General features: G+C 38.0%; 1 protein-coding gene across 1 annotated transcript; it reads left to right on the plus strand.

Annotated features, from left to right (window-relative positions):
• The first annotated feature begins 3,486 nt into the window (after positions 1 to 3,486).
• EPC2 (enhancer of polycomb homolog 2) lies at positions 3,487 to 108,667 on the plus strand. Its single transcript, XM_065880426.1, has 14 exons — positions 3,487 to 3,639; positions 45,524 to 45,683; positions 69,983 to 70,128; positions 80,932 to 81,138; positions 87,271 to 87,419; positions 88,417 to 88,549; positions 90,956 to 91,147; positions 94,431 to 94,520; positions 95,814 to 95,959; positions 96,069 to 96,412; positions 104,867 to 105,003; positions 106,179 to 106,338; positions 107,279 to 107,612; positions 108,595 to 108,667. The coding sequence occupies exons 1-14, from the start codon at positions 3,487 to 3,489 to the stop codon at positions 108,665 to 108,667; spliced, it is 2,424 nt and encodes an 807-aa protein (XP_065736498.1).
• The last annotated feature ends 35,512 nt before the right edge of the window (positions 108,668 to 144,179 follow it).

Genomic DNA, 144,179 nt, shown 5'->3' on the forward strand with positions numbered 1-144,179 from the left:
TTTAGGGTACATTTAGAAGTAGTTTTATTTTGATATAGCTTTAAAACTATTTCTAATTCTTGGGTGTTTATATATTACACTTGCTTGGCCAAATTCATGTCCTTTGGAATTGGTCCAGAGAATATTTGAAGTGGACTGATTCTAGAATGACTATATTCAGTGCATTGTATGTGGAAACTAAAATAGATTAGGCTGTACAACCATTTGAAACAGGTTTTGATAAAGACATTTTATAACAGGCTGTACTTCAAAAGTTGAAGAATATTTTCTGTTTTTAGCACTAACAAGTGTATGGGTATTCAACAAATAGATTAGAAATAAACTTTATGAAAAATAATATTTGTATACAAATAAAAGCTACTTTCCAAATGTGAAACAGAGGCATTCTAGTTTGGGCACTGAATTTGAAGCCAAGAAAACACAGGCTGTGTCTCACTTGAAAAGTGTATTATGTTATTTGCCTCAAACTGTTTTATTCCCAGCTCTATAATCATTGCCTACAGGGCAAGAGGAAAATGGAGATTTGGGGAAAATAATCTGCTACATGGTCAAAGAAAAAGAACAAACCAACAACTACTACAGCAAAAACCCATTCCTGTAATAGAATTTCAGGTTTCACAAAAGTTTCTTTGAATGGCTTTAATTGGTTCTAAAATTCCTAGGCCCAAAAAGAGGAAGCTGAAGAGCCAGTTAGGCCATAAGAGCAGATATTGGCAGCAATGGCTAGGTCAGGTGACAGGCTAAGAAGATATGTGAATTCCACGTGGGAGTGGAATGGGGTCAGTATCACTGAATTTTTTCAGGGGATATCAGTCAACAACTATATAGTAGGTGCCGGCTATGTGTGAGGCATAGAACTGGGGATACAGTGATTAACAGAGCAGATGTTGGTCCTACCCTCCTTGAGGCTATTGCATCCTTAGGCTCTGGGTTATGCACTCTATTAGCCATTGGTTGGAAGGTCTCAGTAATTTGGATCAGTAAGTGTAGAATGCTGAATGGTCAATAAACTGAAGAGCTTGGATAACAGGGTGGCATTGCTGAGAAAACAAGAGTTTTGGAGTTAGGCTAGACCTGGATTTGAACCTACTTCTTCAAGTTTATTATTGTTGAAACTTGGCAAACTATCTGTCTGAGCCTGTTTCCTTATTAGTAAAATTGTAATTGTAATTTCTTCACAGGGCTATAATGAGAATTAAGTGGGATTCTATTAAAATACAATTAATTGAGATAATAGATACATAGTACCCCTAGAGTGGCTGGTATATTATAGATACTCAGTATTTTCTTTCTTGAGAGAGAGTAGCAACAAATACAGGGAACAGAAGAAAGCTATCATTTCTGAACCTGAGAAGTGCCAGATGAAAGCCCTGGATGACTCATTTCTTCAACCATTGCTTCCCCCCACCCCTCTCAGGCTTGAATCCAGGGCTGACCCCCTCCCAACAACATCTTGTTCTTCCTTGCAGAGAATTGGAACTGTTCCAGAGGGTAGCACTCGGATCAGGACATGCCCATAAGCTTGAGGAAGGTATTGCTTACAAGAAGTGAGTCACTGCACCTCCATTCTTTAGATGGAAAACACTCAAGCCCCACTAAAAGCCTGAATTTCTTGCTGGGCCAAAGGGGTTAGACTATGCCATGCAGTCTATACCCACCATTTTGCCCTCAAAGCGGGAGGTGGAGAGAAAAGGGAGGACAGGAAGGAAAAAGATAGAAGGGAAGAAGTAGATGAGGAAGTGGAGGAAGAAATGGGGCTTTGATGTCCCATAGAAATGACAGTAGGAATAGGTTTTTTTCTATTCTGGATATCAGCAAACCATCGACTTTTCTCTGAGCTAGGCAAAATACTTATCAATTATTAGAAAATGGCAAAATGTGTTACACTCTTCCTAGGAATTTTGTAGGAAAACTGTCATGCTTAACGTCTAACCAAGGAACTCAGCTAAACGAGGTTGATGTCAACAATAGGTGGTACTTATTTGAGTTAACTGGATTTTCTCTCCTCTTTAGAACTTTCTCTAACCGGTTCAGGCTAAAGAAGTCTCCTTTCTCTGAACTCTCGCGGCATTTACGGCCTGTACGACTCATTTGGTAATTACTCATGTTCTACTGCCTTGTATCGCCTATATAGTTTTCTTCAAGTGATAAACTTTTTTTTTTTTTTTTTTGGCCGTCATTTATCTTTACGGCTGCCCTGTTCTTCAACTATTTAAATCTCTTGCTGTTAATCATCTGTCCAACCTTTCTGTCATCCCATCAATGTGAAAGCTGCACAGGGCAGGAACTATGTATCTCAAACTTCTTTGTGTCTTCCACAGCACCAATATTTTACACAGATCGGCCACGTTGGAAATGTGTGCTGCCTTGGTTAAATGCTATAAGCTTAATTTTTAAGAACTCTAATATTTTTGAAATCAGAAGTATCTACCATCCACTAAAGAATTCTATGAAGTTTGGGTGACAGGTTCAAGCGCACTTGTTGCATCTGGCAGCTTCAAACGTTTTTCCTCATTGCCGTTAGCATCCTCCCGGCGAAAGCGAGGACGCCTTACCTTGGAGAGCTCTTTCGGTCAGGTACTAAAGAGAGGATGCGGGGAAGAGGGCTGGGACTGCGTAAGCGTTTTCCCGGCAGGAGAGACCCGGCAGGTCGGCGCGCCTCGGAGTGGGCAGAAGGAATGGACCTTTCGCACCTCTCAGGGATGTGCGAATTGGAGGATGCGAATTAGCCGGCGCTCGGGGCGCCTTGGAGACAAGCTCTTTATAAGTAGAGGCTCGGTGGGGCAGTTGTGGCTCCGGTTGACATTTTCCTTTCGCGCTCACAGACTTCTGTACGCTCGCGCTGCTCAGCGCGGCTGTGTTTTGCCCGGCACCGTCCTCCGGGGCACCCAGCGAGCAGGGTGTCGGGGCCGCGGAGGCAGAGGCGCACGCTCGGGGGCGCGGGTTAACTTGCGCACCTGGCACCTGCCACACGGCGAGAGCGCGGGCTGCCGAACGGAGCGCCGCCACCGCCCCCTCACCCGGAGCGGCCCGAGGCTGAGCACGCTCCCGCGGGCCGGCCGCGCCGCGGAGAGAGTGGGTGGGCGGGCGAGGGAGGGGAAGGGAGAGGAAGGGAGAGGAAGGAGGGAGGGAGGGAGGGAGGGAGAGGGCGAAGCGCGTCCCCGCGGCGGGGGCGCGCTCTCGCGCGGGCTGCCGGGATCGCTCGCCGCCGCTGTGGTAATGTCCGCCATGTTGGCCATGGCGCAGGGAGCGGATCGGGCGGGCGAGCGGCGGATCTAGTGTGTGGAAGCGGCCGCGGGCGGCGGGGGGCTGTTTTCGGGCGGGGTGGGCGCCCATGCTGTGGCCGGGGGCAGTGAGGAGGAGGAGGAGGAGCGGGCCGGCCGCGCTGCACTGAGGAAGGAGGTGGAGGAGGCGGCGGGAGTCCTCCCCCCCTCCCCTCCCGCCCCGCCGCCGCCGCCCGGGCTGTTCCTGTAAGGCGGGGAGACAATGAGTAAACTCTCCTTCCGAGCGCGGGCGCTGGACGCCGCCAAACCGCTGCCTATCTACCGCGGCAAGGACATGCCTGATCTCAACGACTGCGTCTCCATCAACCGGGCCGTGCCCCAGATGCCCACCGGGATGGAGAAGGAGGAGGAATCGGTAGGGACTCGAGTGTTTATTACCCCCCCTTCCCTCCTCCCCCCTCCCCTTTGTCAGTCGGGCTTCGCCATTCACAGAGCGCTTTACGCTCGCTGGAGGGCGCCGCAGCCGCTCTAACGCATGGGACCCTACGCCGGCGGAGTAGCGTAAACCCTCTCGGCCGGCGCAGCGCCCGCCCGCGGCCGCCATGTTGTTGCGTCCCAGTGTTGTGATTAGCTCGCAGCGCCGCTTACGCTGCCGTAAGGGGGCCTTGCCGTAAGCGGCGGCCCGGAATGGCGCAGGGGATGTTCTGGCCGCACTTGGCGTACGGCCTCTGTTTACCTTTTTTTTTTTTCTTCCCCCGGCGCGGGATGCGAGGGATCCTTTAGCTAGGGAAGATTTCCCCCCCCACTTTTAGATTTAGTTTTGCATTGGGCTCTCTTTGAAATGACTTAACGGAAAATAAAGCGCTTTCAAAACAAACATCATCTTCCTTCTAGCAAGGTAATCCTCGCTCCCCGGCCCGCTTGGGTGCAGCGGGATGAAGGTGGTGCAGCACTGCGGCGGGGGAGGGCGGGGGCCGCCACTACCAGCAGGATGTAGTGCTAGAAAGCCGCTGATCGGCTAGCTCCGCTCGGCGGAGCGAGTTCGTTCGGCCTGCCTAGCCGGGACGGCGCCCGCTCAGTGCGCGGCGTTAGAAAGGGACCGGGGATGTTCAGCTGCGAGCCGCCGGCGCTGCGCTGTCCTCGCGCCGCGTTCCGGAGAATTGTCATGTGCGTTGGGGGGGTGTCTTTTAGAAGTTGAGGACCTACTGCATCGAAATTGACAGCTGCATTTTTTATAACAACAGCAGTTTAGGGCAAAAATGCTTTTTCCCCCTGATGGGTTAAATTTTGGATACGGTTGAATTTCACCTGGCTTGACAATGTTTATGACTCTGGAGTGGTGTTACTTGCGTGCGAAGTTCATAGTAACTGCAACCTCAAGAATTTCTTCAATGAACCTGTGGTCCCGCCTTATTGTCAACCCCGGGTGTGCGTGGATTGGTTCTCTTGCTTCTGTGACTGTCAAAAGAAGGCCTGAGGTTTCTGTGATTGGTTTTCTCTTTTGACTATTAATATTGCAGGAAATGCTTTTATGCTTTTGATTGGCTGCTCGAGTTGTGACCTCATTATATTACCCTGTTATTACTACTTTCTGCTGTGATTGAATCACGTTTCTCGGTGTTTGTTTTTGAAAGCCTTGCACTTGCCATAGAAAAAGTATGTCCTCAATATCAGATGAACATTCAACTTTTTAAAAAGTAAGCAAGATGAAAACCCAACATTTATGCTGAAGGTTTAGAGCTAAGTCAAATGTGAAAATTCTTTCTGTTTTTAAATAAAATTTATTTCTGGCTTAGCTCAATTTTCCATGGGAAAGATAATTAAAATAAGGAATAGTATGTACAAGAATTAATTTAGTTGAGCTTTAAAAAACACAACTTGGGATTCCACAAAGTTACATTTCTATTAATGTTATTTCCCAAAAAGAAAGGTGGCTAATGAGTCTTTTTTAAAAATTATTTTATTTACTTATTTTTGGCTTATTTAATTAATTTACTTGTTGGGTCTCCGTTGCTGCACGGGGGCTTTCTCTAGTTGCCGCGAGCGGGGGCTACTCTTCGTTGCTGTGCGCGGGGTTCTCATTGCAATGGCTTCGCTTGTTGAGGAGCACGGGCTCTAGGCGCGTGGGCTTCATTAGTTTTGGCACACAGGCTCAGTAGTTGTGGCTCACGGGCTCTAGAGTGCAGGCTCAGTAGTTGTGGCGCACGGGCTTAGTTGCTCCGCGGCATGTGGGATCTTCCTGGACCAGGGATCAAACCCGTGTCCCCTACATGGGCAGGCATATTCTTATCCACTGCGCCACCAGGGAAGCTCATGAGTCTTAAAGTATCAATATTGTATGTAATTACTTGGACCCTATTATTTTGGTTTGGGAAGAACTTGAATCAAGAAACGTGTTCTAGAATGAATAGTTAGCCCCTGGAAGATATATTACTTTTTGCCAACAGTGATTAGCAATGTACTTATTTATTGCTTTAGGTCCTTGGTCACGTAGGTCTTGGTATTTTATCTTAATTTAGAAGAAAACTTGCAATTTAGTTCCTGTTTTAATGATGCATTAAAAATAAATGCTTAACCCCCTTACAATTTTGTACTATAATACTAACCTTTTCAGTAAAACTTGTGATTTTCTTTTTTTTTTTTTTTTTTTTTGCGGTACGTGGGCCTCTCACTGTTGTGGCCTCTCCCTTTGCGGAGCACAGGCTCCAGATGCGCAGGCCCAGCGGCCATGGCTCATCGGCCCAGCCGCTCCGCGGCATGTGGGATCTTCCCGGACCGGGGCATGAACCTGTGTCCCCTGCATCGGCAGGTGGACCCTCAACCACTGCGCCACCAGGGAAGCCCTGTGATTTTCAATCTAGAGCATGGGTGCTAATTTTTTATTATTTTCAGTAGCCTGCTTCAACTGCCCAATTTTAGGTAAGAAGAAATCCAGATTCTGATAGAACTAGAGTTGAAACTCAGGACTTCTGACTCTTTGTCCTGTCTTTTCTGCCTCTTCAATGTTACAAGTGAAGGTTCTTAAAATCAAAACTAAACAAACTCTGGCAGTTAAGATTTATAGTCTAGAGTCCTTTGCTTTCCATAATGTCCAGTTGGGGTGGGTTTTTTTTTTTCTTTTTTAGTAGTGCATTGCCTTAACCATTTGGCCACCTCGTCCCATTCGTTTTCTTTTTTAAAGTAATATATAGGTCAGAGGACTTGTGCTTCAATGAGTAACAGCCAATTCAGTTGTTCTGGTTGTATTTATAGGACCTATTAAACATAATTATTTGTTCTCTATATATTCTGCCTTGATAAACAGTTATAAGAAGCAGTAAAATATAAATTTCATGAATGTGTCACTTGAGTTGTGTTTCAATTTAACTTCCATTATCAAAATATTCTAATTAGTTCCCTTTATAAGTATATTCTTTTTAATCACATAATTTGTTAAAAAACAACAACAAAAACCTTGGTTTATGGGTTTATAGTTGTTGCTTGGCATTTCTAAATCATCCACAGTATGTCCTCTTCCTGCTTGGTTGGCAGAATAATTTGACTTCACTTTATGGGCTTCATGGATCCACTGCCCCCATCTCCCTATCCCCACACCCCTGCCATAAGATGAAGGACTGTCTCCGTGTAGCTATTGGACTATTATTAGACTTTGTTTATGTAGTCATAAACTCAGTTTTGAGTTACATTTTGATAATACCTAGGTGAGGTGGTCTCGGTGTCCTTTGGCACTGGAGCACTCTGTCATTGCTGGCCATATCATTCTCTTAGTTCTTCTCTTTTGGACACAAGAGCATACTTCTTTCCTTTCCTTTCCTATGTTCATTGTATTTGCCTAAGGTCTGCCAGTTGGCATCCTCTTATAACTCAGTGTCTCTGGTGCTCCTCATAGCACTTGGTCTAGGTCAGATACTTTAGAGTTACCTAGAATCTAAACAACCAGAAAGATCAGGTAATTGGTATTCTGCTACCTCCCCAGGAGTGTTGTATAATGATAGCTGATGATTTTAATAATATCTACCATTTTTGGAACACTTGTTGAGCTGCAGGTACTGTGCTAAGAACTTTACATATATTATTCCATTTAATCCTCTTTCAGATCAACTTTTTGAGATATAATCTGTATAAAATAAAACAGACCCATTTAAAGCATAGGGTTTAAAGAGTTCTGACAAATGTGTACACCCATGGAAATATCAACACAATCAAGATATAGGAACATATCAAATACCCTAAAAGTTCCCTTTTGCTTCTTTGCAAGTCTGTCCCTCCAGTAGTTCTAAGCCTTCTTTCACTACAGATTAGTTTTGTCTTTTTTAGAATTTCATATAAATGGAATCATACATACTTTTTTATGTCTGGCTTCTTTTGCTTAGTGTGATGCATTAAAGATTCATTTCTGTTGGGTATATTAGTCTATATACTGAATGCTGAATAACATTTCAGTGAATTGATATACTATAATATATTCATCCATCCGTCTGTTGTTGGATATTTGAGTTATTTCTAGTTTTTGGTTTTCATTTAATCTTTGTAACAGCCCTAAAGTTCTCCCTGCTGGTAACTGACAGGGCTAGAATTGAAACTTGTTCTCTAGTGTAACAAAAACCCATTCTCATAACCACGGTGCTCCGTATTGACTTCTTACAGAACCCCGAATTATCTTCTGAACTGTTATTAAGTTCATTATAGTTTCTGTGAGTAATTTTTACCTTTTATAATTATGGGAACTTTAAAAAGTGATATTGATTTTATTGGAATATTAAATTATTATGAAGTATAGTTTTTATCACTTAACTGTCTGACTTTTGCTCTAGGCCTTTCAGATTTTTTTGGTCTTTTTTTTTTTTCTTAGAAGTCTATCAACTTTGCTTCTCCGTATATTGGCATCATTATGTTTGAGTGTTTATGGTATCTTAAGTATGTGAGAAATTTGTGGTAAACTATCCTATTTTATTTTTTAGATTTTCTCCTAATAGAATGTAATCTCTGTAAGGGCAAGGATCTTTGCATGTTTTGTTCATTAATATACTCCAGTTGCCCAGAACTGTGCCTTAACACGTAACATATGCTTGATAAATGTTTGTTGAGTGTTGGATGAGCTTCTACTTCTATACCAAGAGCTATGTTTTTGTGAAACTCTAGCTCTGTGTGTGTGTGTATGTGTATAATTCATTAGCAGAATTTGGTAAATTATTCTTCCAGATGCTCTTTTTGGTTTCTTACTTTGGAACTATGTATACTTAAATACTAAATCTTTTTATTTCCTCTTGAGTCAGAGGCCTCTTTAAATGCAGAATTTCTTACACAGAGTGTGGCGTCAGTATTGGTCTTTATCTTGCGTTAATTATTCCTCTCATAGGTGTATGTAGCTTTGCGTAAAATACCTCCTCACATTAGAGTGAGCCAAAATCTACATGAAGTATGTGATTCCGCTTGTTTTTAAAGTAAAAGACCATGATTGATTTAGATTGCCATTTGTCTGCTCATGTTAGTTGCCTGATTTTTGTCGTTATCTTAATATTTTAAGTGATATTTTGAATGATAGGGTCAGAATATATTCAGTCTTTCTACCATTTCAGTGTTATCTTTGGTACTAATATATTTCATGTTTCATAATAGAAGGATTCTAGGATATAAAATACAATTTTGTAGATTGATATTGTAAAAACATTACACATTTATTATTTCATCAAAAGCAAATATTGGCCAGGTATCATGTAAGTGCCAGGCTTTATCTAAATAAGATATTGGAAAATAAGATATTGGAAATAAGATATTGGGTTTGAATATCTAAAGTATTGTAAAGCTGTGTGTTGAAGTGTTGTTAGGATTAAAAGAAGCATACGATACAGATCTTGACTTCAGGGAATTTAAATGAGTCATTGGGGACTTAAATGAGTCATTGGGGTCAAAAACATATCTTGAAAGTTAGCAAAAAACTACCAGGTTAAGTCAACCTGACAGACATTTAAAAGCGCATTAGAAAAAGTTAGATGTCAATATAGTTGATAGGAATAAGAGTAAACTGTTGCTGGAATGTATAGAGCAGTCTTCTTGGAAAGAAATTTAGTAATTTGGGCTTTAAGGTTTGATTTTATAGTGTATGTTGAAGCAAATACTTGAGTACAGGAATATTTAAAGCAAGTTCTATGGATGTTAAGTAGACTAAAGGAAGGTTCTTCCGTGTTATATTTTTAATCTATCCTTGTTTATTCTTTTTCCCCTGCTGATAGAAACTTCGGGACGGTAACACTGTTATTTCTGAGCACATTATTCTCTTAGCTCTTTCTCCTTTATTTGGACATGCAGATGGCTTTCACTTCTTTTCTTCCCCTTCCTTTGTTCCCTGCTATATCTTCAGCACTAGAAACTGTTTAGAACATAGACAGCACTATGTAAATATTTGGTGAATGAATGAATAAAAGTTGGGATGGAGATTAGATTTTTGAAAGAGGAGAATTATACCAGATTTTAGATAGTTTTAAATGTTAGGTCCAGGAGTTTGTAGGAAGGTGTAGAACAAAATATTGAGGTGTAAGTATGAAGTCTGTTTCTAGTTTTGGTTCTGTCCTTAAGTGGCCATATGATCTGGGAAAGTTTGCCTACCGTCTCTGAGCCTCACGTCGATCATCACTACCATCACAGCTACCATTTATTGAGTGTATGTTAGTGAGTGTGTTGAGCATGTGCCAGGTACTTTATTAAACTCAGTAGGTGATTTAGAGCTCATTATAATGGTAGGATGTGTAGATGCTACTATCTCTTTTCCAGAAGAAACAACTTGCCCAAGGTCACCCCTACCTATACCAGAACATGGGAGAGCTAGTATTTTAACTCATGCCCTGTGGGTGATTGATTCCAGTGCTCTCATCTTCACCATTGCTTCATCTGTAAAATGAGTGGGTTGAGAACTAGATGATATCTAAAGATCATTACATCTCTTCTGTCCAATCATTTATTTGCCCATGGGCACGGAGGAGTCATTTTGTCTCAGGGAATGATGTTATGAAAGAAACTTTGTGGAGAATGCCTTTTGTAAACATGTTCCTTTTTTAAAAAATATAAAGGAACGGTTTATCTGTGGTCTTAAGTTTAGATTTCTTATGCATCAGTTCTTTAAAAATGAGGCCTAGGGCTTCCTTCCCTGGTGGCGCAGTGGTTGAGAATCTGCCTGCCAATGCAGGGGACACGGGTTCGAGCCCTGATCTGGGAAGATCCCACATGCCGCGGAGCAACTGGGCCTGTGAGCCACAATTACTGAGCCTGCGCGTCTGGAGCCTGTGCTCTGCAACAAGAGAGGCCCGCGCACCGCGATGAAGAGTGGCCCCCGCTTGCCACAACTAGAGAAAGCCCTTGCACAGAAACGAAGACCCAGCACAGCCATAAGTAAATAAATAAAAATTTTAAACTCTTAAAAAAAAAAAATGAGGCCTAAAGATATTTGACATGTGGGACCATTAGGTTGGTTTCAAGTAACAGAAACCAAATTTGATTTCTTTAAGGTTCCTGGGGGTTGTCTCACAGGCACCAAGGAAGGGTTGAACAGTCAAGGCTTGGCTAGCCAGGAACCAGGGCAGCTGTGGGCCCTTCAGCAGCAACTGACATTAATATCACTCAATTCTAGTAATTCTCGACTTTTGAGAAGTAGTATAGGGTAGTGGTTAAGTGCATGTATTCTGGAGCCAGACTCTATGGGTTTGAGTCCTCGGGCGGATTAATTTAATCTGTAAAATTTCATGGGGATTGTTGGGAAGATGAATTGTAGTGTTCTTGGAATAGTTTGTGACATGCAGCAAGCATTCAATAAATATTAGCTATTATCATCACTGTTGTATTTCTTTTAGCTTCAAACTCCAGATTCCTTGCATAGCTCTAATCCAGAGGGCAGACTTTGGGGGAAATACCAAGAAATAAGGGATGGAGACAGTGATCAGTTCTTTGATGATGCATTCTGAAGATGGGCGTTAGGATAATCTCCTAAATCTCTGTCTGTTGAGATGTGATTATCTTATATCAGAGTTTTTAACAAGTATCAAGATCAATGTCAGACACTTCTGAAGGCAAGAATTTTATAAAGTTACACTAAGGAATCTATTGAAATAATGCCCAGTTCATCTGTCAGAAGATGACTTTCATGTGGTTGAATGTTGTGTTTAACCACATTGTATTAAAGTTTCACACTGTATCATGCAAAACAAACAAACCAACAAAGAAACAAAAACAAAGCCCTCCAGATTCCTGAGATAGAGGACATTATTGATTTAGCTTGTATCAGGTATCTATCTACTTCTAAGTCAAGGAACAGGGGAAGTTAGTATACAAGTGCTGTTAAGGGCTACCCTCCTGAGAATGGGGCTTAGCTAGGGAGCTGCCCTGAGAGACCTACTACTGGTGGATATATAACATCATTATTAGAAGTTACGAAGTTAGATTGGTTTAATCCGTGGTTTGACCCAAGGTGAATGTGTATACTTAGTTGTGTTTTTGCAAACCTCAAATTTGTAAGGTGTTCTAAGGAGATTAGAATATTTTGTATTATGGGGTTTTTTTTGTTTTTTTTTTTGCGGTACGTGGGCCTCTCACTGTTGTGGCCTCTCCCATCACGGAGCACAGGCTCCGGACGTGCAGGCCCAGCGGCCATGGCTCATGGGCCCAGCTGCTCCGCGGCATGTGAGATCCTCCCAGACCGGGGGCACAAATCTGCGTCCCCTGCATCGGCAGGCGGACCCTCAACCACTGTGCCACCAGGGAAGCCCCTGTATTATGTTTTTTAATGAAACTTGAATTAAGGACTGTAGAAGAAGTCTCCAAAATCCTTTTAAATAAAGCAAATGTTCCACACTTACTAATATTCAGAGCAGTAAGGGATGAAATTTTCTGTGACTTCAAATAAATTATTTAACCTTCCTGGCCCTTAGTTTCCTCATTTGTGAAATAGAATTGGACTGAGAATTGGACTGAATGATCTTTAAAGTACCTTTGGCTCTAAAAATTACTTGCTTCTTTGAATTCACATGTCTACTTACTGGGCATATTGTACAGAATGTAAATCAGATGAGAAGAACTAATAAATGAGAGACTAGATATTAGGAAGATATTAATAGGTAAAATTTAACTCTTTAACACTATTGGAATGCTGTCTATTTGGTTTAGAGTTATTTTTTTATGAGGATCAGTTACATTTATCCACTATCTTGTACTGTTTTTTCCTAGAGATCAAGAGAGCAATCCACTCTGTGTTTTGGGTATGATCAGTTCCCTTGCTTTCATGAAATTTTCACCATCTTTACTACTATTACTGATTGCTATAAATGTTTTGAATTTTGGTATACTTATAGCTCATAACGTGAGTTTATTTTAATTTTCTAATATCTCATGTTTTTCACTTGAGGGGTGTGTGTGTATGGGTACGGTTATAGCATGACAGACTAAGTACATGTGAGAGAATAGACATTTATTTTCTCACGTAGACCAGATGCCTTAAGGATGCTTTCATGTCTTTGTTTTATTCAGCACAGGCTGGATACCTACCCAGGCACTTATGTGATAGAAAGTTTGTAATACAGACATTGACCATGATCCTGGCACTGGGATTGAATTTGATTGTATTACTAAATATACAGCTGGACATCTTATTTCATTTTAAGTAGAGGTGAAGTAGAGAAACAGTAATGGAAGCATAGGGGACAGCATGAGGAGGAAAGGATGATAGGTAGGAGTAAGCCATGAAGCAGACCCATGTAGATAGCAGAAGGTCCATTATAATTATTTGATTTTTATCTTAAAACTGATTTTTTGCCTTGTCTACACTTAAATGGAGCAGAACTTCAGATTTGCCTACTTCATTATGCATTACTGTTCTTTGTGGGATTAATACTGGAGGAAGAGGGCAGTCACTTCCAGATTCTCCCTACCACCATTTCCTTATATCTGCTTTTAGGTTTCTTTTTTCTCGTCAGCTAGTTTTACTTGCAGAGGAATGCAGAGTGGAAGAGTCTGCCTGTCTGTTAGCTCTCTAACTCACATCCGTATCTTTGCTTTTCGCTTTCTTACCTCCTTTTTTGTCGTTGTTGGCAGAAGAGCATGAGATTGTCGGCTGGGGAGTTGACAAGCAGCCCTAAATTGTACAGCTAATTTGATGAAGTTGTTGGAACTTTGAAATTGTGACGTAGGTTTCAATTTTGGCTTCTATCACTTTCCCTCTGGGCAAGATACATTATCTCTTTAAGTCACATTTCTTCATATGTTTAATGAGAAGTATCTCAAAAGGTAATTTTAAAGATTAACTTTTTTGTAAAGACTTAAGTCAGTGCCTTATACAGATGACTGCTATTTTTTTAATTATTAAAGACGATTTTCAGTTATACAGGATAATAAATGTGAAGGAATATAGAAGAGTAAAATATACAGAGTATCTTCATACATTACTCTGTGGTGTGGTTTCATGTTTTTTCTCCTGCCAGTTAAATATATTTTTACAGCTTTCAAACATTAACAAATCAGTATGTATATTTTGCTCCTTCCATCTTTGTTTCCTGGCAGAGCAGTTAACAATCAAATTGATTAAAAAAATGAAAGTCTTTAAAAATTAGCAGCCAAGAGGACTAAATCTTCAGCTAATTCTCAAGAGTAATAATTGAATCCTGAATAATTGCTAGTTAAATATTGTATTTGTTTTTAGAAGTTACTATTTTTTTTAGACAGATTAGTCATGGAGGAAACTCATGGAGATTTTAGTGATGAAAATCTGTTCAGTGGGAGGTGTACACTAGAGAATGAATGATGAGAGATATTCTAATATACCAATGAGCCCTGGGATGAACACCTAAGTTTGGGAACTAGCAGGCTACTGAAGAGAGTAATCTTGCCATTTGTTTGATCCTTGAGATGTTTCTAAACTGGGACATTTTTGACATTCAGTTCGTAGCTGGTTGAATGGACTGTCACAGGCATACCAGGATGTTTGTTACATCAGTCTTCTGCCCACTAATTCCTGGTAGCATTCCAATTGGAATAACCTCCAAATGTTCCCTCCCTCAAGTTTTCCCAATGTGGACTATTGCAGTTGATTTGAGAACCATTATCTAAGCCTTCTTAAATTTTTTTTGTGACTTGGACTCCTTTGGCAGTCTGTTGAAACTCCTCAGAATGATGTTTTAAATGCATAAAATCAACTAAACTAGTTATGTTGAAATAAGTTATCAAAGTATTAAGACAACTTTTAATTTACGTGCTTTATTAACACATTAATAATAGGATCTAGAGTTGGATCTGATTATCTTTTCGAAGTAATGGTAAGTATAAATATTTTGACAAGTGCAACCACTGTAACATGACAATGAAAAGGTTTGTGATTTCTGTTGCATTGCTAGGTCACAAGTATTGCTAATACTACTGTGGTCTGTTGCCTATGTTAATAATTGAAGGAAATGGTAAATTTGTTAGAAGTTAGTGAAATTAGAGAAATGATTATTTTCTCACCCAAGTTCATGGGCCCCTCAATGCTTTCTGTGAATGTTTTGGGGAATATGACCTGAGGTTCAGAACCCCTCAAGAGTTTCTGTCGCCTAAATGGCAGTTCTATTTCTGTGTCATCCTTGTCCCCAAAATATAGTCAGGCTACGGATTTTATCCCCATCATTATAAAGGAGATGCTACTATAAACAGAATTCTTTTTTCATGTTTAAGACATTTTCTAGCTTTTTAAAATTAAAAAGTAATAGGCCCACATGATTTAAAGATAAAAACCTTATAGCAGAAACTAACATACATAAAAAGTAAGTGTCCTTCCCTACGTCCCCAGACACTCTAGAGGCAGCTATTGGTAGCATTATGTGCATGTGCGTGTGTTAGAAAATTTCTAAACAAATGCTTTTTACTTGGTAAAGTGGACACATTTTTCTCTTGTTGTATTCATTTTATAAGTGAGTAATATGTGACCTTAGAGTTAATTTTTTAATCTAGAGTCATAAAGTCAGGTAATTTTGATTTTAAATTTCTTCTCTTTAAAATCTCTCAGGAATTGAGAATTCACATATTGTAGTTTTCTGTTGGATTGTTTGGAGTTTGGTTATCAAACCTTAACTTGTTATTCCCATGTGGGAATTTGGTTGTTAGTACGCATTGCATTGTACATAGTAAGGCTTTTATTTATTTTCCTATATATAAAGTATGTTAAAGTCAGATTAACTATTGATTAAGTAACTTGTCAGTGTGTGTTTTCTCTAACAATTATTTACAGTTTTGAATAGCATCCTAGGTCAGAAGAGCAACAATAGGATACCCTTTTGAAGAAAGCTGTCTTATTTCAGGTATCACTTTGGTAAGGTGGATCTTTCGTACAGATTGCACCCTGTCAGACTTTCACTGTAGTCGTCTGTGATGTTTATTCATTTAGTAAATAGCTCCATGAACACAGGAACTGTGTGTGTGTTACCTTTGTGTCGATCATCCAATACAGTAAATGACATATGGCAGTTACTAAATATTTGCCGACAGAATGAACAACGTCTGCTTTGTACTTGAGATACAGAAAGGGATAAGATGTGCTACCTGTCTTCAGCTTGTAGTTCCCCCGAAAAGAGCACAGATAACTCCATGTGAGGTTTAGTGTGTTATGTGGAAGATAAAAATGATATTGTGGAAATTTGTGTCACAAGGGACATTTGAATTGGAGTAGTATATATGAATTTAAGTAATAGCTAATTGAGTATAATACATTATTTAAGTAATTTTTACAAATTAGTTTTGAAATTATTTCCATATGCCAGAATGCCATGAGTTTTTAAAGATTCATGTCATTACTTTTCGTATTGAGAAGTGTGTGACGCCCAGGAGAGTTGTTAGAGGGTTGAAAGAATTTTTGTGGTCTCATGTAAGTTCACCTCTTAGGACAGGCAAACTCGTGTTAAGAATAGTGCCTGTTTAAAGAGTTCTGGGGAAAAGGAAACTGTGTTATGGAGAATGGCCTAAAGAAACAGTGCTGCTTGATTATTACACAGACAGTGTACAGATTTACTTCCTTTTGTTTAAAGCACAGGGGCCACTTTCCATAAAGAAAGTACTATACTAGGAAGAAGATTGTCTATACATTATAGGTGCTTTGATAAGTAGTAGTTACCCTTCAGCCTTATTTGAAATAGCTCAACCATCTTAGCAGAATTCATCAGGGCTCTCAAAATACCTCAAGAAAAAAAAATTACAAAAGGTTTAGGTCAGTGATTTTCAAATTTCAGCATGCCTCAGAATCACCTGGGAACACTGATCAACTGGGCTCCATTCCCAGAGTGTAGGGTTCAGTAGGTGCAGAATGGGGCCCACGGAATTTGCATTATTAACAATTCCCAGGTGATCCTAATGCTGCTTGTCCAGTGACCCCACTTTGAGAACCACCAATTTAAGAGGGAGACTAGTTGTTCTCATCTTGGCCACACATCACATTATCTGGGATGCTTTTGTAAAGTACAGGTGTAGGCTTTCCCCTAGGTTTACCAATCAAATCACAATTTATGGGTGATTCTGATTCTAGATAGGAAAAAAGGATTAGTATCTGTGCCTATGATCCCTGCCTTTCTGCCTTGCCATTTTACCACTCCTTTCAGGGTTTCTTCTCTTGTGCTCTCATTCATTGGCTTTCAGACTTTTTTGACTGTAACTGTGTGTGTGTGTGTGTCTCTGTGTGTGTGTGTGTACCCCAAATAAAGTACAGCTTGACACACACATACTAATATACAGTCAGTTTTTATTTTTTGTAGTAGTTATGTTCTATAAAGTTGCCATGTACAATGAAGTAGCGAATATTGAACCATTGCTCCTCGACTCCTTTTAGCCTCTGGTCACAGTATTTCATCAAGCAATCAATGCATAACCTTGCATTATATATGTTTCTGTTAAAGATACTTTTATGTGTTGTTGATTTATTGACATTGAACTCCGAGCCAACAGCACTATAGCTCATGCCTGAATGAAGCTTGTCTAACACATTTTCTCTGTAAGGCACATTACAGCCTTCTCCTGCTTAGAAACATTAGCACCTCACTGTATTTGGGGGAGAGGCGCATAAACAATGATATCTTCAAAAAAACCCCACAAAAATGTGAAAAGCATGGCACTAAATAGAATGTTAAAAGGACACGTGTTTATAGTATGAGAGCTGAAGCAGGAAGTCAGAGCATTGCCTTGTTTGACCTCAGCTGGGAGCCTGTGGACCAGTGGGGCGACTCAAATTCTTTGCCACTCTGCACATTCTGTGAATGACTGTGAAATCAAAGTATTGATTTTGGGGTCACAGATAAACTTTAACTAGTAGATGAATTTGCAAGAATGGAATTTGTGAGCCAGTGAGGATTGGCTGTACATATTTTTTCCCTTTTCATTTCTGTTTTGTTAAATGAGCTACTCTGTTGATTTCATTTCATGATTCACTAGTGGTTCAACCCACAGTTTGAAAAACACTGCTCTAACTCAGCAACAGAGATTATGTATTATTTACTCCTTATGTAATGATAAAATAGTAAGTGATATTAAACTCTCTCTCCATGTGTACACACACACTCTCTTCTTTCATTTAGAGACCATAGGGTTTAATCTTGATAATAGGGAGCTAGGCTTTTGGAGGTACATCATTAGGTTTGTCTTTGTAAAAGGTCAGTATTCTCAGATGGATCGTGGAGGGCAGCACATGGGTGGTAGCAGCAGTGGGGGCGGCGGCGGCGGCAGTGGCAGAAGACTAGAGACAAAGCTAGCTATGAGGCCAGTGCACTGGAAATCGGATTTCTAGCTCTGTGTTTTCAGCAGATTTGTGATAGAGTAAAAACAATTTTGATGCTTCGTGAATTAAGAGATTTCAGTTGTCTTAATTTTATATCAGGGTTTCTTAACTAATGTCTCTGGTACCTAGATAGACTTAATGGGGTCTGAGAACTTACTGAATTTTTTTTTTTAACCACAGTTTTATATGAATGTCTTCTCCTTCTCTCCAATCACCAGTTATAATGGACTAAATGACTCACAGGAAGTTAAGAATCTCTTTTTAGTAGATAATACAGATTTTTTTCATTGTTAAGCCTCATTTTATATGAATCACAAAGTTCTAAATATTCTGAGATGTCTAAGGAGGTATTTAAAAAGCCCTATATTGAGTTTATACTGTTGTGAAATGCAGAACTTTATTCACGGATTCTTGGAGTTTTTACATGGAAACCCGTCACCGAAGAATATAAATGTATTGATTATAAAGGAAGAATCTTTGTTTTAAGCACTAAAGTAAAATGTATTGTTTGCCTGTATTGCAGTGGAATTGTGTTTAGAAACAATGACATAATTAAAAGTTGCCTAACTTGTTCACTTTCTACTGTTAGGACATTAATACAGCACAGTAAGGTACTCATTCTGTAGATCCAATTTTTTCATCCAATTGGATATCTAATTGTCCAAACACCATTTTTTAAGAAATTATTTCTCTCTGGTTTGAGATGCGACGTTCCTCATATTTGAATTTTCTTAGGCATTTGGGTTTATTTCTTAACTTTCTGTTTTGTTTCATTGTGCACAAAGTTTATTTTCTTTATCGTTAATCATTTCATTATCTTTATATTTTTATCATTTAAAAAATAATCTGATAAGGCTAGTCACTTCTCCCATTTTTTTTTTTTTTTGTGGTACGCGGGCCTCTCACTGTTGTGGCCTCTCCTGTTGCGGAGCACAGGTTCGGGACGCGCAGGCTCAGCGGCCGTGGCTCACGGGCCCAGCCGCTCCGCGGCATGTGGAATCTTCCCGGACCGGGGCATGAACCCGTGTCCCCTGCATCAGCAGGCGGACTCTCAACCACTGTGCCACCAGGGAAGCCCACTTCTACCATTCTTATTACTCTCCTTTTGCAGAGTGTTTCTTATCGTTGTTGCTTATTTTTCCATATGAATTTATAATTATTTTGTCTAACTCCAGAAAAAAAATGTTGGTGTTTTTATTGGAATTCGCTATACATTTATAAATTAGCTTGTAGGGAACTGACATCTTTGTGATGTTGACTTCCTATCCAGGAACATGGTTTGTCGCTTCATTTTTTGAAGTCTACTTGATTATCATTCAGGAGCATTTTTCTTATATTGGTTTTGTGTGTTTTTGGTTAAGCTTATTCCTAGGAATTTTATCTCTTTGGTTGCTGTTGTAAATCTAATCTCCTTTTCCATTATACCTTATAACTTGTTATTGCTTGTGTTTTAAAAAGCTGTTGACTTCTATATGTTAATTTTATATCCTGTGACTTTATTATTTAATTGTTGGTACTTGTTTTTGAATTGCTTCTCTTGGGTTATTGAAATATAGATATCATATCACTTGCTAATAGAGGTAGTTTACCTCCGCTTTTCCAAATAGTATACCTCTAATTGCCAGATAGAAGGAGATGCATAGGGCAAGGTGTGGGGAGAGGGACAGGGAGTGTCCGTGTCTTCGCTGAGAGTGCCATTCTCCCAGCACCTCCATGTGTTCACCAACCTGGAAGATCTCTGAACCCAGTCCTTTTGGGTTTTTTTTATGGAGGCTTCATTACATAGACACGATTGATTAAATCATTGGCCATTGGTAATTGATCTGCATTCTGCCGCTCCTCTCCCTTGCCCAGAGGTCAGGGGAGTGGGTCTGAAAGTTCCAACCCTCTAATGATGTGATTGGTCCTCCTGGCAACCAGCTCCCATCCTTAGGTGCTTTCCAAATGTCACTTCATTAATATAAACTCAGTGGTGTTTAAAAGGGATTTGCTAGGAATATCAAGACACTTTTATTAGTCTTATCACTAAGGAAATTCCAAGGGCTTTAGGAGCTCTGTGCCACAAATGGGACAAAGACCAGATATATATTTCTTGTTTTAAATCTCAATATTACAGTATTACGTGTAATTTTCAAAGAATTAGAATTTTGTTACATATAGTGACATCATTTTAGCCAGAATTTTGTATTTGGCAGATATTTTTGTAAAATAGATTTATTGAGGTATGATTGACACATAAACTGCACATACTTAACGTGTACAGTTTGGAAAGTGTTTACATCTGTATACACCTGTGAAGCTATTACTACTGTCAGGATAATAAACATATTCATCACCTCCAATAGTTGTTTCCTCATGTCCCTTTATAAGCTCCCTCCCACTTCAGGCAAACACTGATCTGATTTCTATCACCGTAGATTAGTGGTTGCGTTTTCTAGACTTTTATGTGAATGAGATCATACAGTGTGTTTTCTTTTTTGGTCTGACCTCTTTTACTCAGCATAGTTGTTTTGAGATCCATACATATTTTAGCATGTATCAATATTCATTCCTTTTTATTGCTGAATAGTGTTCCAGTTTATGGACATACCACAGTTTATCCATCCACCTGTTCATTGAATTTTGGCTATGACAGATAAGGCTGCTGTGAACATTTATGTATGTACATCTGCTTTCATTTGTTTTGGGTAAATAATACCTGGTGGGTGAAATGGCTTGAATGTACGGTAAATTTAAAACGTTTCATTAAAAAAAAAAAAAAAAGAGCTGTCCAACTGTTTTCCAGAGTGGTTAATACCATAGTGGTACCTTCTGGGAGCTGTTTACATAGTTTAGGACCTTGCTACTCAAAGTTTGGTCTGTGGATTTGTTACCTGGGAGCTCCTTAAAATTGCAGAATTTCATACTCCATCCTACAGCCTGTTGAATCAGAATGTGCATTTTAAGTAGATCCTTAGGTGGTTCAGAAGCACATTAGAATTTGAGAGCTCTGGTTTAGAGCTGTAGTTCTCAACCTGCTCCACTCTCCCCCCACGCCTCCCTTTTTTTTTTTTTTTTTTTTTTTTTTTTTTTGCTATAACCGCTTCAGGGCTTTGACACTTCTGTGAAATTCTCAAATGTGGCTGGGAGAAGGATTTTAAAAATCTTGACAGATAATATTGATAAATTTGAAAGTTCTGTTCTTCTCAGATGATTGCTTTCTGGTGATTTGCTTATGGCAATAAAGTGTTTTTGCCTGTTGCCCATTTCAGATTTGGTCGTTTCAGGAGGAATTGCTTCCCAGGCATTTTTCTAGTGTAGAGCTCTCTAGTTTGGCACAATTTCTTGTGGGTAAGAGATACTCATTTTCTTTCTGTGTAATTTATCTGGTGAATGGGTCCATTTGCAAGCATTTTTCCCCCCTAACGTTCTTACTTTTGTTTTTCATAACCAGTGGTCTAATTTTTGGTTATTTTCATATATAGGTATCTTGAAATTTTCAGTATGGGTTATCTATCTACTCTTAGTATTCAAGGGATGCAAAATAATATCAGAAGTTGACTGTTAATCAATAGATAAATTAACTGAATATCAAATAATGCCTTTTAAAGCCAAATCTCCATCATTTATTTTGCCTGCTGTTTCGAATTTTTTTCTACTACTACTCATCCTCATTTATTGTGTGAATATTTAAGACCAAGCCACATTGATGTTAGTGTCACCTTCCTAAATTAGTGTTGATGTTGAAGGTCATGGTCTTAATGAGCATTAGAAAATTCTCAATTTAAAACAAGGTTTCCAGACTTCCCTGGTGGTCCAGTGGTAAGACTCCACGCTTCCATTGCAGGGGGCATGGGTTTGATCCCTGGTCGGGGAACTAAGATCCCACATGCTGTACCACAGGGCCAAAAAATAAAAATTCTAAAAATAAATACATAAAATGAGGTTTCAAAACCCACAATTAGATAACAAGAGAGTAAACATTTACTTTATCAAGTGGAACAAGTTAGTGATGTATAACTTTAAATTGTTTTCCAAAAGTTGATTTGTTAGACATTCTAGAATTATAATGCTTGTGATAAAATATTTCTACACAATAAGATTGCTTTCACTTTTTCACTTCTGTTTAAGATATAAGTTACTCAGGCCAGTAAAGTCCCTTACCCCCATTTCTTCTTTACATCCCCACAAGCAGTTAAGGGAGAAAGAGAAGCAATGAGTGATTCAGTTCTTAATCATTTAAAATTTAACACAGCTGTTTTTCAGAAGAGAAAAATCTTTACCCTGTTATTAAATTCTAAAAGGAATTTATTGCAAATGGGCACTTATCTGTTCAGTTGATAAATACCTTTATTTTTTTATAAATTTACTTTACTTTTGGCTGCGGGGCGGGGGTGGGGGTCTTCCTTGCTGCGCGCGGGCTTTCTCCAGTTGCAGCGAGTGGGTGCTACTCTTCATTGCGGTGGCTTCTCTTGTAGAGCACAGGCTCTAGGCACGCGGGCTTCAGTAGTTGCAGCACGCGGGCTTCAGTAGTTGCAGCACGCGGGCTTCAGTAGTTGCAGCACGCAGGCTCAGTAGTTGTGGCTCACGGGCTTAGTTGCTCCGCGTCATGTGGGATCTTACCGGACCAGGGGTCGGACCCATGCCCCCTGCATTGGCAGGCAACCACTGCGCCACCAGGGAAGTCCCGATAAATGCCTTTAAATACAGTTTTACAGGAAAAAAAGAACAGAAACATGAATAATGTGACTTTATTTTATTGATTTTTAGCTAAAGCTGATTATTTCTTTGGGAGGCAAAGTTAACGAAGTACCTGCAAGTTTACTTACCAAGGCAGTATTTAGAATACTAGAGGAGTGGATGACTAGTATGTGCTTTAGGCCCATGTTTTTCAAAATTTCTGTGGTGAAAGACCAGTTTTTTAAAAATTAATTTTAATTCATTGCTTGCTAATACTTTTCTCAAGTATAAGGAAAATGAGTTACTAGAAAAGCTAAATAAAAGAAAAATGTGGAAAATACAAGGACTCTTTTTTAATTATTAATTTTAACAGACAAAATTACTATCAAAATGCTTCAGAACTTCCTAAATGCTTATTTTAAATTTCTGTACCACAATCTGAGTACCACTGCTTTAGAGTGGTGGTTCCCACAGATTTATTATCACATTGGAACTTGTTAGAAATGTAAGTTTTCTGATTCTATCCCAGACCTACTGAATCAGAAAATTCTGGTAGTTTTGCTAAGCAGTCTGTTTTGAAACAAGACCAACAGATGATTCTGAAACATTCTCAAACTGAAGTTTGAGAGCCACTGCCTTGGCCTTTTTCCTAAAATGCTGATTAACTGGGCTTTTTTAGATGGAACTGGATAGAGTTTAAACTTAAGTGCCAACTATTAAGTAAAAGAATGAAATATAGGGTTGGTTACAAAATTAAATCTGTCGCAGATTCTTAAAAAATAACACATGTAATTAAAGTAAAGATTGAAATGTTTGATGTGCTAAATGAATAAAGAGAAGATTCTGGTGTTTTGATACCAGGATTATGGATCACATAATTAAAATTATTTTGATAGAGTTGAAAAGCTTGACACTGGTCTCACCTAGATGAAGACTTAGTTGGTCAGAACTCTTCATGCTGGTTAAGACCTCAGGGTTGCATAGCAACTGATTCAAACAGCTGCTGTAAGTTGGATGTGTGTCAGGTTGTTTCAGTATATATTCATAGGAACTAGAACATTGTTATATTTCAGTGTTTGAAATGGGGTCTTTGTCTTGATTAATCTGTTTTATCTTCATTGTCCCATTGTTTGTAACTAGGAGATAGAAATACAGTTGATTTTTGTATATTGATTTTGTATCTTGCAATATTGCTAAACTCGCTAATTTTAGAAGGTTTGTCTATAGATTACTTTGGGTTTCCTACTTAGAAGGTCAAATGGGTCTGTGAATAAAGGCAGTTTTACATCATCTTTTCTCAGTCTGGGTGCTTGCTCACTCCATCTTTCTGCCTGCCTGCCTCCTGTCTGGTGATTACACTGGCTAGAACCTCCAGTACAATATTGAATAGAAGTGTTGAGAGCAGATATCCCTGTCTTATTCCTACTTTTAGGGAAGAAGTATTCAGTATTTCAATTAATTATGATGATGTAGTTTTTTTGTAGGTGCCTTTGATCAGGTTGAAGAAATTCCCTTTTATTTTTAGTTTTCTGAGAATTTTTGGAGTGGATTTTGTAAGTGCTTTTTTCTATGTACAGAGATGATCATACATCTTTTCCTTTTTTGATTTATTATTATGGTGATTACATTGATTTTCGGTGTAAACTAGAGCTGCATTCCTGGGATAAACCTCATTTGGTCATGTATTGTCCTTTTAATAAATCATTGGATTTAATTTGCTAAATTTTTGTTTAGAATGATTACATGTATGTTCACAAGGGATATTTGTAGTTTTCTTTTCTTGTAATGTCTTTTTCTGATTTTGGTATCAGAGTAATACTGGCTTCATAGAATGAGTTGGGAAGTATTCCTTCCACTTCAGTATCTTGGAAAATATTTTTGTAGAGTTGGTATTATTTCCTCTTCAAATATCTGGTAGAATTCACCAGTGAAGCGATCTGTCTCTAGGTTTTTCTGTGTATGAAGGTTTTTAACTACAGTTGAATTTCTTTAATAGACATAAGATTACTCAGGTTACCTATTTCTTCCTGAATGAGCTTTGGCAGTTGGTTTCTTTCAAGCAGTTTGTCCTTTTCATCTAATTGACAAGTTTATTGGCATGGATCTGTTCATAATATTCTCTAGGATGATGTCTCTCTTGTTTCTGACATTGGTAAATTGTGTCTTCTCACTTTTTCCCTCATTGATCTGGCTAGAAGTTTATCAATTTTATTGATTTTGTTAAAGAATCAACTTTTGGTTTCATTGATTTTTCTCTGTTGATCGTCTTTGTATTTCATTGATTTTCACTTTGATCTTCATTATTTCCTTTCTTCAGAGTTTACTTTGGGCTTAATTGGCTTTTTTTTTCTAGTTTTTTTAAAGTGGAAGCTAATGTCATTAATATGAGACATTTATTTTACAATGTTTAGAAGCTATAAATTTCTTCCAGAGGGCTTCTTCAGCAGCATCTCACAACCTGTTTTTTTTTATTATTCAGTTTAAGATACTTTCTAATTACCATTTGATTTCTTCTTTGATTCTTGAGTTATTTAGAACTCTGTTATTTAGTTTCCAAATACTTAGTGGTTTCACAGAGATCATTCTCTTAGCAATTTCTAACTTAATTCTACTGTGAGAACATAGTTTGTGTGATTTGAATTCTTGTAAATTTTTTGTAATGTAGTTTAGAATATATCCTGTCTTGGTAAACGTTCCCTGTAATTGTGAAAAGATGTATGCTGCCTTTGATGGATGGAGCATTCTGTAAAAAGTCAGGTCAAGTTAGCTGGTAGTGTTGTTCTTTTGTTGTTTTATTTTTTATTGAAAGTGTGGTATTGAAATCTCTAATATGGATTTATCTATTTATCCTTGAAGTTGTATTTGTTTTACTTTATTTTACTTTTTAACATTTAAAAAATTTTTATTTATTTTTGGCTGCGTTGGGTCTTTGTTGCTGCACACGGGCTTTCTCTAGTTGCGGTAAGCAGGGGCTACTCTTCGTTGCGGTGCGCAGGCTTCTCATTGCGGTGGCTTCTCTTGTTGCGGAGCATGGGCTCTAGGCGCACGGGCTTCAGTAGTTGTGGTTCGCAGGCTGTAGACTAGAGCGCAGGCTCAGTAGTTCTGGCGCCCAGGCTTAGTTGCTCAGCGGCATGTGGGATTTTCCCGGACCAGGGCTTGACCCCGTGTCCCCTGCATCAGCAGGTGCATTCTTAACCACTGTGCCACAAGGGAAGCCCTGTATTCGTTTTAGTTTCATGTATCTTGAGGCTCTGTTATTAGGTGCATAGATGGGTCGGGTTGTAATGTTCTCTTGACTAATTGATCCATTTAAGCATTATGAAATAAACTTCTTAATCCCTGGTGACAGTCTTTGCTCTTAAATTTATGTAGGATGTTAATATGGTCATAATAAGTCTCTTTGATTAGAGTTAGTATGGTGTATCTTTTTCCATTTAAAAATTTTTAACTTGTTTATGTCTTTATATCTAAAGTACATTTATTGTAGGCAGCCTATAAATTGGGTCTTAAATTTTTTAATCCAGTCTGGCAATTTCTGTTTCTTAATTATCTTGTTGAGACCATTTACGTTTAATATGATTTTTTTTAAGTTAAGGCTTTATTATTTTTTTCTTTTTTTAACATCTTTATTGGAGTATAATTGCTTTACAATGTTGTGTTAGTTTTTGCTGTATAACAAAATGAATCAGCTATACATATACATATATCCCCACATCCCTTCCCTCTTGCATCTCCCTATCCCACCCTTCTAGGTGGTCATTTTTAGAGCAGTTTTATGTTCACGGCAAAATTGAGGGAAAGATACAGAGATTTCCCATATAGTCCCTGTCCCCACAAGTGCATAGCCTCCCCCATTATCAACATCTCCCACCAGAATGGTACATTTTGTTACAATGTTACATGTTTTTAACTATTAATGAGCCTACGTTGACAAATGATAAATGTCCAAAGTCCATAGTTTACATTACAGTTCACTCTTGGTGAATTCTGTGGATTTGAAAAAGTGTATGATATGTATCCATCATTATGGTATCATAAGAGTGTTTTCACTACCCTAAAAATCCTGTGTTTTTATTGCTTCCCTCCATCCCCCTTCAACCACTGATCTTTTTACTGTCTCCATTGTTTTGCATTTTCCAGAATGTCATATTGTTGGAACCATTTTCAGAGGGGTGACTATGGGTCTTGAGCATCCATGGATATTGATATATGCAGGGGCTCCTGGAACCAATCCCTCTTGGATACGGAGGGATGATGACTCTTTCATGGGTGGTGCCTTTGGTGTTGTATCTAAAACATCATTGCCATACTCAAGGTCATCTAGGTTTTCTCGTATGTTATCTTATAGGAGTTTTATAGTTTTGAATTTTACATTTAGGTCGGTGATCCATTTTGTGTTAATTTTTCTGAAGGATGTAAAGTTTGTGTCTACATTAATTTTTTTGCGTGTTGATGTCCAGTTGTTCAAGTACCGTTTATTGAAAACTGCCTTCACTCCATTATATTGCCTTTGCTGCTCTGTCAAAGATCTGTTGACTAGGGCTTCCCTGGTGGCGCGGTGGTTGAGAGTCCGCCTGCCGATGCAGGGGACACGGGTTTGTGCCCCGGTCCGGGGGGATCCCGCATGCCGTGGCGCGACTGCGCCAGTGGGCCATGGCCGCTGAGCCTGCGCATCCGGCGCCTGTTGCTCCGCGGCGGGGGAGGCCACAGCGGTGAGAGGCCCGCGTGCCGCAAAAAAAAAAAAAAAAAAAAAAAAAAATCTGTTGACTAATTATGTGAGTCTCTTTCTGGGCTCTCTGTCTTCTTCCATCGATCTATTTGTCTGTTTTTTCCCCAGGACCACTCTGTCTTGATTACTGTAGCTTTATAGTCTTGAAGTCAGGTGGTATCAGTTCTCTAATTTTGTTCATCTCCTTCAATATTTTGTTGGCTAATCTAGATGTTTTACCTCTCCATATAAACTTTAGAATCAGTTTGTCAATACCCACAAAATAACTTGCTGGTTTTGATTGAAATTACATTGAATCTATGATATAAATCAAGTTGGGAACAATTGACATTTTGATGGTATTGAGTCTCCCTATGCATGAATATGGGCTATCTCTCCATTTAGTTAGCTCTTTGATTTTGTTCATCAGAATTTTGTGGTTTTCCCTCAGAGATAGTGTATACATTTTGCTAGATTTACAACTATTTCATTTTTAGGGTAAATGATATTGTGGTTTTAATTTCAAATTCCACTTGTTAATTGCTGGTATATAGGAAAGTAGTTTATTTTATATTTACCTTGAATTGTGCAACCTTGCTATAATTATATTATGAGTTCCAGGAGTTTTTTGTCAGTTCTTTCAGATTTTCTACAGAGACTATCATGTCATCTGTGAACAAAGACAATTTTATGTCGTTTTTCCCAATGTGTGTATCTTTTATTTCCTTTTGCTGGTCTTGTTGCATTCACTAGAACTTCCAGTATGATGTTGAAACAAAATAGTGGTAGGGGACATCCTTGCCTTATATCTGACCTTAGTGGGGAAGCTTCAAGTTTCTCACCATTAACTATAATGTTAGCTGTAGATTTTTATCAAGTTCAGGAAGTACTCTATTACTAGTTTACTGAGACTTAATATGACTTTTTTTTTTTTTTTTTTTTTTTTTTGTGCGGTACACGGGCCTCTCACTGCTGTGGCCTCTCCCGTTGCGGAGCACAGACTCCGGACGTGCAGGCTCAGCAGCCATGGCTCACGGGCCTAGCCACTCCGCGGCATATGGGATCTTCCCGGACCGGGACACGAACCCATGTCCCCTGCATCGGCAGACAGACTCTCAACCACTGCGCCACCAGGGAAGCCCTAATATGACTTTTTATATGGTTAGGTTTCACTCTGTCATCTTAATGTTTTCTATTTGTTTCTTCTGTTCTTTGTTCCCTTTTCTTATTTTTTCTTCTTTTGGATATTTTTTTATGATTCCATTTTATCTCTGTTTTTGGCTTATTACACATAGGTCTTTGTTTTGTTACTTTAGTGATTGCTTTAGGGACTTGGTTCTCAATTGGGTCTGATTTATTTCCCAGAGGACACTTGATAATTCCTGGAAACATTATTTTTCACAACTAGAGGGTGCTACCGACATCTCTTTAGTAGAGGTCAGGGATGCTGGTAAATATCCTACAAAGCACAAGGCAGAATTCCACAACAAAGAATTACCTTGCCCAGAATATCAATAGTGCCAAAGTTGAGAAACTCTGATTTGGGGTATACATCTTTATTCCAGTCTACCTTCAAGTGACATACCACTTATGTACACTGTAAGATCCTTACAATAACGTACTTCCACTTCTCCCTGTCCAGCCCTTATGCTATTGTTTTCATGCATTTTACATATGTATAAACCCTATAATACATTCTTATTTTTTAATTTAAAGAACCAATTATTTTCAAATACTTCAAAATAATAAGAAAAAGATGTATATATTTACCATGGTAGTTATCATTACTCCTGCTTTTCATAAATATATCTTATATCTAGACTTTCATCTGGTATCATTTTTCTTCTTCGCGAAGGACTTCTGTTAACACATCTTGTAATGCAGGTCTGCTGGTGATGAATACTTTCTACTTTTGTACATCTAAAAATGTCTTTATTTCACCTTTTTTTGTGTGTGATAAGGCACATAAGTTTATCTTCTTAACAATTTATAAATGTGCATTACAGACTGCTAGCTGTGTGAATTGTACAACAGATCTCTAACTTTGTTTTTGAAAGATATTTTTGCTGGACATAGAATTGTAGGTCGACAGTTTTTCCTTCTAGTATTTAAAAAAATGGTGCTCTAGTCTTCTCACTTGGATTATTTCTGATGAGAAATCAGATGTCATCCTTATCTTCGTTCCTCTATGTTAGCATATCTTTTTTCCAGTCTGGTTAATGGAAGCGGGTGATCTTTCTGGCCCTGAGTGACAGGCACTGTTCCCGCTAATCCTTTGTTATAGTTCATTCTCCACTGTTACGTAGTTTCTTCACACACAAGTGCTGATGAATATTTTGCTGAATACTCCGGGGAACCCTCTGCCGATCTCCTGGGTCCTCTCTCTGTGTAGTTCTTTCCTCTTTGGTACTCTTCCCTGTGGACTTTAGGTGCCTTAGTCTTCCTGGACTATTATTTCTGTCCCCTCAACTCAGGAGGTCTTCTAGCCTCTGCCTCCGTTTCATCCTTCTGCTCCACAACGTGGAATATTCTTTGAAGGTAGTAAGATAAGGCAGTCATGGGGCTCACTGGTTTTAGTCATTGTCCTTTATTGCCTGATGTCTGGTGTTTAGAAAACCATTGTTTCAACTCTTTAGCCAGATTTTTGTTGTTGTTGCTTCGGGTATAAGGGTAAATTCATTCCCTCTCCCTTTTTTTTTTGCAATTTTTTATTGTGATAAAAATTCACATAATATTTAATTCACCATATCAAAGTGTACAGTTCAGTGGTTTTTAGTACATTCACAATGTTACGCAGTGTCACAGCTGTCTTATTCCAGAACACTTCCATCACCCTAAAAAGAAACCCCATGCCCACTCTCCATCCTACTTGTTCACCAACCCCCTCCTTAATAACTGCTAATATAGTTTCTTTATGCATTTGCCTATTTCTGAACATTTCCTATAAATGGAATCATACAATATGTGGCCTGTTGTATCTGACTTCTTTCACATAGTGTGGCATACATCAGTATTTCACTCCTTCTTATAGCTGAATGATATCCACTGTATGTATTTCATCTTTGTTAGAGTGGAAGTTAGCTACTGAAGCTTTTTAAATGGTTTCTGCTACTGCTTTTATCTCCCAGAGTCCATATTTGACCTTGGCAGATGATTTTAATAAGCTGTCAGGACTGAGAATCAGATTTGGAAAGTTAGTTCTAGAAGAGAAGCAGGTTTAGTTAGAATAGGATAAGGACTTATCTAGAGTCCTCCTTTTTTCTTTGTCTTCCTCCGTTTTTTTTTTGATCATGAAAGGGATCAGTTTAAGTGGTTTTAAAGATTAGCACTGGTTGCTTTCTTGTAGTACGTATTCTTTGAGAAAATTGTAGAAAATGTAGAGAAGAAAATAGAGACCAGCTACAGTTTCAATACCTAATACTTTGACACATTTCTTTCCAGCTTTGTTTTTTTACTTTTTAATTCTGCATTTATACATGCTATCACCTGTTATTCTATTTATTTCACTATAATTGAGATTATCTTCAATATGTGATTTTGTTGCATGCTTTTTCTACTTAATGTGTAAGCATTTTCATGTCATTAAACTGTTTTGCAAAAAGTTTTGAATGGCAGTGTGTAAGTTTATCATATGCCAGTATTGGAGATAATAAGGTTTTTTCCAGTTTTACTTATTATAATTATTGTGTAAATAATAGATTAACTGTTAGAAAGTTTTTGAAGGCTTAGAAACATATTACCAAACTGTTCTCCAGAACATACCAATTTACACTTTAACACACTCACTAGCACTCATTCTTGAAAGTGTCTGTTTTACTCAGCACAATTTCACCAGCGTTGTGAATAATGATTGCCATACCAGCATGTTTTGTTTACATTAAATTTTTGTTTACATCAAAGGTTATTTTTTCTAGATTTTTAAAATCAATTTTATTGAAGTATAATTTACATACAGTATAAAGTATTTATTTATTTTTTATAATTTATGTTATTTTTTTGGCTGCGTTGGGCTTCCGTTGCTGCGTGTGGGCTTTCTCTAGTTGCGGTGAGTGGGGGCTACTCTTCCTTGCGGTGTGCGTGCTTCTCACTGCAGTGGCTTTTCTTGTTGTGGAGCACGGGCTCTAGGCATGCGGGCTTCAGTAGTTGTGGCACGTGGGCTCAGTAATTATGACTCGTGGGCTCTAGAGCTCAGGCTTAGTAGTTGTGGCACTTGGGCTTAGTTGCTCCACGTCATGTGGGATCTTCCCGGACCAGGGCTCGAACCCATGTCCCCTGCATGGGCAGGCAGATTCTTAAGCACTGCGCCACCAGGGAAGCCCAAGCATTTATTTAATTTTATTTTATTTGACCGTGCCATGTGGCATGCAGGATCTTAGTTCCCCAACCAGGGATCAAACCTGTGTCCCCCACCGTGGAAGTGCGGAATCCTAACCACTGGACCGCCAGGGAATTACCATAAAGAATTTATTTTGTTTATAGTTTTGTGTTTTAATAAACAAATATACCTGTGTAACCACCATCCCAAACAAGGAATAGAACATTTTCATTCCCCACAGAAGTTCCATTTAACCTATTTGCAGTCATATCTTCCACCCCCTTTTCAGGCAGCTACTGATCTGATTTCAGTCGCTGTCGATTAGTTTTGCCTGTTCTCAAACTTCATATAAAGGGAACCATACAGAATGTAGCTGCTTGTATCTCGTTGTTGCTTGTTGTACTTTTGAGATTCATCTATGTAGTATATATGATTAGTTTGTCTCCCCCACCTCCCTCCTCATTTTTCTTTTAACTGAGTAGCATTCCTTTGAATGAATGTATTTACTTTAGTCACCTGTTAATGTGCGTTTTTATTGTTTCCAGTTTTTGGCTATTTTGAGTAAAATTGCAGTTGACGTTCATGTGCAAGTTGTTTGTGGACATGCATTTCACTTCTCAGGTACACACTTAGCAGTAGGCTTGCTGGGTCATGTGATAAGTATATTTATAAGAACATGCCCAACAGTTTACAAAGTGGTGATACCTTTTGACCCTTCCACCAGCAGTTGATGTTGTCAATTTCTTAATTTTAGTCATTTTGTGGGTGTGTAGTCAAAACTGTCTGCGATTTTATTTTGCGTTTTCCTGATACAAAGATGTTGAACATTTTTTCAAGTGTTTATTGGTCACTCCTGCATATTCTCTTGTGAAATATCTGTTTAAATCATTGGCTCATTTTCTTTTAAAATTGGGTTGTTTTGGGGACTTCTCTGGCGGTCCAGTGGTTAAGACTCTGTGCTCCCAGTGCAGGGGGCACAGGTTCGATCCCTGGTCGGAAAACTAAGATCCTGCATGCTGCAATCTGCAGCCAAAAAAAAAAAAAAAACAGGGTTGTTTTGTTATTATTGAGTTATAAGAGTTATTTATATATTCTGCATACAAGGCCTCTCACATACTTATTGTGAATACTTTTTCCCCCAGTCTGGCTTGTTTTTTTATTTCCTTAAGAATGTATTTTGAATAGCACAATATTTGCATTTTGAGGAAGTCCAGCTTATCAATTCTTTCATTTATAATGTGTTTTGCTTTATGTTCTAAGAAATCTTACCCAAACCCAGAGTCACTAAGATTTTTCTCCTGTGTTTTCTTGTAGATGTTTTACAAGTTTAGGCTTTGTGTTTAGGTCTGTGATCTTTTTTTTTTTTTAAACACAGATTCCTAGAATCTTCTCCCAGAGATCCTGGTTTAATAGGTCTGGGGTGGAGTCAAAGAATCTAGTTATTTGTTTTGTTTTTTTTAATTTATTTATTTGGCTGTGGCAGGTGAGTTCCTTAGTTGTGGCTTGCAGGCTCCTTAGTTGTAGCATGTGTGCTCCTTAGTTGCAGCCAGTGGGCTCCTTAGTTGTGGCATGAGAATTCTTAGTTGCAGCATGCATGTGGGATCTAGTTCCCTGACCAGGGATTGAACCTGGGCCCCCTGCATTGGGAGCTTAGAGTCTTAACCACTGCGCCACCAGAGAAGTCTCTGTGACCTATTTTTGAGTTAATTTTTGTGTATAGTTTGAGTTAGGAGTATAGGCTTATTTTTTTCCAAACTGACGTCCAGACAATTTGTTGGCAAGACTATGCTTACCCCCATTCAGTTCCCCCATTAATTGGCACCTTTGTCTAAAATTCATTATGTGTATGTATGTATGTGGGTCTATGTTTAGACTTCTTTTCCATTGCTTTATATGTATATTCTTATGCTGGTAACACACTGTTTTGAATAGTTTAGCTTTATATTTTGTAATGTAGCTTGTAATCAGATTGTATGTTCTTCAAATTTCTTTTCTTTCAAGATTATTTTGGCTATTTTGCCTTTCCATATGAATTTTAGAATCAGCTTGTCCATTTCTGTAAAAAAAGAAAAAAAAAATCCTGTTGGGGTTTTGATTGGGATTGTGTTGAGTGTCTAGATGAATTTTGGGGGAAATTTTACACAAGTAAATTTTTTGAACAGTATTGAACCTTCCAATTCATGAGCATACTACATCTCTCCATTTATGTTGATGTGCAAGTTTTACACATATTTTGTTAAACCTATCTGTAAATATTTAGTGGTTTAACATTGTTGTAAATGGTAATTGCTTTTTATTTTTATTTTTTAGTTGGTAGTATACAGAGGTACAATTGAGTTATTAATATTGACTTGCAGTCTTGTTAAGTTCACTTTTTAGTTCTAGTAGCTCTGTTGAGATTCCCTAGGATTTTCTCCCTACATGATCATATTATGTGCAGTTTTACTTCTTTTTTTCCGGTCTGCCTGCCCTTATTTCTTTTTCTTTCCTCACTGCAGTGGCTAGAAACTCAGGGAAAATGTGGCCTAGAAGTGGTGAGAATAGACTTTTTAGGCTTGTTTTTGCTCTTAGGGGGAAAGAATTCAGTCTTTGACCATTAAGTATGATGGTCTGTAGGTTTTCCTTTGTGCTGCCTGCCCTTTATCAGATTGAGGACATCTTTTTCTTGCTTTCAGTGAATTTTTTCTTATGAATGGGTGTTGAAAAAAGATTTTGAATTGTCAAATTTTCTAATTTTTTTTTGCTTTTGTTCTCAAAAATTTCGCTACTATTAATATTGCACTTTAATTATATGTTTTAATAAAAATGAGAAACTTTTATCCTTGACAGTGCTGTGGACTATTCTGAACACCTTATTAACTTATATAATCATCACAACAATCCTTTGAAGTGTATATGGTCTAAATTTTACAGATAAGCTTTAAATCATTATTTTCGAAAGGAATGTAAATTTCTTTCCAAATCCCCTTCATTGTAGACATATGAATATTCATTTCTAATAAATGAGGTTTGTTTTTTCTCTTTGTGTTATAATTTGGGTTCTCTTCACACCGTCATTAATTTTGATTATTTTTAGAGCATGTGAAACATAAACAGGGTTTTAAAATTCAGAACTGTTAAAGGATATATACTCAGAGAATTGTCACTCCCTCCTTATCCTTTCTACTCCATTCATAATACCCTATTCTTTGTGATTCTTAGCCAATTTATGATCAATTTTGTGAAAGTTCTATGAGTACTTGAGAAGAAGGGGGATTGTGTGTGAAGTTTGATAAATAACTATAAGTTCTACCTTATTAAGTTGCTTATTAGGTCCTTGCTTGTTATTTGTCCACTTGATTTGTCTTGTGCTGAGAGTGGTCTTTTTATATATATATATAGATTTATTTATTTAGTAAGTTAGTTAGTTTTCGACTGCGTTGGGTCTTCTGTGGCTGTGCGCGGGCTGTCTCTAGCTACCGAGGGCTTCTCATTGTGGTGGCTTCTCTTGTTGCAGAGCACAGGCTCCAGGCGCACAAGCTTCAGTAGTTGTGGCACATGGGCTTCAGTAGTTGTGGCTTGTGGGCTCTAGAGTGCAGGCTCAGTAGTGTGGCACATGGGCTTAGTTGCTCTGTGGCATGTGGTATCTTCCTGGACCAGGGCTCAAACCCGAGTCCCCTGCATTGGCAGGTGGATTCTTAACCACTGCGCCACCAGGGAAACCCCCTGAGAGTGGTCTTTTAAAATTATTTTTAGTGTATCTTTGTCTGTCTCTGCATATCTGTAGCTTTTTCTTCATGAAATGATTATTTGATCATAAATTATTGTTGATATATAGATATTCATAAATGTGTATAGAAGTTCAAGATCTTTGTAATGAATTGTGGGTTTTGGGTCATGCTTAATGCTCTTTGGCTTGAATTCTACTTGTCTGATACTAGGATCTGCTTGTCTTTCTTACTGTATTCCATTACCTGATAAACTTTTCTGTTCCTTTTACTCTTTTTCACTCACTCTTTGTGGTGATGGTGGTGGTGGTGGGGTATTTCTTGCATAAAGCATATAGTTGAGTCTTTGGTTATGAGACAAGTTGAAAATCTTTTTGTTTTCATAGGTGAGATAAGTCCACTCACATTTATTGATATGAGTGAACATGTTTGATCTCAACTCTTTCATAATATTTAATTTTTTTGTATTATGTTATATTGGCTAGTTTTTTTTATTTTGCTCTCATCTTGTTTTCCTTCTCCTATTTTTAGTTGCATTATTTCTACTTTACTGTGCAGATGTTTGTACATTAGTGCTCCAGCCTTTTCCCCATCTTTGACATATATGTATATATGTGTGTATGTGTGTGTGTATAGTTTTGTTGAAGTTTTCCATTCATATCATGGTTGGATGAATCCAAGATGATGATGGGCTACACTAGTCATTTGTGGCTGGTGAGCATTTGAAATATGGCTAGTCTGAATTGAGATGTTCTATACGTGTGAAACACATGTGTTACATACAGGTTTTTAAGACTTGGTGTGGAAGAAAAAAATGTAAAATATCTCCATACCTTTTTATATTGATTACATGTTGAAATGATAATGTTTGGATATTTATATTGGCTTAAATGAGATATATTATTAAAATTAATTTCATCCTTTTTCTTTTTACTTTTTTTGGTGTGGCTGCTAGAAAATTTAAATGTGTGGGTTACATTTGTGGCTTCCATTACATTTCTTCTGAACAGTACTATTCTAGTAGATTCCTCAAAAGTCCCCTACAGAATTCCCTGAGTACTTTGTGTAGCCTTGATACTTAAAGGATAACTTAGCTGGATGTAAAATCCTTGATTCATACTTTATGTTCATTGAGGTTTCTGAAAATGCTGCTCATTGATGCTTTGCTTTATGTTATTTTTAAAGTCTGATGTTCATCTGATTCTTTTGGCCTTTTAAGTTATTATTATATGTTATTGTTACTGTTTGCTTAGAGGCTTTGAGGATTTCTTCATTATTTTTGAAATAACTTTTATTCAAATATATGTCACAGTCTGTTGTTCTGGGTTACTTTTGCCAGGTACTTGATGAGCTTTTTTTATTGTGGTAAAAAATGCAGAGCCTAAAATTTAGTATCTTAATCATATTTAGGTGTACAGTAGTATTATACAACAGATATCTAGCACTTTTCTCATCTTGGAAAACTGAAACTCTATACCCATAGAACAACAACTTCCGTTCTTCTCCTCCCCCAGCCCCTGGCAACCACCACTCTTTCTAAGAATTTGACTACTTTAGACCTCATATAAACAATGCAGTATTTGTCCTTTTGTGACTAGCTTATTTCACTTAGCATAATATTCTCAAGGTTCATGCATGTTGTAGCATGTGTCAGAATGTTCTTCCTTTTTAAGGCTAATATTCCATCATATGTACATACTATACTTTGTTTGATATCCATTTATCTGTCAATAAACACTTGGGTTTCTTCTACCACTTGGCTGTTGTATTATAAATAACACTGCAGTAAACATGGGTGTGTAAATATCTCTACAAGATCCTATTTTCAGTTCTTTTGGATGTATTCCCAGAAATGTGATTACTGGATAATACGGTAGTTCTGTTTTCTAATATTAAGCCTTCTAGTCCATGAACACAGGACATCATTCATTTACTTATGTCTTTCTTAATTTCTTTAGGCAGTGTTTTGTGTTTTTCAGTGTACAAGCGTTTCACCTCCTTGGTTACATTTATTCCTAAGTATTTTCTTCTTTTTGATGCTATTAAGATGGGATTGTTTTCTTAATTTCCATTACAGATTGTTCACGGTATAGAAATGCAACTGATTTTGTGTGTTGATCTTCTGTCTTATAACTTTGTTGGATGCGTTTACTAGGTCTAACTTTTTTTTTTTTTTAATGTGTGAAGTCTTTAGGGTTTTCTACATAAAAGGTCATGTCATTTGTGGGCAGAGATATTTTTACTTCTTCCTTTCCAATTTGGTGTTTCTCTTTCTTGATAATTGCTCTCCCTAGGAGTTCCAGTATTGTGTTGAATAGAAGTGGCAAAAGCAGGCATTCTTGCTTTGTTCCTGATCTTAAAGGAACAGCTTTCAATTTTCCACCATTGAGTATATTGTTAGCTGTGGGCTTTTCATATATGGCCTTTATTGTATTGAGATGATTTTGTTCTGTTCCTAGTTTGTTGAGTGTTTTTATCATGAAAGAGTGTTGAATTTTTTTCAGCATGTCAATTGAAATAATCATGTGGTTTTTGTCCTTCATTCTCTTATTATGGTGTATTACATTAACCAATTTTCATATGTTGAGCATTCTTGCATTGCAGAAATAAATCCCACTTGGTCATGATGTGTAATCATCTTCATGTGTTCAGTTTGGTTTGCTAGTATTTTGTTAAGGACCTTTGCATTGACATTTATCAGCAATATTGGTCTGTAGTTTGTTTTTTTGTATTTTTTGTTTTTTTACTTGTAGTATCCTTCTGCCTCCCCACTTCCAGTTTTACTGAGATATAATTGATACATAACATTGTATTAGTTTAAAGTGTACAACATAATGATTTGATGTATATGTTGTGAAATGATTACCACAATATGTTTAGTTAACATCTATCACCTCATGTAGTTACTTTTTTTTCTTGTGAGGAGGACTTTTAAGGTGTACTGTCCTAGCAACTTTCAAATATACAGTACTGTATTAACTGTAGTCACTGTGCTGTACATTAAACCCCCAGGACTTATTAATCTTATAACTGGAATTTTGTACCTTGTGACCAGCTTTACCCATTTCCCTGTTCCCCACCCTCCTTGTAGTATCTTTCTCTGATTTTAGTATCAAGTTAATACTGGCCTCATAAAATGAGTTTGGACGTTTTCTCTTCTCTTCAGTTTTTTTTTTTTTAAGATTTTGAGAAGGATTGTAGATGAGTCTTTAAATGTTGGTGGAATTCTCTAGTGAAGCCATCTGTTGATGAGCTTTTCTTTGTTGAGAGGTGTTTGATTACTGATTGAATAGATTCAATATCCTTACTGTAGTTCACGGTCTTAATTTTTTCATGATTTAGTCTTGGTAAGCTGTATATTTCTAGAAATTTATGTGTTTCTTCTGAATTATCCAATTTGTTGTTATATAATTGTAGTAATCTCTTATGATCCCCACTGCACCCCCCATCCCCCCGCCACCCTCGTGGCATCAGTTTTAATGTCTCTTCTTCAGTTCTGATTTTTGGTATTTGAGTGTTTCTTAGTTCGTGTAGGTAAGGGTTTGTCAATTTTGTCGATCTTTTCAAAACAACTTTTAGTTTTGTTGATGTTTTTTAAATTTCTCTATTCTTAATTTCATTTATTTCTGGTCTAATCTTTATTATTTCCTTTCTTGTACTAACTTTGGGTTTTGTTTGTTCTGTTTTTCGTTCCTTGAGGTGTAAAGTTGGGTTGTTGATTTGAGATCTCTTTTAATGTAGGTAGAAATTTATTGCTATAAACTTCCCTCTTAGTATTGTTTTTGCTGCATCCCTTAAGTTTTGTTATGTTGTGTTTTCATCTTCGTCTCTTTTCTAAATTCCTTTGTAATTTCTTTCTTGACCCATTGATTGTTCAAAAGTATGTTGCTCAGTTTCTACATATTTGTGAATTTTCCAGTTTTCCCTTTGTTCTTGATTCTGCTTTAATTCCATTGTGGTTGGAAAAGATACTTGATGTAATTTCAGCCTTCTTAAATTTGATAAAACTTGTTTTGTGGCCTAACATGTGATCTGTCCTGGAGAATGTTCTGTGTGAGCTTGAGAAGAATGTGTACTCTGCTGCTGTATGAAGTGTTCTGTTTATGTCTGTTAGGTGCAGCTGGTCTTTGTGTTGTTGAAGCCCTATGTTTCCTTATTGATATTCTTTCTGCTTGATATATTCATTATTGAAAGTGGAGTATTGAAATTCCCCTGACTCAGTAATTTCAAATGAACTCTCCTTGAGTTCACTAATTCTTTTTTCTGCTTAATTGATTCTGCTGTTGAACCCCTCTGGGTGGATTTTTTTTTCCCCCCAATTCAGTTACTGTAATTTTCAGGTCCAGATTTTTCATTTGGTCTTTTTTATGTTTTCTATGTCTTTCTTGATATTTGCATTTTGTTCATGCATCATTTTCCTTGATTTTGTTCAGTTGTCTATTTGTGTTCTCTTTTAGTGCATTGAACTTTATTAAGATGATTATTTTAAACTTTTATTGTCAGAAAATTCACAGATCTCCATTTCTTTAGGGTCAGTTTCTGGAGATTTATTTTGTTCTTTTTTTTTTTTTTTGCGGTACACGGGGCTCTCACTGTTGTGGCCTCTCCCGTTGCGGAGCACAGGCTCTGGACGCGCAGGCTCAGCAGCCATGGCTCACGGGCCCAGCCGCTCTGTGTCATGTGGGATCTTCCCGGACCGGGGCACAAACCCGTGTCCCCTGCATCGGCAGGCGGACTCTCAACCACTGCACCACCAGGGAAGCCCTATTTTGTTCTTTTGATTGACCCATTTTTTTTCCTGTTTTTTCATGTGCCTTTAATTTTTGTTGTAATTTGTGCATTTGAAAAAGTAGCCACCACTCCCAGTCTTTATGAATTGGCTTCGTACAGGGTAAGGCCCTTACCAATCAACTCAGTTAGGGGGTCTGGAAGCCCCTCAAACCTTTTCTGGAGATACATCTTCTTTGGGCATCTGCACATAATTTCCCAGTTAGAGAGGTTTACTTGTTTCTTTATCTGGATCTTGTTGTAATCTTTTGCTCCCTCTGGTGTTTGTCAGTGGTACTGCAAGTTTTCTGGTGTTGTAGCAAGACTCTTAAGTTCTTTTTGTTCTCCACAACCCCCAGGCATCCAAAGAATGCTGGTTCAGTCAGCCTTCTGAGTTAAGTGAGACAGAAGATAGTCCCTTGGGCAACTTCCCAAAAAGCTGGAATGTTAGACACACGTTCCAGTCTTCTCTTTCCCTCCCAAGGGAGAAGCTGTGAGCAGAATGTTTTCTCCTGATTACTCCAAACAGTATCAGATCTTGTCTGGTTATGCAAGTTCTTGTGTGCCATTTTGCTCCCTGTTGGGCTTTTTTTGGATAAGTAGATTCATATCTTGTATCTTAAATACTAGTTCTGTTGCATTTTTTGTTCTTTCTTCAAGGACTCCAATTATATCAATGTCATTTGTTCTTTGCCTGTTTTTGTATCCTATCATTTTCTTTCTTACTCATTTTAGTTCTTTTTTCATCTTATTTTTATTCTCTTGATTATTTGACAGCCTTTATACAACACACTTATGTCTTTGAGTACATTTTGCATTGGGCTTCTAGTAATTTTAGTTTTCATCTCTGAGGTAATTGTCTTTTTCTTTCTTTCCTGAGTTCAGTCAACTCTTGCTATTTTTTTTCCCTGAGTTTTTTGCCCCCTTCTCTGATTTTAGTTTTTAAGTTTCTTATTCAGGTGACTTTTTTTTTTCATATTCATAAGTGTTTCTTTCGAGGATATTTAAGTGTGGGACATTCTTAAAGTTTTCTTCTCCACCTCCACTTTGGAGTAGAGAGAGTTCGTTATTAGATGTATAGTTGAATCTCGTTTTTTGGGTTTTAATAATAGTACTAGACTTACTAGGTTTTCTTCTGTTCATTTTTTGTGGATTTGGGGTGGTTCACAACATTCCTAGTTCAATGGTTCCCTTTTTTGTCTGTGTAGACTGTGTAGCATGATCTGCTTTTGAGGAGTAGGCAGAGAATAACTTGTCTCATTCTGGCTCTTTCTAGCTAGTGTTTCAAAATCCCCATCATTTGGTTTTCTGCAGGATAGGTGAGGTGGTCTCAGTTTTTATCTTTTTCTTCTCTGCAAGGATTTGAAACTTCCTCTTTTGATTTTGATCTCCCAGAATTTTGCGGTATTCTGTTTTGTGCTGATGGCTCATTTCTAATTCAGTTTGTTATAGTGGCTTTTAAAGTTTCTTAGTCCTTTACTAGTAAGTTTACTATTATAGTGAGGTAGAGTAGGTAAATGTATTATTCAGTCAGGTATCTTTAATTGGGAATTTTGGGTGTAAATTTTTAAAACATCAACAAATAATGTTTGACTTTGTATGCAGCCTAACCCAATACCTTCTGAAACCCTACAAATTGGGGCATGAGCTTGGCAAGATGGAAAAGAGACATACAAATAATGATTCAAATTTCAGTCCTGCTGATTTCCGTCATAGAAATCATAGAGTCTTAGTGTGCTCATCTCCAAAAGAAAAAATATTTCTACTCTGTCCCTGTAGGATTGTGCCTGATACTTATTATACATGACTAGAAGTCATTAATTATTTAGCATCTTTTAGTTTGCGTTTAATGGCTTTTCATGTAATTTCATGTGTTACTAGGAAAAGTATAAAGTACAGAGAAAGTATAATATTTCTAGGGAAACACAAAACGTGTTTAGGTACAATATGGTAGGTTTCAAAAGGGTATTTCAGAATGTCAAAGTAACCATGAGAAGTGATTTTTGTGTATTTTGGTGGAGAGTCCTTTCATTTAGGATGTTAAACTTTTATAGCATTTTTCTTTTTTTTTTTTAGTTTATGGAAGAAATGTAGATTTACTATTTACTATAGAAAATTTCTGAAACTGCAAAAGGGGACAAAGAAGAAATACTTACAGCATTTTGTGGAATGTTCTATTCTTTATTCTTCCAGGCTTTTTTCGTGTCAATAGAGGTCTAAATTATGTTGTTTTTTTCTACTACCTAAGAGTTCCATTTTATGGATATGACATAATAGATGTACTAAGTCTGTATTTATTGCTATTTAGACTTTTTTTTTTTTTTTGGTGCTATAAACAGTGCCATGGTGAGCATTTTCATTTAGTCGGTGCTGCCCATTTGTTTGTTGCCTTTTGATGAATTCCATTAGTGGAGTTAGTGGGTCAAAGGCATGCTTTTTTAAAGGAAAGGAAATTAGGTAGTGCTTGGTTTTTAGTTATTTTTAAAAATTAGGTAACCTCACCAGTGTATGATGCAGCATGTAACAAGGAATCAGCATTACTCCTGTCAACATCTTCCCCCAATAAAATGACAAATCAAAACTGGTACCTACTTTGAGCCTTTTGTATGTTTGCCACTGATTAGTCTGTAGATTAAAATGGGGGAGGTGTCATGATCTGGCCTCTTAATTTCTGGCTGCATCTGTCATCTGTAGGCCGCGTTAAGAAGGGAGTCATCCATGATCTGTTTTTAAGTTTTTTCATTTGTAAAATTAATGTTAAATCTTAATCTATTAAGGATGTATTTCAAAATTGGATAATACCTAAAAATGTATTTAGGGCAAAGTCAAATATATATCAAAAGAATCTCTTCAAATAAAAAATGTGCTCAGTTTCCTTTTTTTACCTGTGTCTGTAGATTATTAGCATTACAAGAACATGTTTTTTTATCTGTCATACTTTTCTAATAAGGATGGAATAGTCAAGGAACACTGGAATCAGAGTCCTGAAATTTGGCTCTCTTACATATCATTCCTATTTGCTAAGAGCAAGTCACTTGATTCCTGAGTCTCATTTACAAAATGAGATAATATCTACGCCTGTGTCCCCAGATTGTAAGGAGCTAATAGACATGTGATTGTGGGTGTACTTCGAGAGCTGTAAAACATATAAATGCAGGGTAGCATTGCATTATGCATCACTTTCTTTAACTAGGAGAGGTGAAATATCATGAAGGTAATAGGAAAGTATAGGCTTAAATAATGTTAGAGATTGCCAACCTCAGTCAAGGCCTGGCTTCCTAGTTTCTTGATGCTGTTTGTTTGCATGTTTGATCCCATCACAACTTCTTAGACGACTCAAAATTTTGAGTACTAATAGATTTTAACTAAATCAATAGTAGTTTTTATATGGGGAAATTTACTTAGTGCTCCAACTTGGGATTCTACCCTATGAAGAAAAACATATTTCTTCCTTGCACTGAAGGTGAAGAAACTCTCAGATCTAAACCAGCACCCACCCTCATGTCCCTTTGTTCAATATTTGCCTTTTATTGACTGTCTCTGGGCTTTTGTCCATTTTGGATATTCTATTTTCTCTGCCTGAGTTGTTTTCTTCTTCTCCTCTTTTGCCTTGCTAAAAATCCCTGTTGATCCTAAAACTCTTAGTTTACATTTTACTTTCTTTGGACATCTTTATCCTCCCAAAACGAGTGGTTTGACTAATTGAAAAGAGATACACTTGTCAAGCTCAGATCGCATACTCAGGTATCTCTCTTTCACTACCTAAGTTCCTTAATGGCAAAGTCTGTCTCTCATTCACTCATAATTCTCAGGGACGGGAGTAGTATCTGGTGTCTGCCAGGTACTCTGAAATGTGTTGAGAGGATGGCTGCTGATAAATAAATCTTAATTTATGCATTGCAGCATAGCCAGTACTCTCTCTCTTTTTTTTTAATTGGGATATAGTTGTTTTACAATGTTGTGTTAGTTTCTACCGCACAACGAAGTGAAGTAGCGTTTCCTGTGCTATATAGCAGGTTCTCATTAGTTATCTATTTTATACATGTTAGTTAGTGTATATATGTCAGTCGCAATCTCCCAATTCATCCCCTCCCTTCCCCCCTTGGTGTCCATACATTTGTTCTCTGCGCCTGTGCCTCTATTTCTGCCTTGCAGACAGGTTCGTCTGTACCATTTTTCTAGATTCCACATATATGCATTAATATATGATATTTGTTTTTCTCTTTCTGACTAAGTTTACTGTGTTTGACAGTCCCTAGGTCCATCCACATCTCTACAAGTGACCCAGTTTTGTCCCTTCTTAAGGCTGAGTAATATTCCATTGTATATATGTACCACATCTTCTTTATCCATTTGTCTGTCAGTGGGCATTTAGTTTGCATCCATGACTGGGCTATTGTAAATAGTGCTGCAGTGAACATTGGGGTGCGTGTGTCTTTTTGAGTTATGGTTTTCTCTGGGTATATGCCAGTACTCTTTTAGGTAAGGAAATAACAGAAGGCCTCTCTGATGACATGAGACTTGAAGGAATTTCAGAAACAATCCATTTGGATATTTAGGAACCTTAAAGGAGAGGAGAAGTGTGGCTAGAATAAAGTTTGGAAGGAGAAAAGTAGGAAATAAGGTCAGAGAGGTATAAAGCCTTGTAAGCGTTGAGTGATTTTAACCTTTAATCTAAATATGAAGGGGATCCTTTGGGGAATGACATGACCTAATTTACTGCCTTCCACAAGGTAAAGGTGCTTTGTTGGGAATGGTCCATAGTGGGTCAAGGGAGAAAGTGTCCATTAAGTGGTGGAGGTAATGAAAAGTTACTAGAATCTGGGTGTATTTTATAAGAACTTTTTGTTTCACCTTTGTTAAAAAATATTTCCTGCCGTGATAGTAATATAGTCTATTGAATATAATTTTATCTTTTCTTTGATTTATTCAGAATTTTGTACTGTTGAAGTTTGAGGTATATAAATGCAGAAGATACTTAAAATCTGTGATACAAATTCTTTTCCTGTTATTTGCATGTTTTTCTGTCATCTTGTTATTGGTGATAAACACCGCAATTAATTTAGCAAACAGGGGATCGATTTTCTTGCAATGTTAAATTCTTGAGATGTTAAATTCTAGTTTGTGAATATTTAATCTTTTTTTTAAAAATCCTACTTATTAAAATTGTAATCATCTAACATGGTATCAGTATGAGTACAAGTATTAAGGGAGAATGATAGCAATGTTTTCTGAAGGTCTGTGGCAAAGGAACTGTTTAGAATTGATTCTTAAAGCACTGTGCAATTATTAAACAAAGTAAATTGTAAATAGAATTTTGCATTGAATTGACATTATTAAAACAACTCATGTTGCCTAATTTACATTTTCCAGGAACATCATTTACAGCGAGCTATTTCAGCACAGCAAGTGTTCAGAGAAAAAAAAGAGAGCATGGTCATTCCAGTTCCTGAGGCAGAGAGCAATGTCAACTATTACAATCGCTTGTACAAAGGAGAGTTTAAACAGCCAAAGCAGTTCATTCATATTCAGCGTAAGTTTGTTAATTCATTGTTTTCTGTTTGTAATTTAAATTTATCAACCAGTGAAAAATCCTTTCTTTTTGCCCAAAGAGATTTTAACTTTTCAGTTCGTATGCACTGATTTATAGAAATGTTAAACATGAAAGAATAAAATCCCTCTATGCTTACATCTCAACTTCAAGATCATTTGGAGTGTGAGTTGCATTTGGAACATTTGATAGTTATGTAGTACAGGATTTTCTATAGCACTTACACTTTATTATACAGCTAAAAGGTGGTAGATTACCATACCCAAATAAAAATTTATTTTTCAAGGCCTAGTGGCAATTATGCTGATTAGGGGCAAGTCTTCTAAAATTTTTGGAATTAGATCCTACACTTCTACCTTCATGTAGTTTTTATGGAATTCTAATTCTGCCTCCTTCGATCCTCTTATTTTTGTCCCCATCGTTACTATTTAAATGATCACCATCTTTTGCCTTAAAACTGTTTCACTGATCTCCTGACTGTTCTGTTTACTATCCACCATCTCCTATCTTTACCCTCTTCTAACCTATCTTCTCCACAGGTCCACTGGCACCAGAGTGGTCTTCCTAAAGTGTCCATCTTATCAAATCATGATGTGGCTTAAAATCCTACTGTTGTTCTTTATTCTACAATAGGAATTTTCAGCTAATTTTGCAGACAGAATGCTGGTGTCTTGGTACCTTGTCTGGCTGTGTTTAAAGAAAAACAACCTTTAGTAGTTTGTTAAAATAGAGATTCTAGGGCTGTGTCAGGCCTCCCTGTATGAGAATCTCTGGTATGCAGACTGGTAATAAGTTTTTTTAAAAAGTTCTCCAGGTGATTCTGAAACGTCTCCAGATTCAAGGCTGGCTGTAAGATCTACTATTTTTCATCGATTCTAAGATGTACCTTTGCCATATTTGAAATGAGATTACATCTTAAATTGCTTTTCTCGTGGATTAAAATCTGGTTTGTCTATAGAGAATTTCTACTTGTTTTTGCCAGGCATCTGGGGACCAACCTGAGACCACCTTAAAGTCTTTACTTGTTTGTTTTGTTTTATTTGTTTGTTTTTGGACCACACTGGTAGCTTTAGTTTTATTTGTTTGTTTTTTTAGACCACACAAGTAGGCTGTAGACCAGCTTGGAATTCAGTTCTCAGCGAGAGGTTTTTTTCTCCCCTCCTTCCACCTAAGAGCAAGTTGAGAAATATAGTTTCATGCTGTTCCTTTCTACATGGCTGGTTTATTTCTTTATCTTACACTGAGGCTGTTGCCCTTTGGTAGTATAGCTTTATGCAGGAGTATTCTATTAAATTTATTGATAGACCCCAATATAAAGCTTTTTTTTTTCTTTCTTACAGTACATAAAGTAATGGTGCATCTTATATAGATTTGACAAAATTTAGTAATAGCCAGATTGTCTAATTCGAATACAAGGCCCTTTGTGATTTGTTACCTGCTACCCCTTTAACCTCATTTCCTGTTGCTCTTTCCCTCACTCTTTGCATCATAGGGAATAACTTAAAATTATCCACATTTGCCTTGTTGTTTCACATTTCACATTTCCTTGCATATGCTATTCAAGTCTTCTTTCCCTTTCTGTAGCTCATTGAAGACCTAACTCCCTTTTGAAGCTTACCCTGATTTCTCATTCTACCTCTTTTCTTTGCTTATCTTAGTACCTTGTACATACCTCTAACAGAGGACTGAGCATACTTGATTGCAATTGTTTGTAGCCATTCTTTCTCTCCTTTTAGACTGTGAGCTCCTTGAGGGCAGGTACTATGTTTTATTTTCCCTTTGTATCTTTAGTGTTAAATGCATGGCTTATAGCTGCTCAATAAATGGCATGTTTGTTGACTGGTTCAATTGTTTTTAAATGGCTTAAAAGCCCTTAGGTGTCAAAAGCATTTTCCAGAGACTCTTCCCCTAAGGATTCAAGAGAAATGCACTTGCAAAAATTGTGTGATTTGTTTCCACTGTGTCTTTGACTTTGAGTCCCTTTAGCATGTTGAATTTTCCTTGTCTTTGTATCAGGAACGAGATAGCTGTTCTTAATATGAATTTTAAGGATTTTTTAAGCCAACGTATCCCCTCCCCCCTTTTTTTGTATTTTAATAACAATGTAGCTGGACAATAGGACCATTTGTAAAAGCCATTGTAGGAAACTGGAACCAGAAATTGGATGTAACCCATCTGGGTGGGGCCCATTAGATACAATAAACATTAATCTGTGTTGTTTTTTTCATTTCATTTTATTCTATTGTTGTAATAAATGGAATAAAAATAATAGAAAATTATTTTAACTTTCATTTTTTCTCTTTTAGTCTGTCAGCATATATATATTTTATATACTATACTAAATTGTACTACACATACAGTTTTTTTCCTGCCTTTTCTACATATATTTTAAGTTCCTCAGGTTTTTGTAGTCTCCTATTGTCATTTTCAATGTGTATATAATTTTCTATCAAACTTATATTCCATTATTTGCTTACCTCTACGCCTATGATTGACCTTAAGTTTATCTGTACTAAAATTTAAACTCGTTATTTTTGACTCTTTTTTCAAGGAAGGCTTGATATAACTTCTTTCTAAGCCCTTGAATACAAGGAATTTCAGAAAATATTGCTCTGGATTTTTCTTTTTCTTCTTTTAATGATAGATTTGAAAGAATCACCTCCCATTTCCCTTGCTAGAAAAGCATAGTTGCCACAGTAGGGCAGCTTAGCTCAGGCCCATCACATTGCTTGCCTGGGCTCTGGCAGACACCTTTGTATTGGTCTTCCAAAGTATTGTACTGTATTGCTCTGCTCTTGTCTTTGTACCTTCCAGTCATCCACGCTGCCACTGTTGTGATTGGTACCCATTTAGAATTTTTCAGACTCACTGTTGCCTGTGGGATAAAATTTTAACATATTTGTATGGTGTTTAAGGCCCTCCTTTGTGCCTGTCCAGTCACAGTTTGCTGTTTATTCTTCCACCATGACATCAGCCTCATTGAAATGAACTGTTGGAGGTCTGTTTCCTCCACTAGACTGTAAGTTCCTCAGGAACAGAAGCTGCATCTCATTCTCCATACAGTCCTACACTACAGTCTCAGTACACCACACCCCACCCCCCATTCCTCTAACCCTTCACACTTCCAGATACAATAATAATGAGCTCCTTTTAGATCTCTGACTTATCTCTTATTTTTTCATGCCTCCAGGGCTTTACATAGCCCTTTACTTCTCTTCTCCTCTTTTTAAAATACAACTTGTTCTTCAAGGCTCATCTCCAGGACTACCTTTAGGAGCCTTTTCCTGACCCCTCTAAGCAGAGGTCTTGGCACTGTTTACCGCAAGCCCTCCTGTGTTGTGTGCATCGACCACCTGCAGTTGTGATTGTTTGCCCTCTGTTGCTTCACTAGGTCATAAGGCTCATTGAAAGGAGGGGCTTCTTTTTTCCCCTTTTAATTTTACTGCTTACTGTAGTACCTAGCATATGATTAGGTATGCAGTTAAATATTTGCCAAATAAATCAGTGAATGAATGGTGAAGATATAAGCGTACACATCATGACTTTTTTGAGACATTGATCTCGTAGGACTCAAAATTATATACAGAATTAAATACAAGAATAAAATTATTGGTGTGTACAGTGAAATTGAGAGACCTGCTCTGTGGATCAGGTTAAAAATTGAGCTCACTTATTCACCAACAGTGTCATTTTAGGACAAAAATTATCTGCCAAGAAGGAGTTAGGAGTGGAATGACTCCAGTCTTGGTGTGGATGTGAGATAAACCTGCCTATTCTTTCCTGTCTCTTTTGGTACCAGTTCGCCATAGTAACCCATATTGGTATTCAGGGGAACTTATTTAATCACAACACATTGTGGTGTTCTGACCAGGTCGAAAGCATCTTGGTGACCTATAGTCATTGATGACCCAAGATACTCAAACTGTTCCTCATTTAAGCTAATTCTACACATTGGTCAGTTGTGTGACATACAGAAAATGCTACTTCTGTTTTACTTACTGTTACAACAAATTTACTTTGGGTACCTCAACCCAGATGTTAAAATTCTTTCATTCCTTTGGGAGTTTAAGAACTTCATTAAATTCAAGATCCAAACCTTTTTTTTTTTTTTAAGGAAATGACTGTTTACATAGCAATAAATTCTTTATTTTGACCTCCCATTACCCCTTTTACTTAATATATTTTACAGTATCTCAGAATTTTAGAAAGTGAAGGAACTTAAGATATTGTTTCATAAGTATTCTGTAGTTAATTTATATCCAGTTTTGAACTCAATTAAATGCTTCTTTGAAACAGGACTCCTTTGCTTGTTTTGAAATGAAGGTTCACTTCCCCTTCTCAGTGCATTACTCCTACAAACACAGATCAGTAGAATGTCTCACCTGTTTCTTGGCTGAAAGAAAGAGTTCAGGAGAAAGAATTGGTGGGGTAGCACCCCTTGTTATCTGTCAGGCAGGGAGAGGAGCCCACTCAAAGGAAACTGAATTCTGCTGTTTGTGTCTGCAGCCAACATCTTAAGCCCTGGGAAGGTGCCTGTCCATGCGTGTACACTGCTGTACACCTCAGTACACTTGAAACTGACTCCTCAGTTCAGTGAAGCTGGCCATTGTCAAGTCTACAATTGGAAAAGAAGAAAAATTCTGCTTATTTAGTGTAAGGTGGACGTATGTATTCTACTACGTTTTCAGCAGGAGCGAGACAGATGCTGATCTAACATCCAACTTTAATTTTATTATCCTTGGAATGTTTTTTGCTGTTCTCCCTATTAAACAAAAATGATGATAACTGACCTTTTGCTTTGGCAGGGCAAATATGTTTTGATTGGAAGGAGTTGGAGAAGATACCAAATGAAGAGCATTGTTTTGTTTATACAGTAAAACTTTTTGGTGGAAAGGATGCATTCTGGGAACATCATTTCTTGTAAAAATGTCACTGGATATCTATTAAGAAATCAAATTGAGCAGAAGTGACATCACACAGTTAAATAAATAACAGAAAAGCCAGGCCACAAGTATAGGAGTGGATTGTATCAGATTTATGGACAGCACATTCTAGGTGAAGCTAGATTCCAGGTTGAGGTGGTCAGAGGAGTGATATCAGGGGCAGTGAGCAAGGTCAGGCCCTGAGGGCAACCTGCATTCAGATTAGCTGGCTTTAAGGGTCTTCCTCTCTTCTCAAGATTGTGCTGAGCCTCCTATCCTTGGATAAAGCTGTGAGTGTGGGCAGTAGTGCTAAAATGGTAGAGCAGTATCTGGGTAACTACTAATCCAGGAAAGGATGAGGAGCCCTAAAACTTAGAAAATTACATATTAAGTCATTCCAGGTATTTGGGAAAACGAAATAATCATTTGACAGTCTGGGATAGAGAAGTGATAGAGAAGTCTGAGTACAAGGAGCATGCCCCTTGGGCCTATATGCATTTACTTATGTCCACTATTTAAAAAAAATTACCAAGGGCATTTTTCACAGAACTAGAACAATACTTTTAAAATGTGTGTGGAAACAGAAAAGACCCTGAATAGCCAAAACAATCTTGAGAAAGAAGAACAGAGCCAGAGGAATCATGCTCCCTGATTTCAGGCTATACTACAAAGCTACAGTAATCAAAACAGTATGGTACTGGCACAAAAACAGACACGTAGATCAATGAACCAGGATAGAGAGCCCAGAAATAAACCCACTTGCTTATGGTCAATTAATCTACAACAAAAGAGGCAACAATATACAATAGAGAAAAGACAATCTCTTCAATAAGTGGTGTTTGGAAAACTGGACAGCTACTTGTAAAAGAATGAAATTAGAACATTCTCTAACACCATATGCAAAAATAAACTAAGAATGGATTAAATGTAAGACTGGATACTATAAAACTCCTAGAGGAAAAAATAGGCAGAACACTCTGACATAAATTGCAGCCATATTTTTTTGGATGTGTCTCCTAAAGTAAAGGAAATAAAAGCAAAAATAAACAAATGGGACCTAATTAGACTTAAAAGCTTTTGTGCAAGAAAGGAAACTACTGACAAGATGAAAAGACAACGTACTGAATGGGAGAAAATATTTGCAAATGATATGATCAATAAGGGATTAATAGCCAAATATATAAACAGCTCATACAACTCAACATCAAAAACACAACCTGATTTATAAATTGGGTAGAAGGGGACTTCCCTGGTGGTCCAGTGGTTAAGACTCAGCACTCCAATGCAGGGGGCGCATGTTCAGTCCCTGGCAGGGAAACTAAGATCCCACGTGCTGCCTGGCATGGCCAAAAAAACGAGGGGGGGGCGGGCAGAAGAACTGAATAGACATTTTTCCAAAGAGGACATGCAGATGGGCAACAGGCACATGAAAAGATGATCAGCATCACTAATCATCATGGAAATGCAAATCAAAACCACAATGAGGTGTCACCTCACACCTGTCAGAATGGCTGTCATCAAAAAGAAAAAAAATAACAAACGTTGGTGAGGATGTAGAGAAAAGGGAACCCTCATACACTGTTGGTGGGAATGTAAATTGGTGCAGCCACTGCAGAGAACAGTATGGAGGTTTCTTAAAAAGCTAAAAATAGAACTACCATACGACCCAGCAATACCAATCCTGGGTGTATATCTGAAAAAAACAAAAACACTAATTTGAAAAGATACATGCACCTCAATGTTCATAGCAGCATTATTTACAGTTGCCAAGATATGGAAGCAACCTAAGTGTCCATAAACAGATGAATGGATAAAGAAGATGTGGTATATATACACAATGAAATACTGCTCCCAAGCATGCTCCCAAGACCTTGTAATTAAGGGAGCCAGAATTTGAACCAGGCAGTCAGATTCCAGAATCCATGCTTTTTTTTTTCTTCTAGTTTTATTGAGATATAGATGACATACAGGACTGTGTAAGTTTAAGGTGTATAGCATAATGATTTGCCTTACACATATTTTTAAATGATTACCAGAATAAATTTAGTTAGCATCCTTCACTTCATATACACATCCCCCTGTGATGTGAACTCTTAAGATTTACTCTCTTAACAGCTTTCATATGTAACATAGAGCCATGTTAACTATAGTCATCATGGTGTACATTACATCCCCAGAACTTACTTATCTCATAACTGGAAGTTTGTACCTTTTGACCACCTTCATCCAGTTCTCCCTCCCCCAGCCTCCCACCTCTGGTAATCACAAATCTGATCTCTCTTTCTATGAGTTTGGGGTGGGGGGTTGGAAATTTTTTTTTTTTATATCTACTTCTAAGTGAGATCATACAGTATTTGCTACCTTTCTCTGTCTGAGTCAATTCACTTAGCATAATGCCCTCAAGGTCCATCCATAATGCCCGTAAATGGGCAGGATTTCCTGCTTTTTAATGGCTGAATAATATTCCATTGTACCACAACTTTAGTTTGTCGATGGGCACTTAGGTTGTTTCTATATCTTGGCTATTGTAAATAAGGCTGCTGCAAACATGGGGGTGCATATATCTCTTCAACACAGTGTTTTCATTTCCTTTGGTTTATTTCCAGAAGTGGGGTGGCTGAATCATATTGTAGTTCTATTTTTAACTTTTTGAGGAACCTCCATACTGTTTTCCATAGTGGTTGTATCAATTTGCATTCCTACTGACAGTGCACAAGGGTTCCCTTTTCTCCACATACTTACCAGCATTTGTTATCTCTTGTCTTTCTGGTGCTGGTCATTCTGACAGGCATGCGGTAATATCTTGTGATTGTGATTTGCGTTTCCCTAATAATTAGTGAGGCCAAGCATCTTTCCATGTACCTGTTAGCCATTCATGTATCTTCGTTGGACAAATGCCTGTTCAGGTCCTTTACATAGTTTTAAGTGGATTAATAGGGTTTTTTAAAACATTTTTAGATTTAACAAAAGATTGAAAAGATAGAACAGCAAATTCCCATATACTACCTCCTACACACACACACACACACACACACACACACACAATTTCCACTATTATTACCTTGCATTAGTGTGGTACATTTGTTACAGTTAATGTAGTCAGTACCTTATTAACTAAAGTCCATTCTCTTTGGTGTTTGTCTTGTACAGTTTTATGGATTTTTAAAAATCCATGTCATAGATCCACCATTACATTATCTTATAGAATAGTTGAATTACGATAAAAACTCCCTGTATTTTCACCTATTCATTCCTTCAAATCCCTGGCAACCACTGATCTTTTTGCTCTCTCTGTAGTTTTGCCGTTTCCAAAATGTGATATAGGTGAAATTATACAGTACATAGGCTTTTCAGACTGGCTTCCTTAACTTATCAGTTTGCATTTAAGATTCTTCTAATTTTCTTTTGGCTTGATAGTTTTTTTTTTTAAATCATTGAATAATATTCCATTGTATGGATAATTCAGAGTTTGTTTATTCATTTACCTATTGAAGGACACCTTGGTTGCTTCCAATTTTTGGCAATTATGAAAAATGTACTCTAAGTAATAGCATGTTTTATGTGGACGTAAGTTTTTATCTCTTTTGGGTAAATACCTAGGAGTGCAATTGTTGGTTTGTACAGTAAGGCAGTGTTTAGCTTTGTAAGAAACTGCCAGACTGACTTCCAAAGTGGCTATTCCATTTTGCATTTCTCCCAGCAGTGAACGAGAGCTCATGTTGCTCTGTATCCTCATCAGCTTTGGTATTGTCAATTTTAGAATTTTAGCTATTCTAATAGGTATGTAATGGTATCTCATTATTTTAACTTGTAATTCCCTAATAACCTAGGATGTTGAGTACCTTTTCATATCATTATTTGCAGTTTGTATATCTTCCTTGGTGAGGTGTCTGTTGGATCTTTTACCCATTTTTTAATTGGGATCTTTGTTTTCTTACTGTTGAATTTTAAGTGTTCTGTGTATATTTTGGAGTCCTTTATCAGATATGAGTTTTTAAAATATTTTCTCCCAGTCTGTGGTTTTCTTTTCATTTTTTTAATAGTGTCCTTCATAGAGGAGAAGTTCTTAATTTTAAAGAGGTCCAACTTAATTTTTTTCTTTCATGGATCTTGCTTTTGGTGGTATTTCTGAAATTTCATCACCAAACATAAGAGCATCTAGATTTTCTCCTATGTTACTTTCTAGTAGATTTATAGGTCTGTTTTACATTTAGGTCTGTGATTCATTTTGAGTTAATTTTTGTGAAGGGTGTAAGGTCTGTACCTAGATTCATCTTTTTTAATATGGATGTCCAGTTGTCCCAGCACTGTTTGTTGAAAAGACTATTCTTTTTCCATTGAATTTGTCTTTGCTCCTTTGTCAAAGATCAGTTGAGTGTATTTGTATGGGGCTATTTCTGGACCCTCTGTTCTCTTCCACTGATCTTTTTGTCTATTTTTTGGTCAATAGCACACTGTCTGAATTACTGTAGCTTCATAGTAAGTCTTGAAGTCAGTCCTCTGACTTTATTCTTCAGTATTCTGTTGACTATTTTGGATTTTTTTGATTCTTCATATAAACTTGAGAATCACTTTGTCAGTACTGATTGATACACAAAATGACTTGCTGGGATTTCGATTGAGATTGCGTTGAATCTTTAGATCAAGTTGGGAAAAGCTGATGTGTTAACCAAATTGAGTCTTCCTACCCATAAACATGACTGTCTTTCCATTTATTTAATTCTTTGATATGTTCCACCAGAGTTTTGTTGTTTTCCTCATATAGAACTTGTACATATTTTGTTAGATTTGTACCTTAATGTTTCATTTTTTTGGATGCTAATGTAAATGGTTTTGTGTTTTTAGTTTCAAATTCCACTTTCTCATTGCAGTATATAGGAAAGTGTTTGACTTTTGTATATTAACCTTGTTTTCTGCAACCTTGCTATAATCACTTAGTTCCAGGAGTTTTTGGTCAGTTCTTTAATAGAATGTATATACATATGTACATAGACAAGCTTATCATCTGTGCACAAAGACAGTTTAATTTCTCCCTTCCCAGTCTTTATAGCTTTCGTTTCCTTTTTTTTTTTTTTTTTTTTTGTCTTACTGCATTAGCTGGGACTTCTGGTACAATGTTGAAAAGCAGTGGTGAGAGGGGACATCCTTGCATTGTTTCTGATATTGGTAGGAAAGCTCTTAGTTTCACAACACTAAGTATGATGTTTGCTGTAAGTTTTTTGTAGATGTTCTTTATCAAGTTGAGGAAATTTCCGTCTATTCCTAGTTTGCTGTCAGTTTTTATCATGAATAGATGTTGGATTTTGTTAAATGCTTTTTAACAAAAAAGCATTTTTTTGTTAAATGCTTTTTCTGCACTATTTCTGCATCAATAATCTAATCTTCCACCTGTGAGAACTGTAAAAGGAAGAGCAAATTAAATCCAAAGTAAACAGAAGAAAAGAAATAGGATAAGAAATAGAGCAGAAATCTACTGATACCAATAGAGTTTTGGTTTTTAGTTTGACCAGAAACCAAAATAGAGCAGAAATAATTATATCTATTGATATAATTTTGATTTTTTTCTTTGTTGATGTGGTGGATTACATTCATTGATTTTTTTTTCCCCAGCTTTGCAGAGAAAAAAGGTATTTATCACAGGTACTGTGATAAATCTCACTTGGTCATGGAGTATAATTCTTTTTATACATTTTTAGATTCGATTTTATTGAGGATTTTTGCTTCTATGTTCGTGAGAGATATTGGTCTGTAGTTTTCTTGTAATGTCTTTATCTGATTTTGGTATTAGGGTAATGTTGGCCTCATAGAATGAGTTAGGAAGAATTCCCTCTGCTTCTATCTTCTGATAGACATTATAGAGTATTGATACGATTTCTTCCTTAAATGTTAGGTAAAATTCACCAGTGAGCCCATCTGTGCCTGGTACTTTCAGTTTTGGAAGATTATTAATTATTGATTCAATTTCTTTAATAAAGACAGGCCTATTCAGATTGTATATTTTTTCTTGTGTGAGTTTTGGCAGATTGTGTCTTTCAAGGAATTAGTCCATTTCATAAAGCTTATCAAATTTGTGGGCATAGAATTGTTCACAGTATTCTTTGACCATCCTTTTAATGTCCATGGACTCGGTAGTGATGCTCCCTATTTTAAAATTTCTGATATTAGTAATTATGTTCTGTCTCGTTTTTTCTGAGTTAGCTTGGCTAGAGCCTTATTGATTTTACTGATCTTTTCCAAAAACCAGCTTTTGGTTTTGTTGATATTTTTCTCTATTGATTTCCTGTTTCCACTTTCACTGATTTCTGCTCTATTTCTTACTCTATTTTTTTTCTTCTGCTTACTTTGGATTTAATTTGCTCTTCCTTTTCCAGTTCCCACAGGTGGAAGATTAGATTATTGATTTTAGATCTTTCTTCTTTTCTAATATATGCATTCAATGCTTAAATTTTCTTCTAAGCACTGCTTTTTTACATCCCACAAATTTTGACGAGTTACATTTTCATTTAGTTCAAAATATTTTAAAATTTCTCTTGATATTTCATCTTTGACCATATTTATAAGTGTATTGTTTAATATCTAAGTATTTTGGGATTTTCCAGCTATGCTTCTCTTATTGATTGCTGGTTTAATTCCATTGTGATGTGAGAGCAGATATTGTATGATTTTTATTCTTTTAAATTTATTAAGGTGTTTTTTTATGTCCCAGGATGTGGTATCTTGGTCAGTGTTCCCTGTGAGCTTGAAAAGAATGTGTAATCTGTGTTGTTGGTTGATGTGGTCTATGGATGTCCATTATATCCATAATATGATTGATAGTGGTGTTGAGTTCAGCAATGTCCTTACTTCCACGTTATTTTTGTTTTGAACCCTTTTAGAGTAAGTAACAGATCTTTATCTATGAATACTTAAGTGTTTCTTTTTTTTTGCAGTACACAGGCCTCTCCCGTTGCGGAGCACAGGCTCAGCGGCCATGGCTCACGGGCCTAGCTGCTCCGCGGCATGTGGGATCTTCCCGGACCGGGGCACAAACTCATGTCCCCTGCATCAGCCAGGCGGACTCTCAACCACTGCTCCACCAGGGAAGCCCAAGTGTGTGTTTCTTAAAAACACATTCTTTTACATAACCAAAGCACAGTTATCAAAATCAGTAATTGCCACTGCAGTTACCTAATCTGTTCACCTCATTTGCATTTTAATAATTGCCTCAGTAATATTCTTAATAGTGAAGGAAAACTTCAGATGATATGTTGCATCCAGCCATCACATGATGGTTTTGGGCTATTCCTAAATCTTTTTGTGCGTCATGCCACTGACATTTTTGAGTACAGGCCAGTTATTTTGTACAGTGTTCCTCAATTTGGGTTTGCCTGTTTCCTGGGATTTGATTCAGGTTAAAATGGGTGTTTTTGTTTTGCTTTTTAAATATTTATTTATTTATTTGGCTGCTCTAGGATCTTTGGTGCAGCGTGCGGTATCTTCATTGAGGTGTTCGGGATCTTTAGTTGCAGCATGTGGCCTCTTAGTTGCAGCATGTGGGATCCCTGACCAGGGATCGAACCCAGGCCCCCTGTGTAGGGAGCTCAGAGTCTTAACTGCTGGACCACCAGGGAAGTCCCTAAAATGGGGTTTTTGTTGTTGTTTTGTTGTGGTAAAAAACACATAACAAATTTTCTCTATTAACACTTTTTAAGTATACATTACAGTATTGTTAACTATGTACACATCATTGTACAACAGATCTCTAGAAATTTTTTAAATTTTATTTATTTTATTTATTCATTTTTGGCTGTGTTGGGTCTTTGTTGCTGCATGCGGGCTTTCTCTAGTTGCAGCGAGCGGGAGCTACTCTTTGTTGCGGTGTGCAGGCTTCTCATTGCAGTGGCTTCTCTTGTCGCGGAGCACTGGCTCTAGGCATGCGGGCTTCAGCACTTGTGGCATGCAGGCTCAGTAGCTGTGGCACATGGGTTTAGTTGCTCCATGGCATGTGGGATCTTCCTGGACCAGGGCTCGAACCCGTGAGCCCTGCATTGGCGGACGGATTCCTAACCACTGCGCCACCAGGGAAGTTCTAGAATTTTTTATTTTGTATAACTGAAACTAAACAATTCCCTGTTAACACCCTCCCCGCAGTACCTGACAACCACCGTTCTACTTTTTGTATCTGTGAATTTGTCTACTTTAAGTGGAATCCTGTGGTATTTGTCTTTTTGTGACTGGCTTATTTCACTTAGCATAATGTCCTTGAAGTTCATCCATGTTGTAGCATATGACAAGATTTCCTTCTTTTTTAAGGTTGAATGATATTCCACTGTATGTATATACCACATTTAGTTTATCCATTCATCTGTTGATGGACATTTTGGTTGCTTCCATATCTTGGCAGTTGTAAATAACATTGCAATGAACATGGGTGTTCACATATCTCTTTGAGATCCTATTTTCAGTTCTTTTGGATATATGCACAGAAGTGTGATTGCTGGATCACATGGTAATTCTACTTTTAATATTTGAGGAAACTTCATATTTTTTCCACAGTGGCAGCACCTATTTTATCATCCTACCAACAATGCACAGGGTTCCAATTTCTCCACTTTCACCCCAAGTGTAATTTTTTGTGTTGTGTTTTATTTTAGAAGTGGCCATCCTAATGAGGGTGAGATGACATCTCATTGTAGCCTTGTGTTTCCCTAATGTTTAGTGATGTTTAGCATCTTTTTATATGCTTGTTGGCTATTTATATATCTTCTTTGGCAAATTGTCTATTCATATCCTTTAAATCGGTTATTTGGTATTTTGTTCTTGAGTTGTAGGAGTTCTTTATATATTCTTACATAAAGATATATGTTATACCCTTATCAGATATGTTTTGCAAATATTTTCTTGCACTCCATATTTTCACTCTTTAGATTGTTTCCTTTGCTGTGCAGAAGTTTTTAAGTTTGATGCAGTCCCATTTGTCTATTTTTGCTTTTGTAGCCTGTGCTCTTGGTGTCATATTCAAGTAATCATAGGCAAATCCAGTGTCACAAAGTTTTCTGCCTTTGTTTTCTTCTAGGAGTTTCAAGTTGATATTTGTATATGATGTAAGATAAGTGTCCATCTTCATATTTTGCATGTGGATTTCCAGTTTTCCCAACACCATTTGTTGAAGAGACTATCCTTTCTCCATTGTTTAGCCTTGGCACCCTTTTTGATCATTTGGTCATATACATAATGGTTTATTTCTTTGCTGTCTGTTCCATTGGTCTGTATGTCTGTCTTTATGGCAGCCACACCGATTTGATTATTGTGTCATTGCAATATGTTTTGAAGTCTAAAATGTGTATTTAAAAATGAGATATATCTACCGTAGGGCTGATTTTTGCAAAGAATATTTGGTGAAATCTTATTTAGTTAAAGAGTCTCTTTTTGTAAAGGAAATTATTCATTGCTCTCTAATTCATGTTTTATACATTTGGATTTTTTCAGATCTATTAAGATTTCTATTTTAAATCTTTCTGATATCTTCTGTATACTGAGTTTACCTCCATTGTCCATTTAATACTTTGCTAACATTAAAACAATTCTCTTTATAAGAATACTGCTGTTTAGGGCTTCACTGGTGGTGCAGTGGTTGAGAGTCCGCCTCCTGATGCAGGGGACATGGGTTCATGCCCCGGTCCAGGAAGATCCCACATGCGGTGGAGCGGCTAGGCCCATGAGCCATGGCCGCTGAGCCTGTGCATCCAGAGCTTGTGCTCCGCAACGGGAGAGGTCACAACAGTGAGAGGCCCATGTACCGCAAAAAAAAAAAAAAAAGAATACTGCTGTTTAATTTCTCAAGTTCCTGACCATTTAGTGGGCTAGAGAGATATGTTCTCTTTCTGTGACTTATTTATTAATTATTTTACACTATAGATATTAATAGAATGTGTGTTCTTACTGATATAAAATATATAATTGTAGAATTAGTTTGTACTAATTAAGCCAAGATACTGCATGAACCCAGATGTCTGAGTGAGGCTTTTTGCCCTCGTACTGTACTTGTTGAAAGATTGGTTGAGAGTGAATAAGATAAGAGGTTTGAACCGAAGAATCTGGGGATCACAGTACATAGGGATCACAGACCCAGAATATTTTCTTAAAACACAAAATCGTTTTTAGAGTCGCAAAGTAACATGATTTTACTTTATCTTTAAATAGATAATGCATTTAGAATATTCCAAAATAAAAATATAGGAAAACAACTTCATCCCTGTCTACCCTCTACTCCAGTCATCCTCCCCTTATAAGTAACCACTTGTATTAGTCTATCTATTCTTTTAGGGTTTTGTTACACAAATTGAAGTACATAGGAAATTATATTCTTATACCCCTTCTTACAGAAAAATTAGCACACTATATGTACTTTTTAGCATATTTTGTGTGTGTGTGCGTGTGTGTGTAAGAGTGTAGTCTAGGAATTGTCCTGTATCAGCGTGTAGAGTGTGTCCTCATGCCTTTTTACTGCTGCATAAGTAGTCCTTTGTGTTTGGGATGTGCCAGTTTATTATCCATTTTTCTATGGAATGAAACTTGGATTGTTTCCAGTCTTTTGTTATTACAAATAGTGCTTCAGTGAATAATTTTGAATATAAAGAATTTCATAAGGGTACGATTATATCTTTTTCTTACAGAAGTTATCAAATTGCCCTCTGTAAGGATTATACCAGTTTGTATGTCCACTAGCAAAGTATGAGAGAGCTTGTTTCCCCATATCCTGGTCAAAAGATTGCTTTTGAATTTTTTGATTTTTGCCAGTTGGTAGGTAAGAGATGATACACCTCAGTGTATCAGTAGTAATTTTTTTAAAATAAACTTTTGATTTTGGAAAAATTTTAGATTTACAGGAAAGTTGTGACGGTAGTACAGAGTGTTCCTGTATACCTCTCATCCAGTTTCAGTTTCCTCTAATATTATCATCATGCATTACTGTGGCACATGTGTTGAATCTAAGAAATCATACTGGTACATTATTATCATTACCTGAAACCCAGACTTTACTCTGATTTCTCAGTATAGTTTTAATTTGGATTTCTTATTATGAATGAGGTTGAGGGTCTTTTCATGTGATTAGAATCCATTAGCATTTTTTATGTCCTGAACTGTTACTTGCCCAGTTGTCTATTGAGTTGTTAGAAAACACGGGAAGAAGAATCTGAAGGAGGAGAAAAGAGAAGACTAATAAGAAAAAGCATAATTTGAGGGAGAATAAAGAGATCATTATCTTTATACACCTTTTTTTAAAAAAATCATTATCACACCCCCTGGGTCCTATCTAATATCATTAGGCTCTTTCCCCTCTCTAACTATGAAAATTTCTATCTGAAAATTCAGAGTATCCACTTACCCATTCTCATGGTCTGTGATTCCCATAGTTGTAGTCATTGCTACTGATTTTGACCAGTAATACTTTTTTTATATATAAAAAGTGAATTCTTCAAAGTGGGAGAGGAATGTAGTTTGTTGGCTAGTCAGCAGAAAGACTACGAGAATAATCCTGATTATAGTATAAACCTGGAACTCCTTACAGAATAAATCAGTTGGTAGACAGCCTTGGTTCACTATATAATCTTGTAAAAAGTGGCCTTGAACTCTTCTGCACTTCACTTTCTTTTTCTATACATTGGGAGGAAAGTGTAAGTAAGGTCTCTAGTCAAGTCTTATAACAATAGGAAATCTTGGAGAATCAAAGTCAAGAATTCTGACTTTATCAAGATTCATATGATCTCTTGGTACAACATTTAGAACAGCTAGATTTGGAGGTTATCAGAACCTTGGAGAGCTCCAAGCAGAGGAGGAGATGGTGCTTGGGTTGCTTCTGAAATTTGAGATATACTAGTTCATCATTAAGTATCTTTGAAAGTTATTTGAAGTCTGAGGATCTTAACAATACAAGAATTTTTAAAATTCATTGTATTTCACATTAGGAATAAGTAAAGTTTATAATCTTTTAAGAGTGAAGATTTGGGTTTAGGTTAGAGGTCTTCAAAATGTTGTCCAGCATCACTTGGGAACTTGTTAGAAATACAAATTCACAAGGCACACTCCAGATCTACTGGGTCAGAAACTGGTCATCAAGCTCAGCAATCTGTTTGATTCAATCAGATGATTCTGGTGAATGCTTGAGTTTGAGAAACACTGTTTTAAAGGCTTTGATGCTACTTATGTCAAGGAGAGACTTATGAGCCTTTGTCAGATCCCTGGACTTCCTTAGAGTTAAGTATATGGGATCTTAGGAAGATGTTTTATTCCAACTGCTTCCTAGTTCATAGGTCTACCTGGTCAGAGCCCACTTTATTGTACACTGGGTTCCATTTAACTGAGATTTAGATATGCAGTAGCATTGCTGATGCTAGACTTGTAAAACTCTTCAACTCTACTGTTAAAATATATAATATACATTTTATATATGTGCATACAGCTTCCGTGGACATATGGTTTTGAATTTTTGTCCTACTATTTGAAGGTACATTGGAATCATATAGCCTCCTATCCAAACTCATTATTGTTAATTTATGGCTTTTGTAGTTAAGCATATTCTCTGTCTTTTTTCCTGCTACCCTCTCTGTCTGGAATTACCTTTCACCACTTTCTCTATGCTTTATGGTGTTGTTATCTATCTTAATTTATCAGGGAGCCTGTTACACATGTTGTACATGTGTTTGTTGTTAGTGGGTGTTAGTCGGTGTTTGTTGTTACTGGGTTCAAAGGATTAATAAACATAATTTTGGAAAGTTGTATAAGAAAGGAAATGCAGAGCTGGAAGAAGAGGTAGACTAGAGAGTTTTTAAGTGAATGACACTCTTATAAGTGTTATTGTTTATACTTTCAAAGAAGAACCTTTACAAAACAAGGTGCATTAGTGCCTCTGTCTTATTTTGTTGCTTGCATCAAAGGGATTGGGGGAAAAAAGAAAGAAAGAAAAAAAAAGAAACAAAAACGGATAGGATATTAGCAAATAGTGTCCAGAAGTAAGCATTTAAGAAATTTAAAGATGCATGAAAGTAGGAGCTTTGTATAATGTTGCTTCTTTTTATGTTAAAAAAATTATCATTGATGATTCATAGGTAAATGTTGGACATTTTCTAGATGTAAAATAACTTTAAGTGGAAAAGTCTTATTAGAGTTCGTTCTCATTTTAATTTTTATTGTTTGTGGGTTTTTTTGTTTTTTTTCTGTTTTGGTACGCGGGCCTCTCACTATTGTGGTCTCTCGTTGCGGAGCACAGGCTCTGGACATGCAGGCTCAGCGGCCATGGCTCACGGGCCCAGCCGCTCCGCGGCATGTGGGATCCTCCCGTACCGGGGCATGAACCCGTGTCCCCTGCATCGGCAGGCGGACTCTCAACCACTGCGCCACCAGGGAAGCCCTATTGTTTGTTTTTAACAAATCCTTGAGTGCCTGGTGCACTGGGTTCGCAGTATCTTCTTTTATATGCATTGTAGTCAACTGGCATTTGTTTTATTTGTAAATTAATCATTTTTATCTTTGGTTATTAAATGTATGCAATTTATTATCTTAATAATTTAAGTCCATGGCTGAACAAAAACGGTCTTTTAATTAATTTCCCGTTGACAGTCAAAGAACTTTTTATTACAGCTATTATGATTAGAAGGGTTTAATTTAGCATCTGTGTGGTGTAGTGGGAGAAGCACTGAGCTCTGAGTCAAGACCCTGAAACCTGTGCTCAACTCACCAAAGTTCTTAACCTCAGTTTTCTGATCTGTAAGATAAGATGTTTCCAACTCTAGGTCATGTAACTTTTTATTATTTGTAAACTTTTTTGTTTTGTCTTGCTTTTTAATGTGACCCTGGTGTACTAGAAAAAGAAAAAAGATAACAAGGAGATTTGAAAGAGAAAATTCAAAATGGATTCCAGGAATAAGAAAAAGAACTTTTTAAAAATGAAAATTATCCAGTTTACTTTATGACAGTGAGATTTTTACTATATTAAATATTGTTGAGTAAACATTTTTTAGTTATGCAATTTTCCTCCACACCTGTTGTTTTTCCACCAACACAAGGAAAGGGAATTACATGATTAATTGAACATCGGGGTTTTGGTCTGCAACTATCCTTAGGAACTATTCCTTTTTTTTGGCTGTGGTGGGTCTTTATTGCTGCATGCAGGCTTTCTCTAGTTGCAGCGAGCGAGGGCTACTCTTCGTTGCGGTGCACGGACTTCTCATTACAGTGGCTTCTCTTGTGGAGCACAGGCTCTGGGCACGTGGGCTTCAGTAGTTGCGGCACATGGGCCCTAGAGCACGCAGGCTTCAGTAGTTTTGGTGCATGGGCTCAGTAGTTGTGGCTCACGGGGTTAGTTGCTCCGTGGCACATGGGATCTTCCTGGACCAGGGATCAATCCGTGTCTTGGCAGGCAGATTCTTAACCACTGCACCACCAGGGAAGTCCCAGAACTATTACTTTTTAAGATTTTTACCCTCTGTTTACTAGAGAAGAGTAACTACTATATAATTTGGGTAAAGGTAATTGGAGTCTAGATCTCCCAGCATATTTTGTTTATTCTAGTTTTCCTCTTGACAGGTTGCATATAGATTAAAAAAAGTTTTTTACAATCTTGAGTATTCCCATTCTTCCTTTCTGTTTTTAGAACCTAGCACATTATAGACCCTTAATGATATATGTTGATCTTCAGAGAAAATAAACTCATAAGGAAAGGAATCTGAAAGCATAGTAATAAATATTGTCTCCATTCTCATGGCCTTTAGTGTCTGCAGCCTTTTCTTTGATTCCTGTTCAGAAGACAAGCAACTTTAGGTAAAAAAATGTTCACTAATAAAAATGGAGTAATTTTGATAATAAAAAAACATTTAAAATCAGGAGTTGCTGCTCTCTTGTTTATATCACTTTATCTACATGTGAAACTTTTAAATCTCAAGAGTATTGTTTATGGTTTGTTTCTGTTTCAAATTGAAGATAAAAATGTGTGTATGAGTGAATTTTTAGGTGAAAATTTTTTCTTTAATATGAAAGTAAACTTAATTGTTAGAGGTGTGGAAGAAGAAATAATACAAGACAGATACTGACTCAGTGTAAGAAGCAGCTGTCAAACAATACATCTGTCTGCCCCTTCACTGGAAGTATTCAAGGTGGATTGGACAGCCCTTTTTTTTCTCCTTGTTAGTAACTTTGTGATTTTAAACAATTACTTTTTTCATAATAACTGTCTGTTGGGGTTTGTTTGGTTTTTGAACTAAGATGGGAGGGAGAAGGGTCTGCCTCTGTGGGCCCTGATCTTCCTTAGATGGAACTCCAGTTTCTCGCTCTTGAGCACATAAAGCGATCTGCTTAGCCACTTGACCACATTGGCCAGACCTTGAAGCGAAGCTCTCAGGAAGCTTTGTCTGCTGTGGAGGAGGAACTCCTTCAGAAATTTTCCTTCTTAATCATATTTGTTTTAAATTTTTTGACTGCCTTTGTTTAAATTTTCTTCTTAGGAGTCAGCTTTGCCCCTTGTGACTCAGGAACAGTGCATAGTGGGACTTGTACCTTTGCTAGGTATTGTGTGCTATTGATGAGCACAATTCTGTTTCTCACTAGGGTCTTGGTGCAGACCAGCTTATTATTAGACGCATTGTAGACCACACAGATGACCCTAGTTTGCCCATTGTTTTACAAGATGCCTATTACTCTATGCTGTGTAGAAGGAAGAAATGCAAAGCCTTCTGGTCTTCAGATTTGTAAATTGCTCTCCTGTCCCTCTGCAAGTTGAAAGTGAGGATAGGTACATAGGTGACCAGTGTATAGAGCTTCTTCAGCAAATCTTCATGTTAATGATGTTTTCTGAATAAACAAGCCCAAATATGGTTGGGTGCATTCCTAATCTTTTAGTCCAGACAGCTTTGTTGAGCTTGTTAGCAGTATACACATGAGGTGTTTCCATCTCCTTCATGGTGAGTTTTCAGATTTCTCGATATATGAGGTGCGTGTTCCATGGATGTGTTTGTGAATATTCGTAGTGTATTCTCTGGTCACTCTCTTTTTGATGGCAGAACGGCCTTTTTTCTCTTTATTTCCTAGAACCATATTGCCTGGGACCTGGTAGGAAGGGAAGAACATGAGGGATATTGCCAGGCTTGTTTTAAAAGGGTTTACTCATTTGGAATGGAAATTGAATCGTTCTCATCAGTAGCACACAGTATCCATCAGGGGTGCAATTCCCTTCCAAAGAACTAGAATTCAGAAATATGTACCCAAGTTAACCTCTTTACTGCAAGTATCCAAAAGAAGCATGATATATAGCCATACTGCTCCTCTAAATCAGAGGACAGAAAAGATATAAACTGGGATATGGTCATGTAATTCAAAGGATATATTATAATGCTTTGTTAAGACGAACAAACAGTATTCTAAGCCCCACCTGAGCCAGGTGCTTGACAGATGTAGAGCTGAGTGGTACTGGGAGGACTGCTTTCCACACTTCCATCTCTGGACACAGCCCATGCCTTACAACACCTTGGCAGATATCTGATAATTCCCAGGCTCGGCTGCAGGCAGCTGCATTGCTGGACCAGTTCTGGAGTTGAATAGTTTTGGAACTAACCAGGTGTAGGAGAGAATTGGGATGCACTGCGGGAGAAATAAATAAGTAATGACTTTTAAACACACACACACACACATACACACACACACAAAAACAATGTTCTAAGCCCAGTGACCACCAGGTATGTGTGTTTGGGAGGAAAATCTTGAGACAGAAAGTTCTTTTCCTATACAGGAGTGTTTACAAGTATAAGTCAATACTGTCATACTCCAAATGAGGAACTACAGACAGGGATTCATCTCTTCATCTACCATACCTAGCTTTCTACCTGATGTATTAAGTAAGCACTTAATAAATTGAATTAGTACTAAACCAGGATTTTGTATGTTTTACAAACATCTTTTGATTTACTCTGTAAATTGTTTCTGTGATACATGTAGGAGGTAGGTATTATTTCTAGGCAGTACTAGGTATATCCATATTTTTGGTAGCATAAGCAAGAAATGGTAGTAGGAAATTATAAAATCCTTCCTGTGCTTTCTAGAGATGGATGGTGGTGATGACTGCACAACATTGTGAGTGCACCTAACATCACTAAGCTGTACACTTAAAAATGGTTAAGATAATAAATTTTGTTACTTGTATTTTACCACATTAAAAAAATAAAACACTTTCTCTTGACACCCCCATCCAAAAAAAAGCCCTTTGAATGCAAATTGAATGTGAGTAGTAACATAGATGCTTATATAATTATGTAGTTGATTGCCTGTGAAATATTTTTATATACATTTCTCTCATTTATTTATCAATTGGTAGATTTATAAACAATATCTCATTCATTACAAAAAGAGCTATGACGTGGGGAATCTGTATCATTTAGGATTTTATAAGAAAAATAATATCAGGACAGGTGATCTGGATAAAATTATTACTTTTGTCCTTAGTAATACACATTTGCTGTACAGACTACTCTGCACAAGTGTTTATGATACCAATTAGCTCAACAACAATCAATAAAAGGGGGGAATGAGGTCAGTACTACATGGAAGTTGTCCTGGTTCTTCTATGATTTTTCTTTGCCAGAGGGGGCTGGAATAGCAACAGAAGGATTAAAATCTTCAGTAGGGAGGAGCAAAGGCTTTTCCTTGACTGCTCAACATGGAAAGAGTCCTTTCAACTCTATATTAAAAAACTTAGGGCTTCCCTGGTGGCGCAGTGCTTGAGAGTCCGCCTGCCGATGCAGGGGACACAGGTTCGTGCCCCGGTCTGGGAAGATCCCACATTCCGCGGAGCGGCTAGGCCTGTGAGCCATGGCCGCTGAGCCTGCGCGTCCGGAGCCTGTGCTCCGCAACGGGAGAGGACACAACAGTGAGAGGCCCGTGTACCGCAAAAAAAAAAAAAATTAAAAATGAGTGCCTGCACCTAAGATGCCTTTCCCAGAAAGGTATACCCCCTAGCCTTGCACAGCTCTCATATAGGGGCAGGTTGCATTTCCTGCTGAAGCCCCAACGCGCCAAATTCCCTTACAGTCTGTGTTCTTTCAGTATCCACAAGCCAGCAATTCCATTCTGTTATTTTTGTGCATTTTTAGTATCCCTTGAGGTAGTAGACGTGGCCATCTACTGTAACGTTTATGGTTTGCTTGGACTCTGATAACACAAAGTTACATAGATTTTACATAAGCCTGTTATTTTTGGTGTACAATTTTGCATATAGAGGATTTTTTTTTTGAGGAACTCATATATCATGTTATAGCAGGAATGTCTATACTTTTTATAGTACTAATGTAAATCAAATTATACTGGTCCATTCTAAATATTAGTGAGTACCTCATGCTGATTTTTGTCAGTTCATAAAAAGAAGCAGTTGACTTCAGGGGCCCAGAAATAAATTTCTGGGCACATTCAGAATTCAACTTTTCAGAGCTAGGCAATCCTTAAAGAAGATTTCATTTTAAATAGCATATTTCTTGCTGTTAGCTCACATCCCTAAGAATATTCCAAGCAGTATCTCTTGATAATGTAACATATTGGTTGTTCTCTTTGTTAATGGATGATAAAGCCTGAGAGATAGCCAAGAGAAGAAACTGTACCCCAAAAAAGTGAAATTTTGAAAATTATACTTTCCTATCAATTTTTGCTTATCTTTCATACTCTTCCTCCTCCACCTTTCTCTGTTTCCCTTTCTTCCCACCCTCTGCCTCTGGTAACAAGTCTGATCTCTTTCTATGAGTTTGGGTTGTTTTTTAGGTTCCACATAGAAGTGAGATCATACATTATTTGTCTCTCTCTGACTTATTTCATTTAGCATAACGCCCTCAGGTCCATTTATAATGTTGCAAATGTTAATTTTATTTATTTATTTTTAAAGAGAACTAGTCTGTCAGGCCAGCACCTCTTTTTGTTTGTTTGTTTAAATCTGTTTTATCTCCAGTGATTTGAAATGCCATTCCCATCATATATTTTATACTTGAGTTTATTTCTGGACTGTTAATTTAGTTCCATAGCTTCTCTTTATGCTCCCAACTACCATGTGAATAAATATCTTTTTTTATAATTGCTACTTTATATTTTAATATATATATTTGTGACCCTTTATTTTTAAAATAAAAAATTCTAGTTGCTGTTTTTACTGTTCTGTGAAACTTTAAATCATATGTGAATTAAAATTTATTTTTTCTTCAACAGAATCTCTAAAACCAATTTTTTGATGTCTGCTCGTGAACTCCTCTTTGGTCAATGCTTTATGCTTTGGGAGTATCCTGTGGTTGAATATAAACTCTATATAACTCCATGATTTCTCCTGAGTTTGAAGAATTTTTTTTTCTTTTCTAGCCTTTAATCTAGACAACGAACAACCAGATTATGATATGGATTCAGAAGATGAGACCTTATTAAATAGACTTAACAGAAAGATGGAAATTAAGCCTTTGCAATTTGAAATTATGATTGACAGACTTGAAAAAGCCAGTTCTAATCAGGTACTGTACCTTGTAAAAATGTCTCTTGTATTAACAGTTAATCTAATTAGCAGCTTTGTTTTGCATTTTCTTTAGACCTGAGTATATTATGTTTTACTGTCTCTTGAATTTCTTTTCCTGAGATCCTAGAATTTCTATTTACAATATTCCTTGACAGTTCAATATTCCTTAAGGAATACTTAAGCGTACTTTCTTTGAATAGGAGCATGAAGAGTACGATTCCGACTTTTTTCTTATTTGGATATAAAACTAATACTAGTTACATTCTTATAATATCTTCTTGATCCTTTTCATGGAGCTGTCTTTCTGGTGCCTCAGTAACTTAACTGCTTGGCTGGGTGTCTTAGGTAGACACCTCATACCAATTCAGTTACTCAGATTTATATTAAGGTACTCTTATTATTTAAAATGTATTTTAGTTTTACTTATTTATATATTATTTAAAATTTTAAGTGAAGGAAAAATTATTCACAAAGTAAAAAAGAATTTTCTTTAATGGGACATTCTATGTATGGTATAGAGAATTTAAAATGGTATGTTCCTTCTGGGAAACAGGCAGCATATGTCAGGAACCTTAAAATGTTTATACCTTTTGATTTCGTGGTCCTACCTCTAGGAATCATTCCCAAGAAAAATAATTAGTGAAGGTGTCAAAGATTTCTGAACAGGGTTGTTAAGAATAACTTATAAGTTGTCTGTAGGATGGAATATCATACAACCATTAAAAATTGTTATTTTGAAGAGTATCTAGTGGCACAGGAAGTTGATCATTATATAATGTGAGATTTCAAAAACAGGACACAGAATTATTGAAGGTTTGTTTAAAGCATTTCTACATGTGCATAGAAGAACAAGAATGTACAACAAAATGCCAACAATGGTTATATTTAGGTGCTGGAATTATGGGTGATTTTTATGTTCTTATTCTATTTTTCTGTATTTTCCAAAATTTACTATAATGGGCATGTGATGATATTACAATTACATTTTAAAACTATTTTAAAAAATAATTGTTGGTGTACCTCTGTGGTATATTAATATGCTAATTTTTATTAATATAGTAAGAAGTTACCACTATAAATAAATAAGCTTTTTACACTAGACTGTTAAAAGTTTTCACTTGTTTACCTATACAAATTCATTATTTTCCCCCCCCGAGGCATTACCAACTCTTCAGAACATTTCCCAAACTTTTCCATTGTAAAGTAACTTTCTTGCATTTTTAGCCTTTCTACCAGTCTCCCCTGACCCCATTTTTTTAAATTAAAATAAGTTTTCTGTTGAAGTATGGTTGATTTACAATGTTGTGTTAATTTCTGCTGTACAGCAAAGTGATTCAGTTATACACCGAGCTGAGCTACTTGTGCCATACAACAGGTTCCCACCAGCTATCTGTTTTACACATGATAGTGTATTTATGTCAAACCTAATCTCCCAATTCATCCCACCCTCCCCTTCCTCCACTGTGCCCACTCGTCCGTTCTCTGTGTTTGCGTTTCTATTCCTGCCCTGCAAATAGGTTCATCTGTACCATTTTTCTAGATTCCACATATATGCGTTAATAGACGATACTTGTTTTTCTCTTTCTGACTTAGTTAACTTTGTATGACAGATTCTAGGTTTATCCACATCTCTACAAATGACCCAATTTCATTTCTTTTTATGGCTGAGTAATATTCCATTATATATATGTATCACATCTTCTTTATCCATTCATCTGTTAATGGACCTTTAGGTTGTTGCCATGTCCTGGCTATTGTAAATAGTGCTGCAATGAACACTGGGGTACATGAGTCTCTTTGAATTATGGTTTTCTCATGGTATACCCAGGAGTGGGATTCCTGGGTCCATATGGTAGTTCTATTTTTAGTTTTTTAAGGAACCTCCATAGTGTTTTCCACAGTGGCTGTATCAATTTACATTCCCACCAGCAGTGCAAGAGGGTTTCCTTTTCTCTGCACCCACTCCAGCATTTATTGTTTGTAAATTTTTTGATTATGGCCATTCTGACCCGTGTGAGGTGATAACCTCATTGTAGTTTTGATTTGCATTTCTCTAATAATTAGTGATGTTAAGCATCTTTTCATGTGCCTCTTGGCCATGTGTATGTCTTCTTCTTTTCTATGTATAGTGTCATGTCATCTGCAAATGTCTATTTAGGTCTTCCGCCCATTTTTGATTTGGTGGTTTGTTTTTTTGATATTGAGCTGCATGAGCTGTTTGTATATTTTGGAGATTAATCCGTTGTCCATTGCTTCATTTGCAAATACTTTCTCCCATTCCATGATTGTCTTTTCATCTTATTTATGGTTTCCATTGCTGTGCAAAAACTTTTAAGTTTAATTAGGTCCCATTTGCTTATTTTTGTTTTTATTTTCATTACTCTAGGAGGTGGTCATAAAAGATCTTGCTGTGATTTATGTGAAAGAGTGTTTTTCCTATGTTTTCCTCTAAGAGTTTTATAGTGTCTGGTCTTACATTTAGGTCTTTAATCCATTTGGAGTTTATTTTTGTGTATGGTGTTAGGTAGTGTTCTAATTTCATTCTTTTTCATGTAGTTGTCCTGTTTTCCCAGCACCATTTATTGAAGAGGCTGTCTTTTCTCCATTGTATATTCTTGCCTCCTTTGTCATAGATTAGGTGACCATAGGTGTGTGGGTTTATCTCTCAACTTTCTATCCTGTTCCATTGATCTATATTTCTGTTTTTGTGCCAGTACCATACTGTCTTGATTACTGTAGCTTTGTAGTATAGTCTGAAGTCAGGGAGCCTGATTCCTCCAGCTCCGTTTTTCTTTCACAAGATTGCTTTAGCTATTCGGGGTCTTTTGTGTTTCCATACAAATTGTAAAATTTTTTGTTCTAGTTCTGTGAAAAATATCATTGGTAATTTGATAGGGATTGCATTGAACCTGTAGATTGCTTTGGGTAGGATAGTCATTTTTACAATACTGATTCTTCCAATCCAGGAGCATGTTATATTTCTCCACCTGTTTGCATTGTCTTTGATTTCTTTCATCAGTGTCTTATAGTTTTCTGCATACAGGTCTTTTGCCTCCTTACATAGGTTTATTCCTAGGTATTTTATTCTTTTTGTTGCAGTGGTAAATGGGATTGTTTCCTTAATTTCTCTTTCTGGTCTTTCATTGTTAGTGTATAGGAATGTCAGAGATTTCTGTGCCTTAATTTTGTATCCTGCCTGCAACCTTCCCAAATTCACCGATTAGTTCTAGTAGTTTTCTGGTGACATCTTTAGGATTTTCTATGTATAGTATCATGTCATCAGCAAACAGTGACAGTTTTACTTCATATTTTATAATTTGTATTTCTTTTTCTTCTCTGATTGCCGTGGCTAGGGCTTCCTAAACTATTGAATAATAGTAGCGAGAGTGGACACCTTGTCTTGTTCCTGAGCTTAGAGAAAATGCTTTCAGTTTTTCAACATTGAGAATGATGTTTGCTGTTGGTTTGTTGTATATGGCCTTTATTATGTTGAGGTAGGTTCCCTCTGTGTCCACTTTCTAGAGAGTTTTTATCATAAGTGGGTGTTGAATTTTGTCAAAAGCTTCTTCTGCATCTATTGAGATGATCATATGGTTTTTATTCTTTAATTTGTTAATATGGTGTATTGCATTGTTTGATTTGCATATATTGAATCCTTGCATCTCTGGGATAAATCCCACTTTATCACGGTGTATGCTCTTTTTAATGTGCTGTTGGATTCTGTTTGCTAGTACTTTGTTGAGGGTTTTTGCATCTGTGTTCATCAGTGATAGATATATTGGTCTGTAATTTTCTTTTTTTGTGATGTCTTTGTCTGGTTTTGGTATCAGGGTGATGGTGGCCTTGCAGTTTTTTGGAAGAGTTTGAGAAGAATAGGTGTTAACTCTTCTCTAACTGTTTGATAGAATTCACCTGTGAAGCCATCTTGTCCTGGATTTTTGTTTGCTGGAAGATGTTTAATTACAGTTTCAATTTCCTTACTTAAGATTGGTCTGTTCATATTTTCTGTTTCTTCCTGGTTCACTCTTGGAAGGTTATACCTTTCTAAGAATTTGTCCATTTCTTCCAGGTTGTCCATTTTATTGGCATAGAGTTGCTTGTAGTAGTCTCTTAGCATGCTTTGTATTTCTGTGGTGTCTGTTGTAATTTCTCCTTTTTCATTTCTAGTTTTATTGATTTGAGTTCCTCTTCCTTTTTTTCTTGATGAGTCTGGCTAAAGGTTTATCAATTTTGTTTATCTTCTCAAAATCAAATTTTAATTTTATTGATCTTTACTATTGTTTTCATTTCTATTTCATTTATTTCTGCTCTGATCTTTATGATTTCTTTCCTTCTACTAACTTTGGTTTTTCTTTGTTCTTCTTTTTCTAGTTGCTTTAGGTGTAAGGTTAGATTGTTTATTTGATACTTTCTTGTTTCTTGAGGTGAGATTGAATTGCTATAAACTTCCCTCTTAGAACTGCTTTTGTTGCATCCCATAGGTTTTGGGCCATCGTGTTTTCATTGTCATTCGTTTCTAGAAATATTTTCATTTCTTTGATTTCTTCAGTGATCTCTTGGTTATTTAGCGGTGCACTGTTTAGCATCCATGTGTTTATGTTTTTTTACAGTTTTTTTCCTGTAATTGATTTCTAATCTCATAACGTTGTGGTTGGAAAAGATGCTTGATACGATTTCAATTTTCTTAAATTTACTGAGGCTTGATTTGTGACCCAGGATGTTATCTGTCCTGGAGAATGTTCCATGCACACTTGAGAAGAAAGTGTAATCTGCTGTTTTTGGATGGAATGTCCTATAAATATCATTTAAATCTATCTAGTCTATTATGTCATTTAAAGCTTGTGTTTCCTTATTAATTTTCTGTTTGGATGATCTGTCCGTTGGTCTAAGTGAGGTGTTAAAGTCCCCCACTATTATTGTGTTATTGTCGATTTCCTCTTTTATAGCTGTTAGCAGTTGCCTTATGTATTGAGGTACTCCTATGTTGGGTGCATAAATATTTATAATTGTTATATCTTCTTGGATTGATCCATTGATCATTATGTAGTGTCCTTCCTTGTCTGTTATAACATTCTTTATTTTAAAGTCTATTTTATCTGATATGAGTATTGCTACTTCAGCTTTCTTGTGATTTCCATTTGCATGGAACATCTTTTTCCATCCCCTCACTTTCAGTCTGTATGTGTTCCTACGTCTGAAGTGGGTCTCTTCTAGACAGCATGTATGCAGGTCTTGTTTCTGTATCCATTCACCCAGTCTGTGTCTTTTGGTTGCAGCATTTAATCCATTTACATTCACGGTGATTATCAATATGTATGTTCCTATTACCATTTTCTTAATTGATTTGGGTTTACTTTTGTGGGTCTTTTTCTTGTGTTTCCCACCTAGAGAAATTCCTTTAGCATTTGCTGTAAAGCTGGTTTGGGGTGCTGAATTCTCTTAGCTTTTGCTTGTCTGTATAGCTTTTAATTTCTCCATCAAATCTGAATGAGATCCTTGCTGGGTAGAGTAATCTTGGTTGTACATTTTTCCCTTTCATCACTTTAAATATATCCTGCCACTCCTTTGTGGCCTGCAGAGTTTCTGCTGAAAAATCAGTTGATAACCTTAGAGGGATTCCTTTGTATGTTATTTGTTGTTTTCCCTTGCCACTTTTAATTTTTTTTTCTTTGAATTTAATTTTTGTTAGTTTGATTAATATGTGTCTCGCTGTGTTCTGCTAGGATTTATCCTGTATGGGACACTCTGTGCTTCCTGGACATGGGTGGCTCTTTCTTTTCCCATGTTAGGGCAGTTTTTTACTATAATCTCTTCAGATATTTTCTCAGACCCTTTCTCTTTCTCTTCTTCTTCTGAGACCCCTATACTTTGAACGTTGGTGCATTTAATGTTGTCCCAGAGGTCTCTGAAGCTGTCCTCAATTCTCTTTTCATTCTTTTTTCTTTATTCTGCTCTTCCTCAGTTATTTCTACCATACTTCCAGCTCACTTATTTGCTCTTCTGTCTCAGTTATTCTAATATTGATTCCTTCTAGTGTATTTTTCATTTCAGTTATTGTGTTGTTCATCCCCTTTTGTTTGTTGTTTATAGTTCTTCTAGGTCTTTGTTAAAGCTTTCTTGTATTTTCTGAATCCATGCCTCCATTCTATTTCCGAGATTTTGGATCATCTTTGCTATCATTACTCTGAATTCTTTTTCAGGTAGGTTTCCTATTTCCTCTTCATTTATTTGGTCTTGTAGGTTTTTACCTTGCTCCTTCGTCCGTAGCATATTTTTTTGTCATCTCATTGTTTTGGATGGGACCCGTCCCCCATTTAGATGGAAAGTAATATCTAGTGTACTGTCCAAAAAAGTACATTAATACTGAAGTTTGTAAAATTCAACTTAATTTGTTTTTTGAGGGATTGTCTTTTTTTATTGGAAATTTGTTTAATTATCAAATTGATACTCATTATAATTAGTGCTCACAGTTTTCCTAGGATTTTGATCACTGGCATCAGGTATAATTTCAGTTTTTCTTCTTTATGTGTAAATTTTCCTAGCAAACCTAGGCTTGATCAGACTTTTGGCATTTCTTCTGTTTTCCATGATTGCTCCAAAATTCTCATGGTGGTTGAAATTATATCATCAGAAGCCTTCTTCTGTGTGTTCTGTAATTTGCTTTTTTTCATTCAGTTAGTAATATTTATTTAGTGCTCAGGTGAGCAAGACAAGTGACAGAAGTTCTGCCCTTGTGAAGCTTATCATCTAAGTGGTACAAGATAAACAAAAAGCATGTAACCAGTAAATTAACTATGCACTACAATCAGCACCATCCTATTTTAGTTCTCTTTGCTCAGTGGCAAGCTTCCAGACTCTAAAACAACTGGCTAGGTTCTCAGAGCTTGATAGCATCTGCTTTCTGCAGAGGAGATTAAGGTGAAGGCTTTGTTATAGGAACAAGAAAATTGTCTTATTAATAGAACCAAGGATTAAAGATAGCAAAAGCCTCCCCTCATTCCAAGTGTCTGATCTGGGGGATTCATGGAGTTCTTTATTTTCTCTTTTTGGGGGCTAGGATAGTACCAGATCCCAGGGCAAGGAATCAAGTGTGTGGTTAAACCAATATTTATTAAGTTGGTAGAGAAAGACATAAAAGATGGACTGGGGCAGAAGCTTCTGCTGGCATTATTCTGTGGAGACTATTGCAATGAAGTCATTATTGAAAACTCTTGTTGCCAAAGTCTGTGATTATTTTCAGTTCCCATCCTTTGTCTTATTTGAGATCTCCTTATTTCTTCAAATTGTCCTCACCTTTGTTCTTTTGAATACAATTCATTCCCTTTTGGTTTTCTTATGATTTTTTTATGACCATTCCTTCTAATTTTCTTTTACTGACTCCGTTTCATTCAACTCCTGCAAACATCAGGGTTTCTTGAAATTCTGTTCTTGGTATTCTTTTCCTGATTATTTTGAGGGGTAATATCACCTCATCGAGCATTTTTGTGGTTATAGTAATACCTATGCCTTTAGCCTTGACCACTTTCTCAAGCCGCAGGATTTTCTTTTTTCTCTTTTTGCGCTGACTGTTGGCATCTCCATCTAGATGGTCCACAGACCTCTCAAGTTTAACCTTTTCAAAACTTAACTTACTCTCTTAACTCCAGATGATCCTATACTGTATTCATTCTCTCTCCAGTGACTCCCAGAACTCAGGATCTTGTGGGTTTTTGAAATCCTTTTCCTTTAGTCCCTAAATTTTCAATAAACTACTACCCTACATCTCTCCTTTTTTATTAAGTCACAGTTAAATTTTCAAAAGATAAACCATATTGTTTACCTTTTAGTCCATTTTAGTTTACTGATACTGCACTGTTTAAGGTCACTGATGGCCTCCTAATTATCATCCAGGAGTCTCTTTTTAGTCTGCGTCCTACTTAATATCCCTGTAGTATCGGATTTATTGACCTCCATCTTTCCTGATTCTTCTTGTTTCTTCATCTCCTCTTCCTTTGCTCCTCTACCTCTTGTTCTTTTCCTTTGGTATCTATCCTCAGAAGTTATTCTTGTACCGTAAGCTGCCAACACAGGCACTCTCAGATGGAGTATTTTGTGACTGTGTCCTCTATCTTACTGCACTAATACTCAGTTGCAAAGTTCTTACGTTCTCTTATTGTTTAATTTGTATTTGTCTAACCTTAATTCCCATACTGTAAGTTTCTTTAAGTATTGGATTTGTCTTAAAGTTTTTTTTGTTATCTTCCCCACAACCTGTAGCACAAATGATGGGCTGATAGTAGTTATTAACTACTTACTGCTTAATTGGCTATTTTGTATGTAAAAGCATTAATTTTTACATGTAATTTATTCATTTGTGTATTAAATTTGTGCATTTATTGAAATTGCTAGACCATGAGTTTTGTATATAAGCAAACTAAATGATGGAGCTTGTTGCAGTCTAGAAAAAGAAGAATTTCTAAGCCCCCAAAATAAGTAAATAAAGTAAGTCAGAGCTGTCTTGGAAATAATAAATTTATCACAGACCCCTTTGCCACTTGAATACTGGTTTCTACTGCTTTCTAGTAGATGAAATGCTAAATGGCAGAACTTTTTCCTTAGGTATAAAAGTAGTAGGATTCTGATTTTTGTGGATTTTTAATCATGTCACATAATTTGTGACTACTGTCTCTGTAAATAGTTCTTGTCCACTCAAATTGATGCTGTCACCATGATAGCAAAGAGGCACTGATACTAGTTGCCCTAGAATAGCTAAAGATAAGTTTTACAGAATGACTAAAACCAAAATTATCCAATAAAATAAAAATTGGCCATGTGATAATATAAAAACAGCAGTTGTTGACTTACAGCTAACATAGGAAAGTAATGTCAGGATGTTTAAACTGTGTATTGAATTCTTATTACCTCAGATATAAAGAGGGTACTTAAGCACCAGGCAGAAGGACATTTCTGAAAGCAGGGGCAAGAAGCACCAGGGAAGAAAATCTGAGGCAGTGTTTTAATCTCCTGACACCTCCTGCAGGAAGATAGGAAGCAGTGTTATTTTGATAATGTTATTATATAAGAAACTCACCACTGCTCTGCTGGTTGAAGGAAAGAGATTATCTTCCTCCCCACTCAAAGGTTAGATTAAGTTCTTGATTTAATTAGTGAAGGTTATAAAATTTTATCAGAAGCAGAATGACCAAACAGCTGAAGCACGTATGGCATATCACAGCATTGTTTCCCTTTGGTCCCCAGAGCACATGAGAGCTACCAGTTATGCTATGCTCTAAGCATTTGGTGGAATTTTGTTAGATCCAGAAAGCTCTATTTTTATTCTGCCACCATCCTTGTAGACTTTGGAGGTACACATCACCATTCCAGAGAACTTCAGCTAACAGTGGGAGAGTGTTCACTTAAAGTTGATGTTTGGAAATATTGGTTCTTTTGGTTTGATCTCATGTTTCAGGCTCCGGCTTTCCACTTTAAAGGTCAAGTTACTCGGCATCTCAGATGCAGTTAAGCTGACTCCACTGAGACTTTGAATAAACCAAAGAATGGGCACTTATAATTTTATTGTCATGTGGACTAGAATACTTGAGTTGATACCGTCTGTATTCTCTTCCTGTGGTCAAACCATCTTGGCAGCCAAATTATAATAAGAAACCAACTAATTAGCTTTAGTAAGCACCATCATAGGACTGGAAGTCCAAGTGATTATTACATTTATTCCATGAAGTTATACCAATATGAGAAGTCAGATCATAGCAAAAATTTATTTGCTAAGTCATGCTTTCTTCAAATGAATTCCTACAACCTGCAAATTGATTAGTATGTTGATCTTAAAATTTCAGTGATAAAAATTTTCCCCTCATTTCCAAGTTTTTAGGAGATATCTCAATTTGTTTTGAAAATGAATCTTCATCCCTAGAATGATAAAAGTAAAAAGATTGGGATAGCATCACTTCAGTAAGGGTTCACAGCTCTAAAACTCCATAATCTTTTTCTAAGCTTCACTATAAATGGATATGTGTAACCCCTAATCCATCTTACTAAAGCTGATTAGCCTCTCTGATCTTCACAAGGAGCAAGGAAACAGATGTGACCAAGCAAATTTCTACAAACTTTACTTTGAGATAATGTCAGCATATATTGGCTGCACTGATAAAGGAGAAATAGATCCCTGAGATGCCACTGTCCCAGACATGACAATGTCATTAACAAAATGAGTGTTTAGAACAAGGATTGTTAGAGGAATTGTTTATATATGTAACTGGTACAAGAAATTCAAGATTGCATAGTGTTGAGACTTCTGGAAACATGGTAAGTTTGTCCTTTTCAATTTCAAAGGAGGCACGTGTTTATTTAGTTGCAATACGTTGGAAAATATTCATAGTTTATTTTGGAGGGAGGTAAAAAGAAACCACCTGTAAATTCTAGTTTCTGTTGAAAAACAAAAACACTGAAAGAAGCTAGTAGACTATTGAAAACTAGTAGATCCTCCAATGTGTGGAATCCCAGAATATCAGAATTTTGAAGGACCCTGGATGTCTTCCAGTTCAAGACTTTCCTGAGTCATAAATCTGTTGTAGTCTTACCATTAATCCAGGCTTCTTAAATATTTTAAGTGGTGGAACGCACTACGTCTTAGGGCAAATTTCTAATTTTGGTAAATCTTAATAAAGTCTTCGTTTGAATTGTGTTTTCTGCCATCATATCTGATCATAATTGTTAGACTGATCACATTTTTTCCTGTAGGTATAGTTTAATTTTAATTTTTTTTAAGCATTGTAGTTGATGACATTTTTTATTTTTTATTTAGCTTGTAACACTTCAAGAAGCAAAACTGCTGCTAAACGAAGATGATTACCTTATTAAAGCTGTATATGACTACTGGGTGAGAAAACGTAAAAACTGCAGGGGACCATCCCTCATTCCTCAGATAAAACAAGAGAAAAGAGATGGCTCTACCAACAATGACCCTTATGTTGCCTTTAGGAGGAGAACAGAGAAAATGCAAACTCGAAAGGTAATATGCTCTAGTAGGTCTGCGTCTTACTAGAGCATGGACTTGAGGATATGGGGAGGGGGAAGGGTAAGCTGTGACAAAGTGAGAGAGTGGCATGGACATATATACACTACCAAACGTAAAATAGATAGCGAGTGGGAAGTAGCCGCATAGCACAGGGAGATCAGCTCTGTGCTTTGTGTCCACCTAGAGGGGTGGGACAGGGAGGGTGGGAGGGAGGGAGACGCAAGAAGGAAGAGATATGGGAACATATGTATATGTATAATTGATTCACTTTGTTATAAAGCAGAAACTAACACACCATTGTAAAGCAATTATACTCCAATAAAGATGTTTTAAAAAAAAAAGGAAGAAAGGTAATATGCAAATTAGATTTAACTGAATGTACCTTGATAGTATTTAAGACCAATATTTTTTTTTTTTTTGCTGATAGCTTGAGTAATTTTCAGTAATTCGAATATAAAGAGAAGCTAATGACATTGTTGAACTTTATATTAGAAAGCCTGCTATTCAGTAGCTTCTATCCCCTAGTTGTTTGCAATGTTTATTTAATACCTATGGGCTTTATAAATCTATTGGTTATACCATTTTAGGCTTGCAGTTGAAGTGATGTGAGGAAATTCGTGTTAGGAAGAAAACTCTGAAGTTTTGAATTCTTCAGTAAACTGTACATTCTATACATATCCTCTGTTTGGGAAGCTTAAGAGTTCCTTTGAAACCATATTCTAAATCATGCATGTGAAAATGGACTTTACTCCCTCTAACTACTGTGGGATCATGGGAAGTTGGGAAAGGTTCATTTTCAAGCCTGTTCTGCTAACAGTCACAAGTAACACAATGGAACCTTTTTCTCCTTTTCTGAGTTGTCAGTTGTGTCAGATTTCGCATTGACAAACTTGTCCTAATCTGGCTTTCAGAAGCAAGATGAGCCAGAATTTTAAGAGAAATGGGGTCTCAGGCTGTGAAATGTTACAGTATAGAAGAAAGCATTATTTCAGACTGGTAGTCACTGCCTTCCATTTCTCATAATTAACGGTAAACATCAGACATGGTAACACATTCTCTAACATTGCAGAATATTAGGAACATATAAATGTAAAAACCATGAGGAATTATAATTGGAGGCAAAGCATTTTCTGTGGATTCCTGTTTCTCCTGAATGAGAATGCTTTCTCATTCTCTTGAATGCTTGTCCTTGTCAGCTGTTAATATAACAGCTGTGAAGCATAACAGCTGCCAGGGATAGTACATTATAGGGGAAACTTCCCTACTGGTTAACAACCGGAGTTTTTATAACTCTTTCTTGGATTTCCCAATTGTGTATGACATTCCCCAACCCAGACTGAATTTTCAGTTTGGTGTTTTGGTTCTTAGCTAAGGAAATATTAGCTGTTTCTTGAAGATTTAGTGCATTGTTTAGAAAAGACTATAATGAGATGAGTTTGTAAATACAGTAAAGCTTTATAAATATGGACATGAGGAAGGAGAGGTTTATGTGGATTATTGAAAAAATCTGAACTTCCAGTTACTTTTTAAAAGAAATGTAATTGATTCAGATGTATTGCAAAAGATAGACTTAGAGCAATGTCTTTTGAAGGAAAAGTACTGTTGGGCTTCTTTTAGTGAATGGGTATGAAGTACTTAAAATTATCAGTATTTATTGACATATAAACAATATTACAAATGTTTAAATGTGTTTTATTCTTAAATAGGTTAAATCACTATTTTCTAACCAGTGTGTTTTGAGAATTGCTAGAAATAGGTTCCTGTGTTTAGGCATTTCTCCATTGTGTAATAACTAGGCCAGCATTTTCCTGACACTCTGATTCCTACCCTTTCTCTTACCTGTTATTTTCATCTTCCTCTCCAAGGTGGTATATTTTCTTTTCCAATGGTATTTTTATTCCTCTCTGTTTTCAGTTATGGGACCAAAAACTATTCCCCTTCATGTACACTCTTGCTGCTTAGAAATGTCTGTGAGTTTTAAAATGAGAAAGTTAGGAAAGCAATCGAGAGTGGACACCCTAGGTGTTCAGGAGGTGGTCAGGCATTGAGATATGCAAAAATGAATACCAGCTAACAGAGGTCCTCTGCTTCCTTTTCTATTCCCACAAACGTAAAAACATTTATATAGCTGATGCAAAAGCTAGAGTAAAGGACTTCTGAAATATTTGCTTGGAAGTCTATAATTTAATTTTAATCATTAAACTAATGTTTAGTTTGGGAGTGCTTAAGTGCTTTAGGACATTCTCAAATGACATGGTGTTAAGGTACCAGCATCTCTGAGTGCACTGACTGGGAAGTCTTGAATCAGCATATACGTTCATATGTTTAACCCCATAGGTAAAACTGTTAGCGTTTGTGCCTTCTCTCCTCCCTCTGTGTGGCAAGATAGTTAGGAGAGGAAACTTCCAGGGTAGTGGTTCTCAGTCTGGCTGCACATAACAATCACTCGTGAGTTAGCCTTGGTTTAAAAAGATCTATAGTTAACTCTAAATTACAGCAGTTTGAAAACCACTTCCCTATAGATTTGGCAGTTGGTCAGAACTATAATATGTAACTGGAACAAGAAGACAGGAATTTGCTCCAAGCAGAGACAGTTGTGAAGAAGGTAAAGGGAATTGAGTAGATTTGAATATAGGGAGTAGGGCCATCTTAAAAGCACAGAAAAGATGTCAGTATGAACTTACAGTTTTTAATATTGATATAGCTAGAAATAGATATAGATCTATGCATGGGTATGTACATAAATATATTACAGGCTTATTTCCTAGCTCTGTTTGCAAGAGGGTATAGAAGCAATTACACTAGCATGTAAATCTTGATTTTAAATACTATTTTCCATTAAAGGGAACCAGGACTCCTTAGAAAAATGATTTTAGGTCTGGTGCTAGGAAAGCATAAAGATAAGCTTGGAACATTCTGCTTTGCCAGAATATAAGAATGTGATTGAAGAATGTTGGAGCCATGTTAGAAGGCCTCAGGAGCCAGCTTAAAGGGTGACCCTGCTGATCAGATGTGCGCAAGTTTGTATGCCAAAATAAGGAGAGTAATGGATTATAACCCATAAAGTAACCCATGAGTCTATACTGATATAAATGGATGGATGGATAGATGGATAAGTAGGTGATTAATTGATTGATTGACTGATAGATGAAAGAGAACACTTTTCCTTACCATAGATTTCCAACTTATAAATGTCAGTGGGATGATGGAGTTCAAAAATCACCATTTGGCAACCACCATAGTAGCAATTGTTTCTGGCAAAAGTTAGAATTAATGGAAGCTAAACTGATGGGGGAAATTTGATGAGAAACAAGATGCTTATGTAAGTCCCACAGCATACTTTTTAATTAAAAAAGGAAAAATACTAATTTGACTAGAGAAATCTGGCAAACACCATCTTAATCAAGTGATCAATGGGGCAGTAATGGGACAAATAGGTATCATTTAACTCCTGATATGCTGAGTGAGAGACACAGTATCTCTTCTGTGATGGTCCTACCAAAAGTTTGCAACATGAATTTAATTGTGGAAAAACATCAAAGAAACCCAAATTTAGGAACATTCTACAAAAATAAATGGCTTCTGCTCTTTGAAACTATCAAGGTTATGATCACCATAGAAAGACAGAGGAACTATTCCAAATTATAGGAGAGTAAAGAGACATGACAGCTAAACGCAATTTTAATCCTGAATCGGGTCCTAGACCAGGAAAAAGAATTCATTACTATTAATGAATTTTAATAATAAAGTTATTATTGTCCTATTAATGTCCTTTATAGCAACATTATATAAATGTATAAAACATGTATATAACTATTTCTTGCTGTGAAGGACATTAATGGGACAATTGGCAAAATATGAATAAAGTCAGTAAGTTAAGTAATAGTTTTTATATCAATGTTAATTTTCTGATTTCGATAATGGTACTGTGATTGTATAAGAGATTATCATTGTTTTTAGAAAATATATATTAAAGTGTTTAGGGGATAAAGGAGCATTATATCTTCAACTTTTCTCGAAAAATATTTAAAACACCATTGCTACTAGTTTATATATGTGTGTATGTGTTTATATATATACATGTATATGTGTCTTAGTTCATTTGAGCTGTTGTAACAAGAATACATTAGACTGGGTGGCTTAAACAGCAAACATTTATTTCTCAGTTCTGGAGGTTGGGAAGTCCAAGTTCCAGGTACCATCAGATTTGGTGACTATTGAGGGACCACTTGCTGTTTCATAGATAGTCCTCTTGCTGTGTCCTCACATGGCAGATGGGGCAAGAGATCTCTCTGGGGTCTCTTAGGGTACTAATCCATTCTACAGGACTCCCAAAGGCCTTACCTCCAAATAAAAATCACATTGGAGAGTTAGGATTTCAACATATGAGTTATCAGGAGATGCAAACATTCGGTCCATAACAATGTGTATGTACATACATACATAGATACATACATAGAGAGAGATACATAAAGCAAGTGTAAAATATTAACCTTTGGAGAATCTGAATGAAGATATATGGGAATTCTTTATACTTTTTTTGTAACTTTTTTGTAATCTGAAATTATTTCACAATAAAAGGTTACAAAGTAGAGCAGAGAGGGCAGGACTGGGGTAAAGAAAAATTAGGAACACTAGTTATTTGGGCCTAAAGAGAGCGGGAAATGAATGAGTAAGAAAGGAGAGAAGCATACAGTCCAAGAGGAACCCTTAGTGAAAAGGAGACAATCTTAAAAGGTTCTGGTGCACTTTTGGTTCAGCTGCTATTATTATTCATCTTTTGAATCTGTATATCTCTCATTCTTATTAGACTTTAAGCCTTTTGAGCATAGGGGACATGTGCAATACTTTGTACAGAGTGAGCACTTTTAATATTTGCTCTTGGTAATGTTAGTTTTTTTTCATTCGGAAGGTATTATTGTTGTCTGGTTACAAAAAAAGATTTGCTTAATACCATGCTTTAGATTTTTGCCTTTTCTCACATAGTACTGCTGAAGGGGGAAAAAGATTGATTTCCTTTGGATAAGATAAAAGAATGATTTATTAACATAGTATTTTTTAATATTCAGTATGCACTACCTTAATGGGACTTCGTTTAGGTAATGTTTTATAGGTGATGATTAATTTTCAAATACAAGTAGCTATACACAAAAGGAAAAAAGTAAAACTTTGAATCTTTCTCAAGTTTTATTTTCTCTTTTATAATCCTCCAGTATGAAACCTGGCTTTCTTTGGGTTCTTTCTAATGTCATATTGCTTTATTAAGTCAGGTATGGAAAGCTTGCTTAAATGCAGTCTGTCTAGACATATAGAATGAGGGGTGGTAGTGGTCTATTTTAAAACAAATCGTTCCATGCCTAATATAAAGTAAGTATTCTGTGGATATTTGATTGAACAAAATATTTTTATTAACAGTTACTTTTATATGCAAATGATGCTGCTAATTACAATTGAGCCTTCTCTAGTTATGATAGGACTTTTCACCTGTGAGTTAGTTCAAGTTACTTCTTACAGTTCAAAGTAAGAACTTCTAATGAAATTCAGACTTTTCACTGGATGTCTTTTTACTCTGTAATTAGGTGTTACTACACTGAAGCATGATCATGCAATTCCTTGAGATCCTTTATATCCCATAATCAGTTTTATATCTGAGTTTCTGAAGTGAAGCTTTGCTTATCATTATGATTGTTTACACTGTAGTGTATTGAACTGTCCAGCCTCCAAATAAGCCTCTCATTTTAGCTATTTTTAGGTAACCTTGATTTGACAACTCTTTCCCTCTGTCATTGCAAAATACCTTGTAACAATATGAAAAGACTGCATTTTTCTGATATAGTAGGTTTTGTTTCAGACAGACTTTAAAAATTTTGTTTACATTGGAATTATCCCTTCTATGTCATTCCATCTTTACAACAGCTGGCAACTTTTTTTTTTAATATTTATTGAGATATTTGCTTATACTTTTATTTTCGGAGTTAAATAGGTTCTCTTAATGTAGTTGCTTTTTAGATGATTTTTTAACATTTTGCTTTTATAGAATGAATTTGGGTCTGATAAGATTTCGTTGAATGAAGCTGGAAATGTGGACAATTGGATTTATTCTTCTAAACTTGTTATTTTCAATAGAATCGTAAGAATGATGAAGCCTCTTATGAAAAGATGTTGAAGCTGAGACGAGAGTTTAGTAGAGCCATAACAATTTTGGAAATGATTAAGAGAAGAGAGAAAACAAAACGAGAATTATTGCACTTAACCTTAGAAGTTGTGGAAAAAAGGTAACATTGCTACTATTACAAACCAGTAACAGCTTTAGTCAAATGATAGGCAAAATGTAACCAAATTTAAGCTTTATAACAACTGAAATTGATTATATAACAAAATCTACATTTTTTGAAAATTGTGATTACTACCTTTTTGTTTTAAAAATCAGATTAAGTTACCAGTTCGGGTTGCAAATTTGGGGGATATTTTTGTGTGTAGTGTAGATCCTCTGTTATATGTAATTTTTTGTTGTCGCAGAATCATTGAGTTGTATTTAGAAAAGAACTTGGAGATCATTTTATCCAATTCTCTGAATTAAAGTTTCTATTAAACAAAATTTGAGAGAGATAAATGTTTATTTGATTTTATTTTCTGATTAGTTAGGAAATACTTGTTTCATTGCATTTTGAAAATGTATCCTCTGATGTAATCATCCTTTTCCTACATAATTAAGTAGACTGTGCTAAACCTAACAAAATTTTGTGTGTTTGCTGAGGTAAGCATTCTAAACATCACTTCCTAGTGCTTGAAAATATAAAACATATGAGGATTCCGTCTTCTGTGTCCCTTAGAGATTAGGTGGGTGGGGGTGGGGGATGGTTTTGTTTTTACTAAATCCCAAATATGGGCTTCTTTATTCCCGTAAGTTTTCTCTCTTAAGAATAATCTGATTGGGCTTCCCTGGTGGCACAGTGGTTGAGAGTCCACCTGCCGATGCAGGGGACGCGGGTTCGTGCCCCGGTCCGGGAAGATCCCACATGCTGCGGAGCGGCTGGGCCCGTGAGCCATGGCCGCTGAGCCTGCGCGTCCGGAGCCTGTGCTGCGCCACGGGAGAGGCCACAACAGTGAGAGGCCCGCGCGTACCGCAAAAAAAAAAAAAAAAGAATAATCTGATTAATTGTTGGCTCTGTTTGATTAGTGGTGTTCCAAGTAAATGAAGTATCATTGGTTTTTTATTTCTTTTTTATTTTTAAACTGTAACATTTTCTTATATATTATTTCCTTTTCAAGATATCATTTGGGAGACTATGGTGGTGAAATCCTTAATGAAGTGAAGATCAATAGATCAGAAAAAGAGTTATATGCCACTCCAGCAACTCATCATAATGGAAATCATCACAAAGTCCAAGAATGTAAAACTAAGGTGAATATCTTCTGGGGAGAAGCATGTATGGTAGTATTGATCAGACAGTTGTTTTCTGAAGTTGTCTTATAATAGTTTGGTTAAGGAAGAAAGTTATTAACATGCTTGAGTTCCTACTTTTTGCCAAGCACTTTGCTAGGATTTTTTATACACACGTTGATTCATTAATCCTTATAACTTCCCTTTGAGATAGATTTTTATCTCTATGTGACTTCCAGATCATAAAGTTGTTAAGTGGCAGATTCAAAATTTGAGTCTAGGTCTAACATCAAAGACAGTGTGCTTTCAACTATGCTGTCTGCTTCTTTATAGAATATGGGTAATTAAAGCTTAGTTATTATCACGAGCCTTAGCAAATCCTGCATCATAGTGGCAGGCATCAAAATCTAAAATTAAAGCTTTCCTCATTGAGACTATTGGAAGTTATTCTTTTTGTCATCACTATTGCCATAACCAGCATTTATCAGTTGCTATCTATCTTGACTTGAAAAAGTCCTATAACTTCTGGATCACAGTTTCTTCCTAATAAAGAGCACTAGTAATTACTTTAGTTTCTTAGACTGAAGAATTATATTTATTCATTATTCACTGTTCCAAGTGAATATTAAAGTATTCAGTTGAGAAATACAAAAATTAATAAGACCTTTAAGGAGCTTAGATTTTAAAAAGAAACAGGTTATTGGCTGAGCATTTAGACAGTAGAGCTGTACTGTGTAGCAAGATTTTAAAAGTGACTTAGGGTGTTTGTGGAAAATTCATCTTTTAAAAATGTGCACAATCCTCAGTTTTCATGGGTTCATTCCTAAAGATCAAGGAAGGATGTGGAGCAGGAAGACTCCTCCATTATTCAACTCATGTCAATTCAAACAGCAGAGTTCTTTCTTATTAATCACAGGCATCTAGCCCACCTACCCTTTAAATCACACTTGCTTCGCCATAAACAATACAATAAATGTCATTTTGTACATTATTTTTAAAAATCCTTTTTATATAAATCAATGCTTTTCCAAGACATATTATTGGTAGGCATAGAATATGAAAATCTCAACCCCAAATTACTGACAGAATCAGCCTTTGTTATATATTGATTCTTATTTTAGATCATCTTTAAGATTAAACACCCACCCTATTTAAATATTAATTTTAGAAGTATGGTTGCATCCATTGTTGCTCTACCCTATTTCACATAGTTAACTATTATTTCCTTTGTCACACATCCCACCTTAAATTATAAGTAGTTTCTGAGAAGTTGGGGGTTTCTTTTTGATGTCATAGCTACATCCATTGTATGAAACCATTTGTATCTCAGTAACTTGGCATTTAAGCAACATTTTCATCATGTGTAACATTTTTGACCCTAAAGTAGTTTTTACAAAAATCTGAGCTACATGGGGAAAGGTATAACTTCCTCAGTATTTTTACACTTTCATAGTGCTTGTACTTTGATGCTTAGAACAGTCATTTTCAAGCTTTTTAAAGTAGTAGATCTTTATTTATTAAAAGAATGCCAAGGGCTTCCCTGGTGGCTCAGTGGTTGAGAGTCTGCCTGCTGATGCAGGGGACACTGGTTCGTGCCCTGGTCCGGGAAGATCCCACATGCCGCGGAGCGGCTGGGCCCGTGAGCCATGGCCGCTGAGCCTGCGCATCTGGAGCCTGTGCTCTGCGACGGGAGAGGCCACGGCAGTGAGAGGCCTGCGTACTGCAAAAAAAAAAAAAAAAAAGAATGGCAATATGTTAAAACAGAAACAGAGCTGCTCTGTTGAGGAGAGGTGGGTGCTAGAACCCACCCCATCAGTCAGTCTCTTTGCCAGATGGTCTCTCACATACCACCACTCAACTCTGGAGTACCTGAGAACAGTTTGATTATTGTTCAGTTGAGGCAGTAATTAATTATTCATTTGAAAAAGTGAAGTTTTTTTCCTAATTAATAAGCTTATCTGTCTCAAAAAAGTTACCCCACATGTAGACATTTTTAAAAATTGAAAATGAGCATAGAAATGAATTTATGAATTTATAATCTAATTCAATTCATTTTAAAAATAAAAATAGTTGTTAATTTTCATCATTAATTAGTAGATTTAAATAAAATTAAAATATAATTTAAATAGTTTTTAAATGCTGGATTGCATAATAGAACAATTTTTAAAAATCATTAGCATCTTAGTTTAAGTATTGATAACAATGTAAAAAGTAAATTTAAGTGTCATAATTATTTTTCACTGTAATTTGTGAAAGCAAAACATTTTTCAGTTTATGGTCACATAATAATTTTTGCATATTAAAACCAGAAAGTAAAATCACCTCTGGGGTAAAAATGTATGTTTTTTAAAGAGCAGTATAGTTTTTCATGCTTTCTAAAATGATTTTCATTTCTTCCTTTTGGGGGAAAAATCGTCATGTAAACAGCACCCGCATCATTTGTCTTTGAAAGAAGAGGCTTCTGATGTGGTTCGTCAAAAGAAGAAGTACCCAAAGAAGCCTAAAGCAGAGGCTTTGCTAGCGTCTCAGCAGCCCGCTCCTGAGACACTGCCTGTGATCAATAAGAGTGACATTAAGCAGTATGACTTTCACAGCTCAGATGAAGATGAATTTCCACAGGTGCTTGTTTTAAAACTATTTTTAAAGACATTTTCCTCTAGTCTTTTGTATTGCTATATTTTAAAACATAATTGACATCTTAGAGTTTTGATTCTTGCTTTCTTCACCTAATGTTATGACATAAACAGTTTCCACGTTATTTATGTTAGTTACTGAAATGGTATTTGCTTCTGTTATTTTCTATCAGTTGAGTAAAGTTTATTCTGTTGTGTAGCATTTAGGTGGTTTTCAGCTTTCCCTTTTATAAAAATTAGCATCTCTACCTCTTCCCTCTGTATTTAAAATAGATTATTAGAAATGGAATTCCTGAACTAAAGATTATAAATATTTTAAGACATTTAATACATCATTGTAAATATTCACCAACAATAATTCCACCAGCATTGGATTTTACAACTTTTAATGTAAATTCTGCTAATTTGTTTGGCAATAACTATTTGATTCTAAAGAAAATTTAGAACTGGTTCAAGTTTTAACTTGTGAAAATAATTATTTGGTTATATTACAACAGTTTTATAGCAAAATGTTTGCAGTTTAAAAATCTTAATTTTTGTTTCATATGTGCTATCTTTAAAACAAGACCTTATTTTATATATTAAAGGATCAATTTAAAACGTATATTGTTTAGCACCTGATCTAGCAATGCCCTCCTTTTTTCTTTTCCGTATGTTGTAGGCAACCTAAAGAGAGTACTATAACAAGCTTTATCATATTTTAACATTTTGACTTACTTCATTTAAAAAACATTTTTTTTTTAACCAACATGACAGATATGTTTGGAAGCAATGACAGATATGTTTGGAATCAAGACAGTTCATAAAACACCTTGTTGTTCTAACTATTTAAAATCTAGAGTTTACATAAAACTTGTCCCCTTTGGCTAGATTATATTAGTTTTATTCTTTTGTAGATGATTTAGTTTTTCTACCCCAGATAATATTTTAGCATTCATACGCGTTGTAACAAATGCACAAAAATGTGTTTAATTTCGTATGCCCTTAAAAAGCACTTAAATGAAATCATTTATTAAAATTGTCAGAGGATCATGTAGTTAGACTCAGGCAGGGCTTTGAATAGTCATGGGACATTAATTAGATGACATTTGAAGGAATGAGAGAACAAGTAGTAGGTCTTTCCCAGGTAGAAGATGTAGGGAAGGGCTCAAGGCAGAGAAAACAGCATATTAGAGGGAACTGCTAGCAGTTTGGCATTGCTGGAGCATAAAACACAAAGGGGAAGAGAGGTGAACGGAATGATGCCTGGAGTAGTAGTCAGATGGCAAATGGCCTCTATCGACATTATATATACTGAGAAGTTCGTAAAGAATTTTAAGTAAGAAATGACATAGTTAGATAAATGCATTTATAAAAGCCAGTAAAGTTTTGCTATACACTCCCAGCCCTTTAAGAATGATGCCAGGGGGATACTATGTCCAGTAGAAACTTTTCCCTTATTGCTAGAATCAGTCCATCCATCCTGATAGACACACTCAGCATACTAGTCATATATTCCTCATCTATTAAGGGGTCTTCATTTCTGTTCTAAATTCATATGTTTATTCATATAGTCCCCATTCCCACATGAAATTGCATTTTGAAACTTTTAGGTTCCTCTGAGTCCCTATACTACATCTTTGACAACATTAATTTTTATAATGGTATCCCCCTGTTGCTAAACTGTAGGTAGGCATGTACCTAAAGTTGGACATTATTCAGTGAGGCAGCTATTTAGAATGTAGCTCTTACAGAATCAGGATTTTATTGCTAAAAAGATAATTAAAATAATATATGCTTCTTCTTTGTCCAATAAACAAGAACAAAGGAATAGGGAGCCTTAAGAGAACAAGCATTTTAACCAGACTTCTCCAACTGACTTGCAGCAGAGCAGAATAAAAACCCAGTCTCTTCTCGATCATGCTTCTGATTCTCCTAACATCAGCTCTCTCTTCCTATGTCTCAGACCAAATCCTGGAATCCCCTCCTGGGGTAGTCAGGAGGAAGGGATGCAAAAAATTTCTGAGGCTTTGTGACATCTCCTGTATATATTTTAAAAGAGGTAGATGATTTGTAAAGGAATCAAAGTGTAAAATTCACATTTGGGATTTCCTTTCAAATTTCAGGTTTGGGTTTGGTTCCCCAGGAAGAAGAATTAGCCCCAGCTTACTATTTCTGTGTCTCCCCCATAGTGTTGGTGGAGGTATATTGGAACCTCAAACAAATGCCTTTCTCCCCTGGATGACCCTGCTCAGTGGTAATTACCACAGTTTGGAAATAATGTGGAGAAAGCATTTTTCCTCTCAAAATAGGAAGAGAGGGATTCGTGAGGTAATTTGCAAGTAAATATGGTTGAGTCAGCGTTGTCAGAAAAAGAGATGTACTGCAAAGTGAAATTGCGAGACAACTGAAACTTAAGCACTAAAACTTTTTTTTTTTAATTTTAACCATTATGGGTAGAAATTTATCTAAACCATATTATTTCCCTGCCATATCAGAGTATATTTGTATTTCATTTAATCTGTTTTTGATGACATTTATAAAGTTTGCTGTTGTATGATATATCAGTGCTGCCCTAGAGGTCCACTCAGATTATGTAGGGATATTTGACCTAGTATCACTTGGTCCTATGCTTTTTAATATGTGACAGCTTTTTGAAAGTATTCTTTTGCTGTCTGGTGGGCTTAGTACTTCTCTCTGCAACCAGTCTGCTTACCTTTTAGCGGGTCCTCTTTCCTCTTCTGATTCTCTGCTTCTGATCTGCTAAATTTAAAAAGTGATTTATAAAAATGAGGGGAAATAAGGGACTCCCCTTTGAGTGAAATGTATGACCTTTGTGGCTTTTGGGGATGGGAGGCTATTCATAAACCTCTTTTATCTTTTTTAACCTTTTTTATTATAGAGAAATAAAGTTATTGTGTAAAAACATCTCTACTTATAGGTGAAGCATAACTATTATTACAAAGTATTTATGGCCACATATAATATTTACAAAATGTAAATGGGATATATAAAAACCATACTAATTCTTTTTAAGCCTATAATCCTTGCATGTTCAGAAACAGTTAAGCAGTAATACCATGTGAGCTTACCTGCAAGAACCAGTCCATTAAGAATAATGATTTTTAACCATAGAAAAATTTTGCTAATCTTTAAATGTTTTGGGGAATTCACTGTATGTAATATAGGAGTGATTCACTGTTTGTGATCAGATTCTAATTTTAGACCATTACAAAGATTGTTGACTTTTGATAACTCCTAAATGGAATGCTTCATGCCTCTTCTTCTAGGTACCGTCCCCAATATCAGAACCCGAAGAAGAAAATGATCCTGATGGTCCCTGTGCTTTCAGGAGGCGGGCAGGATGCCAGTATTATGCTGTAAGAACTTTATTTTTTGTGGTGTTTTTGTGAACTGGAATTAACAGGTAACTCATGTCAAGGTGATTTAGTCTTGATCTAAAAATGGGAAGTCAATCAGCATTTTTTATTTAATATCCCCTATGCAGATACCAGTAAAAGATGTTCGAAGGTACTGAGTCCTTTCAAAGGAGATCAGAACCCTTTATTTGGAAATTGATAACTGCTCATATTTTAGAAATCTAGTTCACTTTGGGCTTTAACTATAACTTCAGCAGTTACGACAGCTACTCACTATGTCATTGCTGGAGTTAGGTGAGCCCAGAATCTCTAATGGAACCCTAGATGGCTGATGAGTGTTTATTGAAATTTACTTTTGGGCAAGCCCATCTTTTCCATACAAACCCAGTAAGTATCAAACATAAAGGAATCATTTTTAAACCTCCCCCATGGCAATCAATATATTGTCAAATAATTATATTCATAACTTTTTGTCCCACTTAGAAAATGCTTTGTGCTGTTAAGTCAAGTTTTGGTGCATATTATATCAAGGAATGACCCTCACTTCCAGATACTAAGGTTTCAAGTAAGGTGTAACGATGGAGTAGTGAGGATGGCTCTCATATATGGCTTTTGGAGACCTTTTGTCTTGTTGCATTATGGTAAACATATACACTTATAGCTTTTTCAGGGGTGTGTGTGTGTGTGTGTGTGTGTGTGTGTGTGTGTGTATGTATTTAATGTAGGAGAGGTGTAGAGAATTGTTTATAAGTTATGTGTTTAAGAAAAAGGAGACAGAAAGTGGTAACATAGAAAAATAGAATGCTAGAAGAAATAGGAAGGCAAAGAAATGGACTGTATGTTCTTACAAGTAAAGAGGAAGTATGAATTTGACCCATGCATACCTTCTTGAGGTGCAATTTTTACTCCAAAAAATTTCCTTCTAGTTTATCTCTGTAGGAAGTCTATAAATTACTAACTTCATTATCTCTACTTTTCTACATAAATGTTAAAAGCCACATTATTCTTTAAAGATATATTTCTTTTAAAATATAATATTATCTTAAATGTATTTGTAGTCATAAACTAAATTTAGTTTGAGTTATTTTGGTGAGTGAACTTTTAAGTCAGTTTTGTAGAATTTTACCTGGTTAATATTTAAACCCTGATTTTAAAGTTTTATATCTAAATTTTAATTGCTCTGCTAATGCTGTAGTTACTTTATTTTTATCATGATTTGACTTTTCTTCATTTCAGAATCATTCCATGAGGTTTTTAAAATTTTGTTTTTATTTATTTATTTATTTTTTGCAGCCTCGTTTGGACCAAACTAACCATTTGTTTGAAAATTCAGAATTGGTAGATTTGGATAAGTTGAGATACAGGCATTGCCTTACAATGCTCACAGTCCCGAGAAGATGTATAGGATTTGCAAGGAGGCGAATTGGCAGAGGTGGAAGGTAAACTATGTGTTTTGACCTGGTTTTTGTTTACAAGCTGGAAGGGAGGGTATAAAGAAAATGTTGTTAAGTTCTTCTAGGTAATATTTGGCTTTATATTGCTTTTCAGGGTCATAATGGACCGGATATCCACAGAACATGACCCAGTCCTGAAACAGATAGACCCTGAAATGCTGAATGGTTTTTCAAGTGCTTCCCAAACTATAGACTTTTCTTCTAATTTCTCTCGGACCAATGCTTCCAGTAAACATTGTGAAAATAGACTGTCCCTTTCTGAAATATTAAGCAATATCAGATCATGTCGACTACAGTGTTTCCAGCCAAGGCTACTAAATTTACAGGACAGTGATAGTGAAGAATGTACCTCAAGAAAACCAGGGCAGACTGTGAACAATAAAAGAGTTTCTGCAGCATCTGTAGCTTTATTGAACACCAGCAAGAATGGCATATCAGGTAAGTTGTCACTTTGTTAAAAGTATATCCTCTTCTCCTTAATTTTTCATTATCCACTGAATAGACTCTCAGGGTGAATTTTGAAGGTTTATTTTCATGATCCTACTGAGGAAAGGAAATTTATCTTAACCTATTACATTTTTTTTCCAACCTAAGAAACTAAACTCTATTATTGTGATTCACATTTTAACCAAAATGTCCTAACTGATACCTATAAAACCACTGGCTTGTATTTTGAATGTGTGTGCCTGGTATGGTGAATGTGTAGGCACAATGCATAAGGAATTCCCTATGGGCAAAGTGGTTATAAGCTGCTGTCAGATCATCATAGCACAATACTGTCTGCTTTTGTTAAAGAAAATTTTCATTTTATTATATTAACTTTGCTTAAATGTAAGCATTGCTTCTCAGGAGTACCATTAAAAGTTTTCTTTCTGAAAAATGATTTTTAAAGAGGTTCCCTATGAATAGTTGTAATTTTGGTCTGATAACTTACCTCTCTAATTGAGATTGGAAAGTTTTTTTCCTCTTAAGAGACATTGTATTCAAATTAATATACATAGGCATTATAAAATAATGTATAACATCTAGAGGATCTAAAATGTAATCTTGATTTGTTTTCTTCTGTGGATAGTCTTCTCTTTATCACATGTATACAAGTATGTATAATTTATAAATGTCTTTGTAATGTATACATTGCAAAAAAATGCGTGGTATCCAGAGGCAAAGCTAGATGTGGCTTGACTTATACTATTGATATTCTTTCTTTCTCTAAAATGTATATATTTCTAAATTATTTCCTAGATGGTGCATTTTCGTATGCAAAATTGTTATGTTAAACTTCTTCAAAGTGATTTTAAATCATTTTAGGTTGACATTTGGTCTCAATAGTGTTCCGTCTTTCTTAATTACTGAACTGTTTATTTTCAAACTTGACTTAGACATTTATCTATTTAAAGGTTGTTATGGAAAATTGGATTTGTTTGAATGATTGGAAGGTGGCATATCATTTCTCCAAATTAGTTGGTTAATTTTCTCCCAAACGAATTTAGGTAAGGAAAATGGCATCCCGTTATATAAAGTTCATGAGTCTGTGAAGTTTAATGACCTTTTGAAGCTCAAATGGATAAATACCTATTATGACTTGAGGTTGTAGGATTCTTAGAAATCTAAAAATAGTAGGAAGTTGACGAATATTAGGTCAAATCTTTTTTTGAGCCAACTCTAAGACATTGTTCAAATTATTTAACTTAACTAGAATTCCTGTACCAAAAATTACTCACAATAGCTTTTGCCAAAAAGTGAGTTTAAAAACATCATATATAGGCATTTATAATTAGATTTGACCATAGATTGAAGTTTTTCTCTACCAATGAATACCATAACAAAAAAGTGATTTTAATATGTTCCTTAAGTTGAATATGGCCAAATATTTGCAGCTTTCTACTGTACATTCCTGATACACTCCAGATCTATGTGACGCGGCTGTTTTCCAGAAAATGTTTGTTGCGCATGTTATTGTATCATCAGTACTCTGTATGTGTGGATTCAGAATGTAATGTAAGTAATTCCATACAATCAGTTCTAGAATTTTATGACACTACCATATATCAGCATAAAATAAGCATTTAAAGTATTATTTTAGGCATTCATGCACTTCTCAGGGAACTTAAAATCACAAATATGCAATGCTAACATCATAGATAATAAGACTTTTTTTATTTTTGCCTTTCCCCTACCATCAGAAAAAAAATAGTAGTTTTGGTCTGTGTAATTTTTCCTGCCTTATGTTTATGTATGTTATGTAATGGCACTATGTCTCAACTTAGTACCATTTCTTTCTTCCCTTAAAAAAGTTCAAGGTTTAAGCAACAGCTAAGCTACATTAGAATCAGTGTTTTAGAATCAGGTCTTTCAAATATGTATTTAATTATTTATTTCTAGAGTAAAGGATTTTGTTCAAGTTTTTTTCTCTGCTAACTATGACCCTCTAGTCATTGAGGCCACAAGGTGTTTTGTTTTTAACAAATTTCTTTTGTTTCAAAATATTAGGCACGGTGTATAAATTCATAATGAAACAAGTCTTTTTAACAACAGTTTTGTAAACAACTGAAAAGCTATGGCAGTATTTTTGTTTGTATGGGGCGCGCCATGTCGCATGCGGGACCTTAGTTCCCCTACCAGGGATCAAACCTGGTCCCACGGCAGTGAAAGTGCGGGGTCCTAACCACTGGATTGCCAGGGAGTTCTCCCGTGGCAGTTTTAAGTACCCACCTGTACCAGTTACATTCATTACATAGTTTCTCAGTTCTGGATAGATCATTTTAAGTGGATTCAGTTATAATTCAGTAAATACTGATAGAAATTCCTTTTCTACCTAAAGAAAAGGTTATAGGAATTTTTTAAAGTTATATTTTTATATTTGATGGACATGTACAAAAGAATTGAATCTTCATATATTTGGTTTCTTTTAATCTGTGTGTCTAACACTTTTGCCTTCTGCTTACTCTTTGTGGACTTGATCAGGAGAGCATGCATGTCTTTAAGAGTAATAGGACTGATATTCATCAGTTACCTGGCAGAGAGTCAAGTACTGAATTTTCTGTTTCACAGCTGGGAAATCCTGGCAAATAAAGGGTTTAATCAGAAATAGAAGCCTGACATATATACACTATTGATACTATATATAAAATAGATAACTAATAAGAACCTACTGTATAGCACAGGGAACTCTACTCAGTGCTCTGTGGTGACCTAAATGGGAAGGAAATCCAAAAAAGAGGGGATATGTATATGTATATACGTATATGTGTATGTATATACATATATGTATATGTATGTATGTATATGTATATACGCATACGTATATGTATATATGTATACGTATAGCTGATTCTCTGCTGTACAGTAGAAACTAACACAACATTGTAAAGCAACTATACTCCAATAGAAATTTTAAAAATAAATAAATAATGGGGAAAAAAGAAATAGAAACCTGATATACTTGACAATAATATTTGTATCACAAGTTCCTTAGTTCTTTAAAAAAAAAACCTTGAACTTGAGGACCAATGGCAAAGTATTTTCTTACTTTTATGTTGTTCTTAACCCAGTTAATGTTTTTCAAGTCATAATCTCTGTGTACTGAACATATTCTAATTATTATTTTCTATACGGTACTGAATGGACTTAAAGGGAAACAAATAGAACTGTGTGTCATAGTTATTAGTAAGAACTAAAGACTTCATTTAGTTAACTGTTAAATAAAAGTATGTTTTCTTAATTGAAAATCTCTTCTCAAAGAATAGAAGCAGGACAGAAAGGAAAGATAGATGTGCTGAACATGGCAAGTGGATAACCAAGGAAAATTAAGTTTATACATAATTATTTAGGATCTAATATATGCAAAGCACTATGTTAAGTGTTTAAAAGTTGCAGAGTTTTAGAAGACAATAATCCTTACCTTCAAGGAGCTTATACATGGATTATACATGACAGATATTATATTCTTTATATAAATAGGTGGTAAAGTTTTCAGTCATTTGAAACTGCAGTATTTATTCTTTTGAGACACTATTCTTAAATCCTAACCTTAAGCAAATATATTTCACATCTAAAAGTAGCATTGCTTGTTCAGACTTGAAGGGCCAGATTAATTTGCTTTTTTTTTTTTAGCATCTTTAAGGATTAATTTACTTTTAATCTTGGTTTAGACCAAAGTATGGTTGCAAGTTAACATGTTTTTTCTTTTCGTATTTGTATTGTATACTGGATAGATAGATACTAGCAACTCTTCTTGAAGCTTTTGACCAGATTCAAATATCTTAATATTACCAGTTTGTAAAATCAGCAACATTTTGGGCAGTTTTCCAAGAGAAATTCCTGGTTTTTAATTTTTCCAGTGTCTTTTCCCATTCTTTTTAAAATTGCCATAAAATGTTTGCAAGCATAAAAGTTTTAAGAAAGGTAAAACTATGTTTTTAACAACTAGCTAAGGTACTCACAAGGATTTATTTTTTTAGTTAGGGTCACTTCTAAGGGTGGGAAATGGATTCAGACTTCAGGAGTTTAAAAGATTTTAGTTTGACTGCTAAAGGAAATAATATTGAAATTTCAGTTATAACTATTTAGCTTGGATGTCGGAAGTTTAAATGGATCTTTAGTCTGTTTTCTTTATCTTCACATCTCCTTTGTTCCTCATTCCCCACCCCCTTCACCCTCTCACCTGCCATCTTCACCCTCATTATTATCCCCACAGTTTTTCAGTTTATTCATTAGTTACATTATAGGATGTGTAGTCCTGGACAGGTAATGTCGTCTTTCATGGATTGGAAGATTTGTCCTCAGAGTAGCTCCAGTGTTTTTATGTGAACTTTTACCTGATTCCTTGCTATGACCTAGAAGGTTTAAAATAGGATCTCTCTCCCCCTCCATATAGCCCCAGATCTAGCTTTTAAAACAAACAAAAACTGCATATAGTCAGCATTGCTTCAACAAAGCATGTATTAAAACTTTTATAACAAAGACCTGCCTGGTAGGTGAAGAAGTGTTGAATAATATATTCATTTCGACTTTTAGATAATCTTTCCTACCACGTTAGATGTTCTTCATTAAGCTACAAAAACTTGGTCTAAGCTAGTGTTTTTAAAAATTCATGGCTTCCCAAGAATAAATCATCTTAGCCCACTTTGAGAAACACTGCATTAAAAGTTAAAAGACTATTTTAAAAAGGCAGCAGGTACAAGCCCAAAAATCATATGTTTATATTCTGTTGTGGGGTGGTCATCCAGAAAATACAGAAGGTGTTTTGATTAGATTTTTCTTTTTATTAGTTTATCAATGAAACATCAATACAAAGTTGACAAATACTTGTAAAGATTTCACACATACTCAAGAATATATTCTCCGTGGGCCCAAGTTTAAGGAACAGTGATCTAGGGCTTTAGAATCAGTACAGCAGTGTAAAATCTAGTGGAGATACCTAGAGTATGTTTTTGATGGATCACTGTCAGATTATGAGAGGGAAAGGTGATGAGGGACCAACCTAGCAGAACCACCTTATAGGAACCACATGCCTGAAAGGTGAAGAAAGAAATGAGGGATACCTAGGATCTTTGAAAACAGAATCAACATTCTAAGGATGGTGACAAGTGTTCTAAGAAAAAGTACATGGATTCATCTGAGGAGTAAGTCAAACTGATAAACCCAAGATAGGTAAAGAGCCAGGTACAAAGAAACCCAGAAAGGTTAGAGGCTTAGTGAAAAACAGACTGTCAGTTATATACACAAAATATTTAGAAATGCAAGTGTGTTATTAATGTAGAGAATAACGTATTTGCATACGTAAAAGGGGAAATTCTGTAATATGTGACCTATTAGAATGTGTTACCCAGGGAGATTTGCAAAACTCCTTACTTAGGGAAAGGAACACTTCCTGTCTGTCTGGAATAGTGAAATATTGCCTTCACAAAACAATCAGAGTGTGGTTACTTTTAAACTGACAGGACTTGGAGCTGTGGGGTAGGGGAGATGGATGACCAGCATGGATTTTACTTTTAAGCTAGCAACTCATGAGAGCAACTAGTAGAAAGAACTTGGCTTGGCCCTAAGCAAGAGAAGCAGATATCGTTTCTCTTTTCATACATTCCCACTTCCCCTTTATGCCACTACCACCCATCCGTAGCTGGACCCCTATTCTGTATCTCATTCCTAAAGAGATTTCTTCACACTGTTAAGTATGACCTTTTCCTGGTGTTATTTTAATGCTTGCCTCTTGATAACTCAAAGCCAATGTAAGAAATAAATTTCTTATGGAAGTATTTCAGTAATTTATGAAAGGAAAAATAATTAGTGGAGAAGGTGCTTTCAATCACATTACCATCCTCCACCTACTAGTAAGTCAACCCTGAAGATGATAATTCAATACTGTGTCTGTGTCATTAAAACCATACATTTCTTACCACTTTCCACTCACCCTAACAAAATGAAAGAGGTCATTTAGGGAGGATGTTTTGTATGTGTTCCAATTCTGTGTCATGATTACTAATTGCTATTTTTGTCTAAAAGTGTTTAATGCTCTAGAAAATTCTGAATGGGGAACATAAGCATTTTTCAAGCACAAAACACCTTTTAGTAAAAAAAGAACTAGATGTCAAGAATGAATCCAACATGCTGAGCTTGTGGTGAGGGGGAAGAGGAAAAAAGTGAATGTAATATTTTAAGCATATCCATATTTTGGAATTAAGTTTTATATCAGTGGTTTTCAACTAATAACAGAATCAGGGATGAGAATTTTGGTATCAAAGTCAGCCTGAGTTTTAAAAAGTTAGGCAACACTTGAACATTAATTTGAGTAATTTCAGTTGTGTCTTGGTTGGGATTTTATGAGGTTTCTATGGGGAAAAGGATGGGGTTCCTGAGCAAATTAATGGTTTCAACAAGTCAGGGCAGTAAGTAGACATATCCCCCCAGAAAACAGGAAATTTTATTAGCATCCCTTTTTAATAGCTATATAAAGTGATCATCTTCTTATAAAAGCAAGTAGAATACCTCTAGTTGGCAACACTTTGTTAGCTAATGACTACTAACCAAAAGTAATTTTTTTATTAAAAGAATACAATTTGTTCTTTCTAGTAATTTATATGTATACTTTATTCTGATTAGTAAGATTTTATAATTGTCTGACTTAAAAGCTTTTGGAAAAAGAAAGGATTCTCATTTCTCTCTCAATTTTTAAATAGCTACTAAAAGTGTATTCTCTTTATTTGGTTTATTCCTCACTTAAAATTAACCACTGTGACTTCTCACCTTTTCATCACAACATAAATCTTAGCTCTGGACAAACATAATGCTGAATTTGAGTGAGTAGACCATACATCAGATTCCAAGTCCATTTCTTTCAAATTGGTACGCTGTTTATACACATAGGACTTAAACAGATGTATTTGGGTTTAACTTAAGATTTTCCTTCCTGGCTTTGTATCTAATAAACTATTTTTCATCTCTCCCAAGGTTTTCAAACCGCTGGAAATTCATGAATACTTCACATTTTCATTTCATTTTGAAGATTTTAAATTTAGAATTAAATTTTTTTTTCATCCAAAAATAGAATACTTGCAGTGAACTTAACATGTGCAAAGAAAGACATTTGATTTTGTTGGTAATTCAGTAAGATAACTAATGTGTACTTCAAATATACAGGTAATAGTAAAATTTTAGCGTGAGCACTATCATAGGCCCAGTTTTTTTAATCTTCTAAAAATAAAATTGCTATCTCAGAACTGTTTTTTCCTGATAGTCCAGTACTAATTTTAATGATAACATTGTAGAACAGAAATGAAGGTGTATATAAAGCTTTGTCCATCTCTGGGGCCTAATTCCTTTTTCATAGAAAATAAGCTGTACTTTGCATAACTTGTTATATATCTAATTTACCATCAAAATTTTTTTTTAAATTTCTCACTTATGATCCTACTAAATGGAGAACTTGGGGACCGGGGCTAGTTACGTAACATAGGTTGAAGGTATAGCCTCCTATCTAAACTCCTTCAGGTCATATAGACTAGATAGCTAGATTCCATTTAAAGGTTGGCTCATATTAGTTGGTGTTTCTTTATATGTATCTTTTCTTCCCAACTACACTGTAGGAGTTTATAGCAGGGACCCTCTTTTTAATTTATTTTTTCCCTGTATTCATTCTTAACTCTTAATGCAGCACTTTTCGTCATAGATAGTAAATACTTGTTGATTAAGTGAAATAGTTGGGAGAGAGGAAAGAAAGCAATAAAGAAAAATAGAGTAAAATTACTCTAGTAGTACATGTATTCTGATGTGATTTAATGTTTTGTGACTCTAGTAACATACTGACTTCTGTGGAGATAGCTTTGTGTCCTCTAAATCAGTTTATCAGTGATCTCCTTAAATATCAGTGGTGAATGAAAGTTTGTTTACATTTCTTTGAAAAAAGTGTTTCTTATTGTAACTTTTTCTTAAGTAATTTTTTAAATAAAAGTTTTAAATGTCTTTATTTGACATTTAGTAACTTTTAACAGTTGGTAACAGCATAGTTGATTACATCCGAGGATGCTGAACACTTCTCTGATTTCCAGCCCATGTTTTCATAGATAGGACTTATTTTAGACATCAAATCTATTGGCTTAAACTATGGTTTAAGTCTGAATAAAAGGGAGAATCCTTATATTTGAACTACGTTATACACTAAAATCTACATATAGGCACTTTTTTAGCATGTGATATTAGAAGGTCATAGATATTAGCATAAGCCACTTTGGCTGAAAGATCTGTCGTTTTTATTCAGTTCTTTGCTGCTGATGTATATTGTGATTTGAAATTGCTTTTCATCTTAATCGTGGAATAACTTCATATTGTATTCTACTTGTGTTGTTAAAGGTACTTTAAAACATACGTATTTCTAAAATTAGTGTCCTTTTCCAGTGACAGGGGGTATCACAGAAGAGCAATTTCAGACTCATCAACAGCAGTTAGTTCAAATGCAAAGGCAGCAACTTGCTCAGCTTCAGCAGAAACAGCAATCTCAGCATTCCTCGCAACAGACACATCCAAAAGCACAGGTAAACCTGTCTTTTAATCATGGTTATGTCTATTCCTTTCTTTCATAATTATGTCTTTTTTTGAAAATTTTAGTCAGGTCACAGAAGATAACCTTGTCATTACCACTCTTGATTCTGGAGATCAAACCTAAGTGTCTTTTCAGTTAATTTACATAATTTTAAGTGACTAGTTTATATTTTATGAGAGGAGCACTAGAGCCAAATATAGTATTTTTAATTTAGGAAAGAAATAAGTACATATTTTTGGAAGGGTTATTAAGAATTCATAGAAGTAATTATATTCTCTTAGAACCATCATCGCCCACCCCTACTCCCCCAGAAATATTTTTGTCAAGGATATGACTATCCTAACTCCTTCCTAACCTGTGCATTTAAGTGCCATGTGAACGTGCCCCATGAGCTGAGAGGTAATTGTCTCGACTTGTGCCATAAATCCAGACAACATAGCCCTTTGCCTATTTGAATCACATTTCCCTGAAGAAAAAAAAATTGCCACTAGGTGAGGTTTTCCTAGGCACCATTAAATGATTGACAGTTGGGATAAGAGTAAAAATACCTTATAAAACTGTATTGCCAGAAGAAAAAAAGCCCTGCCAACACCTTGATATGAGCCTGTAAGACTGATTTTGGACTTCTGGCCTCCAGAACTGTTTGAGAATAAACTTACGTTGTTTAAGCCACTAAAAAGCTGTTAGTAGCAGCTAAGCAGTTTAATACAGAATCAAAAGGAATATGACCATGAAAATTGCCTTTGTTTGCCTTTTCTGAATCTCAGGTATGTCCAACCTACTGAAACATTAGGCGAAGACACAGTTTTACATTGGGACAAAAATGACTGTTAGTCATCTCTGTTATTTCATTTTGCCCATAGTATGTAGACTGTCAAGTATTTTTAAAGGCATTCATTAACACTTATTGGCAAAATGAATAGGGCATTAAAGGTTTGGGTTGTTTACTACCCTAGCTCTTTCTCATAAATAATTGCTTCCCAGTTTTTAGTCGCTTTCCTGTTTCATATGATGAAAATAGCCTATCGAGTCCTAGATCTCTTAACCTAAACACCTATAACTGTTCAAGATGGAAAAAGGCAGCAGCCTCTTGAGTTTGCTCATTTCTTAACATGTTCGTGAACTCATGTCTAAAAAGCTGAGAGTTTAATTTTGTTTATTGTATAGGGCTCAAGCACCTCTGACTGTATGTCTAAAACACTTGACTCAGCCAGCGCCCATTTTGCTGCATCTGCGGTGGTCAGTGCACCTGTTCCAAGTCGCAGTGAGGTAACCAAGGAACAGAACACTGGCCACAACAACATAAACGGTGTAGTCCAGCCTTCAGGTAAGCCTGTTGTTTCATGTGATACTTATTAGCTCAAAGTTGCAACTCAGTGATTTGAGGTATGGTTTTTGGTTTTCAAATCCAAGGGAAAACAGCGTACAAGAAATCAATCTGGACTCTTCATAATATCTGTGGATATGTATGGTGGAATAGCTGGATGTTTTCTAGAATTCACATAGAGCCTGCTCCCTGTTTCCTCCCACACCCACTGGATTCCTACCTATGTAACACTTCACCCTGCCTCGTTTTATCCACATACTGTCAGTTGCCTCACATCTTAGGCAACACATCGAGCTAATTGCTAACCATCATCGTTGAATCATTTGTACATTTATAAAAAGGTGAAATACAATTTATCAGTAAATTGGAAATTAGGTTTACCTTCCCAGTCTTACATACTCACAGGCCTGCTTTCTCTGACTCCTCCTCATGAAATACAATATTGCTGTGAACGTATTTTTGCTGCTTACTACCGAGTCCTCAAAGATTTGCTGTTCCTATCAACCCTCAACTACTGCTCAGACCCTAGGGTTTTCCTCTTGCTTTTACATATACCCATGATTGTGATTGCCCTTCCTTACTGATGTTCTTGCATGTGTACATTCTAATGGAAGTCCAACCTTCATCTACACCTGCCCTCAATCTCCAGAGAGGAGCTCTCTGTCCTATTATACAGTTTCCAAATATGGAGGCAGGACAATACTTTGCAAACCCTTTTGTGTAGGCTAGTAGAAAGAGGGTGTCTTTGGGGTTGAAACAGGTGAATATGTTACCAATCAGAAGGTCTCTTTGGAGAGGCCGTTATGTGGAAGGTTAATTTGGTATTTAACTAGATTACAAATGTTTGCATTTCTCTTTATTTTTAAGCTCCTAATTTTTTAAAAAGTTTAATGTCTCATGACTTGAATGGAACGATTTTTTTTTTTTCCTTCTCCTTCAGGAACCTCTAAAACATTATATTCCACCAACATGGCTCTATCATCCAGCCCAGGGATTTCAGCTGTACAACTTGTAAGGACAGTTGGCCACACCACTACAAACCACTTAATCCCAGCATTGTGCACAAGCAGTCCTCAAACACTTCCCATGAACAATTCCTGCCTGACAAATGCAGTGCACCTCAATAACGTCAGTGTTGTTTCTCCAGTCAATGTGCATATCAATACACGGACTTCAGCACCATCGCCAACAGCCTTAAAACTTGCCACAGTTGCTGCCAGTATGGACAGAGTGCCAAAGGTTACTCCTAGCAGTGCCATCAGCAGCATAGCAAGGTGTGTGTGTGTGTGTGTGTTTCAAGTATCATTCTGTCCCTTTCTGCTACCCTGTGGGAGGAAAGATACTTTTTTTTTTTTTTTAACTGCTCAAGCAATAGATGTCTTGTCAATTGATTGACTTGCTTTTCAACAGATACTGAATATCTGCTTAGTCTAAAGCTCTGTGACCTAGATCATTTGTTTGAGGTCACTGGTAGGATGTTTAAATGCCAATCAGAACTGTAAAAAAAAAAAGGAAAAAAACCCACATCAACTTGGGAACCATCAAACTGAAATAATACATCAGTCTATTTTAGAAGCTTAATTTATTCTTCTATTACTTCTTTGTAGTGTAGACGGTCCAGAAGGCTAGAGTTGTTATTAGCTTCCAGAGCTTTAGTTTTCAAATCAAAATTTGTATTTTCTTCAGTATTATACACAAAGGGAAAGTAAATTAATCTATGTATATTTTAAAATTGAGAATATTCTGAAATTAACTAAATCCATGATAATGTATTTCAGATTTTTTCTTTCTGTGACACTAATGCGTGAGAATAAAAAAAATTGATTTGCACGGATTAATAACTACATGACCTTAAACCTGTAAAATTAAATTATAGTAGAAAATAATTTAAGTAATATTGTGCTCCAAATGATTATTCTTTTTGAGCATCATATGCTCCATCTATTGTAAAAACACTTGGATTGTCATATGTTATATATTTCATAAGTAATTTATCATTGGCTTCTACTGAAATAGTGTGTTAAATTACTGTCTTTCCTAAGTAAATAGTTATAATCAAGTTCTTAGGAATTACTAGGATTTTTTAGCTGAAGAAAACTTTTCCTCATTCCTGTATAGAAATTATAAAAATGGGTGATGTTCTTCTGCAGTATGTGTTTTGTTGTAATTACATAAAAATGTATCTATAAATACTAAGTGATACACATCATATTCTAGAGAGTATTAATGTTTATTTTACTCTTTGCCTTATTATAGAGAGAACCATGAACCAGAAAGATTGGGTTTAAATGGAATAGCAGAGACAACAGTAGCTATGGAAGTGACATAACCTAAAACATGTGGCTTTGACCTGTGCTGATGGTGTGCAGTCATTCATATTCCAGCTGAATGCAAAAGGCGACACTCTGTGGATCACAGAGCGTAACAATGGACCTAAATGGACTAGAGTATATCGGATATTAAATCGATATATGATGTATATTTTGTAAAATTGGGAAAATCACTACCTTGTAATATAGTTTATTTGTATCATCAATATTATTTCTGTTACTTGAATAGTAGATATTCATCATCATGCTTTTGCACTTGAATTTGCAACTGAATGGATTTTAAAAAATAATTCTTTAATGGGATCATGAGCATGAAATGGGATCCTGCATCACTTGTTTTAACTATTTATTTTGCCATGTTTACATTTTGTATCTTGTAAAAATAAATCCAACTTTGTGTCTAAAAAGTTAAAGATTCATAGCTAGGAAATGAAATTCTTGTAATTTTTTTCTAAAGGAACTGTAAAGTTTTCACTTGGTTCATTTTGTTTCACAATTTGACTAGATGGAATTTTTGGTAAATACTTTAGTGGCATTTCACTGTCAAATATGAAGTTCAAGGCAAAATAGTATTTTCTATTACTGTGCAGGGGAAAGGGATGGATCGATACATGCAAATTTAATGTAGTAACTCACTTTTCCATATATTTTGAATGTATATTTCTATTTATAATACCAGTTTATAAAAAATGATTACACAGAAAAAAGGACTAGGAAAAATTATGCATCTAGCACATTTAAACTGTGCAGGTATGAACATTTTTCAAGGATTACATTGTATCTGAAGACTGCATATTTTAACTGGCTTTACCTGTACCACACCACATAAAGGATATTTTGCCAGGTATGTACTGCATTGTGTGATTGCAGTAACCATTGGAGGTCTAGATATCGAGCCATCCCGGGTGCTGGGAGGGGGGGGTCGTGGCAAGATTTTGTCTTTTCAGTTTTGGAGAGGTTTCCTGTGGCTACAAGGCAAGTAACGGGTTGGAAAACGTCTGACTGTAAGCGTTGGACACCTTCACAGTGTAGTGTTTTAGTGACTTTTTTTATACGGTTCTTGTATATTAGATACGTGTAGTGGTGTTTCAGAATGTTTGTTTATGCACTAGTTCAGACAACTTTCCCTGTTACTTGTTCTTGATAAGTGAAAACTGCAGGGAAATAAAAATACATATCAAAACATGGACATACTGCATATGTGTTTATTTCACAATGTGCACACAGTATAAGTTAAAGTTTAAGGGAGATGATAGCACTTAACAGCACTTTTCATTTTCACAGTGCTTTCCAAGCATTAATGAAAAGAATTATAAGAAGCTCGTCTGTGGGCACTATTGGGTTTCAGATAATCCAATATAAACTACCTTTGATATGAAAATTTCTTAAAATATTTTACAGAATGTAAGTAATTTGCAGTATAACATTCATTGAAATCTCATAAATGAGCCTCATTTTATAAATAAAAGTTTAGAGTAGAATTATATTGCAAGGGGTTTTGTCAAGTAAGTACTGGGAAATGTAAATATTTTTAATGAATATGATTAAAACCATTTCAAACTTCATAATTTTATACTTTACATTTTTTATATCTGCAGTCCTGAAAGTTGTAAATTGATATGTCAGTTGATTTAATGGACCAGGGTTTCTGCTGAGAGTGGTTTTTATTCAGGTCCTGAATATGTAAAGCAATTTATGGTCAAAACCATAGGAAAAAATAAATTTAATTTCTTCATTGGTTGTGACCTGATAGGATCCATGCTCGTTTCTTCCATACTACCTCTGGAGTTACTCATTGCTGATGATATAAAGAAAATAATTTTGATTTGATATGTAGTATGACTGTGTTCATTCTGCTTTTAGTTGGATGTATCTCCTTGCTATTAAGAACTCAAAACAACTTTAGTGCCGATTCCGGAGAAAGGTTTTTATTTCCATTTTACTGAAGTAAAGCATGAAGCAAATTTGCCTTGTGATACACATGTTATAAATAATATAAGTAAAACAAAGAACTGTATTTGTACAGTTTCTGGAGATGTGGCAAATCCAGAATTCATCAAAAACTGATCACCAGTTTGGTTTTTTGTTTTTGTTTTTTAAGTAAAATAGAAAAATTAAGTCTTCCATATCTTGGTCATTGTAACTGTTTCACAGATTTCAGTTACTTGCACACACATTTTTCCAGTGCTTTTCAAGAACTTAAGTGACATATTTGTTTTTGCATTATTAAATTGAAGAGTTTATTTTTGCACAGATCCTCCACTGGACAATACCACCATTTCTTGGTTTTTCTGATGAAATTAATATTGGTACTTGTAGTTCAGTAAGCTTCTAGAGTCCTTGGAGTGTGTTTTTTGATGAGGTGGTTTGTTTGTTTTAAACTTTCATGTGCTGGGATATCTTGTAATTGAGTATAGGTAAAAATAGTTACTAATTGTATTTTTCTGCCTTTCTAAAGAGAGTGCCCTTTTTTTCTCCTGGTAATTCAAGATCATCATTATGATTAATATTAAGATAAAGCTCTAAGTATATTTGAAGATGTGTTACATATCTTCCTTTTGCAGAAGACCAAGGGAAAAATTAAAATATCTGGAGGACACATTTAAAAAATATATACAGAAAATAAATAAATAAAAAATATATACAGTACACACACACATTCTGTCTTCTAAAAAAATGTTAAATAGGGTATTTGCAACTGTGCCTAGTGGGGTTTTTTTGTTTGTTGTTTATTGCCAGGGTTGTTTTTTGGGGAGGCAGGGGGAGAGTAGTAAGAAGTAGTAACATTTCAGAAGTTGCTCCATAGTGTGTACTGCTGTATTTGACTATAATGCTGTATTTCGAACAAATTTTATTGACCTGTATGTACACCTTCGACTGAAAGGTTTTGTTGTCCCTTCACTAACTTGACAAACTATTACATTTCAAAAGGTTAAGGGTATCTCAAGTAATTATGATTATTATGTTGTTTTTCTTTTAACCACAGCACGATAACAGCAAGCATCGTGGAGCATGTCGAGTTCTCTCTCGGTGACATTTTTCATTTAGTCCTAACAATTGTGTAAAGTACTATTTCCCATTTTACAGGTCAGGAAAATGAAGTTTAGAGAAGTTAGGTAACTTGCCTTATGTCACACAGCTAAGTTACTGAGCCAGGAATTAAATTCGGGTAGTCACCACACTTTTAACCACTGCCTCCCATCTTTAGCGTGAAAGAAGTACCACCTTCAAAGGAGTACTTATTGTACTTCTCAGTCCACTTATTGACAGCATCTGTGTAGCAGAGTTTTAAATTTCATCTAGAAAACAACCTCCTCCACTCTTAACACCATCAGGCAATTAATGTTTGTTTTTTGCTTCCCAGACTGAGTGCATTAGATCCACCTGTGGCTTCTAGCCATCCATCAATCAAACCCAGCCCTATCAGTTTATCCTCCTCTGTCTGCCAGACCTAGCCGGTAAGTGCTAAAGCTCTCAACCAGCACAAAGCTTTGGAAGCTGGGTCTGGGCCAGGACGTGGCTGAGTTTAGCCCTTTCTGGACCTTGGTTTCCCCATCTGTAAGATGAGCAATTTCCTAAAACTCTAGAAAGGAGACCACCCTGCCAAGCTTGGTGCAGGTGTACATGTGGCCCGTGTGTCATTGATTTCTCACCAAGGAAGTAAATGATGTGGGAGCTAAGGCTGAGCATATGGTTAGTCTAGAGCTGCTTTTTATAAACTCATTACTGTCACCGATGACTGTAAAGTATTGACAATTGTATCATGTAATGCAACTTATCCTGTGCAGAACTAATAATTCTAACCAACTTCAGTGACTACAAGTCTCAGGAGGGCACAAGAATTCCTTATTTTTTTGGAGGAGGCATCAGTGGGGAAAACAAGACATCACAGTGCAGTAGAATATCAGAGAATTTGTTGAGCTGGGCTTTAATCCCTTCTCGGCCATTTAATTGGCTGGTGATTTCATCATCTTCATATTTCCCAACTTGTATCATAGGACAGATGTGTAGAATTAGATAACCTCTGACATCTCTGCCAGCTCTGATGTCACTGGAATCAAATCTCCCCCTACCCCTCTTAACCTCCCCAGGTGGCTCCCTTGCTTTCCAGGAAAATCACCTTCCATGCCATTGTCAGTATCCATTGACTTACCAGCACCATTCAAAAGGATCAATACCAAATCAGACCCTATGCACCTTCCTACCACATCGTTTTCTTTTCGTATTTGTCTGAAGGGGGACTGTTTCTTATTTCAAACACATGGGCTTAAGCTTTTTAGTTGTGACCTACTGCAAAGCTTGACATTTTAACAGGGAAGAGGAAGGTAACACTGAGCCACTTATTTCTCTAGCATTAATTTATTTGGCACAGGATTTTAAGCATGGGCTGTCTCGAAATGGGGTCTTGTATCAAGATTAAGAGTTACGTGTATACTTAAAGATGTCTTGTTATTCTCATGAAACCTCTCTTGTAATGCATATTTGAACAAAACCCCTACTTCCCTGGCTGGCTGACTAGAGTAACATTGCAGGTCAAGAAGATGATAAAGTATCTCTGAACATTGACCCTCCCTCAGAGTGAACATCTGTTATCCTCAGGAAAGCCTAGGATCACTGCAGTTATCTTCCACTGATAGAACAAAAGAAATCTACTCCAATCAAAAAAAATTATTTCACCTGCCGTATACAAACTGTTGATTTGATAAATAGCACATTCTAGAGCAATGACATTTGCCATTGTTGAAGACCTTTAACCATTAGCATATAGAAGAACACTGTGTACTTCCTCTGCTCAGTCCCACGGCCACCAGGGGTCATGGGCACACACAGCTCCTGTCTTACTAATGGCTGTCTCTTATGTGCTCTTCTCGCTCTTAAGTAGATCTTGGTCAGTGGCCAGGTAAGCCCAAATTAGGAATAGCCAAGATGCAGGATTTCAGCTTTTAACATGAGACGTCTATATTAGTTATCTACTGCTGAGTAATAAGCTAGTACAGACAACACATATCTTACAGTGTGGGCTAGGAGTCCAGCACAAAGCTGAAATCAAAGTGGCAGCTGCTCTTGTGTTCTCTGGAGGCTCAAATAGGGGAGGATCTACTTCTACGATCCCTCAGGTTGTAGACAGTTCACTTACTTGCGGCTGTAGAGTTCCTAGGAATTTGCTTCTTTAAAGCTAGCAATGGAAGAGAGAGTTTCTGCTGCGTGACGTCTCTTGCTTCAGGGAAGACCTAGGCCTTTGTGAAAGGCTCATCTATAATCAGGCCCATGCAGCCTGGTACGCTTTGATTAGCTCAGTCAGCTGATTGAAGACCTTAGTCACATCTGTAAAATCACCTTTGCCATATTCTATACCTTAAGCAAGTCACAGGCCTTAACCACGCTCAAGGGGTGGGAATTACACAAAGACATAGGTACTACGGGACAGGAATTATAGGGCCACCGTAGTGTGTGTCTGCCACATCTGTGTAATTGAATTAACTCCATCCCACTCAGCCCAGTCTCCCCATCTCAGTATACCTTGGATTAACCTCAATGGAACTACATAGTTATATAGGGAAACGATTTAAGGTACTCTATAATGCAAACATTTTGCTATTTTGTAAGTAAGTCTTAAGTCCCACAGGCCTAGATGTTGGGCAGCGGGTCAGGTCCAGGCTGGAGCTAAGCCTTCTGGCCAGCATCAACACAAAAACCTTGCGGAAACTGGAGTGGATGAGACCAGCTAGAGAAAAAGTAGAATGGAAAGAGGAAAAGTATGAAGAGCAAAACTCTGAGCGTCCGTGAGGCCAGGGGAAAGTGGGGAGAGGAAGAGGCAGAGGAAGAGATTGGTAGTGATCTTGGAGGAAGATCTGGATCCAGGGGTTTCTAATTTCCTTCAGAAGAACCATGCAGAGGTAGAGTGCAGGGGGGAAGGGATGAGTGGTTTGGGTAGGTAAGGAAGTACAGGTGATGAGGATTTAGCAGTGAGGAGGTAAAAAACAACGAGGACGTGGATCAGAAAGCCTGAGCCCAAGCACAGGCTCCAGATGCACAGGCTCGGCGGCCATGACTCACGGGCCCAGCCGCTCCGCGGCATGTGGGATCATCCTGGACCGGGGCACGAACCCGTGTCCCCTGCATCGGCAGGCAGACTCTCAACCGCTGCGCCACCAGGGAAGCCCCCGAGGGGAGCTTTTAAAGTACAGATGTGTGGGTCTCACCCCAGGTTGACTGAATCAGGATCTCCAAAAGTGAGTCAGTATATTATCTTTTGTTTTAGTTCTTTGTTTGCTTGTGTGATTTGCTGGTTGACTGGTTTTTAGTAAGCTCCCCCAGACGGTGTTTGTTGATTGCAGCTAAGGTTGGGAATGACTAGTCTAATCTTTCTGTTTATTAGTTGTGACCATGGATGCGTAACTTTATGGAAAAGCTCAGGATTTATTTCCTTAGCTGTGAAGTAAGGAGGGTTAAATTATTTGCCCAGTCCCATTAGCTCCAAGGGCACACAGAGAGTGCCTCTCACTAAGCAAGCTTCACAGCAGCCACTAGAAATAGTGCTGATTATGAAGCTTATAACAAATGCTTCCTTTAAAGTTTTGAGATTGTATGCTTTAAAAAATAATTCTGTCTTGCAGTTTATCACGGATGAAAATTATGGCTGCTTAAATTCTCTATAGCAGTTCATAAGTGTACCTCACACCTTACCATCTCAAGCACTCTAAGTTCCCAGATCACCCCCCAAACGTCAGCGTGCCCAGAGAGAGAGTTGTCGTCCCTCCCCACCCCTGCCGCGATGGTCCAATCACCACTTTTCAAATGCTCATTCACCACCACTGTTAGACGCTTTCAGGTTGTTTAGACTGGCTGTCAGTACATGCTTTCCAATTGTATATGACTGTGGTATTTGATTACAGGGACAAAGTTACTGTCCTTAAGCTGTCTTAGGCGAACTTCTCTTGCCTAACATTTACACAGCATTTGGGACTTGGCTTTTTTTCTCTCTGTATGTACTCTTCCCTGCCATGAATTTGAATACTATCTTTATCTGGTGACTTCAAAATTTTTATCTTTATCCCAGAACTCTACGCTGAATTCCATTCTTCTATATCCAATGCTTTGTTGACGCCAACACTTGGAAGTCTCACAGACATGCCCACACTTACCATGTGCAATCTTTCGCCTGCATGCTCCCTAAATGTGTTACCACCACCTCTCCATCCCACCACTGCTTGCCCCAGTCTTCGCCATCTCAGATGTGACATCTAAGACTCACCTTGATTCCTCCCTTCCCTCAACCCAACACCTGGAACAGTCCCTAGACAAGTCTTTTTTATTTTTTTCGACAAATCTTTTGACCTGAGCTCCAATATATATATTGAGTTCATCTGTTTTTCTCTGCACTGCAGCAGCGCTTCTCCCCACTTCTGTTCTTGCCCATTTCCAATCAACTCACGTGGTAGCAAATGTTATCCTTTGGAAATCAGATTTTCTCAGTTGTTTCCTAAAAACCCTCCCACTGCTTCCCATTGCATTTAAAACCCAAAACCCTACCATGACTGTAAGATCTTTCGTGTCTTGCACTGCCTTCCTCTCCAAACTCATCCATATTACTTTATCGCCTCACCACACTTGAGCCCACTGATGAATTCGGTCCAGACTTTAATGAATGATTTCCTGCCTCAGTGCCTTTGCACATGGGCTTTCCTTCTGGCTAGAATACTCCTCTCTGCCTATTTGCTAGCTCCTTTTCATCTTTTAGGCCTCAGGTGTCCCCTCTTCTGAGAGGTGCTCTGTGGCCGTCCTCCGCTGTTATTCTCTGTCCCTTTATCTGTGAGTGATATGAAGGAAATATTTTAAATTATTTGTCTGCTTACTAGTCCTTTCATCTGCCTCATGAGCCTCGTGATGGCAGGAACTGTTTCTCCATCGTATTTCCTGCACTCAACACAGACCCTGGCACATGGTAGTTGCTGAAATACTTGTTGAATAAATAAGTGAATGAGTAACAATTAGAGCTTCAGAGTCAAAAGATTTCTTTTTTATTTTTTACTCTTTTTATTGTTATTTTAAACCAAAATGTGGTGACCACTAAACTTAGTTTTATTTCTCTTGGACTTATTAAACAAACAGATTTGAAATCTAAAATAGTTTAGTTACACTTAAAATGATTGACCTATAGCTTCAGAAACTGGTTTTCCCCACGAAGCTTCCTTAGGAGGTTGCTGTCATCTTTAATCCAAAACCTGGCAGATGGTTGTGGGTAGATAGTGGCAGAAAATAGGCTTTGTTTTAAGATTTCCAAAAGCTATTTTTCTGCTTATGTTTATACAAAATTAGCAGTTGTGCTCAAGTATAAGAAAATCAGGGAGCAGATTGGGTAGCTGTGGGTTTTGTCATTGTGTTTGTGAGCTAGAAATATTTCTTCATCAATGATCACTGTAAGTCTCATATCTGGGGTTTGTGACTAATCACTGTTTCCTTAGGCACTATGCTTTCCAGGTGTATTTTTGTCAAAAACTCAGATTTCAACACACTTACCAGGAATGCATCGAGTTATCAAAGCTTTCCACTTAAGCTATTATAGTTTGGAGAGAGAATTCTTGCTCACACCAAACCCACATCAAATGTTTGCCAAAAAAATGCAAATAACATTTGTACCCAGCTGTTGATATTTGACACCAATTCTCTTCCAGATGTGGCTTGAATTGGGGTTAATTTTTTATCTGTAAACCATCCTGTGCTGGCTGCTTTAGAAAGTGCTATTCTCTCCAACCTCCATCACTGGCAGGTGAGATTTGTCTCGGTGTTTATGAATGAAGTATAGCCCTTTTCTCAAAGGCTTTGCCTTTTTGCATTCTGTCTTGGGGAATAGATTGCACAGACTTTTTGTAACTAAAAAGGAGGCCTACTGATGATCTTGTCCAACCCTCTCATTTTACATATGAAAAAACGAAGACCCAGCCAGCTGAAGAAGCTTATCCGGAACTAAATGGTGCCCAATCTGGGACTAACTCCAGAAGGCTGCCAATCCTGTGTGCTTTCTGAACATTCATAACCTTGATCCAACAAATGCTTGTTTAAGTGGTTTTCAGCTCTTAGTTATAAGTTCTATTTAAAAGTGTCAGATGGCCATGTTACTAATGAACATTTAGATGCTTTGTTATACACATTGCATAAGTTAAGAGACCCTTAAAAACTACATGGCTTGAAATTAGTATTTTAGTTTTCTAAATTCTACCCCACCTGATAGTAAGTCGTGGACCCCTTCTTCCTTTGTTTGAATTTTACGGATATACGTTTTTTGTTTTTGTTTTTGTTTCCTGAGATGACATTCAAAACGTAAAATTAACCATTTAACAGTGAACAGTTCAGTGGTATTTAGTACACAATTCAGTGTTGTGCCACTACCACATCTAGTTCCAGACATTTCAACACCCCAAAAGGAGACCGTACATAACGCACAGTTCCCTCTCCCTCCAGCCCCAGGCAACCATCAATCTGTTTTCTGTCTCTATGGATATACCTTTTCTAGATATTTTATATAATTGGAACCATATGTGACATTTGTGTCTGGCTTCTTTCACTTAGCATAATGTTTTTAAGGCATATATACATTGTAGTATATACCAGTGCTTTTTATGGCTGCACGATATTGCATAAGTGTCTACCACAATTTATTTATCCACTCGTTTGTTGATGTGTTCGTTTTGGTTTTTCCCACCTTTAGGCTATTGTGAACAATGCTACTATGAACAAGTGTATACACTTATTTGCTTAAGTACCTAGTTTCAGTGCTTTTGAGTATATAACTAAGAATGGAATTGCTAGGTCATGTGGTCATGTGGTAATTCTATGTTTAACTTTTTGAGGAAGCCACAAACTGTTTTCCACCATGGCTAAACCATTTTACATTCCCTCCAGCAATGTACAAGTGTTCCAATTTCTCCACATCCTCGCTAACACTTATTATTTTCCTTTTAAAATATGTATATGTATACGTATACGTATATGTATGTATATAACCGTCGTAGTGTTTGTGAAGTGGTATCTCATTGTTTTGAGTTGCATTTCCCCAGTGACTAATGAAATTGAGCATCTTTTCATGTGCTTGTTGGCTATTTGTTTATCTTTTCTGGAGAAATGTATATTCAAGTCCTTTACTCATTTTTAAGTTGAGTTGTTTCCCTTTTTATGTTGAATTGTAAGACCTCTTTATATATTCTGGATATAACACCCTTGTAACTCATATGATTTGCAAAGAATTTCTTCCATTTTGTACCTGATCTTTTCACTTTCTTGATAATGTCTTTTGATGCACAAAAGTCTTTAATTTTGATGAATTCCAGTTTATCTATTTTTCTTTTGTTACTTGTGCTCCTGGTACATTATCTAAGAATTCACTGCCCAATCCAAGGTCATAAAGATTTACTCCTATGTTTTTTGATAAGATTTTAATGATTGTGAGCTCTTATATCATTTATATATTTTGAGTTAATTTTCATAAAAGGTGTGAGTTAGGGGACCAACTTTATTATTTTGCATGTGATAACCAATGGTCCCAGCTGCATTTCTTGAAGAGACTCTGCTTTCCCTGTTAAGTGGTCTTGACACTTGTAGAAAATACAGGTGTCTGGCCATAGATGTATGGGTTAATTTCTGGATTCTTAATTCTATTCCATTGATACACACACACACACACACACACACACACACACATATACCACTACCACCATTGCTTTACAATAAGTTTTTTTTTTTTTTTTTTTTTTTTGTGTTACGCGGGCCTCTCAATGCTGTGGCCTCTCCCGCCGCGGAGCACAGGCTCCGGACGCGCAGGCCCAGCGGCCATGGCTCACGGGCCCAGCCGCTCCGCGGCATGTGGGATCTTCCCGGACCGGGGCACGAACCCGCGTCCCCTGCATTGGCAGGCGGACTCTCAACCACTGCGCCACCAGGGAAGCCCTACAATAAGTTTTGAAATCAGGAAGTGTGAGTTGTCCAATTTGGATCTTTTTTAAGATTGTTTTCATTATTTGGGGCTCTTACAATTCCATGAGAATTTGAGGATTGACTTTTAGAAATCTGCAAGAACACTGATGGACTTTTTATAGGGACTTCATTGAACTTGTATATTTCTTTGGGTAGTATTGCAGTCTTAACAATATTAAGTTTTCCAATCCATGAACATGGGTTGTCTTTCCATTAATTTAGATCTTAATTTCTTTCAGCAATGTTTTGTAGTTTTCAGCATACAAGTCTTTCACTTCCTTGGTTAAATTTATTTTATTCTTTTATTCTTTTGGATACTGTTTTAAGTGAGATTTTCTTAATTTTTTAACAGTGTTCATTTCTGGTATACAGAAATACAACTGATTTTGCATGCTGATTTTGGATCCTGTAACTTTGCTGAATTTGTTTATTACCTCTAGTAGTTATTTTTGTGGAATCTTTGAGATTTTCTATGTATAGGATCATGTCACCTGTGACTAGATAAAGTTTTACTTCTCCCTTTCCAGTTGAGATTGCTTTTATTTCTTTTCCTTACCTAATTACTCTGGCTGGAACTTCTAGTACAATATTGAATAGCAGTGGTGAAAGTAGGTACCCAAGTCTTGTTCCTGATCTTTAAGCAAAAGCTTTCATTCTTTCACTATTAAGTATGGTGTTAACTGTGGGTTTTTCATAAATATCCTTTATCATATTGTGGGAGTTCCTTTTACTCTTAGTTTTCTGAGGGTTTTTTGTTGTTTTTTTATCATGAAAGGGTGTTGGATTTTGTCAAATGCTTTTTTCTGTGTCAATTGAGATGACCATGTGTGTGTTGTTTTGTTTGTTTGTTTTTGTAGTTCTGTTAACCTGTATTATGTTGATTGATTTTCTCATGTTGAACCACCCTTGCATTCCTGGAACAAATTCACTTGGTCATGGTATATAATCCTTTTAATATGCTATTAGATTTGGTTAACCAATATTTTATTGAGAATTTTTGTGTCTATTTGTGTCTATATTTATAAGGGATATTGGTCTGTAAGTTTTCTGCGGTGTCTTTGTCTAGCTTTGTTAGCAGGTTAATACTGGCTTTATAGAATGTGTTCTCTCTTCTGTTTTTGGGGAGAATTTTGGAAAGATAGGTATTAATTCTTCTTTAAATGTTTCAAATCACCAATGACTCTGTATAGTGCTAGAAGTTGGGGGGGCGTTCTGCTACTGGTTCAATCTCTTTACTTGTTATGGTCTATTCAGATTTTTAATTTCTTCTTGGTTCAGTTTTGGTAAATTGTGTATTTATAAGAATTTGTTCATTTCATCTAGGTTATCTAATTTTTTGGCATTTAATTGTTCATAGTATTTTCTTATATTCCTTTTTACTTTTGTAAGGTCAGTAACAATGTCTCATTTTCATTTCTAATTTTAGCTGTTTGTGTTTTTTTCTCTTTTTGCTTTGTCAGTCTAGCTAAAGGTGTGTCAATTTAGTTGCTTTCAAAGAATTGACTTTTGGTTTCATTGATTCCCTCCATTATTTTTCTGTTCTGCATTTCACTTATCCCCACTCTGATCTTTATCTTCTTCCTCTACTAGCTTCACATTTAGTTTGCTTTTTTTCCTCTAGTTTTTCTAGTTGAATTAAAGTCTTTGTCTAGTAAGTCCAATGTCTGTGCCTCCTCAGAGGTAGTTTCTATTAATTTTTTTTTAGGAATGGGCCATATTTTCTTGTCCCGATACATGCTTCATCATTTTTTGTTGAAAACTGGACATTTTGAATACTATAATATGGTAACTCTGGAAATCAGATTTTTTCCTCTCCTTAGGGTTTGTTTTTCTTGCTTGTTGTTGGCTGTAGCTGTTTTTATAGAAACTTTTCTAAAGTATATTTATAAAGTCAGTATTCTTTGCCATGTATGGGTTTCTGGTGTCTGTTTTTTATCTGTGTTCAGCTAGCGTTTTAATAAAGATTTCCTTCAGTCATCCCGTTCCCTGGTTGGCGGCGGTGGGGCCGGGGTCGGGGGGAAGTTGACAGAGAAAGAAAAAGTTTTAAAAACACAAATAGGGACTTCCCTGGTGGCACAGTGGTTAAGAATCCACCTGCCAATGCAGGGGACATGGGTTTGAGCCCTGGTCCAGGAAGATCCCACATGTTGCAGAGCAACTAAGCCCATGTGCCACAACTACTGAGACTGCACTCTAGAGCCTGCGAGCCACAACTACTGAAGCCCGCACGCCTAGAGCCCATGTTCCGCAACAAGAGAAGCCACCGCAACGAGAAGCCCGCGCACCGCAACACAGAGCAGCCCCCTGCTCACCGCAACTAGAGAAAGCCCTCGTGCAGCAACAAAGACCCAACTCACCCAAAAATAAATAAATTAAAATAAATAAATAAAAACACAAATATTCCCCATTCTTTGCAAATTGCTTTGTATTGGAGCACTCCTTCAGTGTTTAGCCAGGCTATTTATAACTCTGCTTTAGCCTTCACTTCCTCTTGGACTCAGCCTAGAGATCAGCTGGAGGAGAAAGCTTAGAGTCTTCTCAGGTATCTTCTGTGCATGTATTCTGCCCTGGGCATGCATGTGGCTTTCTAAATTCCCCAGTGTGGAAGGGCCCCTGCGAATTCCCTGATTTCCCAAAACCCTCTCCCTAGCTTTTCCACCAAGCCTTTGGGCACTTTGTGCTTTAGTCATAATCTTTTTGCCCCAAGTAGCTTTGGACAGTTGATTTGCCTTACAATATTTTCAAGGAATGTCCACCACTTTTCTACCCTGAGCGAGTTCCAAGTTAGGCAAAACAAAAACAGAACACCAGTATCAGTTCTTCAGGTAACTTCTAGACAGGTTAGAATAGACAAACACAATTCTTTGCAAGTTAGGTTTGTTTTGCTCCTTTTGGAACCAGAGTCCTACCCTGGGAATGTGGACCACCATCTTCAAGACCACTGATATGCCACAGAGGTTAGTGGGACAAGGGCAAAGAAAAACACCACAAAGCTTTTCTACCATGTTTAGGTTGCCTTTTTCTTTTTTTAAATTAATTTATTTTACTTATTTATTTAGTTATTTTTGGCTGTGTTGTGTCTTTGTTGCTGTGCGTGGGCTTTCTCTAGTTGCGGCGAGTGGGGGCTACTCTTTGTTGTTGCGGTGCGTGGGCTTCTCATTGCTGTGGCTTCTCATTGCAGAGCACGGGCTCTAGGCACGCAGGCTTCAGTAGTTGTGGCACATGGGCTCGGTAGTTGTGGCTCATGGGCTCTAGAGCGCAGGCTCAGTAGTTGTGGTGCATGGGCTTAGTTGCTCCGCAGCATGTGGGATCTTCCTGGACCAGGGCTCGAACCCGTGACCCCTGCTTTGGCAGGCGGATTCCTAACCACTGCGCCACCAGGGAAGCCCCATAGATTGCCTTTTTCTTGATATAGGGTTCCCTTGCCTGCTGTAAACCTTTGTTTTCCAGAGTTGACAAAGTTGGTTCTAAAATTTTTTGCTTGACTTTTTTGAAGTTTCTGTGGCGGGATGGGTCCTTGGAACTGCCTGCTCTACCATTTTCACTGACATCTGGCAGATATAGTCTTGCCCATCTCTTTATTTGTAATCTCTATCATTCTCGTTGTTTTGTGTGCGTCTCGACACAGCATAGATTTTATAGAATTGTGTATTGCTGTTTTTTTTATTTTTTGGCTGTGCCATGCAGCATGTGGGATCCTAGTTCCCCGACCAGGGTTTGAACCCTCACCCACTGCATTAGAAGTGCAGAGTCTTAACCACTGGACCACCAGGGAAGTCCCATATTGCTTTTAATAGATCATTTAAGCCCATTTACATGCTTTGATATGAGAGAGATGTTTTGTCTCAGTTCTTTCATATTGTTTTACGTTTAATGTTTGTGTTAATGTTTATGTGTGTGCATGCATATTTGTGCATGTGTTTCATCATGTGATCTGCTTTCTTTGTTCATCTTTGTTGTTGTTGTAGTCCTCTTTGTGTTTAAGAAGCCTTCTATTTTTTGTTTTAGTGGTTCTCTTTGTATGCAGGTCATTGTATAATTCATACTCTTAGTTCCTTCTTTCTTTAAACAACACCTAGTGGTTCCCTACCATGAGTAACAATTTCATTAGCTTGTGTCTTCCTTGCCCTGCTGCCCCTCTCTTCTCCAGCACCAAATTTTAGTCAATAATAACTTTGTTTTCCCTTTGTATGCTAAAAGTACTTATGCTTATGTTACTATAAGTGATATCCTTTGATTCTCAGCTATTTCAAAAGGGACTGTTGGGCTTCCCTGGTGGCGCAGTGGTTGAGAGTCCGCCTGCTGATACCCCGGTCCAGGAAGATCCCCCATGGCGCAGAGCGGCTGGGCCCTTGAGCCATAGTCACTGAACCTGCGTGTCCGGAGCCTGTGCTCCGCAGCGGGAGAGGCCACAGCAGTGAGAGGCCCGCGTACCACAAAAAAAAAAAAAAAAAAAAGGGAAGTAAAATAAGTGCAGTGACAGTCCCCTTTTTTGTTTGTTTGTTTTTTGCGGTACGTGGGCCTCTCACTGCTGTGGCCTCTCCCGCTGCGGAGCACAGGCTCCGGACTCGCAGGCTCAGCGGCCATGGCTCACGGGCCCAGCCGCTCCGCGCCATGGGGGATCTTCCCAGGCCGGGGCACGAACCTGTGTCCCCTGCATCGGCAGGCAGACTCTCAACCACTGCGCCACCAGGGAAGCCCTTACTTCCCATTTTATCTCCCATTTTTGTTAGTTTTATTATTTCCACATTGTTATAACACATGACATTAACCGCCTAGTCCCACCTTTGTTTTAATTACTACAGTTTTTAATATTTCATAATATCTAGTAAATTAAAGATATTATTTTCTCAGTAACTTTGGTTATTCTTGCAACTTTCCATATGAATTTTTAAATTTTTTATTTTATATCGGAATATAGTTGATTAACAATGTTGTGTTAGTTTCAGGAGTAAAGCAAATTGATTCAGTTATATGTATACATGTATCTATTCTTTTTCAAATTCTTTTCCCATTTAGGTTATTACAGAGTATTGAGCAGAGTTCTCTGTGCTATGTAGTACGTGATTGTTGGTTATCTATTTTAAATATAGTAGTGTGTACATGTCAATCCCAAACTCCTAATCTATCCTCTCCCCCACCCTTCGCCCTGGTAACCATAAGTTCGTTTTCTAAGGCAGTGAGTCTGTTTCTGTTTTGTAAATAAGTTCATTTGTATCATTTTTTTTTAGGATTCCACATATACGTGATATCATCCATATGCATTTTAGAACCAGTTTCCTAGGTTCTAAGATCTATGTAGGCAGTTTGCTTGGAATTGTACTGAATCTTGGAGAAGTTGAATGGAATATACCCATAGATATCTTTGCATATTTGTTGTTAGCCTTACTCCTAGGCATGGTTTTTGTTGCTCTTGTAAATTACTTGGAAAACCATGATTTCTTCATTAATCTATTGCTCGTTTTTTCCTTAACACCAAGGGGTACCCTGGCCTTTACTCCCTCTCCTTGATCATCTCTGCACTTACCTCCAAGTGGTTCCCTATCCCCCGCTCCTCCAGTGCACCTCAGTACAACTTAAGCAGCTGCAGATATCATTCGTCTCATCACACTGACCATCTGTCCTTCAGTGCTGGCCAGTGATCACACTAACCAGTCTGTCCTCAGTGCCAAGGTTATACTTTTTTCCAACTCTATGTCTTAATAAGCGCCACTGTTTTTGTTTGTTTGTTTGTTTTTGCGGTACGCGGGCCTCTCACCATTGCGGCCTCTCCCGTTGCGGAGCACAGGCTCCGGACGCGCAGGCTCAGCGGCTCCGCAGCATGCGGGCTCCTCCCGGACCGGGACACGAACCTGTGTCCCCTGCATCGGCAGGCAGACTCTCAACCACTGAGCCACCAGGGAAGCCCCAAGCCTTGTCTTCTGATGAGGCTGCCTTCTCCAACGAGGCTGACTTCCCGTTACTTCCCTTTCATAGCACTTGCACTTGAACTCATTACGGAGTGACCTCATCTGCCTCTAAGCTACTTAAGGACAGGGAGGGACCTCGGGTGACTTCTCCACCCATGCCTGGCACATATTAGGCACAAACATATTACCTGTTGGACTGAATGAATTGGATTTCTTCTACCAGTGGGAACGAGAAGGTTGTCCCCTTGTTCAAGATAGTCCCTTTTCTGGACCATATAGCAAGTTCTCTTTCCCATCTTAAGAGATCCCTCTACTAAGGGGTCCCTCCCCCAGCTCACCAGAGGATGTGACTCAGGATTTCAGGTGACGATTGCATGGAGGCTGGTGCTCCTCACGGCCCCTGACAAAAATGTGTGTGTGCAGACGGCTGCCAGCTGGGACACATTGTCCTCTGGAGCTCTGCCAGGCCACCCTTCCGTACATACGTGGCCTGCATCCCTGCCCTGCCCAGACTTTCAGTGTTCCCGGTAGTGAGCCTGGTGGCAGCTATGCCTCTGTCCTTTGCACAGGAGCCCTGGCCCCTTACCCCCATTCCCATCAGCTGAGAAGCTTTCCCGCAACTGACACAGGGCCAGGGCTCCTGGATCCAGCGCCAAGAAACATTTTGTAATAACTTATAACCACAATGCCCAAACGTCTAACCTTGAGGATATCTGTGAGTCACACACACATCCCAGGGCTGGCAGCCTCACAGGAACACAGGGCCAGAGGGCAGCTTAGGAGCGGGCACTCAGCACGGTGGGCACTAGGCTGTTAGAAATTCTTCTCTGTCCTTCCACGTGCCCTTCTTTGCTGTCCCTTATCTCTGCCATACCAGGCCATCCAGGGAGCAGTCTCTGGAGCAGGGAAGATGGAACAGGGAGTCGGGTGGGCTTTGGCAGCCCTCATGGTCTGCAACAGCCGAGAAACATTGCCAGCTGCTTCTGGACCTCATGGCTGTTTTGGGGCTGCAGAAAGTAACTTATATCTCTCTCTCGCGCTCTCTGTCAAGACATTGCTTGAACATAAATTTTTTTCAGCCGTGTTGACATCTCCTGCCTACCCCACCCCTTTCTCCCAGATGCTCTGGAGCATACGCCAACCCCCAGTAGGAAGAATGTCACCCTCCAGCACGAGGAAGTTACGCACCGTGTGTGTTTCGTTAGCACCGCCTCTCAGGGCATCCCGCTTTTTGACTCCGGTTTTAGGATTTTACTTCTAATCACTGTGAAGTATTGAATATATAGGCCAGCACTGTCCAGTAAAAATGTAATGCAAGCCGTATCTGTAATTTTAAATTACATTAAAAATGTAAAAAGACAGGTGGAATGAATTTAATAGTATTTTATTGAACCCAGTATATCCAAAATATTATAATGTCAACATGTAATCAATATAAAAATCATTAATGAAATTTTTTGTTTTGTTTTTTGGGCGGTATGCGGGCCTCTCACTGTTGTGGCCTCTCCCGTTGCGGAGCACAGGCTCCGGACGCGCAGGCCCAGTGGCCATGGCTCACGGGCCCAGCCGCTCCACGGCATGTGGGATCTTCCCGGACCGGGGCACGAACCTGTGTCCCCTGCATCGGCAGGTGGACTCTCAACCACTGCGCCACCAGGGAAGCCCTGAAGTGTTTTTACACTCTTACTAAATCTGTTTAATGAAAGATGATGTTATACTTTAAAAAAATATTTATATTAATTAAAATTAAATAAAAGTGTACAATTCAGCTCCACAGTCACGCTGGCCACATTTCAAGTGCTTGATAGTCCCAGGCAAGGAGGGACTACGGGCTGCACAGCCTATGGCGCAGACAGTTGGGAACAAAGTGACAGGCTCGATGAGCCAGGCCAGCTTTCAGGATCTTGCTTCGCTTTCCCTGCGCAGTCGCTGTGTCTTTTATTTTCTGTATTCTGCGGCTTTGACCCTGGAAGGACTGCCCCTCCCCATTCCTAGAGAGAGCAAACAGCACATCTGTAACCTGCAAAGCAGCCAGTCCAGAGCCTGTTTCCCAGACACCGCTGTCGGGCTTTCACTCTCTGCTCTTCCCTGCCCTAATCACCCCCAGACCAGAAAGCAGACTATTAGGGACAGCCCCATAGTCATCGAAATGACTCAAACTAGCCAGTCCTAAACAAGCGTATCCTGCCTTGCCCATGCCGTCTTGAGAAGCCGCAGTAAAGACTCTCACCCATGTTTTCTCCTTGTTCTTTCTGCCTCCTGACCCACCCCAGCACTTCTGGATCTGGCTTCCCTGCATGCTGTAGCGTGGCTCCTGTTTCTAGGGAACTGTGAGTATAATAAACTTCTTCCTTCATGACAGTCAGTTCAGTGTCTGTGTGTCTCATCTGAGGTACCCATAAGCCACCCTGTTCTGGGGCTTATCTTCCTTTTCATCCACCTCGTCGTCCCCCCCAGTCCTGGCATGCTCCTTCTTATTTCTTCTTTGCTCTGAGCATGATGCTCCTGTTTGGTTAAGCTCCTATTTCCTGAGCAGGTCCGCCATGTACAGTTGTGAAGGTTGTGTATAGCAACCAGTTAGGGCTGATACCCAGCCTGCATTGGGTCGGCCCTAGGAGGTCCCTCTTTCTGTGGGCTGGCAAGACTGTTCCTGGGAACCTCCTACCTCCCTAAATCCAGCCCATCATGGAGCCCTTCCAGCTGTTTGCAGACCTTGTGCTCCTGAAATAGAAGGCGGGATCCTACTCATGTCGCTGCTCTGTTATCGCACTGGAATGTATCCTCCTCCCACAGGAAAATTCTGCAGGAAGGTGGCCAAGCTGCCTGTGGAGCCTCAGTGGAAAGCAGAAAAGATGCTCTTTTGCCTCCTCAGCCGTTCTGCTTCTAGGTGGAGTTCTCACCATCACCCACCCAACCCCACTCCCATCCCATTTATACCGGGGAGGAAATGACTGAAGACAGCTTGAAGCAGGGCCCTCACCCCTTGCCTCCTGCCTGTAATTCAGTAGCCCTCAAGTTTTCCAAGATTGGCTCTTGAGGTCTAGACTAGATCAGTGCATCTCAAACTTTAAGGTGCATCAGACTCGCTGGAGGACTCCTTAAGACACAGATGGCTGGGCCCCACCCCCAAAGTTTCTGACTCTGGGATGGGACCCATGAATCTGCATTTCTACCACGACTCAAATGAGGCCGGTGCTATTGGCTCTGGGACCACACTTTGAAAACCACAGCTCCAGATGTAGTGCTCCAGGTATCAGCACCACCTGAAGTGGCCGTGACCCTCGTCTCCACTCCTCAATGTCAGATGTCCTTGCTTTGCAGAACACGGTGCCTGAGCTTTTTGGGCAGAGAGTCTGTCCTAACGTGGATCATTTTGTTTCCCCTCAGCAAGTCTTGCATATCCTCTCTGTGCAAGCTTGTTCGCTAGGAGCAAATATCTAATAGTTTTGCAGACTCTGTGTGTGTTTGATACCAAGTGATGACGGTAATTTTCAAAGCGCCACAGAAGTATTACATGGAATTCCTCCAGTCCCTTTACCCTGAACTGAGTGACATCGGGGTTCTGATTCCAGAACAAATAAGGATTTTCTGGACTCATTGATATGGGCTGTGAACGTCACAGGGAGAAAAACCAAGAAGCGTCTTAATTTAGAGAAACCTATCTCTCCCTGGCTCGTGCCCTTTTCCCATTTGATAAAAATGGTGGCTTTTCAGGAACCCCAGCTTACCTTCTGAAAGCCACAGCAGCATTGGTGGAATAGTAAAAAGAAAAGCAAGCCCTCTGCCCCCGACTTGGTGCCAGCTTTCCTTGGAGAACGAGCGACGAAGCCTCACTAAATGCCAGCAAGTTGAAAATTGTTGGCAAGAGAGGAGATTTGCATGCAACATTGAAACCCCTCTGCAGCCGTCACTTCCAAGTTGTGACTGCCTGTCTGTAAGGACACCTTGGATGCTTCCCCAGATTGCCGCAGCCTCCAAAATTGGACCTGGTATTATAAGCTGACGTCTGGATATGCTTTTTCTGGGGTTGGGGGAGGGGGTGGAAGAGAGAGCAGATTTTAAAGAGCTCCTTAAGTTAAAACCCAAATCATATCCAGTCTGCACAGTGAGAACTGCCTGAGCCAGGCACCCTTTCTCTTTGCACAGCCAGTAAATGATACAGAGATGGCCCCTGGGAAGGCCTGTCACTGAACTCTGTCTGCACCGGTGGGCAGGGCGATCTTCAAGACCCACATTCAGCAGTAGCAGGGAACACAGAGCTCATTTAAAATCAGAGGTTCTGAACATCACCATCACTTTTGGAGCTTTTTAAAAAATACCCATGCCTAAGCTCCTCCCCAGACCAATTAAATCAGAATCTCTGAGGTTGGAGCCTGGGCCTCAATCGTTTTCACCCTGTCCCTACCCAGGTAGCTCGGATGCGCAGCCAACATTGAACAGCGCTGCTTTCGAGCCTGCAGGCCACTTACTGGCTGGGTGACACTGGAAGGCTGTTCAACTTCAGTTTCCCCGGTGATTCAATGTGGCGGACATGATTTGCCTCCCAGAATTGTAGTGAGTAGCAGGAGAGGTGAATGGGTATGTAGAGCTTGGCACAGTGGAGGGACCACAAGAAGTGCTCAATAAGTGGTATCTTCTATTTTGAGCTGAGCAATTGAGGGCTAGCAACTGGGGGAAGGTCCTGAAGTGTGGAAATGGAATGAGAAATAAAATTCAAAACAAAATCCAAGGAAATGAAATGGCAAGCCATGGAATATTGTGAACATTTTATCCTAATTTTATCTGATGAAGGACTAGGATATAGAAAGAATCTCTACAAAGCAGTGATTAAAAAAAAAAACAACCCAATAACAAAGGGTCAAAAGACTTCAACAGACCCCTCACAAAAGAAGATATACGATTAGCCAATAGGTGCATGAAAATGTTTTCAATGTCATTAGTCGTTTTAGGGAAATGCAGATTAAAATTGCAGCAAGAGATCACTTCATACCCATTGCAACAGTTGGGATTCAAAAGCTTGATAATACCAAGTGCTGGTAAGGGTGTGGAGCAATTGGAAGGCTCATACATTGTGGATAGAAGTGTAAAATGGTTTGATCACTTCACAAGTCTGTTTAGTAGTTTCTCATAAAGTTAAGCATATATTTACAATGCAACTCCAATCCCAGCCCAAGAGAAACAAAAACATATGTCTACAGAAAGACTTATACAAGAATGTTTACAGTTGCTTCATTTACAGGCAAATACTAGAAGCAATGCAAATGTCCATCGATTGGTGAAAGGACTGACAGACTGCAGCCTGCTACTAAGCATTAAAAATGATCTACTAGGGGCTTCCCTGGTGGCGCAGTGGTTGAGAGTCCACCTGCCGATGCAGGGGACAGGGGTTCGTGCCCCGGTCCAGGACGATCCCACATGCCGCGGAGCGGCTGGGCCCGTGAGCCATGGCCGCTGAGCCTGCGCGTCCGGAGCCTGTGCTCCGCAACGGGAGAGGCCGCAACAGTGAGAAGCCCGCGTACCGCAAAAAAAAAAAAAAAATGATCTACTAGTTCAACCGCAGAGATAAATTTCAAAACATTATGTTGTTGTGAGAAAGAAGTGAAACACTGAAGCGTTTGTTCTGTATGAGTCCCTTCATGTAAAGTCCAAAACGAACAAATCTAATCTTTGGTAACAGAGAACAAATCAGTAGTTATGTGTGAATGGGTGGATGGGATTGACTAGAGAGGCATGAAAAGCTTTCTTGAGGATGGAAATGTTCTATTTCTTGTTGGAGGTGATAGAGACATGAAATTTCCATTTGTCAAAACCCATCAACTTGTACAATTTAACCTGTGCATCGTATTTATGTAAATTATACATCAGTAAGGAAGAGGTTGGGGAAACAAATAATAAAATCTCACACAGGAGACTGTAAGCGTTTAGGTGCAAAGGATGAAAACTGGAAGAAGGATGAATGTATGGCTGCCAAGTTCACCACCAACTATTTTTGCCCATATCAGAGGACGTATCTGTGCCTAAAAGGAGGTGTAAAGCATATTTACATATAATATTAACCGAGGATGTATGCCCTCCACAGAGGAGTGTGATCTGCTCTCTCTCATGTAGTCCTCTTGTCAAGTTGAGAAGATTTCCATTCTCCAGGATTTGTACAAATAAAATCTTTTGACAGGGCAAAACCATTCCTTGTGGATTTTCAACTTGGATATTTACCAGAGACTAACCTCAAAATACGATGCTGTGATAGCTTGTCTTAACCCAGCCAGTACCCAGGAGCAAACCTGTAGAGCTTCCAACTGGCCAAAGATGGGCAATGTGAACATCGCTGAGGACGATGACTACAGTAGATTAAAGTACATCAAATATGTGTAAATGCACGAGTGTATAATAGTATTAAACCAGCAATGACACCAATAGTAAATCTAACTGGTCACCCCTGGAGGATGCTGAGGAACCAAGCCATTCTTGTGAAAACAGTAAATAAAAGGAAAGAAGTAAGCATGTATCTTGACTTCTCTTTACTAACTGTGCCACCAGCTAGAGCAGTAGTACACAAGGTGACATTTATTTTAGTAGAAGTATTCCAGCTAATAAATAAAGAATCGTGGATTTTGAATATCATAATTTTGGATCTTGGAATGTTACCATTAACATCACACAAAGAAAGCAGCGTGCCATTGTGTGCCTCCTGATGGAAGTGCACACCACCATCGAGCAGGTGTTCTTCCCAAAGTCTTTTGCCTGAGTCTGACCAAGCCTATAGATCTACCTGCCAATGCAGAGAACACATGACCCCATGGATGCCGTCAGCAGAATGCCAACTTGGGAAACTGTGGGACAAACAGCCTGTTTTTATTTCCAACAAATTACTTGTAAGAAAAAAAAAAAGATGGAAGGGAAACCTATAGATTAAAGAAAGTATAAACACATTTCATCCAATTACTGTGTGTGGACTTTAATTGGATTCCAATTCAAACAAGCTGTAAAAAAAAAAAAAAGGAACAATGAAGAATGAAGTTTATGAAACAATTGAAGTTCTGGATATTTACTAGATATTTGATGATATTATTGATTGATTTTTAGGTGCGATACTGTTATATATAAAAGAGGAGTCCTTATACTATTTTGAGATAGACAGTTTTTTAATTTACAGATGAAGTAATATGATATCTGGGATATGCTTCAAAATAATAAGGGAGCAGCAAGTGGATGGGATGTAGGTGAAATGAGATTGGCCCTGAATTGGTACATACTCCTCATTTTGAAGCTGCTGAGATGAACAGAGGAATTCACTATACTATTTGGTCTACTCTTGCCTGTATTTGAAATTCTCCATAGTGGACTCTTTTAAAAAGCAGAACTGGGGCACAATTTTGGTAACAGCATTACCCTGTTTGAATATGGATATTATGGGTGCTTACTAATTTTCAACAGCAATAGAAAAAAATATGCTTAAAAATCTGTCAAAATGTAAATGTGACATCAGTTAAATAGAAATAAAATATATAATTTTCAAATAACTAAGGGAGGGAAAAATATAAGATCCTTGAAAGTCCAGTAAAAGTCAGAGGGAAATAAAGGAATAACACAGTGGGAATTCCCTGGACACAGTGGTCCAGTGGTTAGGACTCCTCGCTTCTGCTGCAGGGGTATGGGTTCGATCACCGGTTGGGGAACTTAAGATCAAGCATGCCATGCAATGCAATGATTCCATGTGTGTAGAGAAGACCCTATGTGTTTGTAGATGCAAGAAAAACGGAAGCCCAGGCTCTTAACTCCAAAGAGAGGAGCAGGATAGCAGTGGGAATAAGGCAGACTTTCATCTTATTTTATTTACTTGATATTATTTGAATTTTTAATATAAATGTATTAGTTTGGGGAACTTTATTGAAATATCAAAAGGAGATGACAAGTTTCAGCCATACGTAGGACTGGTTGACCTTGAACTTCTAACTCGATTTTCTGGGGCAGGGCCCATGCACCACTTGCTTGCCTCCACTCCAGGTGATTCTGTCGAGCAGACCACACTCTGACGATCTTAAACGGTGGAAAGTACAAACCTGATCAGAATTTACTGTTACAGAAATAATGTATAGGACATGCAGTACTCAAAGCTTATTGGTTTGTTTATCTCATTATAATAAACTATTTATTTTATAATAATTTTAGATTTACAGAAAACTTGCAAAGGCAGTACAGAGAGTTCCTGGGTTCCTAATTGCTAACATCTTATGTTACTATAGTACATTCCTCACAATTAGGGAACGAATATTGATACATCATTATAAACTAAAGTCAATACTTCATTCAGATTGTCTGAGTTTTTACCTCATGTCCTTTTTCTGTTTCAAGATCCCACCGAGGATACTGCGTGACATTTAGTCCTTGTGTCTTCTCAGACTCCTCTTGGCTATAACAGTTTCTCAGACTTGTTTTGTTTTTGTTGACCTTGACAGTTTTGAGGAGTATTGATCAAGTATTTTGTAAAATGTCCCTCAAGTTGAGATTGTTTGATGCTTTTCTCACGATTAAGCTGGGTTTTTGAGAGGCAGATCCCAGAGGTGAAGTGCCGTTCTTTTCCCAACATATCAGGACTATAAACCATCACCACGACTTATCACTGATGATGTTAAACCCGACCGTCAGAGGAGTTTCATATCATATACAATTGTCCAGAATAGAGTTCCAGAAGAGATTCTTCAACACGTTTACTAGTAGCATGTAATGTCTTCCTTTTTTCTTTTATTAACAAGATAAAGTAAATAACAAATATTCCCTTACTCCTGATGTAGTTACAAAGGCTTGGGGAGGGAGCGAGGCTTTGGGTGCTCCGTGGATTGCATGTTTTTGTCTCACTTCTTGACAGCACTAGGGTCTGACGGTGGTTTTGTCTGAGATCATTTATGTCCCACAGGGGAGCCCATGGCCTGGCTGTGAGCATCAGAAGAGCTTCTAAGAACATGGAAGCCAGCCCTGAGCACCAGACCGGATCACAGGTATCAGGCACTGCTCTCTTCTTTCTCAGTCACTTAGAGGCTGTTTTTTTCTTCCAAGAACTTTGCATGGGTTATCTCCTTTATTTTTATTTATTTTTTAAAATCTCCCCAGCTGATGCTGATGTACATTCGTTGTTAAGAACCGTTGCACTAGTTCCGTAGTTCTTAACCTTGACGGTACGTCGGCATCATCTGAGGGAACTTTTATTTATTTATGTACGTATGTATGTTTTTGGCCATGCCACAGGGCATGAGGGGTCTTAGTTCTCCGACCAGGGATAGAACCCATGTCCCCGGCATTGGAAGCGTGGAGTCTTAACCACTGGACCACCAGGGAAATCCCGGAGTATCTCTTTTAGTCCTTTTACAATCACCTCACAAGGAAGGCATTTGTCTTTGGGGGGCTCCCTGAATGCAGAGCCTGAGACAAGGATGTGTCTGAGCTTGTCTAGGGGAAAGTGATCCCAGGAGCAGGGAGAGTGAGGTGGAGACAGGGCAAGTCACTCCAGAGAATGGTAAGGAGGTCGCTGCTATGGGCAAGAGAGGCCTGACTCCCTAAGATATCTAAGGAGCACAAGTAATGCCCCCAGATCTTCTGTCCCAAGCAGAGGAGGTTAACTGTCCCTCAGCTAGGCCACTGGCCCACTGGCTCCCATCTGCTTTTGGTGGAGGGTTCCTAATGGGGGCTCAAACTTCCCTGCACTTACAACACGGAGCTTCCGCTGCTTCAGAGAAGGCCCTGAGACCCAAACGCCTGCAGGCTGAGAAGCACCAGGCGGGTTCCTCAACAGCAAACCTGTGAGTGGGAGAGTGAGGCCCACAGAACTTGCCCCCCAACCACCAGCTGTGGCTGAACCCAGAGGCTGCCATGGGTTGGCACCAAGCACTGAAAGCCTGTACAAACTTCAGCATCATCCCTGATTTACCGATGAGGGAACTGACGCTGAGAGAGGTGAATTAACGCATCCAAGGTCACACAGCTAGTAAGTTATACAGCCGAGATTGCCACTCAGGCTCTCATGAATTCATCTCACATCTTTTAACCATTACGCTTCTTTGTCCACTGTTTTGCCTGCACTTAAAGCAACGCTATGTCTCGCTCATGGATTCCATTCAACATCCTCATCTTGATGCACTTTCTCCTGGCCCTGTGCCCTAACCCCCCATTTCTTCCATGACTAGGCCCTACTGGGTCGTGTGTCTCCCTTTCCCACCTCCCTCTGCGCCTCCTCATGGCAGGACCGAGGGCCCAAAACTCCTTTTCCACCTGTTCTACCTCAGCCAGTCCCGTCTTCTATCGAGCGAGCAGTTTCTGATACTCCCACCTGTGCTGTGAGCTGTGCCTGGACTTTCAGGGGAGGGTGGCTTGCTGCGTCTGTGCTCAAGAGGAGCTCATGGCTTGCCCTCGCCCAAGCCGGGCTGCGTGCGAAGCTCCCAGGGCCTGCCCTGTCGGCGGCCCAGAGGCCAGTTCACGTGGTCCCCACACACACCTGCTGACCCGCCTGTGGTATCAAACTTCACTGGCCACTTGGCTTTGGTCTAATGGTTTTTATCCAGCTGTACTTTTTTTACCTTTCTATTTTGGTACTAAATTCCTAGAGGTCATGGACCATCTCTGTGCATCTGCCCTAAAGTCACGGGAAAGAGCCTTGCTGGCTGCCCCTGCCGCTAAGTCAAGTTTCCTGGGTTTGGTCAGAAATGCGTGGACAGAGGTCCAGATGAGGGGGCTGAGGTATCAGTGTGTACACATGGCTGCGACTTGTTCCTTTTTTCAACGTGTGTCTATTTTATCAGCTCCTTAGGCTGAATGACCACGTATCTGTTCTTTCCTGTCCGTCCCCTGACGTATGTATGACTGCTGCTGGGATGTGAGTCCGCACGGGTCCAGGATGCGTGGCAGCCTCCTGTGTTCCAGCCAAGGAGGTGAACAGGGATGGATTCTACCATCCACTGGGCCTGGACTCTGGCAGGTAGTTGGTAAGCGGGACAACCTATCGCATGAACAATAAGGAGTTGCTACCAGAGAGGCCAGAATCTTAGAGAATGATGTAGAGGCTCTGTAAGTCCAAGGAGCTGAGTCCAGAGTCTGAGATCAGGAAGGAGGCAACAGAAGAATACCAAGCGTTGGAGCTGGCAGCTGGATTCAGAATCCAGGAGCTGTCCAGGGACAGCCAGCCCAAGCAGCATAAAGGAATGGGGCTGGGCGCACAGGCAAGGCCCCCCCATCATGCTCGTTCCGCTGCAGGGGTGGGATCAGGCCGGCCAGCATGGGCCTGTGGCCAGGGGACTTTCCTGACTCGGGCAGGGAGGGCTGGGCCAGAGGCTCAGCAGGCCTTTTTGTTTTGTTTTGTTTTTGCGGTACGCGGGCCTGTCACTGTTGTGGCCTCTCCCACTGCGGAACACAGGCTCCGGATGCGCAGGCTCAGCGGCCATGGCTCACAGGCCCAGCCGCTCCGCGGCATGTGGGATCTCCCCGGACCAGGGCACGAACCCGTGTCCCCTGCATCGGGAGGTGGACTCTCAACCACTGCGCCACCAGGGAAGCCCAGCAGGCCTTTTTGTCCTGTTGGCTTCTTTATCTCCTTGGTCATGCGGTAGCTCCCTGGATCAGGTCCCGCTGTTGTCCAGAGGTGGGCAGAGTCTGCAAGGAGGCAGTGGGTAAGTGCAAGCAGTGGCTGGTGGAAGCAGAGCCTGGGGGTTGGGGGATGAAGAGGACTGGGCACAGGTGCCCAGCTGCGGCTGGAAAGAGTTTTTGCTGATCCTTTAGGGCCCAGATGCCCAATGTCCATTAGAGCTCAAAGCTAAAAGGCCTTGGCAGTTCCAGCAGGAATAACGGTATTGAAGGGGAAATGGGGTCAATGCAAGAAAGTAAAGTGCTGGCACACTAGCAGGCTGGTTAAAGAATTTGGAAAAGCCCAAGGGCTGCTGGAGCAGCTTAAGACTTTGTAATAAATATTAAAGGAGGTGAATGGGAGAGGAAAGCCTAGCAGGGCTGCCCCAGGCAAATGTGCAGGTTTTGTCTTCAGCTCATCCCTTCTTGTTGGGGCCTCACTCCTTGTGCAAATCTCTCCCACCCACTATCATCAATGACGTCAGCAGATGTGAATTAAGCACGTATTGCGTGCACAGCATATAGGCAGGCCGTGAAGATGCAAAGAAAGAAGTGAGAACATCCAGGGGCTCACAGCTGGCATGGGGAAGCATCACTACAGCTCTTACAAGGGAGCCTGGACCAGAGCTGGGTCAGGGACTGGGACGCTGCAGCTGCCCCTCTGTTGCTTTCCTGTGACAGATGGAACAGTGTTTTTTCTTTAATTTTCGCGTCCTTCTTGACTGACACCTCCCATGATGTGACTGCCTTTTCTGGCCACAGCAGCATACTGGCCAGGGTCCTCAGGATGGTCCACATTGTTAGAAACATCGGGTTAGGAACATTGGGCACCTTGCTAGTCCTCTCTCACCCTCAGTTTCCTCATCTATAAAGCAAGGCAGTTGGACTTTGGAGCAGACACTTGTCAAGGTCTTTTAAAGACTAAGCAGAACAGTGCTTCTTGTACTCTAACGTACGTACATTTGACTTAACCTGTGGATCTTGTTAAAATGCAGGTTCTGCATTCAGCAGGTCTGGGTGGGGCCTGAGAGTCTCCTTTTTGAACAAACTCTCAGGTGATGCTGATGCTGCTGGTCCGTGGACTCACTTTGTGTATCAAGAAAAAAGATCACATCACATGATACAATGGGAAAATCCAAGGCTTTCCATCAAATAGCCCTGGGTTTGAAGGCCAGTGTTGCTACTATGTGGTCTTGGATATGTTCCTTAACTTCTCTGAGCCTCAGTTTCCTCATCTGTAAAATGGGACAATACCAGTAGTAATATCCCCTCTTTCATTTATGATTTTAGTATTTTGAGTCTTCTTTTTGTTTTTCTTGGTCAGTCCAGGTAAAGGTTTGTCAATTTTGTTTATCTTTTTGAAGAATCAACAGTCAGATGATTTCACTGATTCTCCTGCTTCTCTGTTCACTATTTTTTAAAAAATCTCTGTTCTAATCCTTATTGTTTTTTTCCTTCTGCTAAATTTGGGTTTAATTTCTCTCTCTTTTTTTTTACCCACTGTCTTAAGGTGGAATGTTAGGTTGTCAATAGACTCCAGAACTTCAAAATTGCTTTACTGGACAGTTTCTGCTAGACAACTCTTGTCTAGGTGGGGAGACAGATTTCTGGAACTTCTTACTCTGCCATCTTCTCAGAACCCTCCCAAGACTAGCTTTTTTTTAGGCTGGCCTTTGACGTTTGTTTTGACGCCAGTTGGGCTGTTTTTAGCAGTGTCTTTCCCTAGTTCTCTCTGGTGAACACGTTAGCCTATGTTTCAGCTTATTGCTCTTAATTAGAAGGCCCTATTGTTTTCTATAGCACTCTTAGGCTTGAACTACTGCACACGCTGTTTCAAATAAAGTCCGTTCTTTTGTTGAGAGCCTTGGAGCTCTCTTTTCTTATGGACTGACTCTCCCTTGGGCAAAATTTCTCAGCCACCACTCTGAGCAATGGCTGGTATGGTAGTCTCGAGTCTTCTTGGCTTGCCTCTACCCTACAAGTGAGCACTGCGATGAGGGTGATTGAGGCCCCAGTGTTCTTGGTTTGTCAAGCCTGGGATAGAACCTCCATCCTATGGGTTAAGGCTGGATGGTAGTAAAGGTCTCATAAGGCATTTAGCCTCTTTACTTTGGAGATGGAGGGAATGAGAAATGCTGGTGGCTTGGCTCTCCTAGGGAAATATGGTAACCATTGATTAGGAGATGAGGGGAGAGAGAGTCCTGTCTTCTTGATCACAACTCTTTGGAGTGGAGCTTTCGTCAAGCTGAGATGGGTAGGGCGAGGGAGGGAGTAGGTCATGGCTCAAATGCCGTGGACACTTGCTATTCTTATCAAGTTTAATATATTTTCTTGAATAAATGTTTCTTCATTTGTTGTATGCCCATAGGACAATTTCCAGAGATTACAAATGTTTGTTTTAAAACTGGTTTTCACCAGCTTTGCTTGTCTTGCTGGGGACTGGGTCCGCTCAGCTCCTCATGTTACCATCCTGGAAGTGGAATTCCCATCCAATCCATTCTATGCCCCACTGAGAGGAGGTTTTCTTTGGGGCATTTTGATCGATAGCATTACTTTGTTTAGAAACTTTCAAAATTCCTGTGCCAGAGACTATAGTTGAGATTTAATAGCCATTTCCTCCTTCCTCCTCAAGCACAGAACCCAAGTGTTATTTGAGGCAGCAGTGCACCCAGACAAAAGGCTATATAGCAGTTAGGTGTGGCCAGGTAAGTGAATTCTGGCCTCTAAGTGGATGTATTACCTGTGTCTTGAAGAAAACTGCTTAAAGGGAGCTGTTCAGTCAGGATTGTGACCCTTTGCCTTTCTTGTTGACTGGAATATGGTCCTGATGGCTGGAGTGCTAGCAGTCACCTTGGACAATGAGGCAATCTTAAGGATGGAAGTCACGCAGTGAGGGTGGCAGAGTAGAAACATAGAACACATTTTCACTTTGATTCCTGAGTCCTTTGTTGCTTCCTGGAGCTGCCATATCAGTCCTGCATTGCCTTCTTATAACGAGTATAAACCTTGGTGTGTTTAAGCCACTGTTTTTTCAAATGTCACCTCCTCTAAGTCTTGCTTGACCCCTTGACAGCGAGAAACGCTCTCTCTTTCCTTTGAATTCTCATAGCACTTGCCTCTAACTCCCTGTGGCATGATACATGATATAACGTTTCTCCTTGTATTAATAGTACTCAGTTTTATGCTGAAAGGAACCAAATGGCTAGCCTAATAAGATCTAGTCCAGATCGTCCAAGGCCGGCCATGGGGGATGAATCAACAAGTGAGGAGTGCTGGCTGGACCTCAAAGCCCTCATCCTTGCCCTGAGATTCACTTCTCTCCTGGGGCTTTCTCCCTACTACCTATTGGCTAGCTTCGGGGACCACTGCTTTACCTTTGAGGGTTCAACCCAAGTATGAGGACAGACAACACTTAACTATTCCCTTAATTCCATTTGGCACAGCTGAGAACAGGCTAGAAGATATTCTTTAAAGATTATTGAAAGCTCTGAATAACAAAGGAGAAATAAATAAGACAGTAAAATAACACCAGTAAAATTATCTATTTCACTCCCCTTAGCTTGGGGGCCCTGCAGCATGCTTTGGTGCCTCCATGTAACAGATACCTTCGGTCCCTTGTCATCTTCACATTCCAGTGGCCAAGCTATCCAGATGTAGCCATAACATTATCTTAAAGCCTTTGGAATATGAAGGTAGTGGATGTCTGTATCTGGCATGCCCAAGCTGAGACCTGGATCCTAATACTTTTTGAAACAATATCGAAGAGGATAAAAAACAAACAGCTTTTGTCATTTAAAAGCTGCCTTGTGGGGGACTTCCCTGGTGGTCCCAATGGTTAAGACTTCACCTTCCAGTTCAGGGAGTGCAGGTTCCATCCCTGGTCGGGGAGCTAAGATCCCACATGCCTCGGGACCAAAAAACCAAAACATAAAACAGAAGCAATATTGTAACAAATTCAATAAAGGCTTTAAAAATGGTCCACATAAAAAAAATCTTTAAAAAAAAAACCAACTGCCTTGTCAAGGTAATTATTTTGAACCTAGAATTACATTCAAATGGAAATTTTATAAATGCAAATGTAAAGCAAAGATCCTCTTGTAAATGAAGATATTTGAGACTAGTTCCCAGGAGCTAAACTTAGAATTTAAGATAGTAAAATGTCATCCTTGCTGAATGCTGAGTAGTATCTCTCTCTACAAACTTGATTGCTTTGGGAGAAAATGCCCTTAACTTAAAAGGGGACAGGGCTTCCCTGGTGGCTCAGTGGTTAAGAATCTGCCTGCTAATGCAGGGACACGGGTTCGAGCCCTGGTCCGGGAAAATCCCACATGCCGCGGAGCAACTAAGCCCACATGCCACAACCAGTGAGCCTGCACTCTAGAGCCCGTGAGCTACAACTACTGAGCCCACGTGCCACAGGTACTGAAACCCATGTGCCTAGAGCCCGTACTCCGCAACAAGAAAAGCCAGCGCAATGAGAAACCTGCACACCGCAAAGAAGAGTAGCCCCCGCTTGCCGCAACTAGAGAAAGCCTGTGCGCAGCAACGAAGACCCAACGCAGCCATAAATAAATAAATAAATTTAAATAAATAAAGGGGGACAATAATGATGGAAGAGCTAGCATGGTACCTGAGTCTTGGACTTGCACTGAACCCCTATATTAATCAAAGGGATGGAGGTTAGGCAATAACAGAACTGTTTTCAAAGAAGAATTTGTGAGACTCAGGGCTTAAGGTAGAACTTCAGGGCAGGTGACAGGTAGCTGAGAGCTAATAATAAAAAATAAAAACAATAATAGCAAATACTTCTGTAGTGCTTATTCTATGCCAGGCATTGCTCTAACACATAATACTTGATTTGTATTACTTTATTAATCCTCATGGTAACCTTTGAGGTAGAACGAGTATCATCCCTATTTTACGGATGAGTACATTGAGGCATAGTAGGTTAGGTAGCGTGCCCCAGATCACTCAGCTCTGAAGAAGTGGAGTTGGGATTGAAGCCCACGCAGTCCAGCTCCAGAGCCTGGGACCTTCTCAATTTACTGTCCACACAAGGAAAGTGTCTGTTTCTTTCCACCGCTACATGAAATCCTGAGCTCTTGTTAATGGCATTCCATCTTCGTTATGAAGCTGTATATTCCTGATGAAAAGAAAAAAACGGGTGATTTCATCCACGTATGTTTCATCTGACCACTTGACTGACCTTACGTATTAGGTCAATTAGCTTTTTAGCTAACTCTTACTATTTGGAGGTGGTGGTGGTCGTGAACATCTTTCCTGCGATTGTGTATCATTTTGCTTCCCCTTTTTCTACAGCTATGACTCCCGTTTCTGTTTGTTGCCTTACCACACTGAGTGTAATTCATGGAACAGTAAGAATGGGATTAAGTTGTAGAGGGGCTACTGGAAGGATAAATATGAGATCAGAGTGTATGGTGCAGAGCGAGCAGTTAAGAAGCTCCTGCAGTAGTTTAGGTGTGACGTCATTATACCTTAGTCTAGGACAGTTGCTAGGGACGTATAAGGAAGGCTATACGGGCATGATCTTTTAGACAAAGAATTTACTGGCCTTAGTGATGTGGCCGAGCAATTAAATAAACACATCCTACCTGAAATCTAGTACTCTACCTGATGGTGACCATCTGTAATAGATGTTGGTATCGATTGAAAACATATGTCTGGTCATCTAAAAGGGGTAAGAGGAAGGGAGTGAATCACAAGTCTCAGTTTATGACAGCATTAGCAGAGAGAGAGAGAGAGAGAGAGAGAGAGATTCTATTCTATCTTTATCTATCCATCCATCCATCCATCCATTTATCTATGGATCCATCCACCTATCAATCTATCTAATTTTAAAAAATCAGATCTCTGTGGTTCAGTCTTCAGTCCCTGAACTATCCAGCCCCATTGCTTGTCTGACTGCTCCAGAACCACCAGCATCCTTCCCCCTCATGTCTTCCACACACTGTATTCCCTATCCTTCCTCCCATCTTAGTTTAAATGGCACCTGCTGCAGGAGCCCTGCCCTGATCGCCCCAGCCCTCCAGCCAATACCACCACACATCCTGCACTTTTCTTTCCAAAGTACTTGCCACGATTGCAGTTCAATAGGTATTTGTGTGACTGTGAAATCTGTTGCCCTCACTAGACCGTAAGCTCCGTGAAGGCATGCACCAAGGCTATATTTGTTCCGGCCAAATCCCTAGTGCCCAGCACAGTGCCTGGAATATAGTTCATAATCCATAATCCTCTTGCATGGATTTATGACTATCAAAAACATATCTTTTTTTTTTTTTTTGTGGTACGCGGGCCTCTCACTGTCGTGGCCTCTCCCGTTGCGGAGCACAGGCTCCGGACGCGCAGGCTCAGCGGCCATGGCTCACGGGCCCAGCCGCTCTGCGGCACGTGGGATCCTCCCGGACCGGGGCACGAAGCCGTGTCCCCTGCATCGGCAGGCGGACTATCAACCACTGCGCCACCAGGGAAGCCCATCAAAAACATATCTTAAATAATTTGCCCTTGTGTAGAGCTTTTCTAGTTTCTAGAGTGACATTCTGTCTGTTGTGCACCATCTGGTCTTCACACCAACCCTGTGAGACGTGGGACATTTAGCCAGCACCTTACAGGTGGACTGTATTTCACCTGCATCATCTCATTCCGTGCTCACTTATATCCTCATCATTTACACACCAGCAGAACTGTGCTCTGAACGCAACATAATTTTTGTTTGGGGATTTTTTGGCCGTGCTGCATGGCTTGCGGGATCTTAGTTCCCCACCCAGGGATTGAACCTGGGCCCTCAGCAGTGAAAGCGCTGAGTCCTAACCACTGGACCGCCAGGGAAGTCCCCCACAATATACTCTTGATACACACAGGTCCTTCTCTCTACTGAGCACGTCCGCCCATTGTGGACGCCATTGTGCCCCACCCAAACCCCCTCTACCAGTTTGTGCTCCCCTCTCCCAGCGCTGGGAGTGTCAGCTCCTCTCTAGAGAGTTGCCTTCCTCCTAACCTGAGAGAG

Source organism: Phocoena phocoena, chromosome 7 (assembly GCF_963924675.1).
Source record: "Phocoena phocoena chromosome 7, mPhoPho1.1, whole genome shotgun sequence".
Lineage (NCBI taxonomy): Eukaryota > Metazoa > Chordata > Mammalia > Artiodactyla > Phocoenidae > Phocoena > Phocoena phocoena.

Coding starts and splice junctions, on each gene's coding strand:
- EPC2 (XM_065880426.1), top strand. CDS start 3,487: ATGAGTAAACTCTCCTTCCGAGCGCGGGCGCTGGACGCCGCCAAACCG. Junction 95,960..96,068: donor CGAATTGGCAGAGGTGGAAG/GTAAACTATGTG, acceptor ATTGCTTTTCAG/GGTCATAATGGACCGGATAT. Junction 105,004..106,178: donor AGACACATCCAAAAGCACAG/GTAAACCTGTCT, acceptor TTTATTGTATAG/GGCTCAAGCACCTCTGACTG.